At 39.0% G+C, this 102,312-nt stretch overlaps 1 protein-coding gene and 1 long non-coding RNA gene across 2 annotated transcripts; both read left to right on the forward strand.

Moving 5' to 3' along the window:
- The first annotated feature begins 19,853 nt into the window (after window positions 1-19,853).
- On the forward strand, window positions 19,854-76,248 carry LOC134284679 (uncharacterized). Its single transcript, XR_009995878.1, has 3 exons — window positions 19,854-22,364; window positions 73,686-74,661; window positions 74,777-76,248. It is a non-coding gene; the product is annotated as an uncharacterized LOC134284679 (long non-coding RNA).
- LOC134284680 (uncharacterized) lies at window positions 37,114-41,240 on the forward strand. The gene has a single exon (XM_062843761.1). The coding sequence runs from the start codon at window positions 39,795-39,797 to the stop codon at window positions 40,686-40,688; it is 894 nt and encodes a 297-aa protein (XP_062699745.1). The 5' UTR covers window positions 37,114-39,794; the 3' UTR covers window positions 40,689-41,240.
- Window positions 76,249-102,312: the final 26,064 nt, after the last annotated feature.

Below are 102,312 nucleotides of genomic sequence, written 5' to 3' on the forward strand. Positions count from 1 at the left end.
CATTTTTGGCGGGATTCAGAGGCCTTATGGAGACGTTTTCGGGGGTTTCGGAGCGTCGCAGGTGCGTTACATGGGGTACGAGGCGGTTTAAGGGGAATTTTGGAGCCATTTCAGGAAGTTTCAGAGCATTTTCGGCGGGATTCAGAGGCGTTACGGAAGCGTTTTTTTTATGCACAAATTTCCCTCATTTTATGCCTTTTTTAATTTATGCACCCCCAGCCATGTGCATAAATTGAGGTTTTAGTGTAGTAACTTGTAATTGCGCACTCGTATATAGTGCGGCAGACAATTAAACGTTCCATAATAAATAAAAAAATCCATAAGGCGCAGTCCACAAATTACGTAACGCTCTTGGGGGAGGGGGGTAGTATGGCCAAGCGTTACGGCCCATACAAAATTTTTTGGATTTCCATACAAAAAGCGTTACGGGGGGTCGCAAAAATATAAATTTTAGCGTTACGTAATAAATGGATGCTGCCTAAATAATTCTTAAGTTAAGGCATGAATTGAATTATTAGAACCTGAATTCTTCAGATTTCATTACATCGGAGAAAATTGGGTTGATTTTGAAATTCCTCACATTTTGTATGTATGTAATGAAAAATTAACGAAAAATTTTAAACCTCATTTACTCGAAAGTGGGTTTTTGTCACTTACACCCCTTTGCTTCTAACCCCCTCAATTATAAACGAACGTCGTTATGGCGTCACGCGGGGAAAAGCATGCATGCTGTCATTGCATGCTTTATACACCTTGTGTGAAGAATATGATATTTGCTAGGATTTTTATATGATAATATATAAGTGACTAAAAAGTAACTAAAATCTCAACAGGATCATTGAACGAAATATTTTGTTTATTCGGCAATGAATGACATGCACTCATTTTGGGAGCGTTTAAACTTAAATCGATTATTTTCTGAAGATTATTGGGGAAATTCTAAGTTCGGCGGCGTGATGAGTTTTAAGTTGGCGGCGTGCTAGAAAATCAAAACATCCGGCGGCGTGAAGTTTTAAATCTCGACGGCGCACATCTCTAGTCCTTGAGACAAAATGAGATGAATATAGGTACTAGGCCGAAGAAGGGGGCTTTTACCCTATATCGGTCAAACTTATTCATAAACAGCCAAAATTTAGCCCTTGTTACCGCAAACAAGACAATTTTATCAGCAGAAAGCCACACAACTTTTGAGCACGGAACGACCCAATTTTTAGATAAGAAAACTCCTTGTCAACCACTTCATTTGCCATTGGTGCAAACGACCACGCGATTGACTGGAAAACTTTTGCTATTCGATATTCTCGGCACCAGCAATGTGGTGTCAGTTTCAGTTTACCCCCCCTAGAAGGACGGGTTTCAGTTGAAACCACACCGTGCATAAGCGATGAATTAGATGCAGCATTTTATCTCTTACGCTTGCGGTCGTCGAACAAATGAATTACCAACCATGTGGCTGATGCTGCTGTGCACAGCTAGTAAAAAAAACTCCGGGATGCTGCAGTTGCAAGATTGATTCGCTCGTGGTTTCATTAGGGAGTGATTGCGCCACTTTCTCTGCACATTGCAACCAACTACTAAAACACGACCACACTGCTGCTGAGAAAGGGGATTCGTCCTCTGCTCGGATCCCGCAGTCCGTGTGCTCGCCGTCGACGTAGATTGAGGTTCTTATTAATATTCAATTTGATGTTCCCATTCGGTCCATTAAATATTTCCCGAGACTCTTTGTTCGTTCGGGTATTCTACTTTTTGCGTTGGTCCTTGTAAGCAAGAAGCAAGGTTGTGTAAATGAAGCGGTTTGTTGTCGCCGTGTTGTTGATGGTTGGAAGAGCAGGGCTTCGGTTGGTGCGTGATTGGTTAGCGAATTCATGCATGACCATTTGGAGAAATCGCGATAAAGTGTTTTGCCCATAAGTTGTTAGTTGGTAACAGTTATGGTGGTGGGACACGCAATGCGTTCTGCGACATTTGAGCTTGGAGGCGTTTCTCTAGGTGCAAATTTCGTTTCCGGCGATAAATGGTTTCTTGTGGCGAAAACTAAGGGTGCGTGATTTAATTATTTTCTGAGTCAGTAACAAGATAACGCTAGTTAAATGATACATTTGTTTTCATGATTTTTACTTATCATTCAAAATGGGTTTATTATTCTTACTTTAATAGAGATATTTTCATGCTTTGGCTGATTCATCTCTTCTTCATTCAAAATGTGTACTAAGGACAAATTTATTGATTATTCTATAAATTGATCTAAATACGTTTTACAAGTGCACGAGATCCCGTCGCCTGACTCGTGAGAACCTGGTATTCATGGCCATACGGTAAATAATCTGATCCGTTGTCGACCGGCCGTCGATAAAACCGGCTTGATAACTTCCTACCTACGAGTACATCTATTGTAGGAGAGCATTTAAAATAGTGATCGCTCAGAAGTTCTTACATTTCCAATGGTAAATGGGGCAAATTACCTCTTCCTTTCATTCCTCCGGTAACTATCCAGTTTCCCAGATCCTGACTATCAACCTGTACAGGCTGGTGGTCAACTTTTCTGAGCCCATCTTGATGAGTTCTTTTGTGATACCATCCTTACCAGCCTTTGTTAGTTTTGAGCTGCTGAATGGCATCCTTAACTTCGCTCAGCGTGGAAGTTGGATCATTTCCGTACTCTGCTGCACTGGTATAGCCGTTTCCTCTATGGTCGTGATCTCCCGTGACTACGTTCTCCACTCCATTCAGGTGGTCATCGAAGTGCTGCTTCCACCTTTCAATCACCTTACGTCTATCCGTTATGAGACCCTCGTCTTCAAATCTGCATATTCACGCACGAAGCCGTTGCGGGATGCATTGAGCTTCTGGTAGAACCTGTGTGTTTCTTGGGAATAGCACAGCAGTTCCATTTTTTTCGCACTCCACATCTTCCAGGCGAGGCTTTTCCTCCCGAAGGAGGCGGGTTTGCTGTTTCCGCTTCTGTTTGTGGCACTCCACGTTTTACTGGGTTCCTTGCTGCAGCATTACCGCCCGCGCTGCGTTCTTCTCCCTCAAAATCGCTTCGCACTCCTCGTCGAACCATTCGTTCCGTCGACTTTTTTCACGTATCCGCTGGTGCTCTCAGGCTCAGCGGCGTCGTTGATTCCTGCTTTTACTGTACTCCAGCAGCCCTCTAAAGGGATCACATGGAGCTCACCCTCCCAAGTAACACACTTGTCAGAGAAAAGTCACGGTTCTATCGACTCGCCGTATACCACGAGGGTACTATCATTGGCAACGCCGATCAGCCATACTCCTAGGTGGTGTATGGCACAATCGATGGCGGCCCAGCTGACGCTGTTGAACGCGTTCTCTACGTCCAGCGTGTCGACCGCGCAATAGTGGATTCCAGTTTGCTTCTTCTGCAGCGCTATCTCGGTCGTTTTGGTAACAGCCCTAATAGCGTCTACCGTCGATCGACCCTTCCGAAAGCAGAGCTGGTTTTCCGAGAGGCCATATTCATCGGGTTTCTCGGTATAGGCCATCAGCCTGGTCAGAATGATCCCTTCCAACAGATTTCCGGCTGTGTTCAGAAGGCAGGTAGGTCTGTATATAGACGGGTCGCCAGCTTTCCCGGGTTTGGGCAGTAGAACCACCTTTCCACCTCTCCGGAAATTCGCCTCTATCTAGGCATATCTGCATAGCCACTCTGAACATTTTAGGGCGTCTTGATGGTTACTGTCGGGATACCGTTCGGACCCGGAGCCTTGTTCAACTTAAGCGACTTCGCTATTGCGATGAGCTCATCGTTCGTCACCGGGCGACCTCTGTTTAGCCATAGGAGACTGGGACTCATGGTCTTGTATCGTGGCGCGGAATCAACGTTTCAACGATCCTCTGTAGCATCTCTGGGGAGCGATCTGGGGGTGCTGACGCGCCCTTCGTTTTGGCCATGACAATTCTGTAGGCATCACGCCACGGGGTCGTGTTGGCTGCCTGGCAGAGATTTTCGAAGGACGCTCGCTTACGCGCCTCAATCTCTTTGTTCAGTGCCAGTTTAGCCGCCCTGTAGGCCTCACTTCGCTCCATTCTACCCTCATCGGTTCTGCGATTTCTGGACACCACCAGTATACTGGTTTGCGTCCACTTCTGGGTAGAGTTCACCTTGGCATTGCGGCGTCAAATGCGCGACTTAGGGTTCGACTAGATCATCGCTGGATAGATCATCAGTGTTAGCCTCCATAAGCATTCGCTTCACAAATGTCGCCTTATCGAAGCGTGATTTCAACGCGATGACCTTCGGATGTGGCCGTCTTCCTCCGTGCTCCACCCTGTATCGAATCGCCATATGGGCACTGTGCGTGTATCCATCGTCGACACACCAGTTCGAGCTAGGGTTTAAACCCGGGCTCCAGAAGGTATAAACCAAGCACTTTGGTGCCGAGTGTCACCTTGAAGTCTTTTTTTTTTTTCTATCTGTATTAACGAGATTTTTAGCCCTAGGCTAGTTCATCTCGGGACCCACCATTTACTTTCCTTCCGGAGGAAGAACCCACATTTTGTGAGTTTGTCGGGAGTGGGATTCGATCCCAGGTCCTCGGCGTTATAGTCAAGTGTTCTAACCATCACACCAGGTCCGCTCCGCCACCTTGAAGTCGATGAACAGGTGAAGCGTAGAAACTTAGTATTCACAGCATTTCTGGAGGATTGGTTGTATTGTGACTATCTGGTTTATTGTCAACTGGCCATTGACGAAGCCGAATTGTTAATTTCCCGCGAGCCTATTCGTCATAGTTGATAGAAGTTCTAATAATAAATTGAACAAAAGTTAGGACCTCACACTAATATCTATGACTCCTTAGTCATCTTTCAAGGAAACATTTTTGCTTCTCATTAATTTTAAATGCCTTCCAGTCCCATAACGATGCCCCAAAATGAAACCGCGCATTTCTGATGACAGCGCGATGAAACGCTACAATAAATTTAGCTCCCTCAAACATGCACTTCCATATGTTGCTGATTGCTCCACCGGACACGAAGAAACCTTGACCCAAAGCCACTCGTATATTCCTTTTTCCCATTTTCACATGCCATATTCGACGACCCCCGACCGATAGAATCTAGGTAACTGTTAGCTTGGCCAGAGCAAGTGGGAAATGTGCGCACACCATAGGTAGGTAGGTACGTGCCGACATGCAAACAGTCGACCAAGAAAATGCCAACAACCAACCAACTAACCAACCAACCAACACCCAACAGCCATAAAGTGCGACCGGAACGATACGAGAGTGAAAGTGTTAATAGAAACTTCCAATCCGGGCACACGGAATCCATCGCGCGAGGGGAAGTGTGTCTGGAAGTGTGAATTCAATTTTTAATTATGTTTACCGGCATGTGTTGTGGTTGGGAGCGGGGTTCTCGGGTGAGGTGAAGGTTAGGTTCGATGGAGGCTTTCTATGATTTGTTCGTTTATTTTTAGAGAGGTTAGATTCTGACGGTACAAACAAGAGTCGTTGTAGTATTGTTACAAATTTAATGTAAACCCCTGATGTTAGCTTACATTGTAGTGTATACCATGTGCGTAAAGAGGTGATTCAGCCTTGGGCTGAATATTTCTATAATAAAGAAATAATACTAAAACTTTTTGTCATATTGCACACTTTGTTAACCATTTCAGAGAGCTTATTTTGTAGCCGAAAGTAAAATGAAACACAATATTATCACAAAGATTAATTTATTGACACCTTTTTTTATGATATTTAGTATAAACATATACAAGCTACTTCAGATTCAAAAAGAGCTCCACCAGACATCCCTATCACAAACCTCTGTGGAAAGCAAGTTCTGGTTCGCATACGATTCTACTTCCGCCTCTCTAGGGGCTACGATTGTTGATATTCAGTGTATAGCAAAGCACGTTCGCCCGACAGTTTGAACAGGCTATCAAACACTCCTCAAATAGCTTCAGTGACATTGACGCAGATGGACTGTGTGTTGATGAACCTCGTAGAACAATACGGACCGTTGTTAGCACGCACTCATCATCAGCTCATTAAAAATTTAGTCTACGATAATTTGATGATGATTGTAGGTATAAAAACACTCGTGTTCGTCAAATATCACCCAATAATTATTGACCAATTACGACTCCACGAACCACGAAAAAAGAAAAATCAAAGGCCACCAAGTCAGCATTTTTCGAGTTCGAAACTAGAATGACAGATGATGTTCTTTTCAAGAGGCTTACCACCTGTCACTCGAATCGAAAGTCACACTCTAATTCTCATCTACCGCCCTCCTCTTTCCATATACAACAAACACAAGTCAGAACGAAGTAAAACACAGTCTCTTTTTCATCAAGTGAGAAAAGTGAAAACACTCTTTACTCACAATTTTCCGCTCTCCCGCTCACGAACCGTTCTCACAGTTTTCCCGAGTAAATGCCATTCAGCGTTCAGCGTAATCATATGTTACGCTGCTCCAACTGTATGTAAGCCTTTCTCCGATGTAAGTATTTGCCCCCGTCAAGGATATGCTCGCTCATCAGTCGGCGAAATATTGTGTACACCTAATGGCACACAGGGATGAATGGAAACTCTGCCAATTGGAGTAGTGGTTGTGCAGAGAAAAAGCTTAACTGATAAGGACAAGTAACTGTTATGGTATTCGGGTATGTGGCCCATATTTGTCAACAGAAGGTAGATATGACTTTTGTTGGAAGGTTCTTAAGATGAAATTTCTGATAATATAAAATGCACGTGATTCACTGTGAATACTAAATTAGATCAAACGGTCCATTTTTTTAAGTTTTATTGTTCTTAGTCAAAGTAGTAAACTATCTTTTAAAACGCAAGACGCCCAAAAAATCATCCTTTTCTTTGATATTTCACCATGCTTAGGGGTGCATAACATCCCACCTTTCCCTAAGCTTCTAAGTTTTTGAACAATTAATAATATTTTTTTACTGTTTGGCCGTAACAGTCATGTAACCGCATAATATAGAGATTCATGTTGAACATTTCATCAACATTTTACATGGGAGTCCTTTTACGATTTATTGTTGCTTACTCCTTGATTGACACAACTATTCAAAATATATAAAGGTAGCAAAATACCGAGCTTGACCATTGGCACAAATGACCCAAGCTGAGGAGTAGCAGACCATTCTCAATGTAACTAACTCCAAAAAATCAATAATGGCACCAGCATTGTTCTTACGTCCATTGCGGAAGGATGGGAATTGGTTAGTGAAAAAGGCAAGGAATTAAAATGATCTGTGTTTTTCTTAATAAGTGATGTGATTCATGTTACCTCTATTTAAATACAATAAATTATGTTTATTGTGACTGATATATGATAAATGCCGAAATTTAGTGTGAAAAACAATTCTGAGGTTTTGTGTAATTACGGAAACTCAAAAAATAACGATTGTTTAACAAAACCTGTCAAAAACTGAGGTCGACTTTTGAAGCGGTCAATATCTCGATTTCAAGAAAAAATGTTCAGTGGGATGAAATTGATTGACATGAGATCCAAAAAATCCAAAAAAGGTGATTTACGTACATTTGTAGGACACAAATAACACTATATGACGCTATAGACTAGTTATCTTATGCGATTTACGGTGTGTACTATTGCGATGAAATATAACATTTTATGCGACTCAATAATATTCAGACAAAAAATACAATTCTTGTCTCCTTAGCGGCGATTTGGCAGACAATTGAACATTCCATAATAGATAAGAAATTTTCCATGAATAATTTCAAAAGTGCCAGCTAAGAGATAGGGGTGATGTCAGTAATAAATAGCAAAAAATCCATAAAGAAATAAAAAAAATCCATAAATAGGGCCTGGGACCATTTGGGCACTGGGCAGGAGCACCTATTTTGGGCACTTGTTTCTGTAGCTCAGTCAGTTTTCAGCCAATTGACTTGAGTTTTGGAATACGACAAGATACGCACAGTAACTAGCCATGTACAAAATTTCATATCAATTGGTTTGAATTTATTTTGAGTTATAGTAGCAAGTGCCCAAAATAGGTGCTCCTGTCCAAATGGTCCCAGACCCTAATTGACTTTTGAGTAATAAAACACATCGAAAATGGAATAAATAAAACAACAATTACAATAAAAAGTGTATTTTTCTCATAAAAAAAATACTGAAACGACTGAAAAGACGGCAAAACTATACCCAAGCAGCACCTGCAACATCATGCAGATTGTGGCTTTCTATGCTTTGGTCTAAATGAGTTGCACTAGAAACACACGAAACTTCCATCTTGTCAGTTGAGTTGCATTTAAACTCCGAAATTCGTAAAGTTGCGGCTTTGTTTCATAGAAATCACAAATCACCACGTGTTTGACACCGATTCGTGGAGGCGGAGCTTACATATTGCTCGCAAGTGATAATACAGTCAGCTTACATAAAATGTGTTATGTAACATGCATGAAACATCTAACTCTGGATTGTTTGTTCAGATTAGGTTCCATATGCGTTACCGAAAACTTGAGCGTCTTTTCGTTTTGACAGTTCTCTAACTTGTGACAAAGAAGGTGCAATAAAGTAACAAGTAACTTCAGTAGCTTTTATGATGTGTTGAGCACCAATTCTCTCACAGAGCTTTTGGTGTAGTATGTAAAGTGAGTAGATAATACTCCTGGTGTCCATGGTTCGAGTCTGGACAAAATCTTTTCCCTACTTTTTTATCATTCCTCCTCGTTTATGTTGCATAAGAATTCAGAATCTGCGCTTTTTGCGTTTCAAAGAAGAAGCAATTGTGCTCTGTCGTCCGTAATATGGACAGTGAATAAATTGCACTAAGGTTGCTGTTACTGGTTTAGAAGCAAGTCGTGTTGCTTGGGTAAGTGCAATTTACCGAGCAATGGCTTGTTGTCCGCACTTGCTATCGCTCGTCGGACTTAAAAATGGGATAACCACATTGTTGGGCCGGTTGGCACGAATGAGAACGAGAACGTCCGTATTGATATCGCGATCCCAGTACAACTTTATGCAACTACATATTTTCTAGAACCGTGTCCGACTGACGATCGAGGTAGCCTGATCTAGCTAACACTGAACAGCCTAGCCTGCAACGACAGTTCGATCGTTTTCCCTACTGAATTGCACTTCCTACAGTGATCTTTCGCATCTTTCTGATAGTTCTTCGTCGCAATTATCCGATTATGGATGGCTACCATGAAGCCTTGTTTCCGAGAAAAGGTCACCCCGCACCAGCCACGCTCGACGCCACCTTATCGATGTGCTAGAGTTTCAATTGATGGTGGTGCGTCCCATGCAACTCCTTTTGCTTCCACGCTACGACCATCTCGTCAATGTTCTTGATGTCGCAGTTCAGCTGGTAATCCTTCTGCACCAGAAGCAGGGCGCAGTAACCGTGATCAGCTTCACATTAGGTTCTGGATTTCTTCGAAATATGCCCGCAACTGCTGGATATGGGAGAAATATAGTGCCTGGATATTGGTGACGTCTCTTCCTCGTACTGCGCGTGGGAGGGTGACTCTCTCGATGGATGACTTCGGGTGGCGCATGCGGTGCTTGGTGAACGCCACTCGTACTGCTCATTCGAACGTCTTGGTCCACTTTACCACCCCAAAGCTGTAGGTCAACAGAGGCATGTGCTGATTGCATTCACCTTGTTGCCAGCTGACAGAAAACTCCTCAGCATACAGTTGCCACGATGCAAGAACTTGGCATGCAGTTCCTTCTGCCGCCGGCGAAGATGGACTGACCAGAGATGCCAGATATACAGATTTTTCTGTATTATACAGATTTTTGGAGGTCGATACAGACCGAATACAGAGTACAGAAAAATACAGATATCAAGAATATCATACAGATTTTTCCCTCACATATTTTTTATACATGTAATCGTGCAAATTGAAAAATAGAGCAATACAAATTATTGAGAGTATAAACGCAAAACTATCACAGAAGTGTCGAAAACCGCAAAATCCGAACCACAGGCTATTTGGAACCCTTTTCATATTTTGACATTTTTTTTAGAGAAAATCAAATTTTCATATGCGCGTAACATTAATTTTTGTAGCATTCAAGATAAATATTTGTATGGTATGCATTTTTTTAATTAATTGGTGTTCAACAATTTACTTTCCATGACTTTGAACGATAGCTTTTACAACAGAACAGTACTTGAAAATCGCTCGGATACCTCGTATATAACAACACTTTTAAAAACGGAAGGATCATTTCTGGCAAAGCTTTTGAAATAATTTGTTGTAAAAATTGTGGTAGACATCCTGGAGAAAAATCTGTAGTAAATGGTCGTTCAACAAAATTTCCAAAAACTTTTTGAAAGATTCACGAAATAATTTCGGGAGATTTTTTTCCTCGCAGATTCAGATAGAAACGTATTTGCAGTTTCCTGCAAAAGTACATTATGATTTTTATTTACATAAATTTCAAAATAAATTTCTAGAAATGATTCAGTACATTATGCAAAATAAATGTAAAAAAGTATAAACTCCTGATATGAGTTTCTAGTCACACTCTTGAAATTTATTGAAGATTTCAGCCAATATTCTGAGAATTTTTCATAGTTAATCAAGAAAATCCGGCAGGCTTAAAAAAAGATAGAATCTCTCCATGATCAATATTCCATTTAGAGTTTTTTTTTTCAAAAAATTTTCCAATGAATTTTCAAAGAATGAAAGGCATCATAAAAATATCCAGGACGTTGTATCTGAAGTTCAGATTCTGAACTGCTATAGAAAATCAATTTAATTATTTTTTTACAACACAGCATTAAGAACCAATCAATTACTTAACAAGACAGATTGCTGAACTTAACTATAAAATTCTACCGAACATTTCTCCAAAAAAATATTGAGGACGTTTCTCGTAAAATTCTACAAAACACCCTCCAGAACTATCAATAAGCGTCAATCACTTTTTTTCGAACCTCTGTCATTACTCTTGAAGTGCATTCGAAAATTTAAATTCTATTAAAAATTCCAAGACACGGCTTCACCAACAAAATCAGCAGGGAATCTTTGATTTTTTTTTTAATTGAGAGTTAAGTGCAGAGCAACTTACCTAACCGGCCAAGCCAGAGACTATTTATATTGTTTCTACTCAATTACAATATCTTGTAACTCTATCTTGGGGAAGTGTAGAAATAGCAAAAGTTAAAATTGTGAAAAAATGCTGATTTGTAAAAAAAACACAAAATCTTCGCGAAACGCAAAATCCATGCCAGCTTATAATTTTTTTTACATTTATTTACAGTTTTATTTATTTATTCTCTTCAAATCTGATATTTTGAATAATAATTATAATAAAATCATCAAATAATGTTTTCAAACTCACCATAACAATATTTTTTTTGTTGGAAATTTGTTTACAAGTTTTTTTTTTATATAATTGAACCATTTTTTTTATATAAAAATTTTATTGACGTGACTTGTTCAAAATTTAATTACAAAATTATTAGCAATTCACATTTAAATGAAAATTAAGGGAATTTACATCGACAACATTGTTAGCATCATTAACAAAAGAGATGTAGTGAACAAATAATTTTAGAATATATATTTTGTTATTTTTCCCAATTCTGTCCAGTGATGGTCGCAGTAGCTCGTTGAAAGAGATCCTTCTCCGACCGCCTATATGTGTTGTTATTCTACGCTGAAGTGACTCCCATGCTGCTTTGACACGTTGACATTCGCTGTACTTATGCTGCAGTGTTTCAACAGGCTCGTTGCAAAATACACAATTTTCGCCATCCGCTCGTTGCATAGTGTACAGAAGCTTGCGATACTCCCCCTTCTCATTGACCAGCATGAATAAACTGGATCGTTCCGCCGATGTGAAGCTGCGCCAGTGAAGACTCGACCAAATTTTCTTCCAGTTCAGTTCAGGATGCTGCAGTTCAACTCAAAACAGTGTCGAAGAAAAAAAAATCAAAAAAGCAGTTGGAAAATATTAATTATCAAAATTAAATGTTTAAACATAATTTTCAAAACATTTGAAAAATTATATTTGAAAATAATGTTTCGGAAGCATTACCTAATTTTCAATCGGAAGATTACCAAGAATGCTTAAAGATTCAAAGTTATTAAAAATAAAAATACGGTACTTTATGTGAAACCAGATTGTATATTTCTTAGATTCAAGTAGCTCTTATGCACATCCTAATCCCACATACATCTTTGTTCCTGAAGTTCATACACTTATTTTTGTTTCATCAAATTCAGCAAAGTCCAAAAAATTGAAGATACTTAAATTTTTGGACAGACGATTTAATTAATATATATATGTTCAGAATTATTCAAAAATATAGTTTTGATGTTGTTCATTTTTTTTTCAATTACAGATGTCGCATCGTAACGTTACAACATTCAATGAAATTTTACCATACAAACATGCAAAATGGAAGACACAAAAAATATGTTTGAAATACAGATAAATACAGATTTATTAAAAACCTGATACAGATTTTTGAAAAAATCATCTGGCATCCCTGGGACTGACCGACATTTGTCAATTCCAAACTCCATCCGAATGTCGCTGCTGAACACCGTCGCAAGCTTCAACAGTAGATGTAGCCTCTATACTGATTCCGCGAACAGCTTCAGGTCGGTCGTTCATAAAGAAGGTGTGGGTTATTCTTCTCCTTCCCACACTTTTCAGTTGGTAGCATTGGTTGAGTGCTCTACAGAGTTCATCGTAAGACAGAACCATAGCTGACTAAAGATATCGCCTTGAAATATCCCCCTCCTGATGCTGAAAGTTCTGAACTGCAACACAGCTGTTCCGTCAGTAACTTGTAGGGACGTACTCCACATTCCCATCGCGTGTTGCATCAGCCTGATGACGTTGTCATCTACCTTGTACAACTGTAGTACATTAAGTAGGTCCTGGTGCTACCTAATTTCTGGTATACCGTATATCCTGGACAGTAACTACGACCGCGACCATGTCTCCAGCTCCGTTATACTGTCGCTCTTCTTCTGCCAACCACATCCCATCGTCGCTGTGCTAGACAGGATTCTCCCATAGATAGTCCCAGAACTTTGTGACGTCGTCAATCTCCGGAAGGCCTTGTCTATAATCAGGGTTGTCGTTTCGGATGCAGCTGTAGAGCTCCCTTTTGTTAATGATGAACATCCGGTTTTGTTCTTTCCGCTTCGAACATTCTCGATAACGCCGCAATCGTTTTGCAAGATCACTCACCGCTGTACATTGGTGTCGTGTCGAGGATCTCCGTAATGTTGACTTCTGTAAGATCTCGGAGTTCTGCGGACTTCACAATTTCAGCAAGATAATGAACCAGACTCATTGATTGATTCCACTGCTTGTGCTGTGTTAATCGACCAATCTTGGTCCGGAATGTAGAGATTCGGTTCTCCAAACGTCGCATCCACGCGGGGTTTTTGTGTGCTGGGGCGTTTGCGACCTTCACCGTCTTCTTGTGTGCGCGTTTGCAATCTCAACGTCTTGACAACAGCCAGCGCCACACAATAAACTGCAGATCCTTGAGGTTCTGTACGGCCTACAAGTACTATGGCAAAATATGCTGGTTTAGGATTCCGCAGCTTTGATATTCGGTGTCAGTACAGAGGGTCTGTACCACGCAGTTCCGCGTGACTGCTATGGCCATGTGAAGCGTTAGTTCATCTAGTAATTGCTGCCGTTTTATACCCCTTTCGTGACAAACCAGCACAATTGTGCTGTTGAGCAACAACAGTTTTGCATTTTATTTTGTCTGTATAGTATTTGTTTCATTTGATGTAAACTGTTTTAATAATTGAGTCATTACCTGTATGTGTGTAAACAAACTTCCCAAGTAACCAGTAAGCATTTAAAATAGCATTCCTTCAGCATTATAGTAGTCCTTAGGACAAGGCACTTAATGCTAATTGACCGTATATGCGCCTATAGTGCTACCCCACAGCAGGTTTTGGCAAAATAACGGGCTGTCTGAGTGCAACACCTTCAGGAACGTCGTATCAAAATGTCAAAAAAGCGTAACGCCTCGTCGAGCAAAACAAGACAAAAATAGATTTACGTCTGCTTCTCGCTCTCTCGGCGTTCCCGCTTCCTCGTCCTTGCATACTCCAGCTGATGTTAGGTGGTACTTTTTTGCATGTTTAGCAGTTATTGGTGTTTAAACTTACGATCCGGAGATTACTCAATCATGTTTGCTGCTCAAGTTTCTGCTCCACGCTCCAGGATTTGCTACCGCTGTTCCGATGTCGTGCGCTGATTTTATCCCCAATATAAAGAATGATCTGAAACTGAAAATAGCTTCAGTTCCAACACCCAAAACTTGTTTTCAAACAAATGGATATTCCATTTTGTAAACAGCACTTTCGTTCCCTCTCCGATCTATAGCATATGATTTCCTCTTGCGAATAATCTTATGATCCGCTAAAGCATCCACCAATTCGGTACGTACAGTATCGGACAATAAAAATGCACCAAAGCCGTTTTCCCATATTAGCTAGTCAACTTTGGATTGCCATATCTCAGTTATTTCTTAACCGATTGTTTTTATTTTTCTGTGACGAACTAGAAAACATCTCAATTTTCAAAAACTATTGAAAAAGTTCGGTGATAACTATTGATACAAAAGTTACAGATAGGATGAATTTCGACAATAAAAATGCATCAAGATAAAAAATGGTATAGCAAAAAATGGTTACGTCATATCATTATGGTGTCTTCGGTAAATATGTTTATTGTGTGATGACGAATAAATTTGCTGAAGAGACTAACATGATTTGGCTTCAGCATTTTTTGTTATACAATTTTTGGTCTTGGTGCATTTTTATTGTCTAAATTCAACCTATCTGTAACTTTTGTATCAATAGTTATCACCGAACTTTTTCAATCGTTTTTAAAAATGGAAATGTTTTCTAGTTCGTCACAGAAAAATGAAAACAATCGGTAAAGAAATAACTGAGATATGACAATCCAAAGTTGGCTAGTTTATATGGGAAAACGGCTTTGGTGCATTTTTATTGTCCGATACTGTATGTTCCGACGACATGAGAAATGATGATGACTATGTTCCCAAACCAAACCAGCTGCAGAATGTTTTCTGCTGAACCTTTGAGTGAGTAAGGGAAAAGTGAATAAGCAGCTCATATCGTCGGTTTCCTGCAATAGGGGCACAACTCAAAATTTGTCATTTTTGAGGTTTTGATGGCAAATGATGAAAAACCATGCAAACTTTCATCTGACAAAGACCCGTTCCGAAATTCGATGAGAAACGCGAGATTTTTGCATTTTCACCAATTTTCCGCAGTAAAGGCACAACTCAAAATCAGTCAACTTTTTCAATAGTCGATTAAACATTAGTATTCTAAAATTTATGAAAGAGATAGTCCTTCAGTCCCTTTCCATGATACAACAATCAAAATTCGTATACTTTTGTCTAATAATGAGAGAAATAAGTGAACTTGTAGGATGTGCTTCAAGATTGCCAATTTTCAAACGCTCATTCTGAAAATTCACATTTTTTGAGTTGTCCCCTATTGCAGGAAACCGACGATATGTGCTAACTTGTCAACAGAGGCATAAACCCTGTAAAAGAGAGACAGCATGAGCTGTCAAACACATAACATATCTCCCATACTCTTTGCTCTTAGCATTTGAAGAGCAGTTGAAAGTCATTCTGAATGCTTCCGCGTTAGCGTTAGCGTTAGCGTTAGCGTTAGCGTTAGCGTTAGCGTAGTTACGGTATACTTCGTAGATTGGATACTAACAACATTCATGTACCTTTTGCTAATCTTGCTCAGATTGCTTTTCGGAACAAGGCTGGGGAGTTAACTTCGCTCCAATCTTATGCAAGAATACCAAAAGCACAGATGTCATTATTCCCGGCCACGCCCATCTTTACCGTAACTTGGGATAGGGGAAGGAAATGTTGATGTAGCACTTATATAAGAGGCCTCCGACTCAGTGACACTCCCATAAGTACTACGGAGTGGGTGGTTGGGAGATGTATTATGTAGGTCGAGGATTCGCCTGAAAAGCTGGCGATGGACCCACGGCATTGGTTGTTTAGTTGGTTAAAATTTAATCTTTTGAAAGCCGGCAATCAAGAGAGATTTTTTTTTCTATTTATTGTTTAAATAATTATGTTCCTGCTCAGTAAGAGGCCCAAGCAGAACCGATCCCTCCAGGGTCATCGGAACATCACAGTAAATGTTTGAAACGCGTGAAAAAAAAAAACAAATTTGGCAATCCGAGAAAAAAACTCAATTTATATAAAAAAAACGCGAAAACAACGAAAAAAAACATCTCAATTTATTAAAAAAAAACGTAAAATGTTGAAGAAAATAAAATCAAAAGATATTTTTTTCTATTTATTGTATAAATAAGTATGTTTCGGCTCAGTGCGAGGCACAAGCAGAACCGATCCCTCCAGGGTCATCGGAACTTTGCAATAAATGTTTAAAACGCAAGGAAAAAAAATTGGTGACTCGAAAAATAACAAAATAAAAGAAAAAAATAACAAAAAATCGCGTTACACAACATCAAAAAACATCTCAATTTATCTAAAAAAAAAAACAAGATCGCGTGAAACGAGTAAAAAACCCATGGTTAGCAATCCGAAAAAAAAATCAATCTTTTTAAAAAAAAAACGCGTCCACACCCGCGACATTACGACACTCGGCTCGAAGAAAAACGACGCGGACAACGTGGTCTACCCGCCACCGAATGATATGGCGATCCTGACCCTGAAAAAGATAAGAAGGATGTTTCGTCGTCCCGACTGCAGGGTTGCCCGCTTGTACATCTGAAAAAGAAAATAGTATTAAAAGGTGATAGGCTCACAACAGTTACATAATTTTCGAAAATAAATCTCTCTTTACATAAACAAAAATTACCTGAATCCTCCTGAAACAAATGGTTTATTAGCAATAAAAAACATAATACAAAAAAAAGTAGAACAAATTATGATCTTGGATTTTTTTTTGCATTTAAATTGACAAAGCTAAAAAAATACAAGATCAGAATTTGTTATGGTAGATCTTACACCGTAACGCACCATTATAAGGTGATCTACCCACTTTACGGGACTGAAAGGCATTCTGAATGCTTCCGAGCAAAAACACCTCAAGCAGTTGAAATGCTAATTAACGGCCAATAGCTTTTGAGTAGCACAGCTTATGCTAATTCAAAGCAGCTATGCATTCGAACTGCTTTTGCAGGGCAGGTAGCAGTTGAAATGCTTATTACGGTCTACTGTACGGCTTATTCAAATGCTTAGTGGTTACCTGGGTTTTCTTTCGTTGTTTGTGATATTTACCACAACAAGGCAAACAAAAAATGGACAAAAATCGTAAAATATGGAAAAACATTATTTGTCGTCAGAGATGGAAAATGATGAAGATTGCAACTGAGCAGACACAAACCAAAACAAACATTGTTTTGCCAAAGTGACAAAAGTCTACGAGGAGGGGGGGCTGAGATTGCCAAATTTTGATCTACGTGGTTTATAAACAGCCCCTTAGAACAATGCTGTTTTGTTGGAAAATTTAAGAGTTTAAAATTGAGTCATTTGTATGGAGATTTCAGTTTTTTGCGCTCCGTTCCAAAAGGAATATCCGCTGTTGGTCCAGGAGCAGAGAGTGCAGTCGAATCATGACTCTCCCTTGCCTTCGATACATCCAGGCCCAACGGAACTCCTTCTCGAATTGTCGCTTGATCTTGTCTTCTCCTCTCCTAATCCTAATCCTCTGCGCTTCCAGCTTGATGCACTCCACTTCAGCAACTGTGAGCATATTATGGGGCATTATTGCTCGCAGCAGTATGTACAGCTTGTTCAAGTCAAGCTGGTTCGCAAAGCGAGGGAATTTATCTTGTTGAACATTTCCAGCATCCCTGATCTGCCAGACATACGTCTCCATCCTGGTGCAGACAAAATAGCAGCGAATCACGTATATAATTGGTGTACACTAAATTCTGTTTTTACGCGATGGATGCGTTCGCGCAAAAAAAGATCGTGTAAAAAAAGTTCGCGTAACTTCGAGAAATCGCGCAAAAAAAAATCCAAAGGAAATTTTTTTTACGCGATTTGCCCTCCGCAAATGACCAAAATCGCGTAAAAAAAAGTCGTGTAACTTTGAGAAAATCGCGTAAAAAAAATCATGCAAAATAAAATCGCGTAAAAAAAAGTCGTGTAAAAAAAGAATTCAGTGTACAGCTCTGCCACCGCACATTGGGCAAAATCAAGCCCAAAGGTGAAAAAAAAACTTTCTTAATACAAGACCGTATGTGACCATCGATGGCTTATTCGAAAGCAAATTTTCTCAAGAATTGTTTGGTGGATGATTCATTTACGGGCAACTACTCTGAAGCGAGTTATAGAGCCCGTTTTACCCCAGTTCCCCCAAAAATTTGAGAATTTCTGCTATTTTATGGCATTTATTATGATTTTAATGGTTTTTTCACTGGGATACCATCGCCCCAACTACATTGAGTAACGTCACATACAAAAAATCATTAAAATATTGGAATTTTAGGGTATTGTGGAGTCAATTAGTCAATGGTATATTTTCAAGGTAAAAATTCATTTTTTATTTTTATTAATGATTTTTACGTGACAATAACTAAATAAATGATCGAATACACATGGATTATTTCTGAAGAATCCATTTTTGGCAAGTTTGATCCCAAAATATTGGTAATATTTGAGTTTTCACGCATACAAATATGAGTAGTTCTCATCCTAATATCACCGATTCCAAACATTTCCAAACGATGAGCCATTGCTTATATACTCCAAAAATATCCTTAATGTTGTTTTTGCATAGCCTCATAGACGGGAGGTGGCGGCAGCATATAGTTTTAGAGCTTAGTTTACCCAAGCTCCCCTATAAACTTATTCTTTTAATTCTTTTTAAATTAAATCAACTTTACCTTGAAATGTCTATGCATGATATGAATTCATATTGATGAAGAGCTAATTAGTAATATATCTGCTTCCTATAAAATTTGGAAATTTAAGGTACAATGGGGTTAAATGAAAAAAAAAAATCCAAAAGCTTGGATGACCACATAAGTTGACAAATAGCTTGTTTTTTTGGACGCCATTTGGAAGGTCCTCAAAGACACCATTCATCAAGATGAGATATAAGGTCACTGAGATTACAAATCCTTGTGGGACGCCAGTTTCCTCTCTGAAGAACTCCGACTTGCGAATTAAAGGCGTCCAAGTTCTGTTGAACGCTTTAAAGGAAATGATCTCGGTATGGTGGCCGCAGTTCTTGGGTTTTCACTAAATTTATCAGCTGGGCCTAGCTGGTATCATTCTCCTAGGGCAGCAAAATACGTATTGGTTCCGTACTCAGTTCGTGTTGGCGATGATCGTGGAACCTGTGTTCTTGAACAAACGGTGATCAAAACCAAACAATATATTTTTTGTGAATTGTATGTCGATATTACTTTATCACTATTTAAAACAGACTATTACAGGAATGACTATTAAACATTTTCAACTTAATTGCAAGAAAGGGTGTTGAATCATAGTTTCCGCTATTAACATGCTCCTTTTCTGCTAAAATCGGATCCCTCAACAAAAAAGTCACGAAATAATACTGCCTTAAACCAGTGAACACTGAACAAAAGATTAGGAATGCTAATCCTTTATTTCTTGTTCCAAGATCCATCTCTGCCACACCAAAACGGAAACCTATAACTTTGAAAGGTGGGAAATGTAACAATGAGCAACGTATTTTCCTTTGATTATAAAATTATGCCGTTCCACTAGTTGGAAGCAGTCAGAACTAGGGCTCGGTTTGGTAAATCTTTGGCCGTAACGCAACACGTAATGGTTACAAGTATCGTTTCGTTAAACATCAAATATTAAGCAAGACGTTAAACGTCAACCATTCATCCGGCAGCACGGGTCGTCTGACACCTTGGATTGTGGTGGGAATGGACTTGGTGAGATGGTTAAATCTCATGCCTTTCACGCCGAAAACCTGGAATCGAATCCCACTCCCGACAAACTCACAAAAATGTGAGTTCTTCCTTCTAAAGGGATGCAAAGCGTGGGTCGCAAGATGAACTAAAAATCTCGTTAATGCAGACACAAAATAAAAGCCTTGAATTGGAGTTACCTGTTTGGCGACCTTTCATCACCGAAACAGGTGACCCGTAGTGCTATTCTAAGCCGATAGCTTCACGAGCAGTGTCACAGCTTAGACTGAGGCTCAAACTCCACTAATTCCCTACTGTTCCACAGTAGGATGTTAGAATTTCAGAACGAATTGCATTTCGCCCAAGGATTCATCCATGGTTGCCCTACAGTAAATTCGACCTACTGACTGACTGACAACCAACAACCGACAAACACAAACACCATCATAACTGACGTTCAAAAAGGCTTCATTCCGAAATTGCGATACTCTCTGGTGCGGTGGGTGCGTTTGTTTTCGAATGGTCATAGTGAAAATCCTGCCAACAGGGGGTATCCGATGTAGTTAAAAAGTGTCGCAAACCGTAGATTAGGACTCGATTAGTGCGCCGTTAGTGAAATTTTGAACGGAAGTGATTGTTTTGCCAGGAAATTCTGCCAAGTGTTGGAAATGTGACATTTCAGCTTCTGGCAAATTGGGGGCTAGGGTTCAGCGGCAAATATTTTGAAGTTAATGTTTCTGAATGGGTCGCTGGATGTAGTGGTACGTGAAAGGAAGAGAGTAGAGCATTGTGAGAGAGCCGCACGCACAAACAATCACATTGAGTGGACACGTGAGAAAGCACATAGGAGGTTTCCCTCTCGTGAGAAAATTTTCTCATCGTTAGAAAAGCGTGTGGGGAAGAAGGCGCCAGGAAAAATTTGAAAAACTCCGAGAAGTTGGGCTAGGCATTCGACTTCTCTGGGAACGAACGTTCAGTCTGTTTTTAGCTTTCGGTGAATTTGTGTCGGACTCCTCCTACGTACGGCCAGATGAGGCGAATGATACTCAAGATATAGTATAATTAATTATCTGCACCTCTCTTGTATAGAGCTGGGAAATGTGAAATCATAAACAGTGTAAAAAATGTACAGCAAATGAGTGTTATCGTTACTGCCGTACCCCATAGCCAATCCAACCAAATTCGGTGTGCGTGTTGATGTTCCTCATCTTTTTCGTGAAAACGTTCGTATCCCAGTATTGTTAATCTCCCGACGGAGTAAGTAAAAATTGGTGCAATTTCGAGTGACTGACGAATTTGTATCGAAAGATTCTCCAAAGCGTCTGGCCAATCGAAGAGTTACTGTGCTGCATGAGATCTCGTTGCCAATCGGACAGCAGCAGAAGGGAAATTTTCATCCAGCCGTCACAATATGTTCAAAAATATCTCACATCTGAAGAGGAGATGAAAGCAAACTCGGTGTGGTAGTACGTAAATTCAGGGCGCCTCTTCTGTGGGAGGAATTTTCAGCGCTCCGTGGATTGCCAGATTCCCTCGTGGTCAGCATCCTACCCCCTGGCTCGGTGTGAAAGGTGTAGAGAAGAGAATGAAGAAGATATCGTTTTGATGAATTCTGGACCGCTGTCAAGAGCGCCTTGAAGAGGCCAGGGGATTCCGCGAGTGTGTGTTTCTGTGTACGAAGTTAATGGCAGGCAAATTTTACGATCAGCCCCATCCACATCCAAGTGAAGTGTGTTTCTTCTGCGGAGCCGTGCCGGGCCGCCGAGTGTGAGTGTCGCAACAACAGTGCGCCTAATTAATTGCCGTCTGGCGCAAAGGCGAAACGACGAAAAACAGAACAGTTGCCGCAATCCAGCAGGTGACAACTGGTGTTTCTTTCTAGGTGGTAGATTTAAATGCATCTGGCTTTCCTCCAGCTCAAAATGAAGTAATCTTAACGAAGAAAATACCCTGTCATAATTGCAGAAGAGAGAATTCTTTAAGAAGAGAGTAACCCATAATGTAGTAAGTACTATAAAAGTGATTCTCCATATGCCCGATAGTGATATCAACTATACACATATATCCATGTATTTTACGGTGTTCTTGTATGAGAAAAAGAAGCAGTAAAGATTAATTGATTCAGTGCAGCTCACCCATAAAAAATAAAGTGTCAAACATAGGAAAGACAACCAACCCACGACGACGGCAGCAAAGTGAAAATCTCAAGCATCAAATATTGAATACGAAAAAGAAAATCATAAAGTGTTCAACCCCCCATAGTGTACCCGATCAGCGTGTAAGTGTTTCAGGCACGAAAAGTGAAAAACAACCTTTCGCATCCACTCCCAAGGAAAAAAAAGTTCCGTGCGTGTTTTCGTCGTCTTTGTACGAATGAGAATCCAAAGTGCTGCCACCATCGCAGGAAGAAAGTCAACCAGCGCAGCAGAAAACCCACCAGCAATAGTGTAGTAGTGCTGAAGGAATTTATGATAATTACTTTGGTAATTTCCCACAGAGTCTTAACACCCAATTGAAATACACATTTTTCGGTTGGATTTTCCTAATCACGAACGTTTTCCGTTTCAAACTAACCATCCCAGGTGGAATGAGTTTTCCTGGAAAGATCGATTGAATTTCTGTGCCTCACAATAGTGGTTGTTTAGGTGGACTAATGAACTTGATAAATGTGAGACATGGAAATTCCCTTCTTCTTGTAGTTTGTGTCTTCCCTCAAGTAGTATTATAATTTTTTGGTTCTTTCTTTTGCATCATCCTTGAACGCCGGACCAGAGACAAATCATTTGCATTTAGAGATGAGTGCAGCAAGAATGTAAATATTTATGGTTTATCATTATTTGAGTTTTGCGGGTCTGGGTCTACATTGGAATACATTGCGAAAACAATTCGAAGGCGAAAAAATATGTTCGAAATTCAAAGCTAATTAAACTTTATTAATGTTACATTTCAGATTGTTCAATTTTGAATTATAGTTTTTAGTTTCATATCGGTGTAACAACAGATACAAATCAGCTTTTTTCGGTTAAAAACCGTTCGAAAAATCTGCCATTTTGTTGCCGACACTACAAAATATTTGAAAAATGTATTTGTATGATTTTCGAATCAAGTACAACCTTCCAATTTTTTAAGCTTCGACAAACATTATCCTCGAATTTTATCCGGATTTATCACTTACCTTTGCGATTGAAATTAGAGTAGATTGGTTCCTGATATGTGGCGGTGACAGATTCAAAGCGGATATTTGGATGAACGTTCCAGCGGAAAACAAATTTGGGTGAGGTTGTTCTGATTGTTTTTATTGTAATAGAAATAACCAAATACTTATATCGTATCATTTAAACATAAACGATCTTAATTTTCAGCTGCATCATGAAAGCAGGAATCCAGTACTTATATGATTATTGCTGTAATATATAATTTTTGTTTTTTTTTTTTGTAATAGAGCAATTGTAGCAGCATTCTTCATGTTACAGCATGGCCGCCACTTTGCTTGCACAACATCTGAGTTACATAATCTTCATATTAAAAATTGCATTAAAGAAATATTTTTCAGCAATAAGCTGGCAATTCATCTAAGTCAATCTAATGCATCTCAACCTACCGTAGTTTAATCACAGACAAACAGACATACTACTCAAATCACAATCATCGCACGATTTAACGGTCATTTTGAAAATAAAGTGTGGTTCGGACTGTGCTCGCATCTGTCATGGTGGCGCTGCTGTGCCTCAATTTGTCTGAGAAATGATCGCGACGCCGATCAATGTTTACATAAAATGACTCAATCATGAACTCTCATTCATGTTTTATGAATGGATGACGGTACGGGGGAGCCGTCACCTGCAAAATTGTTACATGCCAAACGATGTTTTTGAAGCAATTTTCTTCTAAGTAGTATGTCTGTTTGTCTGTGGTTTAATTATAGAAATTTTTTTTATTTTAATTCATTTTAATGCTTCAGCTTATTCCGTCCAAAACATCTTTCTCGTTCTTCTTGACGTAATATTCATACAGCCTTGTAGCTGTAGCATGCTCATCAATGCATACCGATGAGCTTACCGCAACGGCTACACGAGCCCAAATATCGTTACAAAATTTTAAAATTACAGTAGAAGTGTTTTTGTTTAGATATAGATGAAACAACTCTCTCAGGACGAACAAGCATGGACTCGTACATTGCTTTGAATTTAAATTATTTTGTTATTGATGAGTGAATCTAACGACACTACAGCTATCCTATCATAACAAAAAAAAAGATACAGGCATATTTGTTGTCTGGTATTTTTCATTAGTACTATTTAATTTATTATATATAATTTTATTATACATATAGGGTATGAGTACCGTTCTTTATTCTATGTCCCTTGTTCATGATATTTACTTTAGATACGACTAACATCTTTGTAGATGGAGTATTCTATCCCTACAGTTACAATGGAATTACGTGCCCTTCTTGTAGAAAGCAGAATTTAGTACATAAATTTAATTATTCTTTTTATTCAGGTATTTTTTATTTTCTTTTTGCTCGTGTTTGTATATGATATATATTAACATTGAAATTCATTATTTTAAGACGTGTTACTATTTCCCTATTCATATATTAATTGAACGTACAAATTGATGGCAATGATTTGACAAAACAAAATTGTCATTTAAAAAAGTATACCTATTTCATTTTGCTACAGTATATTTAATTATTTATTATTTTACATTCCATATTTCATTAATTATTGATTTTCTATAATTATTTAAATATACCAGAGTTTATTGAATATACCAAATTATATATCATCATATTATATTATAATGTAAACCCCATAACTATATGCTGTAGGTAGTATGCATCAGGACATTATTGGACATACATCCGGACAATGAAATGGATTGCCCACCAGGGTAAGAAGGGAAGACACTATTACATCCTTGCAGATAGATTCTTCAACTCTCGATTACAAATCATTCCGTAGAAATCTCAACGAGTGCTGCAGATTTTACTATTCGCCCTGTTGGATCTTACATATGGAAGAAGATAAATTTCATTCCGAAGGTTTATTTACGGGCACCTTTACTTACGGGCCGGCCATACCCGTTCAGCGATAGTCTGAAGGCTAATTTCATTATAATTTAGCATAATTTATCACCTTTTAATGCCATTTACTATATTCCACTACATTAATTTCCATTATTGATTATATAACAGCTGTCGCGTTTTCATTCTATAATCCTAATAATTCTCTACCTTACAATCTAGGTAATGAGTGGGCTCGTCAGCGAATAATACTTTTTCAAATTATCTACAAATTGATATCTTGTTTCAGTTCGCTGCATTAAATTTCTTTACACTTTGTGTCGCCATTCGAATATATTGAATATACTATACTGCCCATAACCGCATAACAGTAACATTCGATAAAAGTAGGCATTGGAGAAAATGGAACCCAAAGTTGCAACATTGAATAGTACAGGAATGAATCGAAAATTTAAAAATTTCTCATAAATTTGTCATCAGTCGTATAGCAATCAAATCTTATACAGCAGTTCCTGTATGCTGGGGGAATTGTCAAAAAATGAATCGAACCTCAGTATGATTGATGTCACGCTTTAAAGCCAATCTATTTTCCTAGTGTGACCTAGTGCGGCTCCGTGGTCGTGCGGCTAGGGTCACCAAGCTATTAGTCGCATCGTGCTGAGGAGCGCGGGTTCGATTCCCGCCGCAGCTGTCAGGAAAAGTTTTCGGCTGTGCCACTGGGCGTTGCATGCTAGTCCGTTGTCTAGTGTCGTGCTTCCTTCAAAGAGCGAAAAACTCACTGGAAGCATTGAACGTGTCCGTGTCTTTTATGCGGTCACATTGCTCAATGAGACAAAATGACTTGGTATTTTTTTCATAAATCCTAGAACAAACTTAAATTGTTTATTCAGGTGGTCGAAAGCACTTGTGATTTGATGATGATCCCCGATATTAACTCAATACCAGCAAAATATGCAAATGTTACAAATATGCAGTTATGGGCAGTATATGTCAGTAATATATTTCATCATAATAGATTATACAATGAACTATATATCAAACTATATGAGGATGGGAGGGTGCATCTGGGCATCATTAAAATTGTAACTGTACGACGGAGTGATTGCCAACCGGCGTGTGGTGATTTGACGCGCCCTTCTTGTGACAAACCATGCCGCAGAAAGCTTGACAAGTGAGGTGAAACTATTATTGGATCATACTGTTGGAAGGAGATTCTTATAAACCCGCGGATTTCGCGTAAATGCCTCTACTTACGGGTCGCCACACCCCCTTTTGGCTCTTCATACAGTGATTCACATTTTGTTACTATAATATTATTGTACCCTACCATCTAACGTAAATGCCTTGTCACCTAAAATATTTATTTACTTCATCCACAACTGATATTTTATTTCATTTTGCTACATTACATTTCATTATTATATTTATTAATTATACCATATTTCAAGATTATATGTATTTCATTATAAATTTCCTATCAATATTATATTTAAATCATTATATAACCATATAACTATAATATTATGGGGTAGGGAGGGTGCATCAGGGCATCATTGAAGTTGAAACTGTACGACGGAGTGGATTGCCAGCCGGAGTGTGGTGAGAAGTAACTATAACATCCTTGTAGATGGGTTCTTCTATCCCAACAGTTGCAATGGATTTGACGCGCCCTTCTTGTGACAAACCATCCCGTAGAAAGCTTGACAAGTAATGTAAATATCATTATTCACCCTGTTGGATCATACTGTTGGAAGGAGATTCTTATAAACCCGCGGATTTCGCGCAAGTGACTCTACTTACGGGTCCGCCACACCCCCTTTTGGCCCTTCATACAGTGGTATGTTGAAGTCAGGGTGGTAATGAAATTGATCTTTACTGTTAAGTGGAACTGCATGCAGAGCAAGACTCAAGCTAGGATGGTGGCTACCTACATACATTTATCACTTACCTTTGTGCGTAGATTTTACCGCATTAAAGTTAATCTGGCGTTGCTCATAAACTACGTAGACTTATTTTTGGCCATCTCTGACCGCCCATCGCCCATCGTAACCAAAATTTTAGAATTTTTCATCAAGAGCATTTATCAAGACATTTGGTTTTTCATAGCTCATTATATAAGTCCTAAATGGTCAAAGTTTCATTGCATTCGGTTCATTGAATCCAGAGATATAACAGCTCAAAGTTGGCTCTCGGATAATTTTACCTTTTTCAAGAATCTTTATAACTTCGTGAAGAATGGCCCTAACTTTTCTAAATTTGGACCACTGATACACAACTAGTTGATGAATTTACAGTAAAAATTTCAGAATATTTGATGCACTTTTCGAAAAGTTATAGCTAGTTGTACTTTTTTTGAAAAGTGAAAATTTTGCCTGTCCCGATCATTTTGTCTATCCCCTGTATGCCTGAAAAGTGCTGAAAACTTGTTAACCTTCATCCAGCCAACGTATTTTCCATCTTCGGAAAAGCACAAAAATGCTCATATTTTTTTTCAGTTTTTCGATGGATTTTGATGAAAGTTTCACAATTTCCCGAAAAACTCTTCTAGTTTATGATGCCGGGGACATGCGTACCTGGTCCACATGGTTCGGAGTTATTCCGGATTGTCTTGGGGTACCAAAATTGGCCACATACTTTGCGCAACGTATATCTCAAGATCCCGATGAGGTAGAAATATAGTGTCTTCGGTGAATTTGTTCACCAGGTTAAGAACTAACTGGTGACTTTGGTTCGCGGTTCGGCTGCTAGGCGGCGCCTGTGTCAAAAATGTTCAAACCCTCATAACTCAGCAACCTGACAAAATAGAATGATGCTGTCTTCGGCAAAATTCTTCAGCAAGCTCAGAACTATCTGATAGTAAAGTCTTTGGTATGGGATTTATCCGCTAGGTGGCACATTGTGTCTGAAAATTTCAAACACGTTTATCTCGATACCCTTTTTTATCTAGTTCATTTATTTGGGGCTCAATCGATATCTCGATACCCTAATGAGGTACAAGCATGCCGTTTTCAGCAAAGTTGTCCAGCAGGCTAAGAATTATCTAATGTCAATTTCTTGATTTTGCTTTGGCTGACCAAGCCATGTGGGAAATTACACTGTTGAAAATGCTTTGACATCCATGTGCACAACAGAACATGTGCTCGATGAACAAATTGAGATTTGAAATTATGAAAAGAAATCCACGTACTCCGGTGAGACTCGAACTCACGACTCCCAATTCGCTAGACGGGCGCTTCTATTCCTTCAAGCTACGGAGTCACTCGACTATCTCCGTCGCCAGCAGGCCTAGAACTGAACTCGATTCCACAATCGCACATGGTTATCTTCTTTTCACAATCCAAACCCCCTTCGGATGGGATTAGATGAACATCTAACACATTGTCTGTTGTGCACATGTATGTCAAAGCGGGAGAGGAAGTTATTTTTAATTGTCGAGAGCTTCGGGCACTGCCTTCCAATCACTTATTGGTATGGCAATTAGTGTGCAGTCGGATTCTCGACGGGTCGGTCCTCGGCCGACCGAATACGGTAAGGGTGACCGTAGCACCTTACAAATGTCAATTTCTTGATTTTGCTTTGGCTGACCAAGCCATGTGGGAAATTACACTGTTGAAAATGCTTTGACATCCATGTGCACAACAGAACATGTGCTCGATGAACAAATTGAGATTTGAAATTATGAAAAGAAATCCACGTACTCCGGTGAGACTCGAACTCACGACTCCCAATTCGCTAGACGGGCGCTTCTATTCCTTCAAGCTACGGAGTCACTCGACTATCTCCGTCGCCAGCAGGCCTAGAACTGAACTCGATTCCACAATCGCACATGGTTATCTTCTTTTCACAATCCAAACCCCCTTCGGATGGGATTAGATGAACATCTAACACATTGTCTGTTGTGCACATGTATGTCAAAGCGGGAGAGGAAGTTATTTTTAATTGTCGAGAGCTTCGGGCACTGCCTTCCAATCACTTATTGGTATGGCAATTAGTGTGCAGTCGGATTCTCGACGGGTCGGTCCTCGGCCGACCGAATACGGTAAGGGTGACCGTAGCACCTTACAAATGTCAATTTCTTGATTTTGCTTTGGCTGACCAAGCCATGTGGGAAATTACACTGTTGAAAATGCTTTGACATCCATGTGCACAACAGAACATGTGCTCGATGAACAAATTGAGATTTGAAATTATGAAAAGAAATCCACGTACTCCGGTGAGACTCGAACTCACGACTCCCAATTCGCTAGACGGGCGCTTCTATTCCTTCAAGCTACGGAGTCACTCGACTATCTCCGTCGCCAGCAGGCCTAGAACTGAACTCGATTCCACAATCGCACATGGTTATCTTCTTTTCACAATCCAAACCCCCTTCGGATGGGATTAGATGAACATCTAACACATTGTCTGTTGTGCACATGTATGTCAAAGCGGGAGAGGAAGTTATTTTTAATTGTCGAGAGCTTCGGGCACTGCCTTCCAATCACTTATTGGTATGGCAATTAGTGTGCAGTCGGATTCTCGACGGGTCGGTCCTCGGCCGACCGAATACGGTAAGGGTGACCGTAGCACCTTACAAATGTCAATTTCTTGATTTTGCTTTGGCTGACCAAGCCATGTGGGAAATTACACTGTTGAAAATGCTTTGACATCCATGTGCACAACAGAACATGTGCTCGATGAACAAATTGAGATTTGAAATTATGAAAAGAAATCCACGTACTCCGGTGAGACTCGAACTCACGACTCCCAATTCGCTAGACGGGCGCTTCTATTCCTTCAAGCTACGGAGTCACTCGACTATCTCCGTCGCCAGCAGGCCTAGAACTGAATTCGATTCCACAATCGCACATGGTTATCTTCTTTTCACAATCCAAACCCCCTTCGGATGGGATTAGATGAACATCTAACACATTGTCTGTTGTGCACATGTATGTCAAAGCGGGAGAGGAAGTTATTTTTAATTGTCGAGAGCTTCGGGCACTGCCTTCCAATCACTTATTGGTATGGCAATTAGTGTGCAGTCGGATTCTCGACGGGTCGGTCCTCGGCCGACCGAATACGGTAAGGGTGACCGTAGCACCTTACAAATGTCAATTTCTTGATTTTGCTTTGGCTGACCAAGCCATGTGGGAAATTACACTGTTGAAAATGCTTTGACATCCATGTGCACAACAGAACATGTGCTCGATGAACAAATTGAGATTTGAAATTATGAAAAGAAATCCACGTACTCCGGTGAGACTCGAACTCACGACTCCCAATTCGCTAGACGGGCGCTTCTATTCCTTCAAGCTACGGAGTCACTCGACTATCTCCGTCGCCAGCAGGCCTAGAACTGAACTCGATTCCACAATCGCACATGGTTATCTTCTTTTCACAATCCAAACCCCCTTCGGATGGGATTAGATGAACATCTAACACATTGTCTGTTGTGCACATGTATGTCAAAGCGGGAGAGGAAGTTATTTTTAATTGTCGAGAGCTTCGGGCACTGCCTTCCAATCACTTATTGGTATGGCAATTAGTGTGCAGTCGGATTCTCGACGGGTCGGTCCTCGGCCGACCGAATACGGTAAGGGTGACCGTAGCACCTTACAAATGTCAATTTCTTGATTTTGCTTTGGCTGACCAAGCCATGTGGGAAATTACACTGTTGAAAATGCTTTGACATCCATTATCTGAAGAATTATCTGGCAATGGCGTTTTTGGTTCGAGAGTCGCCCGCTAGGTGGTGCCAGGGTCCAAAAACTTCAAACTTCTATATCTCAGAATCCTGATAAGATAGAATGATGCCCTCTTCAACAAAGTTCTTCAGCAAGCTAGAAACTGTCTGATAGTTGAGTCTTTTATTCGTGATTTTTTCAGGAATTTCTCCTGGAATTTCTCCAAGAATTCCACTGGAAATGTCTCCGGGAATTCTTCCGGATTTTTTCCAGGATTTCCTCTAGGACTCCTGTGGAATTCCTTCGGTAATTTCCTCAGAAATTATTCTGGCATTTTCTCCAGAAATTCCTCCGGATTTCCTCAGAGAATTTTCTTAGGAATACCTCCATGAGTTCCTCCGGGAAATACTCCATGAATTGCTCCGGGATTTTTCTCAGGAATTCTTTCAAGAATTTCTCCAGGCTGGATTTCTCCGAGAATTTTTCTAGGAGTTCCTCCAGGAATATCTCCGGAAATGTCTCCGGGAAATCCTCCAGAAATTCTTCCAGGAATTCCTCCGGGAGTTCCCCCAGAAATTTCTCCGGGAATTTCTTCAGCAAAACTCCCTTTTTTTTTTCTCTCAAAAAAAGACTTCCACTGGGAATTTCTCCAGGAAGTCTTGCTTCAGGAAGTCTTTCGTTACTTTATTTTTTCAGAAAACCCTCTGAGAATTGCTCTGGGAAATTCTCCAGGAATTCCTCTGGTAATTTCTCTAGGAATTCCTTATTTTTGCTTTCTCCAGGAATGCCGCCAGGAATTTCTCCGGGAACTCCTCCGGGAATGTCTCTGGAAATTCTCCCTGGAATTTCTCCAGAAATTCCACTAGGAATTTCTTCAGGAAATCCTTCCACTTTTTTTCCTGGAATTCCACTAGGAATTTCTTAAGGATTCCCTCCAGGAATTTCTCCCATCAGCAATTCATCCGCTGATTCCTTCAGTAATTTCTGCAGGACTTTTTCCGGGAGTATTTCCAGGAATTCTCCCGATGATTCCCTCAGGAATTCCCTAAGGGGATTCCTCCAGAGATTCTTCCAGGAATTCCCTTCGGGGAATCCCCCAGGAAGGAGAATTCCCTGCAGAACATTCCAGAGGAATTGCTGGATAAATTACCGGAGGAATTCCTAGAGAAATTTTCTGAGGAATTCCTGGTTGAATTCTTGAGAAAATCCCGAAGATTTCCTTTAAAAATTTCCGATTCAAAAAGAGCATTCCTGGAGGATCTTCTGGAAGATTTCTAGAAGAAATTTCCAAAACAATTCCTGGAGGGCTTCATGGAGAAATTACAGGATAAATCCTCGGAGGTATTCTTAAGAAAAGCCATAAAGGAATTCTGGGAGAAATTCTCGAAGGTTATGTAAGAAAAAAATCACGGAAGACTTCCTGAATTCCCAGAGTATTTTCTTGAAAAAAAAACGATAGTTTTCCTTAAAAAAATCCCGGATATATTCCTGAAAAAATTCCCGGCAGAGTTCATGGAGGAATTCCTGGAGGCACTCATGGACAAATTCCTGGGGAAATTCTTGGTGAAATTCCCAGAGAATATCTAGGAAAAAAAAGTCCGGAGGAACTCTTGGAAAAATTCCCAAAAGAATTCCTGCACAAATTGCCGAAGGAATTCCTGGAGGAGTTCCTGATGGGAGTCCTAGATGAAATCCTGGCGAAATTTCCGGAGGAATCCGTAGGATAATTCCTGGAGAATTTTCTGGAAGATTCCCAGAAGAAATTCCCAAAACAATTCCTGGAGGATTTCCTAGAGGATTTCTCGGAGGAACTTCTGGAGGATGTCCAAGATGAATTCCCGGAAGATTTCCTGAAGAAATTCCTGGAGAAAGTTCTTGAGGAATTCCCAGCGGATTTGCTTGGATAAATTCCCGGTGGAATTCCCGGAAAAAATCCTGGAAAAATTCCCCGAAGAGTTCCTGTAGATATTCCCGGAGACATTCCCGGAAGAAAAAACGGAGCAAAAGAAGCAATGTTGTAAGGCGACAAAATTTATCTGCAGGTGGCCAAAGACGCTGTTAAAGTATTGCCTCTTGTACCACCGTACCCGACCGTCTACTATCCTGCCAAATTACTCTTAGCTTGCTGAACAACTAAGCTGAAAATAGATTACTTCTTGTTCATTAGGGTGTTCATTAGACTGGGTCAACAAAGGCGATTTTTCGGAACAAAGATTTTTCGATTCCTTTTAGCGTCCAAAACAACTGTGCAAAATTTGGGAGCGATTGGTTGCGTCTCCGTATTCCGCATTGCGGTTGAAATTTGTATGGAATTTAGTATGGGAAAACGTGCTTTTCTGCATTTTTCTCAAAAATTGAAATTTTTTGTCTCAAACAATCTAACTAATGACGTTGAAGTATAGCCTAGGATATGCCGAAAAACTTTGCCGAAGACCACAAAGTGATCCGACACTTGTGAAAAAAGTTAAAACGTACAGATTGCCCGATGGTGCTTAACATTCAACATGTAAAGGAATAACATCAATAATAAAATCTCAATTTTTGGCCTAAGTTATCAAGCGAATAACTTTTTTCTCAAGCGTCGGATCACTTTGCGGTCTTCGGCAAAGTGTTTTGGCATACCCTAGGCTATAATTTAACGTTCTAAGTTACATGGTATTAGACAAAAGAATTCAACTTATGAGTAAAATGCAAAAAAGTACGTTTTTCCATTGTAAATTCCATACAAATTCCAATCGCAATGCGGAATACGGGGACGCAACCAATCGCTCCCAAATTTTGCACAGTTGTTTTGGACGCTAATATAGATAGAAAAAGCTTTGTTCCGGGTTGATACGATCAAATTTAAAGTTTCTCCATGTAACATTGACCCACTCTAATATATATGAACAGAAACTGAATTGAAAAAAAAAATCAGGGTCCCCAAATTTTTCGGAAAACTTCTGTGGAAATCAATCATTTTCCACAAACCACCTACTTTGAAAAATCATAACTCAAGAACAAAGTGCCATTGACTTATTTTTTTGTGAAATTATAAGCAAACTTTCTCGGCTATTGAAAAAATATATATAAAATGAAAATTCGGAAAAATTCTCCAAAAAATGTTTTAGGAAGGGAACTAAATAGGCTATATTCTGTGAAATTTTCAAGAAGTGGTTTTTCTCCGTTCCTGAGTTATGACCAATTTTGTGGAAATTGTCCAGAGGTGCTATATAAAAAATCATAACTTAAGAACGAAGCATCGTAGACATAAAAATTATTTTTTTGTAAAATCATTAGCAAACTTTCTCAGAAATCCAAAAAAAAGGAATATTGTTTTCCACAAAATTTCCCACTGTTGAGGAAAATTGATTGAAAAAGTCGGAAGAACTATTTAGGATGTCCGGAAAAATTCTCAAAACATATTTTTGGAAGGGAATTACATTCTGTGAAATTTTAAAGATGTGTTTTTTTTTGTTCCTGAGTAATGACCAATTTTGTGGAAATTGTGTTGGTTGATTTTTGACTGTCTTGATTATAAATTTGCACAAAAATGATCATAACTCAGAAACGAAAAAAAAACGTCATGAAAATTTCCCAGAATACAGCTTATAAAATTTCCTTTCAAAAATATATATTTTTTGGGAATTTTACCTGGCTTCGAAAAAAGTTTTCCGACTTTTCCAACCGATTCTTCTCAACAGTGGATAATTTTGTGGAATATAATTTTCATTTTGTATTTTTTTTTAATTTCTTAGGAAATTTGATTACGATTTCACAAAAAAAAATGTGCCTTCGATGCTTCATTCTTAAGTTATGATTAAAAAAAACGGCTCATATAGCACATCTTGAAAGTTTCTTAGAATATAGCTCCATGTTGTTTCCTTTCATTTTTTTTTTGAGAGTTATTCCGGACTTCCTAAATAGTTAGGGTTTTTTGCCCTATTCCCGGCACAACATGTAAGCAAAATTATTTAGAACCTAAATTCACAACGAAACGACTGTTTTCAACCACTTCTTCCGTCTGAATCAGATACCTTATTGATTGAACTTGTTGTTAACAGTGATTGTTGTGAAGATTTTCTGCCGGAAAGTTGATTTTGAACGAGTTTACTGCACCTAGTCCAGCACCAATTCTCGGCATCAGTGCCGAACTTCCAGCAAAATCAAATGGAAAATCACTTGGGCACCCATCTTTGTGCTGCCGAAGTGCATCCGTCTGCGAGTAATATTTGTTTTGAGCACTTGTGCGGCTTCAGAGTGAAAGTGTAGCTCATTGACTGTGGATTCCGTTGCGAAAAGGTTGCGGGAGACGATTACCTACGGAAGGGTGTTTGGAAAATATGCGGCAAGTGATATTTTGATTTGTTTTGCTGTGAGGTGCCGGGAATTGACGCGGGTGCCGAAGTAGTTCGAAACCCTATTCCGACTTTTTCAAACAAATTTCCATAAGTGTGAAAAACTTTGTGAAAAACCATTTTTATTCTTTTTTTTTTATTTCTTATGGTTTCACAAAAAAAAATGTATCTAGGGGGATTAGGGGCATAATGGACACCCGGGGCGAAATGGACACCCCTGTTTTTGCCGAAACCGTTGACTTTTATGTAAAACTTTCAATGCATAAGTGTAAAGGAACATGCCATTGTTCTATTTTTCAAAAGTACCATTTAAATTCCTTTAAAATAACCAAAATATCATTGAAACTGAAGTATGTTTTTCATATGGTGGATTTCTTATAATCTCGAAGCAGCAGCAAATAAGGTATCACGAGAGATTGAGTGTGTCCACCATACAAACAAGTGAATTGTTAACTTATCTACATGTATACGTAGATTTAGCAATGGATGAAATATTATATTTTTGATCAGAACACACTGAAAATAGCAATTTCAATGTTGTAGTCTATTCGGGGCGAAATGAATACTGGCAATTATGAATGGATGTACGCGCGTTACATACTGTTAGGCGTTTTAGAGAGTTTGAAAAAAATCAATCCGATTATTTTAGCCTAAAATTTATTTAATTAACTTTGAAGTTATGTAAACTCGTCTAAGATGGAGTATTATATCTGTGGTATTGATCTCCGTTGGCAAATTACTTAACTGGTCGATATTCTCAAAGATACAGCATAAAATATGCAGGGGTGTCCATTATGCCCCGATGGGTGTCCATTTCGCCCCGTACCTTTGCTGCCAGCCCCAAAAAACACACGGTTTTCAATTCATTATTTCTTCTCAATAATGACATTTTCCCAGCTGTAAATGATTGAAATACGTAGGAAACAAGTTAAAGTTGTAAGCCAGCTGATAATATGTTAAGTTTTTGTCTGTTATACAGGCCTAACATACTCATTCGCTTAGGGTGTCCATTATGCCCCTAATACCCCTACAGTGTATCAAACAATTGTCCGCACAGCAAATTTTTTGGCAAAATAATTTTTCATTCAAACGCTTATAACTTTTTTATGCGTCAATCAAAAACGCTGAAATTTTTACCAATCAAGAATCATATATTAAAGCTCCATTGGTAAAATTTTGAGCGAGATCGAATAAGTTTTATGAAAGTTATAGAACTTTTAGAAAAACTTATAAGATTTTAGAACACAGTTTTAAAACATAATATCTCAATATGTACTCGATGAACTTTATTCAATATTTTTTTGTGTTACATCTTATACCTAAGGTTTTCATATGCAGCTATGTTTGAGGATTTGTATGCACTACAAAAAATATGAAAAATGTGCTTATGTAGTTGACGATGTTTAAAAATTTGCAATATTTTGCACATATAATCTGCCAAACGTTTTCCACCAATAAAAGTGCATTAACTGAACGAAAAATCCATAGGACCTACTCTTCATATGTAGTTTAGTAGGTCCTGTATAAAAATATTACATTAAGAGAGTTTAAAAAAGTTGAAAACACTTGACACTTTTATTGATCAAAATATGATAAATTTCCAAATGACACTCTGAACATATACAGATTTTTCATATTTTTTGTAGTGAATATAAAACCTCAAACGAAGCTGCATATGAAAGTCTTAGGTATAAGATGAAACACAAAAAATATTGAAAAAAATCATTGAGTACATATTGAGATATAATGTTTTAAAAATGTGTTCAAAAATCTTTTAAATTTTCCTAAAAGTTCTATAACTTTCAAAAAACTTAGTCGAACTCGCTCAAAATTTTACCAATGGAGCTTTAATATATGGGTTATAATTGGTCAAAATTTCAGCGTTTTTGATTGACGTAGAAAAAAATTATGAACATTTCAATGAAAAATTATTTTGACCAAAAAATTACTGTACGGACAATTGTTTGATACACTGTACGATGCTTCCTTCTTGAGTTATGATTTTTTAAAGTAGGTGGTGTCTGTGGAAAATAATTGTTTTCCATTGGAGTTTTCCGGAAAATCAGGCAACCCTGATAATTTTCAATTAAGTTTTTATTCATATATACACTACCCGTCATAAGTACGGATTCACAAAAAGTATTGCAACAATATTGCATCACCCTGACTCACCTCAATATCTCTAAATAGTGTATGTGAAAAATTAAATTCTGAGAACCTTCGTACCAATTTAAACGATATTTAAAAAAATCCTTGAATGGCAGAGGTACTTTTTATGTTTATAACATTCGAAAAAATATCATAGGCGACTTTTAATACTCAAAGGAGCATTTTTTTTTGCGTAAACGGGTGGACTTGGAATAGAAAAATAATATTCACCATAAGATTATTCTTCCCAAATTTTCCAGTACGTAAAAATAGTAAAAAAAAATCATGTAGAAAGTTTTCATTGCAATTTTCCCTCATTCTTCATAACATTTTGTAAAGACTGCAACGGCTGTTTATCTACAAAAAATTATTTTGACCATTTGTATGTTTGGTCTTGAAGTTTGATTTTTGTTCGCAACGCAATGAAGGAAAGGCTTATTTTTGATATCTTCGGCCAAATTGACCGTTCTTTTCTAGAACGTGTTCAAGAGAAGCTAACAAAACTCATTTTTCGTAATGATTACCCATTCATCATAAGCATATGTCCTGCACTCATTCTCAGTCGGCTACTAAATCATAACACCATGTTCCGATTTATCATTCTTATCGCCGGAATCAAGTTGGTCCCTCATTCAAGGATGCAAATTTGTCTTTTTTCTCTGTTTCTCCGTCCTCTGCTGCTCTCTCTAGTCTCAAGTTCTCCTCTCTCACTGTGTGTTCCTTTTTATTCGCACGAATCCGTTTATTTCTGTGTGAGTTTGCGTGTGGTAATTTTGTCATCATCAATAAAAACCCATCATAAATGTTTCATCCCCCTCGTGAACCCTTCATCGAGAAACTCGTGAAATTCTGCCTCAATTCTTGTCTTCGTCTGTTCGCATTTACATGAGAATGGGATTGATTCACCCATGGGAGCATCGAAGTTATCACTTTATCAACATCGATCAACGATGTTTGTATTCGTTCCCTTGGGCAGGGGCGGGAGTCAACCCAATTCTCTTCATTGTTCGTTACACCACCGCTCCTTATTTTGCATGTGAGCGTGTTGCGGTGTACCTCTACGCTACACGTGCGTCTAACAGCGGAGCAGAGCATTCCCTCGAATTATGAGATGCGGGACAATGTAAGACACCATGCGTCTCCATCACGATTGAGGTGGGCAGTGTAGTTGTAACACATAAAATAGAAAAGTAATAAGCATTATTGGCGAAACAGTACTGTATGATTAAAAACAAGTTTCGCACACAACAAGCTGCGGGAGAAATCCCACAATATTCCAGAAGAAATCTCCGGAAGAACTTCAGGAATTCCTAGATGTGTTTGTTCATTTATAAGAAAATGCACTATCCGGAAACCCACTATACGCCACGCGAGTGGAAACGAAAGCTTACCACCCGCTCGGCCTTGCCGCTCATCCATCATCCTCCACCCATCCGACCACCCACCAGTTGCCTGTCTCAGCACGCTCTCTCCACCCAATCCTCGTGCAGCAATTCCTTCTCACTCAATAAAACTTGGCCGTTAACCATCAGCTCTCGGTCCGGCGGCCGCACCGCACCGCACCACCGAGCGAGAATCGTTTGTTTCCCTTCAATCCATCATTGTTTTGTGCAGCTTGTGTGCGCTTGAATGGGGCGGGATGGCGACCGGGCGGGCCGGCGCTGAGAATTTATCGCTCATTCTTCGACGTTTTTTGGCAGACCAACTGTCTGCTTGTTTCGACTACATATCCACATGCCAACGTCAGCATACACTAGCTGCTGAGGGCAGCGGGCTTCGCAACAGAACCGTCGCCAACCAACCCACCAGTGGACAGCTGAATACTGTGTGACAGTAGCTTCCTATAATCGAATGGTCAAGCTACACAAAAGCAGCGCGGATGGAGACCAATCGATCGACCGAATAAGTTATTATTAGTGGAACAACATTAAATATAAATACAAAACCGAGCATTGGAGCTCTGTTGATTGGCTAAGGCGAATCAACTCTAAATGGTATGGGGAATCGAGTGAAATTTTCAAACAAATGACCACGCTGCTACTTAAGTGGTAGGTATACAGTGCATCTTGGGTTGGATCGTATGTTGTTTATTTTGAACATGGCTTCAATCGATTTCTTGAGCATTGCTTGGCATGTGCGTTCTTTCTTGGCTCGTGTACTGACTGATACGTTCGAAGTATCGACCAATGAAACGGCAGCTTGAGTGGCTGGCATTTCGCTTGTTCGACGAACAAAAGATAAGGGTTATGATTTAAGCTAAATTTTTCAAAGTAGATTTTGATTGGAACACGAGATATTGTTAGAAAATGTGGGTGTTAAAAATCAGTTTGAGTTTCACTTAACTGTTCTATTTAATTTGAAAATGATAAGGCTAAACGAGAAGGAGAATGATAAAAATAAGCATTTATTTAACATGTATTAGCAAATTAGATGTTCTACTAGTTCGATTGTGATTGGAGCTTAGAGATAGTTTTGGCTCTGCAGTCTAATTTAAGTGGAACAAAATTAAATAGTTTGTTCTACTGAAATAAAACTGCAAAGCGGAAACCATCTCTAATGACATGCAGCCGTTGAGTGTTCACCACAGCTACATACCAGGTTTCATTGGCGTATATCAGCACAGATTTCTCAGTTGACAAACGTTCTTCGTGCGCGACACAAGTGTTTTTCATACAGCTTTACGTCTTTCAATAAGTCCGTTGTTCCTGTTGTGTTGGAATTTGCAGCCATTGCAGGATGTCTACGCACAGGAAAAACACACTCGTCGTTGACTTTAGTGTCCTGCCACGACGACCCAAACTAGACCAGATCGAGGAATTCCTCAAGGACGACGTAAAAATCGACCTGGCCGACGTCAAGAACATCCAAATACACAATATCAAAAACTGTGTGTATATTGAGATGACTGACGCTGGCCTTGCACCACGACTACAAAAGCAACATCATCTCAAACATTACTACATCCACGAAGGAAAAAAGTACTACATCCCAGTCTACGTAGATGGCCCCACGACCACCGTAAAGATCCACGACATTTCACCGCAAATGTCGAATGACATCATCGTGCGCCACATGCAGCAGTACGGTAAAGTTATATCCATTGAAAACGATGTATGGAAAAATTTCTTCCCTGGGATTCTAAACGGCGTCAGAATTGTTCGAATGAGACTGGAGAAGACGCTGCCGTCTCGCATTGTGGTTAACGGAGAAAGCACGTACGTAACGTACCCAAAAATAAACGCACAATCATCAAGCAAGCCAACACTACTATCAAGCTCTGCTGAAGAGCAAAACCGCATTGGTGACAAACAATGCAAAATTGTTGATCACCCATCGATTGCGACTCGCGCCGACACAAGTGACGATGACAACGACGACGACGACGACGACGGCGGCGGTGAAGGTGATGATAATAGAATCAACGATACCGATGAGCACGAAACTGAAACCGTTGAAGCTGAGGGGGAGCCGGAGACTGCGAAGAGACGGTTGTCAACTGAAACGGAAAATGGAAGAAGAGAAGAGAGCGTAGCAAAACGATCATGCAACGAGGAAGCACAGAAAGCTGAATTAGGATGGACGGTTTATCAAACTAGATCGAAGAAGAAACAAGTTATGCAAATTGAATAATATTGTATTGTTTTGATGCATTTTATCGACACGAATGCACCATAACGGTGTAAAGTGTCGTAAATAAATAAAACAACAACAACAACAGCACAGATTTCTCGTTTGAGTTAAATTCTGAAACGAGATTAAGTTAAACGTTTCGAATTCATTTGGATGTTCAGGGGTTTTCATATCGTGTATAGCAGTGCACTTGGTGCACCATGAAGACTTATTTTAAGTTGCTGAAGACACCGACACGATTGAATGCGAAATCGCAGTTTTATCTACGATTCCGCACTTATATTAACTGCAAAAGAGGTCCAGTGGGGTGGGAAATGCGTAATATTTCACTATGAATTTGCTCAACATCTTCCTCAACATTCCGTAGGATCTCGTCCGAAAGAGCTCCCCACGTAACGAAAAAAACATGCTAACAAACGCTAATCATATACATAAGTGTGGAAAAAATGTTTTAACGACAATACTTAATATATTGAAGGGGTATTGAAGAGGTGCACCTCGAAACAATCTTCAATAAGTGCACCGCGAGCCAAACGCTCTGATATATGGCACTGCCCAGTCAACCAGTCATCGTATAAGATGTTGCATAAGATGATAAAGTGAAGGCGATATGCGTACCTTTTACATGCGCCTAAATGGAGGCATGCACACATAAGGCCTCCACTTTATCATCTTTTGCAACATCTTATCCGATGACTGGTTGTCTGGGTGCGCACTGCCTCAGCAAAGTACGATTTAGTTCACGTTTAATTGAACCTAAGAGGCTCTCGTCCATTCCGATGAGACACAGTAGTGGTGATGCTTGGCTCACTTTTGCGACAACATGAATAGAAATAGACAAGGCGCCGCTATACAGTATCCTGCACGAGAATGCCTCGTATTTACTGTGTATAAACGAAGCAGATGGTTTTCTCAGAGGCACTCTTAGGTCTCAGGGCTCCCCAAGTGTGTTCTTTTTCTCACAGATTTTCGTGATTAATAAACACCACATAGCAAGACTTTTGGAATGCAATAATGAACTCCATGGTGAAACTAAGCGTACTGTATGATTCACAAAGGATCGTCCGTGGAATTCTGCCTGCATCCGTCAGAGCATTGCCTTAGTTTGTTTGTGTATCTGGCTGAGAATCAGCTTTCTCAATCCGTGCTCCTGTTGAACTTGATACCGCCGTCTGACCCTAGCTGACTGTCAAGAAACCTTCTCCATTGCTTGCCCAGCAAGTAATGTTTAAGGGGTTCTCCGTATTGATATTCAACGATTCAGCGATGCGTACTCTAGGGACGTATTTCTTAAACAATGGGTCACGACCCACCAGTCCCATAATAAATACACGCGACGGTTTTAAAGTTTGAGAAAGGTTGTTCTAGGTTATTCATGCCTAGATGTTAATGCTTGGTCAGACGTCGAAACTTGCAAAAGTTATTCGAAGTGCTCAAACCACGTTTTTGCTGGTTAGTTGGGTCTGTGAGTAACTATCCAGTAGTGTCTTTCCTGGCATCCTCGGATGACAGTGAGAGAAGGAGGCCGATATCACCGGTTGTGGCGGCTTTGTTCACTTCGTCAGCCAGGGAGTCCTTTTCACGTTCACTTGTCCAATTTGCAGCAGAATTTGACTTCTTTTTTGATAGAGCAGAATACCGTTGACGGGACTCGTATTTGGCTGCTGTGGTTCTTGCCCACTCTGTCGCGGCCTTTGCTTTTCTGCGCTCCTCAATTTTCCACCAAGTTACATCAGTGAACCATTCTTGCTGCTAAGTACGTATCTCATCCAAGTTGTTCTAACTGATTTTAATAAAGGTGTAGACTGCTTCCTTCCAGAACATCCGCTGCTCGAGTTCCAAGTTCGTCACCGTACGATCTCTTCACAGCTGGATCTACTAGTCGGCTTGTGTTGAATCGTCATTCGAGTTTTTCCTCCTGCGGCTGGATCCGATGTAGCCGGATCTCGCCGATTAGAAGCTAATGGTCGGACGCGACGTCAGCACCTCTGAACAACAAGAAGGTTCCGACGCCATCTTTCAGCTAAAGCAAATGTATTCTATTTGGATTTCGATATATCGATCACGAGAGACCAACGTGGATCTAAGCAATGGTCGATGGAGAAAGAACGAGCCCCCAATCACCAGGTCGTTGTTGCCACAAAACTTTGCATGTAGCTCACCGTTTTCTCTCATTTCTCTAAGAGCATGACACGCTTGTAGTCTATGTTATCGGAATCGCATGAGTTCCAATAACTCCTAAATTTATGTCCAAATTTAGTTATACATGCATTACATTAACTCACGTAGAGCTTGTGTAGTGGACCTCCGGAGTTATCAGCGTCCTGTATATGGTAACGCTGGATGGCTTGATCAATTAAAAGGCTGACTCCAGAAGCATGTTATTCTCCATTTGGCTTGGTCAAAGATTAGTTACAACGATTCGGATCGACGACACGGTTATTACGAGAAGGAAGCAGCAAAACTGGTAGGGCTGCACGTGTGAGGCACCCACCGGGCTGCCGCATGCCGTCGAGACTCTGGCCAAACTGGGCTCTGTAGGGCGTGCCAAACCCCGCACGGTGTGTTGAAACACGATTATTATCGCACTTTCATGAACCTAAAATATTTTTTCGTTATAAGTCAGCCTTAGCTGTGTAGATTAAGATTCTGGAGGTTAAAAAATCTTTCATCGGGGAAAATGAATATAAACTTGATTTTAGTATTTTACCACTTTTTTCATATAATATCACGCAAATCTGATAAACCTAACTTACGCTACAAAAAGTCCCCTTTATAATAACAAACTATTCAGAGAGAAACGAATGCAAAAGTCTTTACAACGAGTTTAAATTTGTTTGGCGTTCGTTTCATGTGTCCAGCCCACTGAAGTCTGCCGAAAATCATAAATCATAAAACTCTTCATTCCTTTCATATGTCTGGTACATAAGTATTCGTAATGGAGGTAAACAAATACTTCCCATTAGTTCGACTCATACATTTGGGGAAGCATCACACACCTGTGACTTATACCATTTGCAGAACATATTCTTCATGTACTAATTTGCCTGAAATGGCGGGTATTAATTGCACATACTTTGCATGTCAAACTACATCCACATGATTATTTGCCAAAAAGTATGAGTCGACTATACTGAGCGTGTGTGACTTATTTGTAAAAGTTCTGCCTCTGATCTGTTGAGGACTTTTGTTCATACAGAATCTTAAAATTTTCAAAGACTGTGGATTTTGTTCATTGAATAGTCTCACTGCAGTTATCTCTTTGTTACTTATAAAATGATACCTTTAGGATTATGTGGGCTGTTGAGTCTCAAATACTTAAATAATACATGAGATTGGCGTTGTCATATTATGTTAATGTATTCAAAAATGATTATTCAACATTTGGTTTAAAATAAGGTACACCGGGGTAAGATGAAACAGCGTGTTAACTTGATATTATAGAGTCATGATAAACAATTTGAATGTCATAACAAATTGTTTTAATCAAACAATCTTTTGTTCAAGGAAAATTATACAAATTTTATTGAAATCTTTTTCAAAACATCGCAAGTTTTTATTAAGAATTTACCCTACCGAATGCAACGCATGCGTAATATAATATGTCAATGTGAATGTCATCTTATAGTATAAGCCTAGAATATATTGGAAACAAATAAATTTGCAAGTAACCTGATGAATTTCAATAATAGAAGTCTCGTGCAGTGATTTTTTTCTATGTTCGTCTGGGTTATCTGTATTTTTTTTTATAAACACTTTGGTCTGGATAAAAATTTCATGCATTTTAATGGTTTCAATGTTATGATTGCATAAAATAAAGTTTCTTTTTCCCAAGTAAAATTCCTTTCTATTTTGCATAGTGAGTTTGACAACAGATTCAGTATGGGGAGAAATGTCACTTGTTCTTGAAGAGCGTGATAAAAACGAAATAAAAAAGGAATGGTGATTAAAACGACTAGTCAGATAACTGAAAGACCACTGCACTTTACTTACAAAGTGGAAACTATCCATTAGAGTTGAATTACAAAAGTTACCCGTATACTCGATACCTTCCAACCATCTTCCATGTATTATAATTATTAAGCAATCAAAATGTATCAATACCATCCAATGATTCTGAAATGAAGCACAGAAGAACTAATAACAGTTCTTCAAAGGTTGTATTGAAATCTCAAAATGCGTCAATATTGCCTCACTTTGCGCATCATCGTGTGTTGTTTTTTATACTTTCTGACATTTCCAAAACATTGATGTCTTCTTAATCTTGTTCTACATTTTCAATTTTTATTTTATCTGTAAATTTAGATAATATTTTTCTCAGCATAAACAACAATGTAACATGAACATATCTAAAACTAAATAAAAAGAAAATGGAGTTAAGTACTGTTTCTTTGATTTCCATTAAGATTTTGCAATCTTTGGCAGATACGTAGCTCGACCTCAACTGTTAGGTCATCTTCAGTGTCTAGTACTTAATCCGATTTTCTTTTTACGTACATGTATTCCACTAACACGCCCAGGTTCATCATCATCATATTTAAACTGTTTCAACCAAACATTGATTGATTTCACTGTAAAAAATGATTACATATGTTTAATTTAAAGTACGTGTATCAAGGGCGTGTGCCGAAAGAGTAATTAAAAGCTATTCTCTAAGGGCTGAGTTCTTCACCTCGGATTAACCGGTTAACCAGGCTTACCCATATAGTTAAACCTGGTTTAACGCTTAAGCCAGGGTGAAGAAATCGGCCCTAAGTGTCCAACATGCGAAGAAAAGTATTCATAGGATGAACTTTCACTTGTTAGTAAAACATCGAGCCCTGTAAAATCAGAGCACAAAATACTTATTAGTTCTTATTATATTCGAAGAGCTATCAGTATTTCTGCTTAACTTGTTCAAAAATAACTGAATTGGACAGTTTACATAAATTTCAAAATATAGCGTTATTGAGTCCCCATATTTGTTTAATGATTTATGACTTTTGGCAGACTGCAATGGGCTGGACACATGAAACGAACGCCAAACAAATTTAAACTCGTTGTAAAGACTTTTGCATTCGTCTCTCTCTAAATGGTTTCAAATTTATTATTAGTAGAGGACTTTTTGTAGCGTAGTTTAGGTTTATCAGATTTGCGTGATACACCATATTATATGAGAAAAGTGGTAAAATACTAAAATCGAGTTTATTTTCATTTTCCCCGATGAAAGATTTTTTAACCTCCAGAATCTTAATCTACACAGCTAAGGCTGACTTATAACGAAAAAATATTTTAGGTTCATGAAAGTGCGATAATAATCGTGTTTCAACACACCGTGCCCCGTCCAAAAAGCCCTGGAGTGCTGAATAGGGACCACCAACCTGGTGCATCCGGACCAGTTGCCTGGACTTGACTTGGCTTGTACCTTATTCCCGCCATAGTCATGGGGAATCATCATGATTCCGATGGGTGGGGGCTACGTGTAGTGACCGCTGTGATTAACTTGAAATTTTCGCGACCTACAGCTACGGTCCGCGGGGTTTCCGCCACAACCTAACGGCAATTCCACCGCTGGGACCGATAAGCACAGATCTAATTGAAATCAACGTCAATCTTTCGTTTGGCACCCATCGCGATCTAGTGGCACTTCCGTAGTTTGGAGCAGCAACCACTGTCCTACATGACTGGACTTAACATGGTATTGGGGTCTATACCACAGATCCGAAGCGTTCCATCGGGAGAGGAACAGTATCAGAGGTCCATCCAGAATCGGTTTTTAAAAAGACATGGACTTTTAAAGCCAGAAGCTGTACAGACTGAACAAAACTTAACACTAGACAACGGACACGACATACATTACGAGCACCAGTGGATACGAGGAAGAAACATTTCTTGTGAAAAGTTTCATCACTCGGAGCGGGAATCGAACCCTCACTCCATGGCAGAGTACGTTTATGCGCTTGGTGACGCTAACCGCACGGCCACGTAGCTCCACGATTTGCTTGAAATGAGTACTTCACGATATGCTGGCTTCCGATGTGCTGGCGCTCGTTCAAGGAGATAAGAGGGCCTATATTGTTGCAAAACCACTTAGGGTATGGTGCCACCACGTTGTAGCTAGGCGGATATTTAAGGTCGTCCAAACTGTCCTGCAGTTTCTGAATCTGCCGTTACTTTCTGTTACTTAGTACTAAATCGCATATTAAACATGACCCCATGAAAAATCCATACGTCCCACCTCAAAATACTTTTGGGATAAGTTTTCGAACCTAAATGACAAATTCCATAGAAGAACCTTGAAAGATTTTACTTAAGGAGACATGAGACGCCGTGTAAATAACTATCTTTCATCTGCGATTTGCCTCTCAATTTTTAAAGTATACGTTTTTACGTTTCTAGTATACGGTTTCTACTGCATTGACGTAGTTGAAACTTGGGTAAATTGATTCCCTAACCAACTGTCAAGGACAGCTGGAGAAGATTCCTGAGAAAATCATTTTACAATTCTCAGTAAGATTCTTTTTTTATGTATCTGCTGATCTCAAAAGCAAATTTATGTGTCTGTGACAGATTTTGGGCCGCTGAATTCGAATCCGGGCTTTGCAGATTTGCTCCGGCACGTCACAACTTTGAGCATTACCGCAATTTAGATATACGACAAAATTTGCGATTTGGTGCTTTTTTGACTGCAGTACCATTCCATGCTAATTTAACTTAATGTAAAACATTGCGAAACCCTATTTCAATGTTCCATTCAAAATTCAGACAAATCTGACGAACGAAGCATCGAACAATGATGTTTTACCTTAAATGAGGCACTTAACTTGCATACGACATTTGGAGGCCGACTTGTATGGTACGTATTGTACAGAATATAAGCATTCAAGCTACACAGATCGAAAAAAGAGTGTAAAATTCTGTGACATATGATGCACATAATTGGAGCGTGGGATATCACAGAAGTTTACATGACATACCATGTAAAAGTCATAAAACATCATGTAAACTTCCATTATATGTCATGTAATTCAGCATGACTCTGACAGTTTACATGACATATAACACAAGTTTACATGATATATCATGTAAACCATCATAACAATAAATTTACATCACTTAAGTGAAGTTTACATGACGTGTAAATCTCATTATTTTTATCTGTGTAAGGTACACCGGGGCAAGCTGAGTTTGGTACACCGCGACCAACAGTTTGGGAAACCATGCATTACGTGAACCCACTGTTTTATCTTACCCTACACAGAAAAAAATGTTCATGTAAAATTCAGCGAAAAATCATGCACATAAAGGGAATGCTAGAGTTAGTGCATATTTACATGAGATATCATGTAAAATTACGTTACGTTCGTGTAAATTTCCGCTAATAGTCGCGTAACCGGTTGGTGTCCATGACGGTTTACGCGATGGTTGGCGGAAATTTACACGAAGGTAATTTAATTTTACATCATATCTCATGTAAAAGAACACTAGCTCCAGCATTCCCTTTATGTGCATGATTTCTCGCTGAATTTTAATTACCGTAAACCGGGGTCAAATTGATCAGCGGGGTGAAATTGATCACTCGGATACTACATTGTAATTCCATACTAGGAACTCTTAAGCGTCGTAATGATCTTAAACTTTTTACGTCATCTGATTCGTAGATGTCTAGAGATCAGTGTAGACATTTATTTTTTTTAGAAAATGTTAGTTTTGCCTTATTTTTTCAAGGAATTTGCAATGTATTTCTCATTTAGCTTAAATCATTGCTACTAAACAATCAATTGCTAATAGGACTTCCCGTGAATTCTCTGTTTTAACATTTTTGTAGAGCCTTGGTAGGGATGTAATGCAGCTAATCAGAAAATGAAATTGTTATATAAAGTTCATTTTATGAAGAAATAGTCATTTTTTGTGATAGAAATCACTGATTGTTAAATGAAATTGCCTAACTTTAGGCGTTTAAGGGGAAATTTTGAAATTCAATTTTGCGTTTAAAGTAATAAATTCTCTAGTTGTAAGATTTTAAACGCGTTATTCGGTTTTAGAAGAGCAAAATTAAGTGGCGAAGGAAATTTTCCTTTCCAACCGATGCTTAATTGTATACTGATCAATTTCGCCCCAAAGTGGCATTTCCAATATTTTGATATTTGAAGTTATTTAACTTAAAGTTTAAATTTGTTGAACAAAATTCTGTCACATGGTTTCATGGAGATCCACTGGGTACTGGTTTTACAGAAATTCTTTTGGTAATATTTGAACAGGCACTGATGTTATCCGCAAAAGTTGTTTTAAAGTGATCAATTTGACCCCGAATTACGGTACATTTTTTATTCTGTGTACCCGTTTCAACTTTCTGAACTTGATAAATGCTTCCTGGAGTTCCCAAAGCTGCTGGAATCCTATAAGTATTTTAAAATGTGATTTGAGCTTCGAAAAAGTACCGTTTTTAAAATTGCAAAAAAAATATTACTACAGCAATAGATCCCATATTCGAAATTGCAAAACAGTTTTAATTATCCGGAATATCACAGTTTCTGTTGATACTGTTGTGCCGCAATAACGGTATACCCAGTATCCTAAACTTAATAATAGAACAGTGGATTTGAAGTGGTTTATTTAAGTTTTCTCCATAAATATGATTATCTGGCCAAACTTGCAATTAGTAGCTAGAAATCCTTCGAACAAGTTACACTGATGTGAGATAACGATTGTTGCTAATATCTCGACTCAATGAGCAGTTTATAAGATAACGTTTTCAAGATTTACAATTGAAAATTTCTGATTTAGATTATATCTCGGGTATCTTAGTCCACATACAGGGTGTTCTGTATATTCTATTCAAACAGCAACTATTACGTATCAGTCATGCGAAAACATTGGTGAAAGTTTTTTTTTTAAGGAAATGCAACAATAATTATCTACAAAAATGCTGAGAAAACAGTTCAACTATCAACATGTTCAATCTATCGGTATCGATGGAAATTCTAAACCAAATTCAGCTACATGATATATCAATTTTATTATCCCACATTCATATTACCATTAAAGATAACTGAATAACAAAATGATAATGTATATTTTTTGGAGGCGTTAAACTTCCATGACAAGCACAAGTAAATTCCAATATATTGAATACCTTGAAGAAGGTTTGCCTCAGGGATTTATCGGTATAAATCCCTACTAACAAAAGTAGCTGCATAACGGCTTATAGAGCAAACGCTTTTGGAAAGAAGATCTCATAAACTCTTGTACAACAAAAATGTTTGTTGGGATATTCAGCAATTCTTCTAGATAATTATTTTTGGATTCGTAGCAAAACTAAATTTGTGATTCCTCCTAAGAACAATTCGTTCATGCTTTCTCCTGGAATTCCTCCCGGTATTGCAATCGGTATTCTTCCAGGGATACCTTCAAATATTCCTCTCTGAATTCTGTCAGAGGGTTCTTCCGACATGCTAAAAGGGTTTTCTCCCAAGATTATTTCCAGAATTTCTACGAAAATCCTTCAGGAAGTCCTCCGGGATCCCTTTCGATCTCCCAGGGATTCCTAACGGATTTTCTCCCGGTAAAAATAAATACTTCCAGGGTTTTCATCAACGATTCCTCGTGGGATTCTCTCGGTGATTCCAAGCGGGATTTCTTCAATTTTCACCTTCGGGATTCTTACAGAGATTTTCCAGCATTTTCCTAGGAATTTTGTTAGCGATTTTCCCCTGTATGCCTTGAGGAATTCTTTCCAAAATTCCTTCATCGGATCTTCCTGGATTCTTTCAAGAACTCATCTTCAGTTTTCTTGCAATTCCTTCCAGCATTTCTTCCGGGAACATCTCCGAGTTTTTGACGAGTTACTCCAGAGAATTCTGCAGTGATTCCTCCCAGATTTTTAATTCATCAATACCATCCGGGATTTCTCTAGTGATTTCTCCCGGGATTCTTTCAGGACTGTTTTCCGGCAGCGACAGTAAGAATTCTTTCCAGGACTCCTTAATTGATCCCTCTCGACATTTCATTCATTTTTCTGGGATTTCCTTTAGGGATTCATCCCAAAATTCTCCCAAGGAATCTTAAAAAAAAAAAACATCTTTCGTTTTTTAGATTTCCCCCGTTGTTATTGTAAGGACCTCTTCCGCCATCCGTTTGGGCCAATCCTGGATTTTTTTAAAATTCTTCTTGAGAATCCACTGCCCATTGGATTCTATCAGAGATTCCTTCCGGATTTTTTTCATTTGTTGCTCCCTTCCACTTTTACGGATTATTTCAGCATTTTTCCCGGAAGTTCTTCAGCAATAGGCTCCTAAAGTCCTATCGGGATTCTTGTTTTAAACCACAATATATGGTTCAAGAGTACATATTTACTCATTTTTTGACGTTTTTATTGACCGTAGTTGAAAATATATAATTTTAATTTTTTTAGCCTTTTGTCTCGTCCCTAGCTTATAACACATACTTGAGTGATTTTTTTCGCCGTGTATGTCAGATAGGAACCTTTTTGAAATCCCAGTGCGAAAAATGTCGAGCTCAGTCACACAAGGTTGACCTCAACTGTCAAAGTAGAACTATTTACCATTTTACTTATTTCGAATTTTCTCATTATTCCTTTGTTTTTCAAGTTCGAGTAAAGTACAATTCCGATTATAGAATACCATGCTTGATCGTATTATTCAATACAAACGAGATTTCGTCTTTAATTTTAGGACCCTATTGCTCCCAGGATTTTTTTCGACATTCTTCTTTGGAATTTTCAAACATGATCCTACGACAAAACAAATATTTCACTTTGCGCAAAATGAAGCTAAGGCATTTTTTTATCTGTATTAACAAGATTTTTGGCACTTCCCGGGTAGAGGTGAATAACAAACCAATAACTAAAGAATAACATATTTTGTCATCATATCTAAATTTGCAATTCTCTAGTTTTTTGTGAATAGCTCAGGATGACATATAAATAACAAAATATGCTATCATTGTAAAACTTGTAATTGGCGAGTCATTATTAAATAATACAATAACATATTAATAACAAATGTTACTATCATACTATCCTGTCACAATATCAAAACAATAACATAATTTACCATCATATTAAAATATGTTATTATTTTGACATTCTTTTTGCTATTCTTTTGTTATTACAATGGCAAAATCGGTTATTCTTTAGTTGTTATGCCATAGAAATTTTGTTATTATTTTTGTTATTTTAACTCTTATTTCAAACAAACTAATAGCAAATTTTGCCATTCAAACATTCTATTTTAATGGTAAAATTTACCCTTCATTTGCCATTTCGCTCTACCCGGGTTGGCTAGTTCATCTCGGGACTCACGCTTTACTTCCCTTCCGAAGGAAGAACTCACATTTTGCGAGTTTGTCGGGAGTGGGATTCGATCCCAAGTCCTCGGCGTGATAGTCAAGTGTCCTAACCATCACACCAGGTCCGCTCCACAGCTAAGGCATTGCTTTTGCTGATGCTTAAATAAAATTATAGTTTTACACATGCTATAGATTGTGAAAAACATGTTTTTTGGAAAAATAGATTTTTGAAATTGAATTAAACTTCAGGTCCGAAAGCCTATATTTGAAACGAAATCTAATGATTGCGTAATCGATACGTGTATTCATGAATGTATTTTTTTTTTAGATTTTTATCTAGTTTAGTTTTCTCCATAGAAGAAAAATGGTTAAACATGGTTTTCTAAAAATAGTGCAATTTGTTCAAAACGTTTTTAAGGTATCACAAAGGAATGTTCTGCCACTTACTAACCAAAAGTCAAATGTCACTTTTGATTACCGGTATTTAGTGGAAGCATTTTCTCATTTTTTTTTTTTGGTTTTTGATTTTTTATTAAATAACGAAGCAATATTCGCAAAATCGGTTTTCGTACATATGTAGAGTATGAATCAAGGTATCTTCTGAATTTTTTGTGGGCAAAATGTTTTCCATTTTTGCTGAAACCATTTTTGTGAAATGTTGTTCAAAAATATTTTTTTCAAAAATGAAAAACGTTTTCCACTACAAAAAAGTCGGAAGATACCTTGATCCATACTCTACAAGTGTACGAAAACCGATTGTGAAAATATTGCTTCGTTATTTAATAAAAAATAAAAAATCAAAAAGTGAGGAAATGCTTCTAGTTTCGCCTTAAATAGAGCAAAATATGTGTGTTTGTTTATGTATTCATTCCCAAATGGCTGGCCTGCAAAGCTCCGCTTATAATTTCTGGAACAGTCTATACACTCGATTTTTTTTACACGGGTTGTGTTTTGCAATAACTTTGTCAATTTTAAACCTTTTTGGCTTGATTTTTCGCAGTACTGATCGTGTCTCCATGTGTGCAAATTCTCATGTGAATTGGTTCATAACAGACTGTGTAATGGCAGAAAAACAACCTGTGCAATTGCAGTTCTTTTAATTATCACCAAGAACCAAATATTGAAATCTTTTGCATTCTGTTAAATTGTTAGTTACTCATGAAAAGGACAGATAAGAAATAATTCATTTCAACAACATTCTCTTCCATATTGCGCTTTTTAGAAACAAAACTAATTTTAGCAAGAAAATGCATGAACACGAGCAGTACGACGTTCGTGATTTAGTTTGGTATAACTTTCACTCGTAGGTTTCTCTTTCGTAATGTACTGACACAATCTTTCACACCTTGTCGTGCGAAATGTGGAACGAAATCATGTTGTAGTGAGCCGTACTTTGGAATGATGCACAATGGGTTGTACCATTGAAACTGAGGGCTATCTGAGCATCTGGAGAAAACATTATTCAAACATTATTAGGTTAAAATTATTTGATACATGTAGTACTCACCAGATATCATTGCAATTGATCTGATATTTTGGTAGTTTTATCAAAAACTCACACTTTTGAATGACTATCTTGCCATACTTGTGATTTTGCAGTTCAATCTAAGACTTCAATCTAAACTTATTAAATCTTTCGTTGGATTTTAAAAATAATTTTGAAACCATTCGCAATCTCATACACACCAATATAAAAGCAACGATGATACCACAGAGCGCAAGCTGACTTGTATTGCAGTCAGCCTATCAAAATCAGCGATTTTCTAACCCTTGATAGTGACAGAGCGCAACTCTGTTTCATATTGATCAGCAGGGAGAACTCTTTTGGCCACATTTTCACGAATACATCTCTCTGTGCGGCGCCACACAAGCGGTAAAAAGGAAAACGCAAATTGAATTAACAACAGCAAATTACTTCAACGGAACAACAACTTAGAGAAGTGAGCGAGCATAACACTTCCTCTCATAAAGCCCCGCCAGTCATGACTGCTGGCTGGTGCATTCGACACAACCAGAACCTGGTGAAGATGAACAGGAATAGCTCAGCCAGCAGTGCGTTTCCTATTCCGGCTTTGTTGCTGCTGATGGCAGCCAACAACCGGAGTAGTCTTGAGGGATCCCATCTTCTTGAACGCTCTCTCATGTATGACTAAGCAAACAAAGTTCCGACTACGATTCCCACCTTCCATACGGTGGCACCAGAGGAGGAGGAGGAGTTTATTTGATTTCAAAACTAATTTCATTATCTTGAGAGCCGGAGAAACCCTGCTGCAGCAGTGCAAACCACCGTAATTTTCCGGTTGAGTTAAGTCTGCTCTTGGTCGTTTGCTTGTGGGGAAGATTCCGAAGACGGAGCAGAACGATGCAATGAAATTTTATGCTGCTGCACTTAAAGGCGAAAAACTTGTCGGTTTCACCTAGGAAGCTTTAAGATCGAAGGATGCAGATATAAACTATCGTTTACCACTGAATTGTGGAGGCTGGGAAAGATTTCCGCATTTAGATTGAATTTGATTATATCGAAGATGAAAGTAGAAATTACTTTTTGAAATTCGATATGAATATTTTCTTCGGGAAACATCGTATCACAACCCAACACTACGATTCTATCCTTACATGCATCCCTCCTAATCGCTCTTTCAAAAAATTTGAGAGCGCACCATTCCGCGTTTAGTAACGACGGGCGTCGAAGTGTCATACACAAACCGTGCCATTCATTTGAATGCATTCAGTGTTGTACGAAACAGTATAAGCAGTTTCGGCGGAAAACCATGCTCCACCATTTGGTTGCCATAACTCTATTCTTTTCACTGAGTCAAACACCGCATTGAAATCAGTCGACAGATGGTTAGTCTTCAAATTGAACATCCAGAATTTTTCCATAGATGGGGGACAGTTTTGTAGATTTAGAGGTGGTTGGGCACATTTGAGTCAAAAAACCAGCTTGGTATTTAGGTATGAAGGACTAATCCTGGAGTCTCAATCAGTTAAACAATGTACGTGACGTGATGTTGCACATTAAATGAGAAATATTATTCCTCGGTATTTGGTGCCTTTTTTGTGGAGGGGACATTTAAGACCTATCACTCCAGTCAGCTAGCACACCAGATAGGAGAATACCACCCAGTGGTGTCATCGAGGTTACTCCAAGTTATTCACTGAGTATCCAGCTCTTGGGGTAAAAGTAGTACTACAAGTATGAGATAGTTTTTAACTATAGAAAAAACAACCTATGTTTTTATTATTTTTTGTGCGTTCATACTCGCGAAAATAGCTTCTCTGTAAAGTAAGGAATTGTTTTTGCCCTCCAGTTCCGTGTACAGAAAAGGCGGCAAGGGAGGGGTTTTCGCATTTTCAGTAAAAGGCAAAGGAGAGCTTGCTACAATGGAACTTTGGTATTGGGAGGGGTTTAACCTCAAAACCTCTCCATTGGGTACAAGCTTGGTGCCCTCATTTTCTTCAGGGATTTCTAGTTTTGCATAGAGATTTATTCAGATATTTCACTCGAAATTCTTCCAAAATATCTCAAATGATTTCATTATGCTATTAATTTCCTCAGAAATCTTTTAGTGATCGCTTCAAAAATTATTCAACCCTAGTAGGATGTTGGGGTCAATATAATCCAGACAGGTACGCTGAACGTGCACTGCGCCATAATGGTGTGCCTAGCTAAACATCTTAGAAGAGTTAAGAGATTCCTCCAGGAAATTACCAAAGATTTATTTAAAACCATACATGGATATCTTCAAAAATTCATCCAAGAATCCTCCAGGCAGGCATTCCCGAGCAGTAGGAAATAACAACAGCATAAAAAGCTGTGTTATTTGGGTAAAACAACTGAATGATAGAATCGATGATTTTTATGTTATTAGCATAACATATTATGTTATAAACTTGTCTGTCATAAGCGGCAAAATAACAAATATCATAACAAAAAAAATGTTCTTGGATAACCATTTTAATAACTTTTTTGTTAGTTGCACTGTTATTGAATTTGAAAAATATTTCAATAACAAGTTTAGATATTAATATGTTATTGATAATAATCGGAAAGCAAAATTTGTTATGGTATCAAAATTGTAACTAAATAAATTATGGTACTTATTGTATAAAGTTATCTACTTTGTCTCACAAACCCTCCAATAACATGAGTAACAATACTTTAAATGATCAAAAAATACTATATTCATATTTAGAATCAGATTAAATTAATCATTTTAAAAGAATATAAAAAAACTTCCAGAAATTTCTTTGCCAACAATTCTAATAATAGCTCAGAGAATTACTTTTGGGAATTTCTAATAAGATTGTGGCAGGAGTTCTTTTGAAGACTTGTCCAGGGTATCGAAGGGTTTTTCCAGAACTTCGAAGTGTTTTTCCGAATATTATTTAAGGAATTTTCAGAGGATTCGTTCAGAAATTTCCGTCCTAACTGTATACAAAAATGGAACAAAACAAAAGGACAGGTATTTCAAAACTTGTTACTGTTATGCTATTGTTGATAAGTTGATCAATAGTACAACAATAACAAAACTTGGTATGTCTTGATAGTTAAATAATAGCAAAACAAGATATTAAAACAGTTTATGTGATTTCGTAGTTATTGATTTGATATTCTCCTCTGCTCGGGCTTCTTTAGAAAACCTTCACGGAATTTTTGGAAATTTTGCCAGAATTGACTTTGAAGATTTCTTTGAGAAATCTTTCAGGAATTGCCTCATTTATTCCTTAAGAATATTCGAAGTTTGCTTAAAAAGTTTCTCTGAAGTTTTCTAGAAATTTCCCACGAAATTAATTTGATTTTTTTTTCTTCCTTGAATTTTTTTTTCTTCCTGAACTCCAGGAATTCCTTTTGGAAAGCCTTCTACGAATTTCTTTTGATAGGATTCCATAAGAAATTTCTCCAGGGCTTCCTTCAGATATTCCGATATGAATTTCTTCAGAAATTTCCCTAAGAATTCATCTAGGTCTATTTCCATCGGTTCCTTCAGAAACTCCACCATGAATTATTTTATGGATTCGTTCAAAAAAATAAACATAAATTCTTTCAGGGCATAGCTTCCCAAACTTAATTTCGCGACCCACAAACGCTTACAAACATGCTTCGATTATTCAACACAAAGCGAGGTGACGACAGACTGGAGGTTCGCGAGAGTCAAGTTTGGAAAACGATGCTTCAAAAATTCTTCAATATTTTCTACAGGGATTGCTTTAGAAGTTCTTTCAATGAATTTTCAACAAATTCTTCTAGTAATTTCTTCTGAAATTTTCCAGATATTTCTTCAGAATTTTTTGGACTATCCACCAGAGATTTATCCGGGAATGCTCCAGAGTTTTCATTGAAAAATTCCGAATGATTGCGTCCAGAAATTTCTTCAAGGGGTCTTCCATGAATCCTGCAGAAATTCTGTCAGAGATTCTTGTAGTATTACTTTCAGTGATTCAGACAGGAATCGCCCTAAACATTCCTGCAGAAGTTCATATTTTGATCCCTGCAGAAATTTTTCCAGATATTGCTCCATGTATTACCCCAGAAATTCAACTGGCATTTCTTCTAAGGATAATTGCAATTAATTCTCCACGGATTCTTCAAGAATTTTATTCAAATATATTTCCCTGGAATCTCTACGGAAATTCTCTTAGAACTAGTTCTAGAGTTTTTTTTATGGATCTTTGGAGACGCCTTATTTGTTTTTCAGATATTCTTATAGTGCTTTTTTTTTTAATTCTTTCGCTGATTTCCTCAGGAATACTTCCAGAAAATCATTCAAGGATTTCATAAAAGGATTTCTCCGAGAATTTTCCTCCAAATTCTTAATTTTTCTCAGTTACTCCCAAGAAGTGTTTCTAGAAAGATCTTAAGAAATTTTTACTGGATTTTTTTTTTTTTTCCAAGAACTTCCCGGGGATTTCTTCAATTATTTCTCTAGATATTCATTCAAAAGTTCATAAAAAGATTTTTACAGGAGTTCTACTGAAAATTTCTCCAGAAATTCCTTCAGGGTTTTTTTTTTCAGGAATTTCTACTAAGGTTTCTTCTGAAATTCCTTCAAAGAGATTTTAGCTCCAGAAACTACTTCAGAATTTTAAATTTTTCTTCTGGAATGACTACAAGGCATTTTTTCAAAAGTTCTTCCATTGAGTTTTTCGGAAATTCATCTTAAATTTTCGTTACAAATCCATCACGGATTGCTTCGGAAATTATTTCGAGGATTTCTCTCAAAATACTTCTCCTGCAGAATTTCCTACAAGGATTTTGTCTTCTAGAAATGGCTCTTGCTATTCCATCACAAACATCTCCTGGGATGTATTCAGCGATCCCTGCAGAATCAGATATGTTCAGATATTTTTCCAGGGATTTCTCAGAAGTTTTTTCCAGAGATCACACAAAAATTACTGAAGATTTTTTCGAGGAATCTCTGAATGATTTTCTAAGAAATCTTTGGAAGATTGTCTTAAGAAATCTCTAGAAACATCTTACGATATCCCCACGAGTAATCCTACAATTTCAGAGAAATAATGCTTGAGAATTTTTGGTAGAGGTTCTGGAAAAACTTGTGAGAGAATTATTATTATTATTATTTTTCTTTATTATCGAGATTTTCAGCCCTCGGCTGGTTCATCTCGTTTGTGAAAGAATTTTTGAAGAAATCTCTTGAAAAATGTTCACAGAAATCGCAGACTAAGGTACTGACTGGTGGAATTATTTAAGAAATCGCTCGATAAGCTTCTGGGGTTTCCCTGGAGGATTTTTTAAAGGATTCCTTGGAAAAGCTGATTTGGGATTTGTTCTCAAAATTCAAAATTCAAAATTCAAATTCAAAATTCAAATTCAAAATTCAAATTCAAAATTCAAATTCAAAATTCAAATTCAAAATTCAAAACTCCCAAATTTCTGAAGGAAATCCAGCAAAAACAAAATAAAATTCTACAGAGAACCAATACAATAAAAAAAACTTCAAAGAATCTTTGAAACAATACTTGGAAGGATTAAAGAACCCTCTGCTGCTATTCGTAGGAAAATTTCTTGAAAAATTCCATGAAAAATGTTTTTTTTAATCGGCTGCTCAGTCTTGAGTTAACAAGCGATGTGCATTACTTGCCCAACATTTTGATAATAAATAAAATAAGTTGAAATAATTTTTGAAGTAGGATCTGCATCAATACATAGAAAAGCCTAGAGGAATACCTGAAAGATCTCTTAGAAAAACCTTTGGAGAAACTTCCAGAATAATGTTTCGAGAATTTTCTAGAAACGCTGTAGTAATACCCCAAGAATACCTGAAGGAACCTCTGTATTGATTAAAGCAATAATTTCTGAAAAAGTTTGTAGAAAAAAAAAACAAAATTAAAAAAGACCCTAGAGAAGTTTCTGAATCTTTGTGATTTTTTTCATAGAACTGCATCTATTAAACAAATGTTTGGAGGAATTTCTGGAGAAACCCCTGGACAATTTTAAGAAACTTATGGAAGAATTTTAGGGGAACCCCCAAGAAACACTCCTGGAAAGAAAACTGAAAATGTTTCTCGTGGACATCCTACAGAATTTTTTGAAGAAATACATGAAGGAATACAATCATGAACTTATGAAGTAGTTCTTGAAATAATGTCTTATGGAAATCTTTATGGAATCCCAGAAGAATTTGTGAGGAAGCCCTTCGACTAGTTCTATCGTACGAATCTGTCAGACATTTGTCTAGAAACCTCTGAAGAAGTCCGACGGAAAATTCCTAGAGGAATTCCCTGAAGAATTCTAGTTAAATCCAAAGGATTCATAGAGTTCATAGAATTCTAGCATATGGAATCGATGAAGTTTGGAAACCATGATTAACCAGCTCTGTTTTTACCATGATATCCAATAGATATACATATGCTTAAAGATTACACCCATCTACGGTGTATGGGTGTTAGTGATGTTTTGTTTTTAAGCGATAATGATTCCTGCTACGTCAGGCTTTAGGTCAATGTGGGTGGAAAGAAGTAATTATTTTAATCGCATGCCCACGGCAGACCACCACCGAGTATAGACACGATCATGCTGGGATGTCGAAGATGATGCGGGGGTATCAGTAGGCTGGCTCTAGAGGCACGTTCTCCTCAATTTGGGAAATTTGATGCGGGGGTACAGTTCGTTGGCTGCATAACTTGTGGGCGTGAGGCATGGCACTGTGATGTGAAGTTGAAAAGCAGTAAAACGTCTTTTCATCCCGTTTCTGGTTTAACCGATATTCATGAAGACATGATACGAATTGTATATGATGACAAAAAGGAAAGTTTAGATAGGAACATACAGATATAAATTTCAAAACATATACAGAAATGATTGCCACTCTACCAACAAGCCCCTCATTTTTACTGTTCACCAGCCTCTCAATAGTCTTTTGAGCCTCATCTAGCGTTCAAAGCAGCTTCAAAGCATGTTTTTTTGTAACTGCTGCATGCTGTTGTCTTGTAATGAACTCTGCACCTCGCAGCTCTCATATTTTTCTCTGTCAGAAAATTACCTACATATATCGGAAGATGGCGCAGTTTTTATCTTCCCACTATTGACAATTTCTTAAAATGTCCGCACATCATCCTGTTGCATGATGTTTTGCATTTCAGCAGTGACATTCAACTCATAGTGCTGTTTCCTTCCTGCGGTAAATCCCTTTCTCTATTCCTTTTGATTCCTTGTATTTGTTTATCTATTCCGCCGGGAGTCATCAACATTAACATCTGGCTTTTGGAAGTGTTCTTCTCAAGCCTTACCTTCTGGTACATTTAATCGAAACACTCGCTTTTAAATCGTTAGTACTTATAGCCTATATTTCCTTAAACCCAGGCAACCACGCCGATGCGTCAGCTTTAAAGGTCCAGCTCGGTGATAAAGCTTATGTTTACGAGGGGACCAAGTATTCTAATCCCCTGCAGGATAAGTGACAATTCCATTCCGACACGAAATTTATTTCGCTGACTAATAACCTAACGACCCCTCTATCATTGACCGCTTCGCGTTCCCCCCAGTAGTACAGTGGAACACAGTGGCAGTAAAACGCGCGCGCGATCCGGTTACGATATTCTGCAAAGACCATGACCTTTTTCTTTTTCCTAACACACCGGAACGTGACCAAGCATCATAGCTTGGACTCGCCCTGTCGGGGCCCATTTTGGAGCACGTTAGTGGCTGCAACAGAGCGCCTCGAAATGACCCACGTTCGTACCCACATGAAGGCTGACACCACCACCGTTTTCTTGTTGGGATGTGGTGTTGGTGTAGATGATGTGTCGAGAAATTTATCGGACCCGGGTCGGTGATATCAGCTGGGGTTGGATTGTGTGCCGACTAGGTGGCGAAATATGACGTAGTAGATGATACAGTCGGCACACGTACGTTCGCCACAATATAACCGGTACGTGTCACCTGGGTGTGACAATCTCGAATGGCTTCATTCGGGCTGAATTGATTGTTACTACATACCTGCAAAAGGCGGAACGTTACCTTTGTTTTGGGTTTCGGTATTAGGTGATTTGAACATGGTTAACGTGAATCTTGATGAAATAAACTCCTTCTTATGCAAGTTCTGGTACCGATGCACATGATTTGTTGTTCAGTACATTCTCAAATAACTAAGTGGATTAGTGAATTAATTTGTAAAGAAGTTACCAATTCTTAAACCAGTAGATGATGATCGCGACTACTTTAAAAATGCCTGGTAAACAAAATCCTGTTTAGTAATTGTACTCCAGGGTGCGTGTTAGAGGCAGAATAATAATTGCGCTAGGGATGAACTACTCTGCATCACATGTAAATTCCAACGTTCAGATGTGGAATGAAAATACAAGTTGCATGGCGAAGGTCTATTCCCACATTACCTCCCATTTCCAACCAAAACACCATTCCAATTGATGGCTTCGCCTGAGTGACATCTAACATGAAATATCTCGGCAATGTGCTGCGTGCAAGAAACCCATTTTGTGAAATCTTAATTGGAAATATGTTTTCTCGAGAATACTTTGTCGTGTACATTTGTCTCAAGATGGTGACTGTAAACGACCATGTGAAATTTCCATACACACCGGAAGGTGAGGCAAAGGCGTGATACACATTCGTTTCAATCTGCTTCTCGAAGTCATGACCCACTGAAAATGCAAACGACGACGACGACGAGCACTAGCAACGTCTAATGCGACTACTGGCTGTCGGCTTAGGGAAACGACCGAGCGACAAACAATCTTCCTGTCTTGTTCCCAGGTTGCTGCTGCTGGGCCGGTGGTGGCGTGTGCCCTCTCCTCGAATTCTCGTTACCACCATCGAGCGTCTTCCCTTCGTCGTCCGTCCCTTGCAGCTAGTGGTTCATCGTTGTCGGTGCAGTCTAGTGACTAGAAGATACGTCGGACGACGTCGTCGTCGTCGTCATTTTACATATGAGGGCTATTAATAAACATCACTCCACTGTTGAATTATGCGAGCACTAACAAACATCCAAATTTATTACACTTTAAACCACCTAGGCTAGGATGGCAAGTTGTTATTCGGACTGAAAATTGCAATTTCGGTATCTGCCGGCTCGGTGCATATGTTCTTATTTTAATCAAGGAACAAGTTTTGATGGAATAGTGCACTTAAATTGGGAATGTCGGAATGTGAACTCTCATGCACTCGTAATTTATAACTCACAATTTTGATAAAGTTCTCTACTAGGTGGAAACTCGCAATTTCGTTACTTATTGCGAGTCTCCTCAATCTGCGATACTTAAGTACAAGCATGGTTGAATCCAAAGATGGCTGTTACAAACGATCCAGTAAATAAAAAATACAGACATCGCATACCTCAATGCTAACACCACTAGGTCTACCTCTTTCTCAATCCATCCGCAACCATGTACTTCATCGTTTACTTCTAAGCCTATCTTCGCTGTTATTTTCTTCAGATGAGCATAGGCGTCATCCAGTATCATGATCTTCAAAAACTGCACAAACTGAGCACTCGGGAGAAGCCGCATGGCTGAAACAGTGTAGGTACCGTTTGAAGTAACCATGATCCAGTCAGGCGCAATGTTACTACCGCATGGCGCCTAGTGATACAACTATCTACCCTCGGAATTAACCTGCGGGTTCAACAGACACCTGAACAGGATGGTCCAGGTACTGTAGGATCAATGACCTTCTCCTACATCCAAAATAAAAGCCATGACTACCATTTCCCCGACCCACTAAACAACATTCCCAAATCCGCCAAACCATTCTCTCCGGAACCACCAAGAAGACATTGCTTCAGAGAGGGGCTAGTGCATATTGCACCCTCAAAGTTATATGCGTAGTATGCAGCAACGAACATCGATGATACGTTTTGGGGAGTCCACCAAAGTAGCATGCTAGCACTCAGCCAGTTTCTCGAGTGGTCCTTACCACTTCCTTTGTCCTCGGTAGGCGGGCTGGGTCTACACCACGCCTGTTTCCAACTGCACAGCAACTATTAAGAACTGATACGTGCCCTGCGATTTTACTTTTCCGCAAGTAAGACCCTTTCAGCCAGTACACAGAAGGACGTGCTGACATGGGGCCTCCACCTGCTCCGACCTTTCCGAGGACCCCTTTTCAACCACGGACTGGGATTCCACCCAATAGACCGCCGAAGCCACGACAGCAACGCTTCCAGGGTGTTCTCCCCGCGGCCACTTGATCGCAGTAAGGATCGATTTGGACCGCAGGGCACCGGTATTACCTACGTAGCCGACTTCGAACCCTTGAACCACCTCTTGTATAGCATCTGCACTAGTCATTTCCGAGTCCACGTGCCACCTCCTCTGTAGCTCCAAGACGATGTGGGCGATAGCCATTCGGGAGAAACCACATGATCGAAACGATGTAGATACTGTCTGAAGCATCCATGGCCTGGAAGGATCTCAGTCAGGTGGAATGTTACTTGCCCATGGCGCCTGTTAACCCAACTATCTATCCTAGGGATCAACATGAACCTTCCTTTGGTGGAACAGTTCCAAGACGCGCTGCCATTTGACTATGATGGATAATCTGGCAGTCCTGCGAATGGCACTTGCGCCGTGCATTTCGAAGCACTCGATGTCTTTCCTGATAAGTGATGACGCAGAGTGCATCGGGTGACACAGTACGGTACGCGCTCGCAACCCTCAGGCACTACCGATTCTGTAAGTAACTTCAGAGTATCTTGTACAGGTACCCGGTTATCTCCAGACGCAGGAGCGCATCGGCAATAGCCGCCCAACTGGCGTTATTAAATACGTTCCTTATATCCAGGGTCACTACTACACAGCAGTAAATTCACCTCTTCCCGGTGGTCGTTGTAACCGACAAGATAGCGTCTACGGTCGACCTCCCCTTCCGGAAGAGTCTCAGTACTCAGCGTGCCTCAACATTCTTTTAGGGATGATTTTTTCGAGCACCTTCCCCGCCATGTCGATCAAGCATATTGGTCCTAATGCTAACGGGTCACCGGGTGGATTCCCCGTCTTTGGTAATAGAACCAGGCTATGCCTCTTCCTCTGGGAAAACTTCCTCGTCCAGGCAATTGTGCATAGTAGACCTGAACATCCCGGGAGCGTCTTCTTAGGCCAGGTTCGGAACTCCTTCCTACGCTAAGGGACTTTGCTATCCTCGCACGTTCTTCATCGGTGATCCTCTCCTCATCGCTAGCTCCAGTCCCCAGCTGTCCTATGAAAGGAGGTCATGGACTAGGATCATGCCTCAGAAAAAGCCCCTCGATAATCCCCTCCAACATATCTTGATATTGCTTTTTTTTTTAATTCCGCCAATTTTTTATTCTTCAATCGCTTAACCTAATTTACAGCTCTTTTGTCTACTAGGGCACTGCGTGAGCGATTCCAACTGGAAGCTGTACTTATACTTTGTACAGCGCCTAAATATATTCTATTCTAATTCTACTAAATCGAACTGGTTGTCGTTACCCTATCATGGTAGAATGATGAGCACAAGGATGTTGATGTGTGGCTGTTGGTTGTTCCTTTTTCGATTGGGGATCCAGGCGCGGCGCAGGTCCATAATTGCTTGAGTTCCCCAGTAAACCAGGTCTCCCATGCAATGGCAAGTTGTTAAAATGTTTCAATTTTGCCAGAAGTTTCTTGTGGCTTTCTTACACTCCGCAGCCCTGCTTTGTGATAAGTTCCACTCCAAAAAATATTGGTTAGAGGTAACACGTGCAAAATTGTTAAGCTGATTACCACTTTTGTGCAGAACCCGTGCTTGGTAATACATGTGCCAGGAATATAAACGGGATGTTGCTATCGTTTGAATCAGTCTTTCAAATGTTTGCCCAACCCTTGTTCGGCGGTTAGTGCATAAATGTTCAAGCTTATTTTAGAATGGGAAGCCTTCTTTAAGTGTTGTTCCCCACTTCGCCACTTCAGAATGCAAACCAAGCCTTCTTTCCACACTAGCGTAATCTTATTAGGAGAAGCGCTATGTTTTTCACAGATTTCCTTCGTTATTTCCCGCCGTCCATGCCTTCAAACGCCCAACAACACCCGCTTCAAAATAATCAGCCCCAGTGAAACAACAATGCAAAACGTGTGCAAAAAGAAGACACTAGAGGTGTGAGTGTTGTTTTATAAACATTCCACTCCCACGTAATAACAATCCCCGTGTTGCGTTCCGCCACTGCTGGCGTGGCTCTCCTCTTCGGTTGGGAGGCGTTTTGATTCTTATATGGCAGGCATGCGGAAAACACGACCAACTGAATGGAAATAGTAAATTAAAATTGCTGCACCATATGGCGGGCACATGGAAACTGAACCCCAACCTTCCCAACCACAACTGTGTAATATCTTATGTTTTATTTTGCACACCAAGTGTTTGCTGATGGTGATGTTTGAAGTGAAACCAATATTCAATCTGACGGCAATGACACGACATAATTTGTTAGATTTTTTATTTGATTCAAAAAATATTAGTTTCTACTAGCGCAACGGTTCAAACACAAATGGGTTGCCTCTTGTTCAAGGTTGCACTAATTAAAACTTCAACATTTGCTCAAATTGTTATTAAAATAAATCATTTTCCTAAAACATTAAGCCTTCTTGCATCCTTTTTCGACATAGTGCGCTAGTTATGGCTAATTCCATAAGAAATGCATACAAATAGTGTGTACAGGCAGTGCTGTTATGGTAAAATCAAAGCTAATTATTCAAGGTCTCCGAATTTCTCCGCCCATAAACTGATAGAATAACTCAAATCTACGCGGATTCTTTCAGAGATTCATCCAATAATTCCGCAATAAGCAGATTGTTGGAAGAAGAATTCGTGCAGGAATACCAAGAGCAACTAAAAGGTTAACCTCTGTAAATATTCCTATAAAAATCTCTTGAGGAATTTCTAAAGTAATTACTAAAGCGATATCCGGAAGTATTCCTGAAGAAATGACTACATTAGTTTCTGCAATAATCCCTGGAGAATTTCCTGCTGAAACAGCTGAAAGAAATCATGCATGAATCTCCGGAGGAATCTCTGAAGAAATTTCAGAAGATATTCCTTTAGAAATGGCAGCCTATTTATTGCATCCATAAACAACTAGTAACGCTCCATAGAAAATCACAAAATGCTCCATAAAGAATGGACATACACTGTGGTGAATAATTGATCGGACAAACGCCGATTTTCATACAAAATGGCCAAGTTTGAGGTGGTGTACCTATAGTTTGCTTTGGTGGATTGAGCTCAATTTTTGACACAGAACTACGAATATGCTGAATTTTGTGTATACAAAGTATAAAATGTTTTCGTTCACAGGTCACAGGGCGTGGCAAGGCGTTGAAAAATTCGAATAAATCGCTGAGCAAATTTTCCGAAAGTATAGCAGGAGGGAGGAGTAATCAGCTAAAAAGATAAAAAAAAATCTTTGAAGAGAAGTACTGAAATTATTCATACAGCAATTAAAAAAGATTGGAGAATTTTGTAGAGGAATCTGTAGGGGATTTTTTCGAAAGCATCTGTGTAAGGCTTTCCAAAACAAATCTATTAAGGAATTTTTGATAGAAGCCCTGGAGGATTTTCCAAAGGAATTCATGGAACATTTACTGAGGATAACTATAACTTTTAACGTGTGTTTTGTGGCTAACTCTTCACTTTAATTTATGGAAGGTTTTGTAAAGCAATTTTTTAAAAGAAATGCCTTGAAGAATGTGTAAATAGTGGAATTTCCAAAGAAAATTCTGTAGAAAGGACTGAAGCAACCCATGGAAGATCTGAATGATTTCGTGAAATAATCCTGAATGATAATTCTTGAGCAATCTTTAGAATAATATGATATTGTTAAAAGAATCCTGCAGGAATCTTTGGACGAATTTCTAAAAGAATTGAGAGAAAATATCATGAATGCTTCTCTGGGAAATTTTCTTAGGAAATGCCTGTATGATTTGCTAAAGGATTTCATGGGAAAGTTTTAAAAGAATTCCACGGAAATCCACGTAATCCTTTGAGAAATTTCTGAAGAAATCTCTTGAAGAAAATCTGTAGGAATCGCTGGAGGTAGTTTGTTATGAATTCCTAGAAGAATTTAAAAGTGAATTCCCAAAGGAAATTAAAAATGAATCTTTGGAAGTCTTTTTAAGGAATTCCACCGAACAGAAACGACCAATGACTGTTTAAACCTGATAGCAATAAAGGTAGAACACAGAAAGATGGCTTGCGGTAATAATCAGCATAAAAATGTTTTCAAATTTACCATGGCACCATGACCAAGCATAATAGTAAGTTCAAACTTAAGTCTTCTTTAAGTGTAGTTATTAAACAGTTTGAACTTTTTTGAATCTTCTGCAATGATTTTTTATGATAATAAATAGAATTTTTTTTACTGCAATAATTTGAAGATCCTCAGTTTTTTAATGAGCACTAAGCGAGTCTCTTTTGTAAACCTTGAGGACAGACTTATTTGAATCCCAAAACGGTCGCCACAATGGCCAACTTTGGCACCTACTCACGATATTAAATGCACAAATCTCCACGTAAATTTACTGGAAAATTTTGAGTTGCACGCCCCTTGGTAAATAACACACTGGAGGAATGTTTTCTTCTGAAATTCCTCTAGAGAAACCTTCAAAAATTTCACTGAAAGTTCTTCTAGAAACCCTTTTATGTTTAAGAAATTCTTTCATGGAATATTTCAGAAACTTCTCTGGGGTTTTTTTAAGAAAACTATCCACAGACTCCAGACATTCCTACAGTGTTTTGTTTTTATAAAATCAAGAATTCAGAATGGAACTATCACACTTTTCTAATCCCCCTCTCTCCTTAAAGTGTAATGAAATTTGTAGATGTTCCCCCTTCAGAAATAACTTCAGGAATTCCATTTCCAAAGTAATCCAAGGGATCTTTCAGGAATTCCTCCTTCGGTTGCATCGAAAATTTTTTCAGGGCATCTTCAATAAATTGCTTCATGGAATGTCCCCTGCAAATTCTCCAGAAGTTCTTCTTTCATGATTTTGTTAAGTGTTTCCAGTAGATATTTTCCAGAGATTTTTACAAATATTCGTTTAGAGATTCTTTCATGAGTTCCTTCGCGTATTCTTCCATGTATCTCACCCGAAATTCCTCCTGGATTTCTTCCAAGGATACCTTTGAACATTTTTACTCGGATTCTTTAAGAAATTCAAAAAATTGTTCAGAAACAATTCCTGAAAGGCTTTACATTCTTCAAGGGATTTCTTTATAAAAAACGTTCACGAATACCTCCGGACACACGCAGAAAAAAGCATAGTAAAATCAAAAATATTTCAGGCAAACTCAAATAAATTGTCGATTTGTTCTGGCAACAAAAATTAAACTGTTTGGAGCAAATCGAACGTCACATTTGAAGCAAATTCAATCCATTTTTGAAACAAAAATGCATCTTCTGACAGGTTATGTTAGAAACAAATGTAAAACTATTTGTTTTTTTCGTGGCAGGTCGGCCCTACGGAAATATTGGTTTTCCAATTAAATTTACAAAGTCATTTCCTTCTCTAGGAAAACCCATCAGCCCACGCGGCACTTCCAATGCCAACATCATGTAGATAACATACGCTCCCGAAATCAATGGGATTTCGTGGAAACTTTTGGTGAAACTTGACTTTTTTTGCAGGAGGAAATCTTGTTTGGTGCTGCAGCTAGAACTCGAGAGTTTTGTTTATGTTCTCGACGGCGGAACGGGGGGCTCTTCAATGGGTATTGCAGAAATCAATATGTTATTGAGTTAGCTTTAAAAAATAATATTTTAGTTTTAAATATTTTATCAGTTTACTGAATAAACATGAATATTTTTATTTCAAACGAACGAAATTTGTCTCCGTGCATTTTGTCAGAAAATCATTTATGGATTTTGATAAAATATTTACCTAATTTTCCCAAATATTTTTTAATAAATCATTATAGGAATAACACCAAAAATTTCTAAGGAGAAGTTTCCCGAGATTTCTTTATCAACTCTTTCTTGAAATCCTCCAGGAATTCCCTGGGATACTTTCACACAACCCTCCAGGGATTTTTTTAAGAATATCTCCAGGAATTTATTCAGGAATCAGATAGACAGTTTACCAACCAAGAATTCTTTCAGAAATTCCTCCATAGATTGCATCATAGACTTATTCGGGAATTAAAACAGAAATATCACTTCTTCGGTAGTTTTAGGATTTATTCATGAATATCAGCAAGAGATCACCACAGAAATGTTTCCAAGGATTTTTTTTTCGAGTTTTGGAAAATTTCGTCAGGGGTTTTCGAAGAAATGTCTAGAAAGTTTATTTTGTGAATTTCTGCCACGGTGCCTTCAGAAACATCTCCTGGAATTCCTTTAATGATTCCTCCAGGATTTCTTTCAGATATTTCTTTACCGATTTTTCCAGAAGTATTTTATGAAATTACATAAGAAAATAGTAGTTTTTCAAGAATAACCTGACGGAATTCCTAAGGAAATGTTTGTAGCAATTTTAGAAACAATCACTGGAAGAGTTTCTCAGGAATACCTGGAGGAACTTCTTTAAAGAAATTTTTTAGAAGAACTTAAAATAAATTTATAGAAGAACTTTATAAAAAAAAACGTCTGGAGTATATAAGGAAAACCAAAACTGGAAAAGTTCCAGTGAAAATCCCTGAAGGGATTTCTGAAAAGACATCTTAGAGGTAAAAATTGCAAACAAAGGTACTGGTAAGACACGAATGTAGAGAACGGTAGTCTCTCTATACAAAAAAAGGTACTAGAGAAATTCTTGAATAAATCTTTTAATAATTTTCTGAGGGGACTCCTGCAGGTTAATTTGGAACAACCCCTGTAAGAACTCTTAGAGATACTTCTGGAAAAATATTTTCTTGCAAATTTCTGAAAGGTGGATAAAAATCCCTGAAGCATCTTCTTACTTTCAGAAATATTCGGAGCAAATTTAAATCAAATGGAAGCATTCTTGAAGGAATCTTAACAAAAAAAAATGAAAATGCTGTGTAGTAATTCCAAAAAGAATTTTGATGGATTTTCTCAGAGCAACGCCAAAAAATATATCCCGATGTGATTTCTGTAGAAGCCCCTGAAATAATCTCTGAAGAGCCCCCGGAAAATTTCTGAACGAATCCCTGAAGAACGGTTTCTATAAATCCCAACAAAAATTTACGATCCAACTCGTGGAGCAACTTTCAGAAGAATTTTATGGAGAAATTCCTGAAGAAACACCTGAATGAATCCCTGGAGGAATTCCTGTAAAGAACCCCAAGATAATATTTATACAAGTTCATTAAAGAACTTCTCGAAGTTCCTCGAAGTCGTTCGATCTATCTAACAAAGACTAGTTGAACTTAAAATGTTACGAATTCCATATGAAAATCTGTTTTTTTTTCAATCTAATTTGATGCGTTGATTTTTTCGCCATTTTTTCTTCTAAGCACTTTTAGAGCATCCAAAAACTCACAATTTTGTCTAAGACGTCAAGTTTGTATTTCATCAACTTTCAGAGTTACAACTGATTTTCTATGGAAAAAATCGTATTTTTTAAATTTAATCAAAAGTTGCAAACAAAAAAGGTACCCACAATTTTTACCATAAATAGATTAGAGTACGATCTTTTCAATACAATAAAGCGATCCATTTGCTCCTTTTTGAGATGTGACTTTTTTTAAAAGAATTATTTTTTCCAAGAAAAATGCCTGTATCTTTTTTACTATGAGAGATAGAACATTGAGATGTTTGGAAAAAAATATGAGTCGTTGATAATCCTGAAAGTGCTCGAAATAAGTCCAAATAAGTTCTTCTACAAAATTGTGGAACATTTTGTAAACGTATATAAAACAATTAAAAAGCAGTTTTTTGGATCAGCTGAACTACAGGAACCCACCAAATTTCATAGTGATAAGAAAAAAAGGTCGAAAAATAAAAAGAAACTTTCCTAAAGAGTATCTAAAACTTTAGGTTTATGCACAAACGTTTTTGTCTTCGTAAATACGGTTTTGAACCAAATATGCAGTGTATGGGGCGCTGGAATTTGATAACCTCGAGTAACTAGCTCTGATTTTACCATAAAAGCACTGGTCTCATATGAGTGTTAGAAGAGAATATTATACTTACGAGAGTACGACTGATATGTGTGATCTAGCTACTTTATCGGCGCTGTAGTCTTGGGGAATCAAAACGGCTGTTTTAGATTTGTCCCGACGTTTCGACTCTGTTTCGAGTCTTCTTCAAAGGAAAATCATAATTTTCCGTTGATTTCCCAAGACTGCAGCGCCGATAAGGTAGCTTGAAAAGAATATGAATTTCCGCCTAGAAGAATTCTTTATAATTTTCCTGGTGAACGTCTCAAGGGTTCTCGCAAAAGCTATAGCAAAATTCTTGTCAGAGCGTTAATGATTAATCATAAATTTAATCATGATTAATGATTAATGATTAAGATTAATCAAAAATCATTAATCATAATCACTAAAAATTTTTATTTAATCATTAATCATTAATCTTAATCACACTGATTTCGCAATTTAATCATTAATCAGTAATCATAATCATAAGAAAAAAGAATTAATCAGTCATTAATCATTCATTACCAAAAATGATTCACCATATAAAATATATGATCCAACTTAAATTGGTTCAAATGCTGCTCTAAGTGTGATTCTTTTTTCAAAAATCTCCCAGACAAAGAAACTTTTACTTTTGAAACTTCAAAAATATTGTAAACAGCACAAAACCTTTTAATCATTTCCAGTTTTTATGATTGATTAATCATGATTAATCATGATTTTTAATCAATGAGCCGTTTTTAATCAATAATCATAATCAATAATCACAGATAAAACCAATTTTAATCATTAATCATAATCTTTAATCATCCTAAAAATCAAATTAATCATTAATCATAATCAATAATCACCGAAATTAGAATTTTAATCATCAATGATTAATCATGATTAAAAATTTTGTAAATCATGAACGCTCTGATTCTTGTAAGTATAATTTTTATTCTTGTACCGACTTTTTGAACCTTCTAAGCAGAATACCTTCTTCGAATTAGTGTATTCAGTTTGTACCTTTTAATTCCACCCTATTTTGCTTATCCTTTGACAGATGCGCGGATTTCGACTACCGATTCACTGACACTGACACTGAGGAAGATTATTTTTTATTGAAACCTCTGATTTCAATACGTAACGCAAGGTAGGCGAAATTTGTTCTTTGGACACAGACTGTAAACTATTCTGTATTGGACCAGCAGTAGCAATTCGCAAAAATAAAATACGCCGCCGTCACCGCGGAATAGGGCGAACCGCGTGTTGCCGGCGTTGCCTTTGCCACTGTCTCAAATTAATATAAACGATACCGCCCGTGAAATCTGCTTCGGCGCACACGTCTATTCCAGGGGAATTTCAATCTCTGCAGAAAATTTTTGAACAAATTCTTGAAAAATGTTTTGATAGAATAAAAGAGGGGATTTTCTGGCGGAATCTCTAGAGGAACTACTGAATAAATTTATGCAAGATTTTCAGAAAACCCCCCAAAATATCTGAAGAAATCACTGATGGATTTTCCAAAGGAAGGCATCTTACAACATCTTGAATAGTCTAAGTCTTTCAAATTCCACTGCACATCAAATCATTGCTTCAGTGCTCCAAGTCCAATTTATGCTTGTTACTTTATGAAGTTCAGTCCAAACTACACTCGCATAGTTTCTTAGATCGCAATGTCGATAAGCTCTTATTGTCCGTACTGGGAAACGGCTGCCAGAAAAGTAACTAACAAACAATTATTCAAATGCTACACTACTAACTTCAATCATAATAAATTTGCATCTTTTGCTAACAATAATATTTTGCAACCCCTCAATTGCCAGACTTCTTCCCACGTAAATCCACACCGGTTAAGCGCAAAAAAGCGCATCCAAGTTATACACCGTACAGTACAAGTGTTCTGAAGTCCGCTTCTGCCGCCGAGTTTCCATCTTCCAGCAGTGCAACCACACTGACTGCATCCCACCACCGGCCATTGAACATAAGCAAATTTACAGCCCGACTTCCACCACCACCCCAGCCAACGCGCTGGCGGCGTCGTCATCGCCGTTGAAAACTTCTTGAGGAGAACTTGAGACCAAGAGGATCGTCGGGACGCAGGGATAGAGGATTGTTCGCTGTTTTTGAATTTATGTTTTTCTCCCGACTATGGTTTGTTTGAGTGCCTTGGACCAAAGTTCTAAATATATCTCTCTCTTCTACTATGTTGACTATAGCGCAGATAAAAACGGCGAAAAAAACATCGCGGGACTATAAATATACACTTGTGTGTTGTGGGAAAGTAATACGTGTCGTTTCGGGAAGAAGAAAAGTGCTGCAAAAATGTTGCTGATAGTGTGCTGATGATTCCGGCAAAGTAGCAACGAAGATTGTGTGCTTAGTCCAAAACTAGTGGCAGCTGGCTTGCGAAGATATCAAGTGAAGATTCCCAACTCGGCGATGGAAGAAAAACGAGTGACGGGATCTTGTTGAGTGAAAATTTAAAATTAACTTTTCTCAACCTCCAGCGAATCAGCTACTCCTAATCGCACGTCTAGTGCAATAAATCGTTCTCATTACCGTTAACGCTACGATCTAGCAACCAATACTATGCTCAAAGTGTCTGGTTTCGTTCCCATCTGGTGGTACAACGACTCGTAATAACCTGGGTCGAAACGTGACCTTTGAAACACCATATTCGAGTAAGACACGCCTCAAATCGCCGTAATTCATGTTAACTCCCAACCCCCAATCCAGTGTTTACTGTTGATACTGTTTTCTGAACTTAGTCGATCTAAACTTTTGGAAACTTTGCAGTTAAACAAGCTTAGCAAAACACATTGAAGAAAAGCGAGCAGTGCGAAGAGGGAAAAACATCCCATGCTCCAGTCGCCCTCAGTTGGATGAAAGTTGGAAAGCGAAATTACGTGAAAACGGTCCTATGTATGTGAACCAGTGTCAGTGCGAACAGCTTGTAATCAGGCCGGAGGGAGCAGGGAAAAGTTTCTTACCCAATTTGAACCTCTCCGAGAAGACATCCATGAAGAAGTGAACGAACGTGACATCTTGGAAAGAAGAAAAAAAGTAGCACAAACCATCGGACAAAACCTTGTGATTCCAGCGGACATAGAGAGCGAAAAGCGCAGCTTCGACCATTATTGCCAGGAACAATTAAATGACTTGACGTAGAGCTAGCCGCCCCTGTACCTCAAGGTGATTCTAGTTTTCTTTCCTTTAAGTTCTAGTTCCGTTAGTTTCCGGTTTTATACATTGCAACAATCCTGTGTACATAAAAAATCCATATTTTTGAAGTTTCTTTCCCCAACAGCTCCCCCCAGATTCTAGTTTACGATCCCGTTGCTCGACCTTCATTCTGATTTTCTTTCTTATTATATCACATCGACCACCAACAACCCCCCAAATGAACACCGAAAACCACCGAAACCACCACAATTCAATCCAAGTGCATCACCCTGGCCCACGTCCACAACATTATCGTAGTGCAACACGCTCCCCCGCTCCCAACAGCATCGCGTACGAATGATTAGATGCTTATAAACACCGACTTAGTCTTTCTTAGAGAACAGGTGCGTAGACCCTCCGAGATCAGTACGGAATGGATTAAGACCCATTCGCTGGTTGCTTTCTTGTTCGGCGTTTTTTGTTGGCTTGTTCAATGTTTGTAATGAATATTTTAATACCTTTCTTTTGTAATATTTTGGCAAGAATTTACTTTGAAACGGGCAGAAGACATTCTTTTCATAGTTAGAGTTTCTCAATTACTGCTTGCAATATTGTTTCAATTTACCAAATTTCGAGTTCAATCGATTTGAAATTCAGTTAACTATGTATTTTTACTTGACTACAGTTTTGTTGTTCAGCGATTGTAACATTTTTTTACTAAGTAGCAGTAATCGAGAATTGAATCAAATGACATTACATGATGACATATTCTTTCTTTGATTATCATTATTTATTATGCCTCTCAAGAAAAATCAGAATATGGCGATTATCTGCCTCTGGCTTCTGATATTAGCGCGACAGTCACTAATCATAACAGCGTCACCAGATTTAAAAGTATATAATTCCACTATATGGGGTTTGACAGCAAGAACACTCATTCCACTGAGCTACTCTTGCCGTTCGTCACAAACACATTCAAAAACATTTGTCACTTCGCGAAACCCACGTGCTTTTGTTTTTGGTGGGATCAGTTTTTCTTTTGTTTTGCCTTGCGACTGTCATGCGGCGGTATGCCTTGCGAGCGTACGACCGCCGCAGGACTCTAATAAAAGATAAGCGCGAAAATATACTTAATATAACAAATACAGTCGAACCTCCATGAGTCGATGTTCCTTGACTCGATATCGACTCATGGAGGTAATTTTTTCCATACTGAAAAATAATTTCTGGGTTACTATGATGGTCCCCCCAAAAGGTTCCCAAAGGATTTTTGTTCCACTACTCGATATTTCCTTGAGTCGATGGTCCCTTCAATATCGACTCATGGAGGTTTTACTGTAACAGAGAGAAACTGTTTGATATAAGCTGTACATTTATCCAACAAGTCTTGACAAATATGGCTGATTAAAAATCCTTATAATTCAATATAACATGATTGGTCAGGCAACTGCTAATTTCCTTGAGCAATTATTAGGCTACTACTTATTGATTGGAGTTTTAACCTTCCGTAACTCGCGCGGTTGGCTACCTGCGTCAGCACCACGCTAATGTTGAGTACAAAAAGCGAGATTTTTTCAACGCGTTGTACAAAATACAACAGCGCGATCGCTCGAGGGTTAAGAAAGTTGAATAATACTGAAAATGTTGAAAAGTTCTAAACATAAACTTTAATAGGTGTAAAGAATTATTTGTTTTAAACTGAAAAATCTGATTTCTACAAGACAGCAATTAGTTTCAAACTAGCATAATCTCAATATGTTCATCAAATACGTGTTTCTGTTGTGCACAATGCTTTATTACTCGTATGTAAATCCTCTAAGACTTCACGAATGTAAGTCTAAAACTATTCCTTTTTTTTTAGCAGATCCTGCACAGCCTTATTGATCAAAAAGTCTAGAGTAAAAAAATAGACGCTGCCCACGATGAAAAGTATAGGAACACACATTATAAACACCACATTGTATCGAGAAGTATACCATCATCGTTAATTCGCTCTACTCCTTACTTTCGTGGTACGCCTGTTAGTGATGACTTCGATAAGTGGGGGTAGGGGCGTTCATGCGTACTCTCTATTGGTAAGCATTACACCAGCTACCGCCTTAAGTTGTCCTCTCTTTCCTGGAAGATTTGATCCTTGCTAGAGCTATAGGACTATAGACTACCCGTTGAACTGAAGCTCCCGAATGGCGGGTGGCCTACTCAACTTGCTGTTGGCGTTCCTCCCATTTTCTCTGTAGTTCAAGTACGATTCGGGAGATTGTGAAAGTAACGGAACCCCACTTGTTCACCCCCTTACATATTTTTTCTACACCGTTGTCCGAAGTGATGTATCTACCGCATATCTCCTCCTGCATACTCTACTTTTGCTCCACGAAGCGTGGGAGCACATGCTCCGCGGTCTCGTCGTAGTCTACGCATTCCGGTCATGCAGAGGAGCCTGCATGTTCGAATCTGTGGAATAACCACCTAAAGCATCCATGGCCTGATTGAAATGGTATCAAGTGAAAGTTCACCTCGCCATGGAGCCTGCTCGTCCATTTAGACACGTTCGGTATGAGCCTGTGTGTCGTCCATCTACCCTTGCTGGAGAAATCCCATTCCCTCTATCACTTGAATAAAGACGATGTTCTGGCGATTCGTCTCACGCCTCTTGTGCCACGTCACTCGAAGCACTCTTCGTCCTTTGCCACAACTAGTGCTATGGGCATCATGCCCGCTAGCACACATACCGCGTCCCTTGAGACCGTGCGGTATGCGCTGATCACCCTAAGGCACTCGATTATGCAGCGGTACCATACCGTAACATGGAGACAGCTACTGTCGTGAGCTCTTTGGCATTATCTTTGACAGTGCCATTATCGCCATGCTTACCCTTTTGCAGGCGTATTCCACGTGACTTCCGAATTTCAGCTTATCGTGTCGATCATGACCCCCAATTGCATCAGTGAGCGCATACAGTTGATCGTGCACCTGCCTGTGGTGACCGCTGCCAGACTTTTTCAGACTTGCGGTTGTTTACCATCACCACCTCCGTTTTGTGGTGCGTGAGTGACAACTGTCTCAACCTCGTCCAGTCCTCCACTATGCTAATTGTGCGCGTTGCTGTCAGTTTCACTTCCTCTATCAACCACGAGGGTCATGTCATCGGCAAAACCGACTAGCTTTACACCCGATGGAAGCTCGAGCCATCGCACGCCGCGTTCCATAGTACAGGGCCCAGGATGGAACCCTGAGATACCCCCGCGGTGATGTTGAAGCTCCTCTCGTCTTCCTCAGTATCATAGATTAGCACCTTATTCTTGAAGTTCTCCAGACACAGGCACTGGCTATGCGAGACTCTTAGGAGGCGAAAGGCGTGCTCGATCCGCGCAGTAGTGGTCTTCCCTTTACTTCCTTTGTAGCACTATCTCGGACGTATTGGTTACAGCCCTAACAACGTCCATCATCAACCCACCCTTCCGGAAGTTAAACTGTTTTTCCAAGAGGCCAGAATCATCTGGTTCATCGGTATAGGCTATCATTCTCGACAGAATGATCCGTTTGAATAGTTTCCCGGTGGTATCCAGAAAGCAGATAGGTCTGTATGTCGACGGGTCTCCAGGTGGCTTCCTGGGTTTGGACACTAGAACCAATCTTTACCATTTTCACCTCTCCGGAAATTCGCCTTTATCTAGATACAACTGCATAGCCATTCTTAACATGTCAGGGCTAGCCTCCATGCCCGTCTTGATGGATACTGTGTGGATACCGTCAGGACCCGGAGCTCGTCGTTCATGACCGGGGCGACCTGGCTTTGGTCAGTTTGGCCATATAGAACGGGGACCCATGGTCTTACATCGTGGCGCGGGAACAATGTTTCCACGATCTTCTGCAGCATTTCCCGGAAGCATTCTGGGAGTGCTGGCCATACCTACTCTGTGGGCTTTGGCGCCTTAATGTCTTTGTTCAGTGCCAGTTTAGCCGCCCTGTAGGCCGCACTTTGCCCTATTCTATCTGCATCAATGCGAGCTCTTTGCATATGCCTTCTAGTTCCTAGGCAGGATGCACAGAGCTCTGCGATTTCTGGACATCACCAGTATACCGGTTTGCATCCATTTCTGGGTAGAGATCGTCTTGCCATAGCGGCGTGAAATACACGGATTTGGATTCCGGCTAGATCATCGCAGGATGTTACCCTTCGTAAACAATCGTTCCACAAAAGCCGACTTATCGAAACGCGAGGTCAGCGATCCGCGATGACGGTCGATGACCTTCGGCTGTGGCCGTCTTCCTCCGTGTTCCACCCTGTATCGAATCGTCAGATGGTACGTGTGTGTGGTCATCGTCGACCTTCCAGTCTTAACTAGGTTTTAGACCCGGGCTCCAGAAGTTCACATCAATGATGGACTCTGCGCCATTCCTACAGTAGACTTTTTTTATCCCCCACGTTCGCAACATCCACCACGTTCAATCTAGTCAAAGCTCTGAGTAGAGCCCAGCCTTCGCGTTAGTCAAGCGGCTACCTTACTCAATACGCCCAAGCGATGAAGTCTCCCAAGTAGCACCTGCAACTAAAATGGAAATGATCATCGTTACAAACATGTTGCAACTGAGTTTTCATGAAACAAACAAAATTAAAACCTATTAAAATCCTGTTGTTAATTCCAAACTGAGGTGTAACAGTTTTATAACAACTAGCAAAATGAAAACAAACGTCATCATTAGTCGAAACTTGCGAAATCAATTTGTAACTGAAATATAATCTGATTGTTTCAACGAATCTTAGTTATAACTATTTACAAACCAAATCAACCAAAACATTGATTCTGATTGTTATAAACATGTTACACCTGGAACTTATTTAGAACATAACGAAAAAATTTGACAGGAGAGATAGAAGTTCCAAAATGGGCGGCAAAATGTTTTTGTGATCATGAAAAATATAAAATGCACTATAAAAAAACCAAAATGTTTCAAAAATAACGAAATCATGTACAAATAAAATGTAACCTTTTCTTCATAAATTTAACGTCATATTCCAAATTTTATAAAATTAAAGTGGTAAAATAGAAAAAAAAATCTTATTGGAAGTATAATCAACTAACTTAACTTGTTTTAAGTCTATGGTATAATATTGACCAAATAAAAAAAATCTGCCTCATTTTCGCAATACTGAAGGACTGGTACCTACCACTGGGAAGATTTGAATATATGGGGTTTTGAGAAATCTAACGTCACGTACAAAAATATTAGGAGTTTCCCACGAAAAATTTTACAATGGGTTTACGTTTTTTACAAAAAACGTGAAATTTTCGGTACGTAATAAATGGACAGCCTCTTGTCGACGTAAATGGGACGTACACGTCCAAGTGTCTGCTTTTCTGGTTATTTATGTCCTACACGGAAAATTAAAACTACCTTATTTTGGGTCGATTTTACCCTAAAATGAGTATATCGAATTCATTAGTTACTCAAAATTAGGTTGTTTTTCTTCTCTCCCCCACAGATGATGTCGTAAATAAACGGAGATGCGTCTATCCAACGGGAGTCTTTGAGGCCAATAAGCCAATTTTGGGTAAATGTAGATTTGAGTTGAATGAAGGGGGTCTTGGGTTGAATTTACCTACTCTTGAGTATATTTTTAGTTGGAGGTAAAGGAAATTTACCTTGCGTGAGTTTAATCGATTCACTCAAATGTTGACTTATTGGACTGGACTATAAAATTGCGTCAAAAGAATCCAATTTTTGGTAGTTTGGCGGTTCCGTGTACCACGTGCAGCATTGTTGTACTTTGTCAATACGGATTCCCATAGACATGATTCAGCAAATAGTATCTTTCTAAATTCTAAAATTAATTTTCGGCATTTTATGGATGCATTAAATAAGCTGCTGAAATGCACTCCGCCAAAGCAATATGGCGAGTTAATTTTTACCACAAATGTCTAAAGTTTGACTCGCAAAATGATAGGTAGACTGAGGCGCGTTGAGAATACGGAGCTAAAATGCGTAACTTACCGATAAATCTGGAACGGCAGACAAATTGACGTTCTCGGTCAGCCTTATTTGCGGTATATTTATGCAGACAATTTATTGATCACATGAACGAAACTGTTGATGCATAGTAAGTGGCAGTGACGAATGCGGTGACTAGCTGACTAGTTGTCGAATCGGTTACCATTTTTTAAGTCGACTATAAGTTGTATCTTGGTTATAATTCGATTGCGTGGACTGGAATGGATGTTTTATATTGGCTCCACCTCTTGCGCTTTTTTGGTTGCAATTTAGTCGTTAATAAGACGATTGTTTCAAACGGCATAGCTTTCAATATAGTTGCATACAAATTACAGGAACTTATTATTGTCCAAGTGTGTTGCTTGGGGCTCCACCGATGACCTTGAGACTCAATCCCACTAGTGTGCTTGATAGCGAATCTTCCGAAGACGAGAATTGGCCTATCGGCCACCTGGAAGGGGCATAACAACTGCTATAGTACACCCCGTCCATCGTCGCTGTAGCGAAGCCCTCGTGCGACCTGAAAATTATTTCCTGGACCAAAAAACGACTGGTTGTACAGATCGCCTCTAGCTTAGCCTTTTCCACTACCCAGTTCCCGTTATCGAGAGGGATGCTGTGTGGTTCCGATAGAAGGACGATGTCTGTACTTGACTCCGAGATTGACTGCCACAGCAACTGTTGTGCGGCTCCACAATGGTTCAGTTTTTGCTGTTCAGCCTGCATTATCGTCGGTTGCTTTGACCTCCTCACGTGCCCGAACATTTTGACCCACCCGTCGTGTGGCCCTTACTCTGTGCAAATCAGGAATTTTTTTCACCGAGTTGCACTCTCTTGGGATGTGGCCTTCCATTCCGCAATGCATGCGGATGTTACTCCTGCCAGGGCCTTTACACGCCCACGATTTGTGTCCTAGCTCGAAGCACTTGAAGCACGCCTCTGGCGGCTGAATGGGCATACCGACCAGCCAACTCCGATCTTGCCGACTGCAGTCGCCTTGTTCACCTCCTCTACGGGGAGCTTGATCGTGGTGATCGTCGTGTATGCCGGGCCATTCCACGTCCAGTGGTGGGAGACGATCTTTACCCTGCATGGCCCGCAGCACCTCGCCGTACAACTATCCGCATCATTTTTGAAGGCCAGCGCGTCGCTCTTGTCTCGGTTGTGGGCTGGTTTACCATTCTAAACGCCGTCTTTTTCCCAACCGTAATCCAAGTGTTCTACTTTCCTTGGTCCGGCTGGCTCCTATTTCTAGTTGGCCTCCTGGGGCTTGTTTTCTCTTCCCTTGTGCGTTTCGCAGCTGATTTCGGAGCCTGTTTGCTCGTGCTGGCCGTCCCAATCTTCTTCTTCTTCTTTATGGCTCTACGTCCACACTGGGACTTGGCCTGTCTCGCTTCAACTTAGTGTTCTTTGAGCTATTCCACAGTTATCAATTGAAGGGCTTTCTTTGCCTGCCATTGCATGAATGTGTATATTGTGAGGCAAGTACAATGATACACTATGCCCAGAGAGTAGAGAAAATTTTCCTGACCGGAACGGGAATCGAACCCGCCATCTCCTGATTGGCGATCCATAGCCTTAACCACTAGGCTAACTGGAGATCCCAATCTTCCGCTTCGAATTACCGCCTGTCTCTGCCAGGTGCTTCGGTCATTCAGCTCGAGCTTTAGGGCGGTTTGACTTCTCCCCGACGGCCCCGACGAGCTGTATGGTTTCGTTCTGCATCGTCGTGCTGCTAGCTAAGAAGAAGCTGTCCGTTTGTGTGGAACGCTCTTGAATGCTCGTCCGCGTTTCACTTTTCGGCCAGAAGGTCGTACGCCTTCTTGACCAGGGTCAGCGACTTGCGGAGCTTCAACAGGTCCTTGCTGATATTGATCCACCCGCGCGTGTAGCCGATCAGCTCGTCCAGCTGCTTTGCGACTACCAACATTTTTGGTAGCCCGCTCCTGTTGCGGTTCAGCGCCCGCGTGAGATCCGCGCCAATTATCTGCGCATCCTCGACCGGTGCTGCCGCCTGCTCACTGGCTCGTCGTAATGGCGATCTCGCCAGTCCTCCTCACGCGAACGAATTCAACGCCGTTCCCTCTGCCTCTCTACTCTCGATCACATTGTTGTTGTTCATGGATTTGGTAATCGTCATTTCGTTTGGATCCTCTTTGGAGCCGCTATCCCTCACTGGAAATGAAGTAGTCATTAATGATCCTGAAGGTTATCTATGCAAGCAGGGATACCGATCAGCGTTAACCAGGAGTGTTCATCTGAACCTACATCCACCCAGTTAGTTGCCTAAACTGGGTACAGGTCAGCAACGTACTTTAAGGCCTCGCCACGCTTTTATGGGACGGAAGACAGCGCCGACATTACGCATCTGCCGTTTCAAGTCGGTGTCACCCGACCCTACTCAGAGGATAGAATGCCGTCGCTACCAACTCACTTGTGCTATTGTGTGTGTTCATAAGTGTGTTGAGATGGTTTCAAAGCAAGACCAGTATGCCGTAATCAGAAACGAACTGGCGTCGTTCCTGATGTGGACGAGGCACTCTTACCTGGGCTATGGCACTTTGGAAGCGGTGCCATTTTGCTTGCAAAGAGTTGCTTCCGGATGTGTAGAATTTCTGAAGAGGCTCAACAGGGCCCACTGCTGAACCCCCGACACGCCTAGGCTTATTCCGCTTGAGCTACCCGTGTAGAGCTCGGTCACCTTCCTGTGCCAAAGGTGATAAGTCCACTCTGGTGTGTAGATGTGGTTCGCCTAGGAAATCCCGATCTTCCCAAAACTGAACAATTCATCATTAAACAACTGACTTATTTCGAATCCTTCTGCTATGAGACCAAGTTTCCATAGAGTTAAACCTTTTATTTTCTACGTTCTTTTCCAAGTAACAATAAAATCACAGCCTCCAAAAATATTGCAGAAATAACATTCCTTGAATGGAAAATGCTTTACTAGAAGCAGACGCTGCTGGCTTTCGCAATTGTTCAATTTCAATTCGAAGCAAATGTTTCTCTTGCGGTTCGCCGGAATGCTTTCTCGCCTGGTGGTATTCAACCAACATTGCACCAGCTCATTCCATTTCTTTTTCGCAACCCCGTCTATAGAAGCGAGACCATCATCAACCCCCTGTTGGAAGCACTACTGGAAGCGTCCGCGATCCAAATGATAGTGAGTGCTGCACAACTGTATACTAGTGTGGGTCGTCGGAACCGTTTTCTCAGATCAAAGCTTTTTTGGTTGCGTTTCGGGTCCTGAGTACCTGTGCAAAATTTGAGCACGTTCGGTTGCGTCTACACTTTGCGCATTGCAATTGAAATTTGTATGGGATTTTGTATGGGAAAACATACTTTTTTGCATTTTTGTCATAAATTGAAAAAAATGGCTGAAACTTTTTAACCGATACTGTAAAATGATAGCCTAGGATGTTCTGAAAAACTTTGTTGAAGACCGCAAAGTGATCCGATGCTTGTGAAAATAGTTATAACCAACGAACCGCATTCATGTGTTTATGTTTTAACATGTAAAGGAATAACAATAGCAACAAAATCATGCTGTTTCGCCAAGCAATGCCGACGCTATAACTTTTTTCATAAGCATCAGATCACTTCGAGGTCTTCGACCAAGTTTTTCAGGACACCCTAGGCTATGTTTTCACTTTATCGGTTACATGGTTTTAGAAAAAATCGAGATTGTTATAAGAGAAATGCAAAAAAGTGCGTTTTCCCATGTAAAACCCCATACAAACTTCAAACGCGATGCGCAAAACGTAGACTTAACAGATCGTGTCCAAATTTTGCACACTTATTTGGGTCCTGAAATGGGATCAAAAAAGCTTTGATCTGATGGGATACCATTGAATTTTTCTTTTTTTCATATAAACGATGACCCACTCTACTGTATACTGGCGTGGCGGAAAGTGCACTCCAACTAGGTCAATTGTGGAAACTCGCTGACTTGTAAAAGTATTCCACCCAATTGCTTCCGAATGGCCAACCAGTGGCCATTATTGTCTGCTTCATCAAATTAAAATTCCATTTTCCGAACGTGCTGGTTCCGTGCGCATTCTTCTCAATGTGCGTTTGATAGTCTTTGCAGCATTCGATATCTGGAATTGAACTATTCTTTCGCCTTCAGTGACCCAATGCCATCACACGCTCTCAAGTCATCACGCTGAGTATCCCCTCCCCCCTCCTCGCCTTTCATTCCAATACGGCCAATCGAACCGCAATAATGACCACGTCCACTCGTCTGCTCGTTCTCCACACAGCTTGTGTTCCGAATTCGCGAAATGGATGACTTTCATTCGTTGCAGGAGCAGAAGACATTCCTCTTCACCGCCCTATGTCGCCACTCCTGCTTGCTATGGGTTGGCGTGTCATCGAAGTGATTTATTTCAGCAGCTGCTCGTCTCTTCTTTTTTCCCTTTCGCAAAGAAAGCTAAATAATGTGACGGGAAAATCCACTGGTCGGCTTCATTCAGCATAAAATGCATTTGCATGAGGCACTCGTTTGGAAACGGACGAAAAAAACGGAGAGTCTCCGGCTGGAATAATTAGCACATTTGGCCCTTCGCATCGCACTGTGCACTGGTTCGGTTTCGTCGCCACTTTTGTGGCTTCGTGCACTAAATGAATTCTAATTAAATCGTTATTGAGAAACTGAACGATTCTTTGAATATGTTTTATTGATATTTTTCGAAAAGAAGTGCTTCATGCGTTTTTTTTCTCTTTCATGGCAATTATCCCATGATTAAAGTTCCTACCATTGGGGTTAATTGAGGTATCTAAGGATCTCTTAGGTTGCTCGCAGTCCAGGTAGTTTCATTAAGTGTTACCAACTCCTGAGAAGAGTCCAACGACCTCAATGGAGTTTGTATTACGCGTTGATAGTAAAAACTCTCGGTTTCATTCATGGGACCAGGTGTTATCCTAGTAACACTACCAACAGCTCCAACAACACAGCCAAACCCGTAGCTGTTGAACACCGAGAAAAAAACCTTCCGGTTAATGGTGAACGTGTAAAAATAGTCACGCCAACAGAATTTATACTCAAGTGGGATATGTTTATTTGGTCGTAAAGTTATTGCGGTTGTTTTTTTTTTTTGCTCCGCTCTGCCTGTGAGAAAACATTACCATCAGCAGCGTCATTGGACCAGCCGAACGAACGAATACGGTACTTCTGGCTGCAGATCCGGAGCTCTAAAGAACCCCCGGTCATGGCACCCCCGGACTTTGCCAGGAAATAAAAAGTACTAACTGGCTTCACTGATTGGTCGTAAATTTTGCATTAAACACATGAAAACGTACAATTAAATGCTAGAGGGAAGCAGCAAGCCACCACCGCAGCTGAGCAGCGTCTTTTCAGCTTCTCTCGAGAAGCTCTTGGCAATGAAATTTTATTACCGATTCATCGGATGTGGATTCGCCACGTTTACGAGCCTGCCTGGGAGAGAAACTAAGAATGGTTTCGTTTTTTTTTTTTCGTTCTCTACCGGAAAGGAATCGTATGAATTTTAATACATAAAGTGACTGTAAAGCCTTGAATTACGATTTTGAGATAAGTTGAAAAACAAACAACCTGGCACGGGCAGACGGAACATAGGTATTTATTAACGACTTAATTTTGCACGCGAGTGGTATGATATTTTTATTCCTTCTTTATTATGGAACTTCAGGTTTAAAATTGTACAGCATTACATGCTCATTCAAATTTGCTAATTTGATAATGTTCTACTCGGAACTATAACTCGAGACTATAATGTCGTGAATCGCAAGTAAGCGCCATTTATAATTTCTTAAAATTGAGCTCACATTCTCCACTTTTTGGCGCACGTCCCTAGCTGGGTCAATGTCTGCTAATCAGATTAGTGCTCTGTGAGCATTTCAGTTATTAACTTAGAGCTTTCACTGCATATGGCCATTTTGCATGTGTATATAGTGTAGCAGGCACGAAGATACTCTATGGCCAAGGAAATCAAGGATAATTGATGACGAAACGACCGGGATTCGAACCCGTCATCCTGAGCATCTTCTTGCTGAATAAATGCCCTTATTATTCAGCATTTTTAGTCTAGTCTAGTCAAGTCTAGTCTACACATACATAGCCATTCATTGAAAGAATCCTGGAAAATGATAGGATCGACTACTCCTATCATTTTTCTTGTCATTATTAATGGTTGCAGTGCATCAGAGTTATGACGGATCCAAAATTTCAAAAACTCTGAGATGTTGTATTTTTGAGCCACCCTGTTTTCAAAATGGTCACCCTAATATGGGTCTAAGTATTTTTTGGTAAAGATCATTCCTACCAAATTTGAGCAACATAGGAGCACATCTTTTTTCGACTCTATTCATTTTTTCATACAATGGCTAAATTAAGCAAATATTAAATGCAAAATTTCAATCACTTTTTTGGATTGGCTTTCAGTTAAAATTCAACAAAATCTAGCAAGAAATCGAATTATTCCAGAACTTTCTATAAAACAGAACATATCAACCATCATCTTTTTGAATAAAAGCTTCAATTGAGTTTGAATACTATGTAAACCTTTCAAACTTTTTTTAGCTGAGTATTGTAGCTAAATCGTGGACATTATGAGTACACTATATTTGCCTGTATGGTAAAAATTATTTTCGATCAGCCATGCATCGACTTAAATGGAGGTTTCAGTGTATGTGAAATAAATTGCGTAAAAATTAAAAAATCAAAATATTTCAGAACATGTCACATTTTCAATATTAAAAAGGGCATTGGAACTTCCAATAACCATTTGCAGGATTTTGTAGAGATTTTATAATAAATGTAATAAAAAAATAGGGTGAGCCAAAATTCATGCCCCCGTGCCAAAATACGTCCACTACCCTAAACGTTGTTCCCCAATTGTTGAACATTCCAGATTGTACTTTTTTCACATGATTTTCCATGAAATCATGCCAAACATGGAGGAACTACTTGAAGATTTCTTGAATATTTTTTTCTTTCAGGAGTTCCTGAAGAAAACCTTGGAGGGAAACCATTATCCTTAATGGAATAAAAAAAAATCTTTGAAGGATTCCTGAACGAATATTTGCGGAAATACTTACGTTGCAAGCATCTTTTCAATACTCTTGACATAATTCTACCTGAATTCATCCTTACATTTACTATTTTAGGGATTCTTGAGGGCATCCTAATAGAGTTTATGAAGAAAACAGCAAACCAATCTCTGCATGAATTCCCTAAAGATTTGGCGGAGATTTTGAACCTTGACGAAATCCCCAAAAAAATCTTTAAAAGAAGACCTGGATACTTCATGATATTTTTAAGATTTTTTTTTTTTCAAAACTTTGATGGTGATATTCTGGAGATTCTGAAACAATCCTTGCAAGAATTCCAAAGAATGTTCTAATAGAAGTACAAAAGAATTCCTTTGAAACTTCTTGATGGAAGTTAAGTAGGTGATAGAAATTCAGTCATATAAATCGACAGTTTAACTTAAAAGCTCAGATGCTCAGGACACAAATACTTTTGATGAAAGATATGACCTCGATGACAAAACAAACGAAGCCCATTTTAATCATCCGGAAAAGGACCAATAAAGGTCCGAAACGTCGGATCAGAGTTAAAAAATAACGTTTTACCTGGTCTTCCGACTACAGAAACCGAAAAACATACAATCATATAAGTTTCCACAGTCGATTGCCCTCAAACTTCTTCTTGAAGGAATTTCAAATGTTTTCGTTCGAAAAACTTCTTGAAGAAAACTTTTAGAAAATTCTACGGTTTATTTTCGAAAGAAACCTTTGAAGGAATTCCTTATAAAATTCCGTAAAGAAATATTTTGAAGAGTTCCTGAGTCATTGAGTAAATGTTTAACAAATTCTCAAAAAAGTTTTGGAAGGGCTCCTAGGTGAATCATAAAAAAAACTTTGGAAGAATCCTTGCAAAAATGTCTGCTATTGAAATAATTTAAAAAAAAAACGCTAGAATCTTAAAAAAAAAAACAAAGGGAGTCTTTGGAGGAATTCTTAGCGAAACCGTGAGATGAACTTTTGCCAAAAATCTTGAAAAAATGTCTGCCGATATTCTTGTATGTTACCTGTATTCCTATATAGTATCTTAGAGGAATATATGTAGGAATCCGTGAAGGTTTTTCTTAAGGAAATTTTGAAAAAAATCCAGATCAAAATGTTAGGAAAATTTCTAGAGAGATTATTGGATTTTCTTGGGAAAATCGTGGAAGTGTATTATTGAAAATAATTATACAGGAATTCTCGAGGAAAATAATGGAATTCACAGAATAGTTATTGAAGATATTTTGCAATACGAAGATGAACCAGATGAAGAAATCCTTTATGAAATCTTTAAAATGTTTTCTACGGTTTCTTGAAGAACTTATGGAATGCTTGGATGAATGGCTCAAGAAACATTTAGAAAAAACGCCCAAAACCATTCTTAGAGGAATTTCTAGCAATGCCTGCAGGAATTTTTGGAGGAATTCCTTAAAAAAATTAATTTCTGTAAGAATCCATGTACCAATTATTGCAGGAGTGCTTGGTTTTTAAGTATTTCTGAAAAAAATCATGAAATAATTGCTAAAGAAAATTGGTGAAGTTCCGAAAATAAACCCTTGATCAAATGATACGAAGTTCCATAATCGGATTCACATCCATCACAAACAAATGAATCAACTTGCTGAATATTCGTTATGTGATAGCTGAGTCAGCAGTGGTCAATGCTTTGACTAGCATGCTGCAATTCTGCTTATTTCGCCACCCCTAGAGATGGCTCAGTGCAATACAATTTTGTTTGATGAGAATACTTCAAACTATTCCAGTATTGTTTGTGCTGAGTTGCAGCCCAGGTGTCAATCTGAAGCGTTACTCAACACTTCGATACCGGAACAACTGGCTCAAGGCCAATGAAGTCATGTAATGCTCCAGTACAAGCTCACTCTTCAGCCATTTCATTTCCAACGTTGCAAGAATGGCCAGATACCCATACAAGGTGAACAGCGTTTGCTAAACTCAACTCATCGATTTGAGTTTAACAAGCGATAACTAACTTCAACATAGAGTTGGCCGACGCAAGTGCTTTAATAGCAGCCTGGCTATCTGAACAGAAGTGTATTACTTTGCCCATTACGTACTGCTGAAGTGTCGATTGCACTCTGCACATAAGAGCATAGATTTCGGTCTGAAAAACGGTGCAGTGTCTACCAAGTGAGTAAGACTGATACAGCCTTAGCTCACGCGAATAAACACCAGCATCTGCTCGACCTTCGAGAACGGAGCCATCAGTGTAACATACGATGCCGTCTGAAATACTTCTTTCCAGTTATCCAGATGTCCACTCTTCCCGGGAAAGGAATTTTGTAGAAAATGTCTTATATGGGGAATTACAAGCAATTGTAAGATCACTTGGGACAATGACAATTTTGTCCCAATTCACCAAAAGTGGAAAAAAACGAGCTGTGTGTTGTTGTGCAGTTCACAGGAGTTTCCTCTAGTAGACAGAGTACTCGTAGATGGTGAGCTTGAGCTTGCTTGAGCTTGAGCTTGCTTGAGCTTGAGCTTGATTGACCGCCCGCAGTTGCTACTCCAGTATCGCCAGATCAGCTACACTCACACAAGGAACCAATGAGATAGCTGCTTGGGCCAATAAGCATCTTCAGTGTGTGAGCGTTGGTGGTCTTGTATTTTTTTAGACGACAATGGCGCCTGCTGCGTTAGGTTGCTGGTCAATGGGGAAGGGGAGGGAAGTGATCATTGCAATCGCTTGCCCACATCAAGCCGTTGAAGCGATAGATTGTGTGAAGATTACTGTGAAGCGGCACAGTCCGCTTGGTTGCATAACTTGTAGGCGTTATATGATAGATTTACACTGTGCTGTGATGAAAGTTGGAAGGAAGGGAAACGGCTTTCTTCAATCCGTTTCTGGTTCTAGCGATCGCTACGAACATACGAATATACATGAGGTGTATATGTAGGAGAGAGAGAGTAAGGCAGAAAGTAGATTGAAAGATACAAAGTAGGAGGAAAGGGACAAGCCAGGGATTGAATCCAGAACCTTCTGCATATTTATTTATTTATTTATTTATTTATTTATTTATTTTTTTTATGTTAATAATCCATCCGACAAAAGTCTACATGAATAAGTTAGTTGGTGATATGAATCAGAAGCGGTAGCCACTAGACCACCAAGCTCGTATTAATAATAAATTCTAGAGACATTCTTGGGGTATTTTCTTGAGAAAATCTTGGTAGAACTTCTTGAATTGTTTTTGAAGCTATTCTGCGTATTCCTACAAGAATTCGAGAGGAAAATAATGAAGGAATCCTTTGAGGATTCATTGTAAGTATTCCTGATTTAACACTCAACATGAGACAACGGACAACGGAGCATGCACCAGTGGAAACGGGGGAGAAACTATTCTCACGAAAAGTTTCAACGCACGAAGCGGGAATCGAACCCTCACCCCATAGCATTGGTGACCCTAACCGCACGGCTACGAGGCTCCAAATAGAGAAAGACATTCTTTAAGAAATCCTTTAAAAGATTGAATCCTTGGGTGAATTTCTGATGGTATTCGCAGAATAGTCTTTGAAGAAATTCGGCAAGGAACGCGATTCATTTTCGCGAAATTCCAAGAAAAAAAATCATGGTGAAATCTTTGAAATATTTGTTTCTGCAGTTTCTTGAAGAACTTACACACTTAGTTCTAAATACTGAATACGGCAAATATTTGACGAGAATGGAACAGCTTAATGTAGCAAAAATGGATTGTTTATCTTTTGCTAACGTCTGACAGCTGGTGTACTGAGCCTCAGTAAAATCAATTTCCGAAACTACCAAAATAGTTTCACTGTTCGATTTTTGTTTATAAAGTACCGAGCATGCAATTCAGGATTGAGTATGTAATATGTAGAAAATTACCCAAAGACATTCTTAGATGAGTTTTAGAGAATTCCTAGAACCAAGAACCTAGAACTGCAGGATATTCTGGTGGTGTTCTTCAAAATTCTATTCTATTTGTGTAAGAATTTGTGGACCAATCATTGCAGGAGTGCTTGGCACAACGATGAATTCTTTTGAAGTATTTCTAAAGCAGAAATTTCTGACGAAACCCTTGGTAGATTTTTGGAAGAAGTCATTGTTAGAATTCCTGGAGAAATCGTTGAATAAATATCTAAACACATGATGGTTGATGAATTCCTCGTAAGAATTTCCATACTACTTGCCACCTGCTGCGTACTGGCTAGGAGGTAAATCTTCTCGTCACTGGCTAGCGACTGGACCAGATATCTCTACTTTCCAGATATCCGTGTCGGTTTCCGTCGACGTGTTAAGCATCGTTTGAATATCCAGCAGATAACTTGATCCCAAGGACGATCTTATAAGTAGGTGACGTCCCACGTGCTCGTAATCGGAGTGGAAGGATTTTGGGACCATAAGGAGGGGCAAGCCCACGAACCTCCCTAGATAAGTGATGGCTGAGTCAGCAGTGGCCAGTCAATGCTTTGGCTAGCATGCTGCAATTCTGCTTAAACAGAATCGTTAGTTACTTCGCTGCCCCTACAGACACAAATAGTTTTATTTAACCCTAAAAGGGATACCTGGGGTCCATTGGACCCCAGGCGCCTTTCAGAGCTCATCTTTGATGGAACACATTCAGCGAGGTGACGAAGCTGAGGCCATGAAGGGTTAACGACAACACTCCAAATAAAAATAGTCGGGACCGGTGGCGTAGTTGGTCACACGTTCGCTTCATATACGGATGGTAATGGGTTCGATTCCCAGCCCCGGCACTTAATCTTGCAATTTTTCGTCAGTTGCTCTTCCCCCGAGAGCGACTGACACTGACCCTCTTCTAAGCCCCATGGCTCAAACGAACCCGGATACCTGGACATCGGTGACCTGCCACTCATAATGGACCCCCAATCGAAATGGAAATGAGGAATTCCACGGAGTCATGTCAGTCGATCCTGAGCGACCATTTCAAAAATATCTGAAACTTTGCACAGTTTTTCAATTTCATCTAAATCGCCATTTTTCGATATTAATCCTTCATATTCACTCACGACTAACTTTTCAAAAGGGTGTATGCGAAAATAGTTCAAAAATATTCTAAAAGCTGTACAGCAAAAACGGATTGTTTGATTGTTATGAATTTTTCAGCAAAGTTAGATAACTAAATGATGATTCCTTAGAAAATATACACTGTAAATAATTTCTTTTTTTACTTCAAAAAAATATGATCTTAATCACAAAAACTTAAATATCTCAAAACCCTATCTTTTTACCAACGTCAATTTTTTAGGGGAAATGGCCCATTATATCAGCTATCTACCATAAAATTTTGGTGATGGTAAACTGATAAACAAAAAAGTTATGACATTTCAAACATTTCACAATTTTTACATTAAGTAACAAAAAAAATTTTTTTTCTGTGTTAATTATTTCGAGAATTATATTTTGATGCTGATTTTATTGTAAAGACTACCACCTGAATTAAACAAGTTGTTTTCATGATATTTTTGTTTGATTATTCATAATTACTATAGCATCTATTTGAAACTTAGACGCGATCCAGTGTTGTGATCAAAAATCTTGAGAGTGTCATACTTTTTATTGTACGTGACTGGTGAAAAAATCCCTTGATAGTGTTGAAAAGCTGTTGATTATAAGAATAATGGAATTAAACTTATTTTTAAGACAAAAGCTGTATAATAAAAGTTTTATATACGCGTATACGTCTAGTTTATCTGCAAAAAAATTACCTCTTAGAGAACACACTTTATGATTGGAAGAATGCGAGGAGCTTCAACAACAACAAATGCATGAGAGGTACATACCACAGACAAACAGACGAAACGCCTAGAACAATTTTCGTGAAAATCCATCGCCCAGTTCACACTACCACCTGGTGGAAATGTTTCACGAAACACTGCGTTGTGCAATATCGCCATCAGAAGGCGCTAGTGTGAAACGTCAAACGCAAAGAAAAACGATGGGCGCTCTTCTGGTTATGAAAGCCACAACCAAGATTCAAAATAATCGTTAAAGGCATGGTCAATGAAAATTTCGTCAGTGCTACGTTTGTTTGTCTGTATACATACCATGACAATGCTCACGAAAAAGCAAAAAAAAAATACTACCGCTATGGATATTAAAGATTTTATAGTAAATTTTTTCTTCAGCCAAGCAAACAACACCAAACTAGTCAGTTAAAACTAATAAGTGGTTTTGTTTATTATAATCTAACGAACAACATGAACAGTCGCTTTCTCAAAGGTCTTCAACTAAACGCTCTCTTGTAGAAGTTTGATGAAAGAAAAAATGTTCAAAAGAGTTGCGAAATTTCACTGAAAGCACCATAGATAAACTGAAAGAGACTAGTTATGCCCAAATGTCCACATTGAATACAAATTTACGCATTTGCACGTCCTTTGACAAACGAGCCATCGGTATATCATCGGTAAAGCAGAGCGCAGGAAGTTCGAAAACGACAACAACTGAGAAGTTGCCAGAAGTGCTAAGTGCAGAGAGTCATGCCACCGTACCATCAGCGACATCTGTTTAAATAATTTAATCACGCCCCTTTTCAAAAATGCTTTGAAATATTCTTCAACATCTATACCCATTTCAATATTTTTAACGTTGCAAAACACGCTTTCAACATTCATCTTGAAGAAGAAGGAAAACACTTGTCCTCAAATGTAACAGCAAATTTATGAATAAACGACAATGCGGGGAGGGCGTGATAAAATCGGAACATTACATACATAATGAAAACAGCTTGTTTTACTCACGCAAGGCCATTAACAATAAAATCAGCATCAAACTGCGATTTCCGGCCGAAATAATTTACACTGAAAAAAAAAAAATATTTCTAAATGTGAAAAATGTGAAATGTTTGAATTGAGGGGCCCAGAATCAAAGGGGTGTAAGTGACCATTTTGTCGATTTTGAGCTGATCATATCATAAAATTCTTCAGATTTCAAGCTTTCAGAAACTTTTTTAAGATTGTTTCTGCAATGATTTGAAAAATTACAATAAATCAGAGAAAATTGGATTGATTTTAAAGCTTCATACAATTTGTTTGTGATGAAAAATTGGTCAAAAACTTTAAACCTCATTTACTCGAAAGTGGGTTTTTGTCACTTACACCCCTTTGCTTCTAACCCCCTCAATTGTGATAACTTTTTTGTTTATTAGTTTACCATCACCAAATTTTTATGGTAGATTGCTAATACAATGGACCGTCTTCCCTAAAAAAATCACGTTGGTAAAAAGATAGGGTTTTGAGTTATTTGAGTTTTTGTGGCAAAAATGATATTTTTTAATGTTAAAAAAGATTTTTTTTCACAGTGTATATTTTCCTAGGAATCACCATTTAGTTATCTAACTTTGCTGAAAAATTCACAACAATTGAACGAGCCGTTTTTGCTGTGAAGATATTTGAATATTTTTGAATCATTTTCACATACACCCTTTTTAAAAGTTAGTCGTGATTCAAAATAAAAATTTGATATCGAAAAATGGCGATTTAGATGGAACTGAAAAACTGTGCAAAGTTTCAGTTCAATAGAAAATCATGAATTAAAAAATTTCCTCAATTTTGATGCTGTTGCTTGGAATCGCTCAAATGAACAACAGCCATCCATCATTATCTTTGTGCTCATCATTCTACCATGTATAGAGTAAAAAATTGAAAGCAGCAGAAAAGCAACCTGTTCGATATAGTAGAATAGAATCTAGATGCTGTACAAATGTAGACACTGTCAATTTAAAATGCTCACGTAGTGCCCTAGTGGACTATAGAGTTGTAAAATAGGTTAAGTGAGTAGGAATTAAAAAAAATACACTCCAAACTATTCCAGTATTGTTTGTACTGAGTGGTAACCCAGTTGTCAATCTGAAGCTTTACTCAACACTTCTACACAGTATACCGAAATAACTGGATCAGGGCCAATGAAGTCATGTGATGCTCCAGTGCAAGCGCACTCCTCAGCCATTTAATTTCCAGCGATGGAAGAATGGCCAGGTACCCATACAAGGTGAACAGCGTTTGCTGAATTAAGCTCCTTGATTCGAAATCGACAAGCGATAACTAACTTTGACCAAGAGCTGACCAAAGCAAGTACTGTTATAACAGCCTTGCTAGCTGAACGAAAGTCTGAGTATTACATTGCCCATAACATGTCCAGAAGTAGGAAAACCGCTATTATTGAGTTCCCTCAATAGCGTATTTGCTACGACATTCCACAAATGACAAGACTCCCCTTGAGGACATCCACAAACACTAAGTTTCCCAATCGCTGTTTGACGCAATGTCGAAAAAAGATATCGGTTTTGAGGATTTGGTAATTCAATTGGAAATCAATGCAGATATACCATGACTCCATGCGGCTTCCAATATGGCATCGAAAGGCACGTTGTCGAAGGCACCCTCGATATCTATCTGCTTTTAAGCGAATGCCTTCTCGATATCGTCCTTGTGTAAAAGAGTCACAGTTGACTTACCAGATTGGTAGGCATGGTGGTTCACACGAGAGGCACGTTGACCAGATGAACATCAGGAATGTGATGATCCACAATGCGTTCTAAGCATTTCAGAAGAAAAGAGATCAAACTGATAGGTCTGAAACTCTGCTTCTTCATACTTTAACTTAAACTTTACAGTAAAATCCCGCCAATATTTGGAAGTATACCTTGTAGCAAAACTGCAAACAAGAAGTTCTTCAGAACATGATTGAAATATTTTTTTCTGAAACTCACTTCTCCGTGCTCACTAAATCGATTCTATAGTTACAAAACTCCGAGAGTACTATAACTACAATAAAAGATATCAGGTTTATTGATTCGGAAAAATATGTGCCAAATAAGCATTCCAGAGCATCCGCATCAGAGGAAGAGAAATCGCCATTCGGCAAACGAAGTTCGTTCACTCCTAACTAAATCGGTATTTCTAGAACCCATTTGAACTAAATTTGACCTCAAAATGGCGATATCTTTACTGGTTTTTGAGATAATTTGAAATGTTTTTTGAATGTTTGCTCTAGCATAAATTACACTTGAACCCTTTGCGCCACCCCTGCATATCAACAGAAATCGCTCATTTTGCATAGCTCACTTATTTTGACTATTAGATGACTTTCCACTGGGGAAATCTTATCCAGGAGATTTTTTTTTAAATTAGCCCCACCCTATGGCACGAGAGTTCGTCATTTCTTATTTACTGAAAGTAGCAAAACCCTATTCTCTGAGGTTACTTACACATTTTTATTTCTCTCGCGAAAATAGGTTCTGCAATCCTAACCGTATCCAAACTTGGCAGCATGAGACTCGATGCAAACAAAATATGACAATCCTAGCGCTTTCATGCGCATTCTTTAAGAAGCAGTCCAAAGTGCAACATTTCACGACTCAACGCTAGCCCTCCAGCTCCAAGTGCCAATTTGAAACTACCCCAGGAAAGGCTATCCTTCTCTAAACAATTTGTTAGCAAAATTATGCGGCAAAAGCACGTTGTTTCTTTCATTCTACGCTACCTACCTATTGCTACTTACACGCTCAGAAAACCGTTCTGATAAACGTGAACAAACAAACGCAAATATGAGAACAAGCAAATATACACCGTGAACTGGAACTAGTTCTAGCTGTCAATATGGGCGTTCTAGAAAACGTGAAATCTAGTTCACGGTGTACATTTCTTATTGTTGTTATCGTTGCTATGCATAGTTCCCGCTTGTTCCCGTTGCCGTGATTGGGAGTGCACGTATATAGGAACGGATTTTTTTGCGTGTACCCGTATACCCGTCAATGTCGTCGTTACTTCTGTTGCTCCATTTTCGCCTCCTCATTGAAACCTGGAGAACAAAAGGTCGTACGTACAAGTATAGCAAGTGGGGGTAGTTGGCACAAACTTGTTTTCTGTTGGCGAGCTCAGCAGTTGGAATTCAATTTACTGCTAAACATTATAATGCTTATGAGTTGTTGCGAATTGTTTAAACCAGAGTTTCCCATTGCTCATGTGTACATAAATGTGACAGCGAGCCTCCCACCAAATTGTCTCCCAGCTCTTCAAAATCGCAGTGTGCTGCGCTGCTAAAAGGCTCACGAAAATCTGGTGGGTGCGAGCTAGGCACCTAGCTCCCGGGGAGCTCGTCTCATGCGCTGCGTGAGCTGTTGGTATCTAAGGTGAAAAACAACTTCTTGGTAACGAAGAACCTCAACAACTTTTTTCCGTACAGAACACAAGTGTCTGGTTGGTCTATGCGATACGACTAGGGACTCTCAATGCAAAGGTTAAGGTTTCAATTCTCGTTCGTTTAGGAAGTTTTTGTCGTGAAATTTTCTAATTTAATCGGCGCATGAGACGGAGCTCATGAGACACATCTTGAGAAAAATGAGGCACACAACTGAAAGTCTCAAAATGTACTGTGCTCCTGGGAGCTTGCTTGCAATGTGGCTCCCGTACATGGGGCTACAGTACGTGTACATCAACTCTGGTTTAAGGTGTCTTACTGCATCACTAAGTTTTCAAACGAATCATTGACTTTTTGCTTCTTAATGATTGTTTGCCTCGCATTTTTGAAGTGATAAAAAACTGTCAATTCTGCAGCAATGCAGCAGAAAAAGTATCATCGCAATCACTGCGAGTGAGCATATAGGATGATACTTTTTCATACAAATATTCGCTTTGGTGGCAGAGAATTATCACTTTGAAATTTTGAGGCTCATATCCAACATGGCTGCCGATGCTGATGATGCCGTAAAAAGCCTTAAACAATTGTATACATCGTCTTGAAGATCTTTTCAAAATTAAGAATCTAAATAGTTTTTAATTTGTGTCTTAAACTACCATGCGTCTCCATGTGGATGTTCTTTCACATGATAAAAACAGAATCATTTAGAAATATTAAAACGTCTGAACCTGTTCTCCAAAAATTCTGAAAGAATTATTCAACGAAATAATGGATATGGATAACGATATCCCTTCCATGTTCGTTAGAGCAGCCCCACGGGAGCACTTAAACCAATCTCCCCCAAGTTGCAACCAGCACAGCGCAGCGGTATGCAGTAAAGTGCAGCCAAGAACCGACACAAGGCGGCAACAAAAAGGACTGCATATCATTATCTTGCTTTTTTCGCATTCATTTTGCACTCTGCACAACTAGGTGCCGTCCGTCAGTGAAAAAGTAGAACACCATCAACCACCCCTGCGTCTCACTTGTCCGAGAGAAAAAAAAACGGGCTCGACTGGGAATATGCTCATGATTTCTCGCCATCAACTAGCCGGGCATTCTGACAGGGTGACAGGGGGTACTCGCTGCATTGATAAGACGTGCGGGCGCGCAACTGGAGTACACTCGAAGAAAAAGCTTTGGAGTTTTGTGATACAATTTGTCTTTTTTTTTCGATGCATCCTAACTAGGTTTTTATCTTTACGACTATAGTAACATACCGTTTAATGATCTGATGTTAACTTCAGTGACAATTTTGAAGTGGTGCAACGATAAATTCTTTCACGTTTCCATTTTCTAGCGACATTTCCGAACAACTCGACAATTCGCAACATGGTCAGACCGTCACGTCTTTCGACCTTCCGTTTCCATTCCAATCGAAAGCACATCTTTCCCCTTCGCTACCACTCACACACTCACAAAAGATGATGATGATTTACTATCAATTTGCGAGAGAGCTGCTTCCATTGGTTTCGATAAGGTGTGATGGTAAGTTTTTTGCCTTCCAGCAATCGACCGACGACAAAGCAGCAGAGTGAAAGTCAGTCCGAGGAAAAATTGATATCGAGACGTAAAAATATGATCTACCGTCAAGGCACCATTCACCGTGGATCTAAGAGGATTCGGGGCAAATAAGGGCTGTCATTTGACACCAGTCTTATAAACATTGTTGGTGCTGCTTTTAATTGCCTTCATTATAGGTTAAAATTAAAGCAATATCCACAGAAGTAGAAAATTTTTCACAAAATTTGGTGATACAGTACAATTAGTAAAGGGTAGTATGGTCGCCTAATTCCGTGGTAGGTCACCATTCACCGTGGTAGTAGGTACCCATTCACCGTGTATGAGAAATTTTATTCTACTTTGTTTAAAAATTATCAAAACAACCCAGCCAAGGGAATTTTCTTCGTTTAAATTCATTTCAAGTAATAACTTGCAAGATTTTATTAGAAAAACAAATGTTCAAATTTTCGATTTTTTTTCTAGATATATGGGACAATATGGGGCACGGTGAATGGAGACCATTGATTTTTGGGGTACCCATTTACCGTGCCTTTTTGTTTCAATTAAAAAGTACGAGTAATAGTACTTTCTTGTTAAACTTACTTCGGTAATGCAAAATACATACCTGATATGTGAATTTAATTGCTTCTTAGTGGAATAACAACGTTACTACATTTAGTTTATCGCTTAAATCACCTTAGCGCAGTTTTCGTTTTGTCACTATGAATGCAGTGAACGAGCAGAAACCCGCTTCATGTAAACACACTTTTGACACTAAATGATACTTTTAAATGTTTCTAATGAGCGTTTTGACATGGTAACAATACATTAGTGTTGTATTGGTGAAATTGAAGGGAAATTGTCATATCATTCAATCATAACATGGAAATAATGAAAAAATATTCGAAGGCACACGGTGAATGGAGCCCCACGGTGAATGGCGCCTTGACGGTATAAAGCATTTTATTCACTGCCAGAACGCCAGACAGAGATGGATTTGCCTGTGCGCGATAGTGATGTGTCGAAGTTCATTAATTTTCAACGACTTCGTTTCCTCGGTTGCAAGTCGGTTAGTCGCCGTTGGTTATTCGTCACTAGGCTATAAAGGCAACTGGACGTCCCAGAGTCAGAGTGTAGGTGCCAGCAGTGGTAGCCAGCTGGCGTTATGAATAAGAGTGAGAGTGCTCCTGCAGGTTAACGTGAAGAGCAATAATCATTTACGTAATGGTTTACGTGTGCTATACATTCTTGAGGCAGACAACCGCAGTCATAAATTTTGTGCATACTGCCTTGTGAGGCACTTTAATGTCGATGTTTGCACGGTTCCTTCCGGGTGTGCGTCAGGATGAAGCTTGACTGCGGCTAGTTAAAGAGCTGTAATAAAAAGGTCTAACGAGAAATATGACATGGATATGCTGCTAGTAAAAAGAAATGGGCATATATCGTTAAAATGGAAACGATAAATCAGACATTTCATGTTACAACTACCTATCTATTATATTATCCGATAATTTATTTTTCGTTGGACTCTTCAATCCGCAATCTGCGGTCTCATTCATTTTTGTTCTACATTTTCTCGCCATATGTCGATATGTACACTTTCACATTTTACAAACTTGCGCTTCTTTGGTCGAGAACATTTCAGGAAGGCGATATTGCACTTTTTATATACTAATTTTCCAGCAACGATATCGTCCTCGATGATCGATCATCAGTACTATGTTATGGAGAGTGTGATTTTCGAACCGGACCACGGTGAATTCTTTCAATTAAATAACCTTCAGAGCAAATGTCATTGGGCTCCATATTGGGAGATTATAAAATTCTTGTGGGATTGTACAGGTTTGGGAATGGAATAACATTTTAGGTTTTGTTCTAATACCTAATCTTGAAGAGTTTTGCATGGCATAAATAGACAATCGTACATGATCGACTTACGTTTACTCTCCCCAGTATGTGCTATCCGGCTAAACTGGTTGTGTAGTTGAATAACGGGGACTGTAATGATATACAGGGGATGGCCAAAATGTTTGGGATAGGCAACTTTTTTTCTCCCACAAAAAAAATTCAACATGCTGTAACTTTTCATAGAGTGCATCAAAAAATCTCAAATTTTGACTGTTTATCAACCAATTATATGTGCATCATTGGTACAATTTTGGGCTCGATTGATTAATGTTTCGCAAAGTTCGGGTAAAACACTATTTTTTAGACAACTCATTTTTGAGCTGTCATATCTCGGAAACCAGTAAACCGAATTGAATGAAATTCTGAACGTAACTAACAATATGTATATGCTACACAAACGATTAAAACATAGGTACTTTTTAAACTTTGAAAAAAGTTATCATGAATTGACACTTTTTGGATTTTTTCTCGAAAAAATGTATTTTTTTCATCAATGTCAATAAATTTTAGTGTTGATATCCAAACATTTTCTACTTCTGTTCTCAAGTTATCTCTTATCAGATATATTAGAGCCTATTTAGATTGAAGAAAGAACACATTTAGTAATTTTTGTGTGGTATTGTAAATTTGAGTTATTTTCCTCTATATGGGTAAAAAATTCAACCAGGTATAACTTAATTCGCCGTAAGCAAATATTACATTTTATAACGTCGTATTAAGTATCAATATATTGTTGATAAACGTTAAAAATTTCATTCAATTTAGTTCACTGGTTTCCGAGACATGACAGTTCAAAAATGAGTTGTCTAAAAAATGGTGTTTTACCCGAACGGTTCTAACTTTGCGATACATTAATCAATCGAGCCAAACTTGTACCAATGATGCACATATAATAGGTTGACAAACTGTCAAAACTTCAGATTTTTTGATGCACTCTATGAAAAGTTACAGCATGTTGAATTTTTTTGTGGGAGAAAAAAAGTTGCCTATCCCAAACATTTTGGACATCCCCTGTATTTAGTTTTGTACCTTTTAATTCCGCCCTCTGTTGCTTA

The sequence above is a fragment of the Aedes albopictus genome, unplaced genomic scaffold (genome assembly GCF_035046485.1).
Source record: "Aedes albopictus strain Foshan unplaced genomic scaffold, AalbF5 HiC_scaffold_51, whole genome shotgun sequence".
Taxonomy (NCBI): domain Eukaryota; kingdom Metazoa; phylum Arthropoda; class Insecta; order Diptera; family Culicidae; genus Aedes; species Aedes albopictus.

What these genes read in the sequence shown, in the direction of transcription:
- LOC134284680 (XM_062843761.1), top strand. Translation starts at nt 39,795, where the DNA reads ATGTCTACGCACAGGAAAAACACACTCGTCGTTGACTTTAGTGTCCTG.